Below are 136861 nucleotides of genomic sequence, written 5' to 3'. Positions count from 1 at the left end.
GAAGAACCGCCGGAGGTCCGTGGGGCCGCAGAAGGGGAGGGAGAAAGTGCCGGCCGAGTTCAGGGAGCCTATCAGGACCCCCACCAGCCAGGAGGCGGAGGCCATCTTCCCGCAGGCCCCCGGGGCCATGATGGACTCGTAGCTCAGGGGGCGGCAGATGGCCACGTAGCGGTCGTAGGACATGGCCGTGAGGACGAACAGCTCCGAGCAGGCGAACGTGATCACCGACAACACCTGCATCACACAGCCCGGGAGAGAGATGGATCTACGGTCGGTCAGGGCGTTGTGGACGGACTGGGGGACGGTGGCGGAGACGTAGCAGAGGTCGAGGACGGACAGGTGGCCGAGGAAGAAGTACATGGGGGCGCGGAGCCGCCGGTCGAGGACGGTGACGGCGACGACGAGGAGGTTCCCCGTCAGGGCCGCCAGGTAGACCAGGAGGAACAGCGCGGCCTGGACCAGCCTCACCTCCCGGTTGCTGGAAAACTCCACGAGCTGGAATTTGATCCCGGTGGAGAGATTGACGCCGGCTGGCTCCTGCTTGGGAACAGAGGGAGACTTTTCGGGCTCCGTCGGGGCAGTCGATCAATCGGTAGTATTTATCGAGTCCTCAGAGTGGCAAGCGCTGTTCTAAGCGCTGGAGTGGAGACAAGTTAATCAGGTTGGAGTCAGTTCCTGTCCCACATGGGGCTCACAGCATCCATCCCCATTTTACAGATGAGGGAACTGAGGTCCAGAGAAGTGAAGTGACTTGCCCTAGGTCACACAGCAGACAAGTGGCGGAGCCGGGATTAGAACCCAGGTCCTTCTGACTCTCAGCCCCAGGCTCAATCCTCTAGACCCCGCTGCTACAATCAGGTTGGACTCAGTCCCTGTCCCACACGGGGCTCCAAATCTCAGTAGGAAGGAGAAATGGTATTGAATACCCATTTTACCAAGGAGAAAACTGAAGCCCAGCGATGCTCAGTGACTTGCCCGAGGTCACACACACAGCAGGCAAATAGCAGAGGTGGGATGAGTTACTTAGTTTATCTGTGTCTGAAAGCAAAGAAAAAGAAAAGGAGGAAGGAAAAGGCGGAAGGAAAAGGAGGAGGAGAAGAAGGAAGAGGAGGAGGAGGAGAAGAAAGAAGACGAGGAGGAAAAGGAGGAGGAAAGAAAAGGAGAAAGGAAAGAAAGAAAAAGGAGGAAGAAAAGGAAAAGGAGGAGGAAGAAAAGGAGAAAGGAAAGAGAGAAAGAAAAAGGAGGAAGAAAAGGAGGAGGAGGAGAAGGAAGAGGAGGAGGTGAAGGAGCAGGAGAAGAAGGAGGAGGAAGAAAAGGAGAAAGAAAGCAAGAAAAAAAGGAAGAAAGAAGGAAAGAAAGAAAAGGAGGAAGGAAAAGGAAAAGGAAGAGGAGAAGAAAGAGGAGGAAGAGGAGGAGGTGAAGGAGCAGGAGGAGGAAGAAAAGAAAGAGAGGAAGGAAAAGGAGGAGGAGGAGGAGAAGGAAAAGGAGGAGGAGGAGGAGGAAAAGGAGGAGGAGAAGGAGAAGGAAGAGGACAAGGTAAAGGAGAATGAGGAGAAGAAGGAGGAGGAAGAAAAGGAGAAAAGAAAGAGAGAAAAGGAGGAAGAAAAGGAGAAAAGAAAGAGAGAAAAGGAGGAAGAAAAAGAGAAAGAAAGAAGAGGAGGAGAAGAAAGAGGATGTAATGAAAGAGCAAGATGAGGAGGAGGAGGAGAAGACAGAGAAGGAGAAGGAGGGGAAGGGAGAGGATGACAAGGTGGAGGAGGAAGAGGAGAAGCAAGAGAATGAGGTGGAGGAGCAGGGGGAAGAGGGGAAGAGGAGGAGGAGGGGAAGGAGAAGGAGGAGGAAGAGAAGGAAGGACAATGAGGTGGAGAAGGAGGAGGAAGGGCAGACCGGAGGAGATCCCAAAGTTGAGGGGGAGTTGAGGAGGAAAGAGGCAGCCAGCAATGTTGGATTCCCTCCAGACTTTAAGGGTATTTCTGGTCCAGGATCTAACTGCTTAGTGAGGGGGTTACGTGGAAGCCAAATAGCAGCTGCACCCTGCGGCTGAACTTCCCTCCTGAAGCTCTCAATCTTCCCCATCCACCAAAGAATCCTGAAAAATTCCATTTCGGCCTCAAGGACCCGGGTTTAGGACTGGGCGGCTTTAAACTAGCACTGCGGTCTTATTGTATTGAGCGCTTAGAACAGTGCTCTGCACACAATAAGCGCTCTCTAAAGCCGATCGATCGATGGATTGTCAGTTGTAGGTTTCAGACTGGGCTTCGATGGTCCTGGGACACTCTCTCGGTCCTAGAAGTCTGGATCCATGACAGGACCACCTCCCTTCCGCCCCCCAAAATCGGGCCAGTGGAGCCCACACTTACCCATCGTCCTAGGGTCATTGGGACCGGGCTGTGTCGGAGGAGAGCCGGACTCCGCGGTTGGGATGGGGGGGATCCCACGGTGGAGGGTCCCAGCTTGGGAAAAATCAGCAGGACCCTGTGTGTCTCACTGCGCTTGGGGAAAACGGGAATCCACCCGTTCCCACAGCGGAATGCGTTTCTTTAACGGAGGTGGATGCCGTCTTGTCCTGAAAGGCTCCTCGTTGTGGTACTGATTAGTAATGATGATGAGAATAATAATGATAATTCCGGCATCTGCTGAGCACTTACTGTGTGCCAAGCACAGTGCGACCAGATGAGACTCAGTCCCCGCCTCACACGGCGTTCACGGCCCAAGAGGGAAGGAAGGCAGGCGTTTCCTCCTCATTCGACAGCTAAGGAAACTGAGGCCCAGTCATTCATTCATTCACATTCAGTCGCAGAAAGGCAGCATGGCTTAGTGGCGAGGGCCCGGGCTCGGGAGTCAGAGGTCATGGGTTCTCATCCCGGCTCCGCCACCCGTCAGCTGTGTGACTTCGGGCAAGTCACGCCACTTCTCTGTGCCTCGGTTACCTCATCTGGATAATGGAGACCGTGAGCCCCGCGAGGGGCAACCTGATAACCGTGAATCTCCCCCAGCGCTTAGAACAGTGCTTGACACAGAGTAAGCGCCTAACAATTACCATTGTTATTTATCGATGTGCAGAGAACTGGATAAAAATAGACACATTCTCCATCCGCAATGAGCGGCTGAGGTTACGGAGTAGACAGAGGCTGCTTCTCAGACCCCCAGGCCCTCCCGTCTCCCTCGGGGGTCCTGACCTACCTGGGGGCTCTGGGGTTTCCAGCCGCGGGGGTCTCCCCTCTCCGCCTCGCTGGGGTCGCCGCGGCCAGCGGAAAGCGTCAGAGGGAGAACATGTCCCCGTTCCTTCCCTCGCCTCCCGCTCCAGGGTGGAAGAGTGCTTCAGAACCACACCGCCTCTCCCCTTAAAAGCTCCCACCTCGTTCCTCCCTTAGCTGCGGCGTTTCCCGGTGCCTAAGGGATCGACTCCGTGCCCCGCCTGGACTGGGATTCCCTAAGCCCTGGGCTTTCAGACCGGGGGGCGGTCTCAGGAGACCAGGCCTCCGATCTCTCCGAGGTAACAGCCTACAACAGCGGGCCTCACTCCAGTCACGGGACGAGCGTGTGCCGAGCCAGCCGATGAAAGCTGGACCTGCGGGGCGTCTCCAAGCGTCGGGATACCCAGAATCCGGGGTTCCACCTCCCTTGCCCACCTTCTCTCCCGGCAGCCGATCCATCGGTGGATTCATTCATTCATACCCGCCTCTCCCCCTCTTCGGTCAGTCGATCCATCGACGGTATTCGCTGAGCCCGTCCCGCGTGCGGTCGAATATCTGTAACCTAGGTACATAACTGTAGTTTCTTTACCATAATAACAGTGATGACGGTATTTGTTCAGCGCGTACTACGTGCCAAGCACCGTTCTAAGCGCTGGGGTAGATAGGAGGCCATCAGGTTGTCCCACGTGGGGCTCACCGTCTTCATCCCCATCTTACAGGTGAGCCGAGGCACAGCCAAGTGAAGCGGCTTGCCCAAGGCCACACAGCGGACAGGCGGCGGAGGTTGGGATTAGAACCCACTCCCTCCGACTCCCGAGGCCACGCTCTTTCCACTAAGCGACGCGTTTATTTATAATAATGTCTAGCTCCCCCTCTGGACTGTAAGCCTGGGCAAGGGATTGTCTCTATTCCTGAACTGTACTTTCCGAGCGCTTAGTCCAGCGCTCTGCACACGGTAAGCGCTCGATAGATACGATCGAAGGAAGGACGAAATGAATGAATGTGCGCAGAACGCCGTCCTTGGGACCCGGGAGAGTACGATACAACAGAATTAGCAGACACGTCCCCTGCCCGTAACCGGCTTCCAGTCTAAGAGGGGCTGGTCACTCATTCATTCATTCATTCATTCAATAGTATTTATTGTGCAGAGCACTGTACTAAGCGCTTGGAATGGACAATCCGGCAACAGATAGAGACACTCACTCCCAACGAGGCGAGCGGGCCCTCTTCCTAGCTCCGTCCTTCCCGTCTTTCCGACCGCAAATGGGAGCGAGTGGGAGAGGGAGCGTCGGAAAAAAAAAAATCCCTTGACTCTCTCCCCAACGACCTTTGTCATCAGCGCTCAGAACGGCGCTCGGCCCGTAGTAAGCGCTCAACGCCTGCCATCGCTAGTTTTATTGATATCATTATCGACACTGGACTATCAGCTCCTGGAAGGCAGGGATTGTGTCCGTCGGCCGCACTGTCCTCTAGGCTCCGAGCTCATTGTGTTCTAGTGGACTCTCCCCCGGGCTTAGCACAGTGCTCCGCAGACACGTAAACACTCAATAAATACCACTGATCGTGTGACTGTTTTAACGCCCGTCTCCCCTTCAAGACTGTAAGCTCACTGGGGGCAGGGAACGGCTCTTCCAACTCCGTTTTATTGGACTCTCCCGAGGGCTCCGTACAGGAAGCGCTCAGTCAGTACTACTGATTTTTGCGGGGGCAGGAAATGTTTCTTCCAGCTTTGTTCTTCTGTGCTCAGCCATGCTGCTTCACTGGTTGCCCCGGCGTGGCCCGGCTAAGCGCTTAGCACAGTGCCCTGCCCATAAATACTATTGAATAAGAGGGCACCGGCAACCTCTTTAATAATAAAAATAATAATTATGGAATCTGTTAAGCGCTTACCACGTACCTGTCCTTAGCGCTGGGGAAGATACCAGGTAATCGGGTTGTCCCCCGTGGGGCTCACGGTCTTAATCCCCATTTTACAGATGAGGGAACTGAGGCACAGAGAAGTGAAGTGACTGGCCCCAGCCGACCAGTGGCGGAGTCAGGACTGGAACCCCTGACCTCTGACTCCCGAGCCCGGGCTCTTTCCGCTGAGCCACGCTGCTTCTCTACAGAAGACAGGTACCTGATAACGATAATAATGTTGGTATCCGTCAAGCGCTTACTATGTGCCAAGCACCGTTCTAAGCGCTGGGGGAGATACAAGGTCATCAGGTTGTCCCACTTGGGGCTCCCAGTCCCCACCCCCCTTTCTCAGATGAGGTCACCGAGGCCCGGAGAAGTGAAGGGTGACTTGTCCGAGGTCACACAGCCGACGAGCGGGGCGGGATTAGAACCCGCGACCTGTGACTCCCAAGCGCGGGCTCTTGCCGCCGCGCCACGCGGCTTCGAAGCACGCGGGTTGCTTTCTGGGGGACAGGGGAAGGAAGGAATCCTGAAAATGTCTGAATGACGGGAGAGCAAGGAACCCCGGCAGCTCCAGAAATGCCAACTCTTGACAAGCGTCTACCGGCCTTCGGCTTCGGGGCATAGACCTTGGAAGGAGCGTGGTTCAGTGGCTCGAGCGTGGACCTGTTATTCAGAGCGCCCAGCGCTTAGAACGGTGCTTTGCGCATAGTAAGCGCTGAACAAATAGCATCATTAATCAATTAATGAATTAAGGACCTGGTTTCTAATCCCCGCTCGGGCTCGCCGTGCCTCATTTCCCTCATCTGCAAAATGGGGGAATGTTTAGGACGGTCAACCCGTCGTGTTTTATCGAGCGCTTACTGTTTGCGGAGCATCGCGCTGAGCGTTCGAGAGAGTAGAGCTGGGCAGAATGACGGGCACGTTCTGTGACGGTATCAAGGCACGAGGAAGCCTTTAACAAACACCGTTATTATTGATGGCGACAGTGATAATGCTAATAAATGGTATTTGTTAAGTGGTTACTGAGTGCCAGACGTTGTTCCAAGATCAGAAGGTAATCGGGTTGTTGGTATTTAATAATAATGTCGGTATTTGTTAAGCGCTTACTATGTGCCGAGCACTGTCCTAAGCGCTGGGGGAGACATGGGCTCGTCGGGTTGTCCCACGTGGGGCTCATCCCCATTTTACAGATGAGGTCACTGAGGCCCAGAGAAGTGAAGGGACTTGCCCACGGTCACACAGCTGACAAGCGGCAGGGCCCGGGATTCGAACTCACGACCTCTGACTCCCAAGCCCGTTGGGTTGGGTCCAGCCCCTGCCCTCCGGAGGACTCACGGTCTTCATCCCCGTTTCACAGAGGAGGGAACCGAGGCACGGAGAGCGAAGACGACTCGCCCCGGGTCGCGGACGGGGTCGGGATGCCGAGAACCCGGGCCCTTCTGACTCCCAGGCCCCTGCTCTACCCATTAGGCCACCCTGCTTCTGCCTAATTACGTTGGCAGAGGGAATTCCCAGGGGGAGATTCCCAATTAATCGACGGGAAGTGCGGGTCACGGGGAGCTCAGCGTCTCCCAGCCCCCTGAATGGGTCTCCCGCTCGAGGCCCCGGGGCGAAGCGGCTGCTTTTCCCGAGGGGAAATCCCGGCGAGGGCCCGGGGAGACTTTTCCCCACGAGTCTCCGAGGGGGCCCGGGATGCTTTTGAGCCTTCATCTTTCCCGGAGATCTCCATCGGGCCCCACTCACGGACCAGAGAAGGCCGCATCCCGGCCTCGGGACCGAGGAGGTGAGTTGGGGATCGGGAGGGAGGGAGAGGAAGGAAGGGGCGAAGGTGGGATCGCGTGTGACGGCGTGCGGAGGATCGACCAGTTAACCGGAGTATTTACTGAGCGCGTAGGGTTGGTTTCAACACAGACGTTCAGTTCACGTCTTCCCGCTCCTCAGGTCCGCGCGGTGGTTGCCCGTCCGCCTCCGCGTTGGACGGGGAGTCCTCCCCATCGGCTTGATAATAATAATAATAACGGGGGTATCTGTTAAGCGCTTACTACGTGCCAAGCACCATTCTGAGCGCCGGGGGAGACGGAAGGTCGTGAAGCCGTCCCCCGTGGGGCTCCCAGTCTTCATCCCCCTTTTCCAGATGAGGTCACGGAGGCGCCGAGAGAAGAAGCGACTCGCTCCAGGTCCCACGGCTGACGGGGGGGCGGAGGCGGGATTAGAACCCAGGACCTCTGACTCCCCAGCCCGGGCTCTTTCCACTGAGCGCCCCCCCCCCCGCTTAAGGTTCTCAGTCAACTCACCCCCTCCTCCCTCCCGGGGCTCAGTGGGAGGAGCCCGGGCTGGGGAGTCAGAGGTCACGGGTTCTCATCCCGGCTCCGCCGCTTGTCAGCTGTGGTGACTTTGGGCAAGTCACCTCACTTCTCGGTGCCTCAGTTCCCCCATCTGGAGAATGGGGATTAAAACGGTGAGCCCGACGTGGGACAACCTGATCGCCCCGCGTCCCTCCGGCGCTTAGAACAGCGCTTTGCGCGGAGTAAGCGCCTACCAGATAGCACCTCTCTGATCGGCTCCTCCGGCGCGGCCCGCAAACTCTGCTCCCCTCACCTCGGCTCACTCACTGGGCCCCCCCCTCGTCCCTCCGGCCCCGGTCCTCGCCCCAGCCTGCGACTCTCCCCCTCCCCACAGAGCTTAGGACAGCGCTTGGCACATAGTAAGCGCTTAACAAATACTGTCATCATCATCATTATTATTATTATTATTATTATGGGAAGCACATCAGGGGCAAGAGCCCCGGCCTGGGAGTCAGAGGTCATGGGCTCTGCCACTTGTCAGCCGTGCGACCGTGGGCGGGTCACTTCACTTCTCTGCGCCTCAGTTTCCTCCTCTGTAAAATGGGGATGAAGACTGGGAGCCCCAAGGGGGACAACCTGATGGCCTTGTATGCCCCTCCGGCGCTTAGAACAGTGCTTTGCATATAGTAGGTGCTTACCAAATGCCGTAATAACGATAATGATCATCTACTACTGGTTCTTCTTCGAGCGCTAGTAGGGAGAGGAGGTGGCGCTGAGTACGGTGCCCGGCACGAGGAGAAGCGGCGGGGCTCGGTGGAAAGAGCCCGGGCTCTGGAGTCAGAGGTCATGAGTTCGAATCCCGGCTCTGCCACCTGTCAGCTGTGTGACGGTGGGCGAGTCACTTCACTTCTCTGGGCCCCAGTGACCTCATCTGGAAAACGGGCATTAAGACCGTGAGCCCCACGGGGGACAACCTGATTCCCCTGGGTCTCCCCCAGCGCTTAGAACAGTGCTCTGCACGTAGGAAGCGCTTAACAAATACCGACATTATTCTCAGAGTAAGAGCTCAATAAACACTACTGACTGTATGAGCGGCAGAGATTCCCCCGCTACTCGAGGCCAGGTTGGATAAAGATCTGGGGAGCCGTTGGGAAAGCACACGGAAAGAGCCCGGGCTTGGGAGTCCGAGGTCATGGGTTCGAATGCCGCCTCCGCCACTTGTCTGCTGTGTGACCGTGGGCGAGTCACTCAACTTCTCTGGGCCTCGGTTCCCTCCTCTGTAAAATGGGGATGAAGGCTGGGAGCCCCGTGGGGGACGGCACGATGACCTTAGAACGGTGCTTGGCACACTGTGAGCGCTTAACAAGGATTGTCTCTCTCTGCTGCCCGAGTGTCCGTCCCAAGCGCTTAGTCCAGCGCTCTGCACATAGTAAGCGCTCAATAGATACTACTGAACGAATGATTAACAAACGCCAACATCATCATTATTATTATTCTCCGGGCCTCAGTTACTTCATCCGTCAAATGGGGATTCAAACCGGGAGCCCCAAGTGGGACATGGATTGTGTCCAACCCGATTAGCTTGTGCTCACCGCAGCGCTTAGTACAGAGCCTGGCACGTAGCCAGTGCTTTACAGATACCAGGAGAAACCCCCCCCCCCCCCCGCCGAAGAAATGCCGGGGAAAGCGGCTCTAGGGAGCGGAGGGAATTGAGGGGGAAAGGGGACGGGGTGGAGTTTAGGGGAGACCCCGCTGGATGGTTTCGATTTCCTTAACGAAGTAATTGGTGAATGAGGGTAGGAGAGACTTTGAGGTGTGAGGCGGTGAAAAGATAATAGTAATAACAATAACGTCGGTATTTGTTAAACGCTTATGCTGTGTTCTAAGCGCTGGGGGAGATTTACAGGGTCAGGTTGTCCCACGTGAGGCTCACAGTCTTTATCCCCAGTTTACAGATGAGGTAACTGAGGCCCAGCGAAGTGAAGTGACTCGCCCACAGTCACACAGCTGCCAAGGGGCAGAGCTGGGATTCGAACCCATGACCTCTGACGCCCAAGCCCGGGCTCTTGCCACTGAACCACGCTGCTTCTCCCCGTGGGCACAGATTGTATCTATCAACCGACTAACAGGATTTCCTGAGCGCTCACCGTGTGCAGAGCGCTGTACTGAGCTCTTGGGAGAGTACGATCATCACCGTCGGTGGTATTTATTGAGCGCCCACTGTGTGCCGAGCACCGTACTAAACACTTGGGGGAGGACACTCATCGTCGTCAACGGTACTCATTGAGAGTTTAACCCTTCGCAGAGCACTGCACTAAGTGCTTATGCTCCTTACTGTTATACAGTGCCCTCCCAAGCGCTTAGCACAGTGCTTTGCACGCAGTAAGCGCTCAATAAATACGACCGAATGAAAACAACAGAGTCGGTAGACACACTCCTCCTCGGAATGAGCTTGCGGTCCGGAGGGGGAAACGGACGCTAATATAATTGAATGAGTCTACCGACTCTATCGCCCTGTCTTCTTCCAGGCGCTCGGAACAGTGCTCGGCACAGAGTGAGTGCTCAGTACATACTGCTGATTGATTGGTTGAGGCGAAGGGTTGGAACGTAAGGCTCCCGCCTCATCAGGGGTCCCAGTTTCCTGTTGGAAATGTAACTAGAGAAGCAGCGTGACTCAGTGGAAAGAGCCCGGGCTTGGGAGTCGGAGGTCATGGGTTCGAATCCAGGCTCCGCCACTCGTCAGCTGGGTGACGGTGGGCGAGTCACTTCACTTCTCTGTGCCTCAGTTCCCTCATCTGTAAAATGGGGATTAAGACTGTGAGCCTCACGTGGGACAACCCGATTAGCCTGTATCTACCCCGACGCTTAGAACAGTGCTCTGCACATAGTAAGCGCTTAACCAACACCGACATTATTATTATTATTATTATTATTATTATTAACTATTCTCTGTGTCTGGTTCACGTTTCTTAGGTCATGGCCAACCGCACGGCGGTGAGGGGATTCCTGCTGCTGGGGTTCTCGGAGGTCCGGGAGGTGCGGCCGGTCCAGGCCGCGCCGTTCCTCCCGGTCTACCCGGCGGCCCCGACGGGGAACCTCCTCGTCGTCGCCGTCACCGCCCTCGACCGGCGCCTCCGAACCCCCGTGTACCTCTTCCTCGGGCACCTGTGCGTCCTCGACCTCTGCCTCGTCTCCGTCACCGTCCCCAAATCCGTCCTCGACGCCCTGCCGGACCAACGTTGGATCTGTTATTGGGGCTGTGTGGCTCAGGTTTTCCTGGTGGTCCCGTTTGCCGGCTCAGAGCTGTTGGTCCTCACGGCCATGTCCTACGACCGCTACGCGGCCATCTGCCGCCCCCTGCGCTACGGGGTCTTGGTCGACCGAGGGGCCTGTGTCAAAATGGCTGCCGCCTCCTGGCTCGGCGCGGGGCCGTTCGGGGCGATGTACACAGCCGGGACGTTCTCCTTAGGCTTCTGCGGACTCCACGAGGTCCGGCAGTTCTCCTGTGATGTCCGCTCCCTCCCGAAGGCCTCTCGTTCTGGAAACCACGTTGTCGTCGACGTCGGCGAGGCCGCCGGTGCGGTCTTGGGCTTCGTCTCCTTCGTCTCCATCGTGGTCTCGTACGCGCGCATCTTCGGGGCCGTGCTGAGGATGCCGGCCGCCGAGGGCCGGGCCGGAGCCTTCTCCACCTGCCTGCCCCGCCTCGCCGTCGTCACTCTCTTCGTCGTAACTTTTTTCTGTGCTTACTTGAAGCCTCCGTCAGGCTCCCCCTCGGTCCCGGACCTGCCGGTGTCGGTGTTGTACGCCGAGGTGCCCCCGGCCCTCAACCCCCTCATCTACAGCCTGAGGAACCGCGACGTGAAGGCCGCCCTGGGGAGGGTTTTGGGGGGGCCTCCATTCCTCCGGCATAAAAGCCCCCTCTCTCTGTCCTGACATCAGCATCCCCCGGGATGTGCCCCAGCCCCCGGGTCTTTGCCGGCCGCGACGGTTAGCAGCAGGGAACGGAGTCATCGAGAATTCCCCAGATGGTTGCTCCGGTCTCACTCATTCCCCGATGCCCACGCTTCCCTCTCCCCGCCCGGCTCGACTCCTCTCCTGGATTCCGGCCTTCTCTCTGACTCGGCTGGCCAGCAGTGGTTTTATACTGGACGGTCCTGTCTCAAAAAATAAAATAATAGTAATAATACTATTTATTAAGCCCTTACTGTGTATCGAGCGCCCTTCTAAATGACAGAGTAGATAGAAGATGATGGGGTCGGACACGGTCCCCGTCCCACGCGAGGCTCAGAGTCGAAACAGCCTGGTGGAAAAGGCGGGGGCCCGGAAAGTAAGCGCTCGATAAATACCACTGAATGAAAGTCAGAGGACCTGGGTTCGAATCCCACGTCCGCTACTTGCTCCAGGTGTGACCGTGGGCAAGTGATTCCTTTCTCTGTGCCTCCGTTTCTTCAACTGTAAAATGGGGACTCGATACCTGTTCCCCCTCCCACTTAGACGGTGAACCCCAAACGGGACAGAGACCTCGTCTGACTTGATCCACTTCTCGTCTGCCCCGGGGCTTAGAACGGTGCTTGACACGTAGCAGCTGTTTAACAAATATTATAGTTATCATTATAAGAAGTAGGAGGGAATGGGATTTCATCCCCATTTTACCGATGGGGAAACGGAGGCGGAGAGAAGATAGGTGACTTGCCCAAGGTCACCCAGCAGACAAGGGGCGAAACGGGGATTAGAACCCGGGTCCTCAGGCTTACAGGTCTGTGTTCTGACTTCTAGCCCGCACTGTTTCCAGTTGGCCTGTCCCCTGTCTGGCACAAATTCGCCTCCGTGTCTCATCACTTTAGTGCTGGGCACCCGGTGAGCGCTCAATGAGTGCGATTGAATGAACGGTTTCAATGCCCCAATTTCCTTTGCTTCATGTCCTCTTTTCGCGTTCCCCTGCCTCCCGAGTGGCGTCGCGTTCCCGGGGAGCGGAGAGGGAGATGCAGTGGTCTTGGAAAAGGGCAGTTGGGAAGCCCCTACCCCTTAGAGAACTTGTCGGATTTATGAAATGGGGATTGAGACTGAGTCCCACGTGGGGCAGGGACCGCATCCAGTGCTTAGTACAGTGCCTGGCACTTAGTGAGCGCTTAACAGATGTCACTATCATTAATATCGTATCCACCCCGGCGCTTAGAACAGTGCCCGGCACACAGTGAGAGCCCGATAAAGACCGCAGTAATTATGAATGTCCCAGTCTGAGTCCCGTTGAACCTCGGGGATGGACTCACCGCCGGGGTCCGGGGCCTCCCGGGTGACGAGGTCTCTCGGGCCGAGCCCAGGGCCGGTCCTCCCCGGGGATCCCCTCCAGGCGGATGCCTTCTCCGAGGGGACCCCGAGGTCCCCGGGGGACCCCCGAGGCCCCGTTACTTCACAGAGCCTCTCCCGTCGCGGCCACAGGTGCGCAAGAGGGGACGGGGGCAGGGAGCGAGCCTCCCGAATCTGTCCGCGGACGCCGTCTTCGATGTCGGACGGCTCCGGTGAGTCTTGAGTCTGGCGGGGGCCGAGGCGGGGGGGCGAATGGCGATGAGTTAACACCTCTTGCCAGGCTCCTCATGCTGCTTGCTGCAATGATAATATTAATAATTGTGGTATTTGCTAGGCGCTTACCATGTACCGGGCACTGTACTGAGCTCTGGGGCAGATAAGAGCAAACTGGGTTGGACACAGTCCATCTCCCACTTAGAGAAGCAGCTTGGCTTAGTGGAAATGGTGCGGGCTTGGCCGTCGGAGGAGGTGGGTTCTAATTCCGCCTCTGCCACTTGTCTGCTGTGTGTCCTTGGGCAAGTCACTTCACTTCTCTGGGCCTCAGTGACCTCATCTTTAAAACGGGGATTAAGACTCTGATCCCCACGTGGGAGAACCTGATTACCTTGTAACTATCCCAGTGCTTAGAACGGGGCTCGGCACAGAGTAAGTGCTTATTAGCATCATCATCGTCATAGGACAGTATTAAATCCCCATTTCATAGGAGAGATTTTTCGGATTTCTTTGAGGAAATAAATCCCCTCTCTGTGCCTCTTCAGGCAACCTGCAGATTCTCCAGGAAAATGGCCAATCTCACAGTCGTGACGGGATTCCTGCTGCTGGGGTTCTCGGAGGTCCGGGAGCTGCGGCCGGTCCAGGCCGCGCCGTTCCTCCCGGTCTACCCGGCGGCCCCGACGGGGAACCTCCTCGTCGTCGCCGTCACCGCCCTCGACCGTCGCCTCCGCGCCCCCGTGTACTTCTTCCTCGGGCACCTGTCCTTCCTCGACCTCTGCCTCGTCTCCGTCACCGTCCCCAAATCCGTCCTCGACGCCCTGACGGACCAACGTTCGCCTTGATTCTATTTAGTCGCCATCGGTTTTTACGAGATGTTCTTCCCCTCGACGCTGTTTATCGCCATCGTTCTTGTCTGTCCGTCTCCCCCGATTAGACCGTAAGCCCGTCAAACGGCAGGGACCATCTCTATCTGTTGCCGACTTGTTCATCCCAAGCGCTTAGTACAGTGCTCTGCACATAGTAAGCGCTCAATAAATACTATTGAATGAATGAATGAATGAACGTTGGATCTGTTATTGGGGCTGTGTGGCTCAGGTTTTCCTGGTGGTCCCGTTTGCCGGCTCAGAGCTGTTGGTCCTCACGGCCATGTCCTACGACCGCTACGCGGCCATCTGCCGCCCCCTGCGCTACGGGGTCTTGGTCGACCGAGGGGCCTGTGTCAAAATGGCTGCCGCCTCCTGGCTCGGCGCGGGGCCGTTCGGGGCGATGTACACAGCCGGGACGTTCTCCTTAGGCTTCTGCGGACTCCACGAGGTCCGGCAGTTCTCCTGTGATGTCCGCTCCCTCCCGAAGGCCTCTCGTTCTGGAAACCACGTTGTCGTCGACGTCGGCGAGGCCGCCGGTGCGGTCTTGGGCTTCGTCTCCTTCGTCTCCATCGTGGTCTCGTACGCGCGCATCTTCGGGGCCGTGCTGAGGATGCCGGCCGCCGAGGGCCGGGCCGGAGCCTTCTCCACCTGCCTGCCCCGCCTCGCCGTCGTCACTCTCTTCGTCGTAACTTTTTTCTGTGCTTACTTGAAGCCTCCGTCAGGCTCCCCCTCGGTCCCGGACCTGCCGGTGTCGGTGTTGTACGCCGTGGTGCCCCCGGCCCTCAACCCCCTCATCTACAGCCTGAGGAACCGCGACGTGAAGGCCGCCCTGGGGAGGGTTTTGGGGGGGCTTCCATTCCTCCAGAATAAAAACCCTCTCTCTCTGCCCTGCCAGCGGCCCCCTGAGATGTTTCCTAGCCCCCTCGCCTTGCGCTGATCTCCCCCCGTCTCTTCTCTCTCTCCTCCCCCTTCACTGACCTCCCAGATTCCACACCCTTCCCTGACGACGGTGGCCAATCTTTTCTTTTTTTATGGTATTCTTAAGCACTTACTAGGTGCCGGACACTGTTCTGAATGCTAGGGTAGATACAAGCCAGTCAGGTCGGACACAGTCCACGTCCGCGTGGGCTCCCGGTCTTAATCCCCATTTTCCAGTTGATAACGATGATGATGGTATTTGTTAATGGCTTACTATGTGTCAGACGTTATATGAAGTGCGTGGGTAGGTAAGATAATCGGGTTGGAACCAGTCCCTGTCCCATGTGGGGCTCACGATCTTAATCCCCATTTTTACAGAAGCGGTAACCGAGGCACTGAGAAGTGGATTGCCCAAGGACACACAGGAGACAAGAGGCAGAGTCGGGATTAGAACCCAGAGCTCACCTCTTGTAAGGCTGAAATGAGATCACTGACGTGAAAGTGCTTTGGAGGTGTAAATGTGTTTTATGCTAAAAAACCCGAGATCTTATTATCTCCTGTCCTTACTATGGTGTGACGCCCACGGCATCATTTCCCTTCCCCCTTTTCAGCCCGGTTGGGCCCCCAAAAGTCACAAGGTGGAGGATTTGAGGGGCAAAGAAAGGAAGCTTGTCTTTCTCACCCATTACTCCCCTCCCTTCAAAGTCTTATTGAAGGCCCATCTCCTCCGAGAAGCCTTCCCTGACTGCACCCTCCTTTCCCCTTCTCCCTCTCCCTTCTGCGTCGCCCTGACTCGCTTCCTTTATTCACCCCCTCCCAGCCCCACGGCCCTTATGTCCAAATCTGTCATTTTATTTATTGATATTAATGTCTGTCTCCCCCTCGAGACCGTGAGCTTGTTGCGGTCAGGAAATGTTATACTGTTATACTGTACTCTCCGAAGCGCTCAGTTCAGTGCTTGGCACGCAGTAGGTCCTCAATAAATACGACTGATTGAATGAATGAATGAGTGAATGAACCAAACCCTCTCGCTTGCCAGCAACTCCCTCCCCGTTCCCATCTGACCTACCCCCTCTCTGTCTTATTGAAGGCCCATCTCCTCTTAGAAATCCTCCCTGACTAAGCCCTCGTTTCCTCATTTCCCACTCCCTTCTGCATCCCCCTTCCGCTTGGATTTGTACCCTCTGTGATGATGGTATATGTTAAGCGCTTACTATGTGCCAAGCACCGCTCTAAGATACAACATAATCAGGTTGTCCCACATGGGGCTCACAGTCTTACTCCTCATTTTACAGATGAGGTAACTGAGGGGCAGAGAGGTTAAGTGACTTGCCCAAAGTCACAGAGCCGAGAAGTGGCGGGGCCGGGATTAGAACCCATGACCTTCTGACTCCCAAGCCCGGGCTCTTTCCACTAAACCAGGCTGCTTATTCATCCCACCGTCAGTCTCACAGAGCTTATGTACATGTCTGTAATTTCTTTATTTATATTAATGTCTATCCTCCCCCCCCCCAGCCAGACTGTAAATTCATTGTGGGCAGGGATCGATCAGTCAATCGTATTTATTGAGCACTTACTGTGTGCAGAGCACTGTACTAAGTCCTTGGTAGAGTCCAGTAGAACAATACAACAAAATTGGTAGACACGTTCCCTGCCCTCGGTGAGCTTACAGTCTAGAGGGGGAGAGGGACATTAATATAAATAAATGAATTACAGATATGCACATGAGTGCTGTGGGAAGCCTTATGTACATAAGGATTAAACAGGGAAGGCCTCTCGGAGGAGACGTGACCTTCCAGAAGAGACAGGGTCCGAGAGAGGAGAAGATCGAGCACTGGCCAGTGAATCAGGGTCCGAGACAGTCAAAGATGAGGGATGGGTCCAAGAATCAGGGTCTGAGACAGGAAAAGATCAGGTAAAGATCTGGGACTCGGGATCTGAGAGAAGAGAAAATCAGGAAAAGGTCTGGGAATCAGGATCTGAGAGAGGAAAAGATCAGGTAAAGATCTGGGACTCGGGATCTGAGAGAAGAGAAAATCAGGAAAAGGTCTGGGAATCAGGATCTGAGAGAAGAGAAAATCAGGAAAGGTCTGGGAATCAGGATCTGAGAGAAGAGAAAATCAGGAAAAGGTCTGGGAATCAGGATCTGAGAGAGGAAAAGATCAGGTAAAGATCTGGGACTCGGGATCTGAGAGAAGAGAAAATCAGGAAAAGGTCCGGGAATCAGGATTTTAGAAAAGAGAAAATCAGGAAAAGTTCTGGGAATCAGGATCTGAGAGAGGAAAAGATCAGGTAAAGATCTGGGACTCGGAATCTGAGAGAAGAGAAAATCAGGAAAAGGTCTGGGAATCGGGATCTGAGAGAAGAGAAATCAGGAAAAGTTCTGAGAATCAGGATCTGAGAAAGGAAAAGATCAGTTAAAGATCTGGGACTCGGGATCTGAGAAGAGAAAATCGGGAAAAGGTCTGGGAATCGGGATCTGAGAGAAGAGAAAATCAGAAAAAGATCTGGGAATCAGGGTCCAAGAGAGGAGAAGATCAGGGACATCTCTGTGAATCAAAGTCCGAGAGAGGAGAAGAACATTTCTCTTCGGTCTCCCAATCCCGCCTCCTTGGGGGGCATCAGTGGCAATTAGATGGGCTGGTAGGTAATTACCCCAATCTCTCGGGGGCCGTTCCCTCGTGTTCCTCCACACGGCCAAGCCGTGATGCCATACGGCATCTGAGACTCCGACTTCCCGGGCTATGGGCGGGACTCCTGCCCGTGACCTTGGGGAAGGATAAAACTCAGCGCCCGGAGCAGATATCCCCTCACCGTCCACCCCGGCGGTCCGGAGACGAATCCAGGCTCACCAGCCTCTCCCTTCCGGCCAAGCAAACTGACTTTCCGTTCCCAGAAGCGGTTAAGGACTGGGCAGGTTTTCAACTCCATTGCATTGTCCTCTACCAAGTGCTCAGCACAGTGCTCTCTGCCTACGGTAGGCGCTCGATAAATATCCCCGATCGACTGATGCTTCCGGGCACCCGAACGGTAAAGGAGCAGTTTCCTGAAGACCAAGGAGTCAGTAAGAGGGTCTGTGTGTTCTTTTGAGTTGGGGGTCGGCGGGGAATCAGACGGGGGCAGCCGTGGAAATGGCTGCCCTCCTACCTTCCTTAACTTCTATTTTTAACCACTCAATCTCCGATGGCTCCTTCCCCGCTGCCTTCAAACATGCCCACGTCTCCCCCATCCTAAAAAAAACCCGCTCTCGACCCCACTTGCCCCTCCAGTTATCGCCCTATCTCCCTACTACCCTTCCTTTCCAAAATCCTAGAACGAGTCGTCTACGATCGATGCTTAGAATTCCTTAACTCCCATTCTCTCCTAGACCCCCTCCGATCTGGCTTCCGTCCCCTCCGCTCTACCGAGACTGCTCTCTCTAAGGTCACCCGTGACCTCCTTCTTGCCAGATCCAATGGCTCCTACTCCATTCTCATCCTCCTCGACCTCTCTGCTGCCTTTGACACCGTCGACCATCCCCTCCTCCTCCATACCTTATCTCACCTCGGCTTCACGGACTCCGTCCTCTCCCGGTTCTCCTCTCACCTCTCTGGCCGGTCATTCTCGGTCTCCTTCGCCGGCGCCTCTTCCCCCTCCCATCCTTTAACCGTCGGAGTTCCTCAAGGGTCGGTTCTCGGCCCTCTTCCGTTCTCCATTTACACTCACTCCCTCGGTGAACTCATCCGCTCTCACGGCTTTGACTACCATCTCTACGCAGACGACACGCAGATCTACATCTCCGCCCCCGTCCTCTCCCCCTCCCTTCGGGCTCGCATCTCCTCCCGCCTCCGGGACGTCTCCGCCTGGATGTCGGCCCGCCACCTAAAACTCGACACGAGCGAGACTGAGCTCCTCATCTTCCCTCCCGAACCCGGTCCTCTCCCAGACTTCTCTATCACCGTGGATGGCACGACCGTCCTTCCCGTCCCTCGGGCCCGCGATCTCGGTGTCGTCCTTGACTCGTCTCTCTCGTTCACCCCACACATCCTAGCCGTTACCGAGACCTGCCGGTCTCACCTCTACAATATCGCCAAGATCCGCCCTTTCCTCTCCACCCAGATGGCTACCTTACCGTTACGGGCTCTAGTTATATCCCGGCTAGACTACTGTGTCGGCCTTCTCTCCGACCTCCCTTCCGCCTCTCTCGCCCCGCTCCGGTCTATTCTTCACTCCGCCGCCCGGCTCATCTTCCCGCAGAAACGATCCGGGCGTGTCTCTCCCCTTCTTAAACGACTCCAGTGGTTGCCCATCGACCTCCGCTCCAAACAAAAACTCCTCACTCTAGGCTTCGAGGCTCTCCGTCACCTCGCCACTTCCTACCTCTCCTCCCTTCTCTCTTTCTACCGCCCACCCCTCACGCTCCGCTCCTCCGCCGCCCGCCTCCTCGCCGTCCCTCGGTCTCGCCCGTCCCGCCGTCGACCCCCGGGCCGCGTCCTCCCGCGGTCCCGGAACGCCCTCCTTCCTCACCTCCGCCAAACTGATTCTCTTCCCCTCTTAAAAACCCTACTTAAAACTCACCTTCTCCGAGAGGCCTTCCCAGACTGAGCTCCCTTCTCCCTCTACTCCCTCTACCAACCCCCTTCACCTCTCCGCAGCTAAACCCTTTTTTCCCCCTTTCCCTCTGCTCCTCCACCTCTCCCTTCCCCTCCCCACGGCACCGTACTCGTCCGCTCGACTGTATATATTTCCGTTACCCTATTTATTTTGTTAATGAATTGTACATCGCCTCGATTCTATTTAGTCGCCATCGGTTTTTACGAGATGTTCTTCCCCTCGACTCTATCTATCGCCATCGTTCTCGTCTGTCCGTCTCCCCCGATTAGACCGTAAGCCCGTCGGACGGCAGGGACCGTCTCTATCTGTTGCCGACCTGTTCGTCCCAAGCGCTTAGCACAGTGCTCTGCACAAAGTAAGCGCTCAATAAATACTATTGAATGAATTGAATGAATGGGTTCCGAACCGAGTTTGAGTTTCGGAATCTGGGTTCGTTCCCCGGCGATGGGAAGGTGTCCTGAATAGACTGGTAAATTCTGTCTCCCCCCCCGGACTGTAAGCTCCTTATCGGCAGGAAAATCTGCTACATTGTACTTTCCCGAGTGCTTAGTACAGTGCTCTACGCAGGGTGCCCGCTGTCGGGTAGGGATTGTCTCTTTCCGTTGCCGAATCGTACTTTCCAAGTTCTCAATACAGCGCTCTGCACCCAGTAAGCGCTCAATAAATATGACTGAATGAATGGTGAGTATTCACTAAATACCACTGATTGTATTGTACTCTCTCAAGTGCTCAGTAGTAAGCGCTCAGTCAATACCACTCAATGATTGATTTGATTGTGTCTATCAGCTTGTTGAATTGTACTCTCCCAAACGCTCAGTACAGTGTTCTGCATGAAGTAAGGACTCGATAAATACGCCTGATTGATTAATCGATTCAGTCCCCTTTTGGCCTGAAGCTCCTTCTGGGAAGGGAATGTGTCTATCAATTCTGTTACGTTGTTCAGATTGTACTCTCCCAAGTAAGCGCTCAATAAATATAATTGATCGATCGACTGATTGATTGTCCGAAATCAGGTCCTATCACAAGATGCCTAAAGGCCTCCCGCCGGACGCGGCCAACATCTCCACGGTGAGGGAATTCCTGCTGCTGGGATTCTCGGAGGTCCGGGAGGTGCGGCTGGTCCAGGCCGCGCTGTTCCTCCTGGTCTACCTGGCGGCCCTGACGGGGAACCTCCTCGTCGTCGCCGTCACCGTCCTCGACCGGCGCCTCCGCGCCCCCATGTACTTCTTCCTCGGGCACCTGTCCGTCCTCGACCTCTGCCTCGTCTCCGTCACCGTCCCCCAGTCCGTCCACAACGCCCTGACCGACCGTAGATCCATCTCCTTCCTGGGCTGTGCCGCCCAACTCTATTTCTTCGCCTGTTTCGCTTCGCTGGAGATCGCCCTGCTCACGGCCATGTCCTACGACCGCTACGTGGCCATCTGTCTCCCGCTGCGCTACGAGGTCATCATGGACCGAGGGGCCTGCGGGAAGATGGCCGCCGCCTCCTGGCTCGGCGGGGTTCTCTCCGGTCTCGTGCACGCCGTCAACATCTTCCTCTCGCCTTTTTGTGCCTCCAACGTGATCCGCCACTTCTTCTGCGACATCCCCCAGTTATTAACCCTGTCCTGCTCTCCCTCCGTGGTGCCGGAGTTGGTCCTGATAGGCGTCAGCGTCACGTTGGATTTCGGCTGCTTCCTGTTCATGGGGGTTTCCTATTTCCACATCTTCTCCACCGTGCTGAGGATCCCCTCCGCGCAGAACAGAACCAGAGCCTTCTCCACCTGCCTGCCCCATCTCGCTGTGATAACCATATTTTTGTCCACTGGGTTTTTCTCCCACCTAAAGCCGACCTCCGACGGCCCCACGGCGCCGGACCTGCCGGTGTCCGCGTTCTACACCGTGGTGCCCCCGGCCCTCAACCCCCTCATCTACAGCCTGAGGAACCGCGACATAAAGGCCGCTCTGAGGAAATTCCTTAGGGGGAAACTGTTCTGAAAAAGAAAAATATCGTCCCTTTGTGTTTCACTCGGGAGGCGTCATGGCAGCGGGGAACAAGTGTTGGACTGGAAGTCAGAAGACCACATTCTACCCTTGCCTCTGCCTCTGGCCTGCTGTGTGTGTGACCTCGGACAAGTCCCTTAACCTCTCCGGCACACGTCCTCCTCTGGAAAATGGAGATGAGGTGCCCGTTCTCCTGCCCTCTGAGAATATGAGCCCCACGGAGGACAGGCATCGTTTCTGATCTTCCTCCTCCGCCCCTCTATCCTCAGTGTCCCGGTCAGATTCCAGTTTTATCTGTTTTTCTATTGTGTGTATTTGGCCTTGTCTTATTTTCTGAGGGTATTTATTGCTCCGTCTCTCCTCATCGGTCGGTTGTCCATTCCGTCGCCCTCAACTTGCCTGTTTACTTGTTTTGATGTGTACATCTGTATAATTCTATTTATTTACATTACTATTATTATTATTGATGCCTGTTTACTTGTTTTGATGTCTGTCTCCCCCCTTTTAGACTGTGAGCCTGTTTTGGGCAGGGATGGTCTCCCTTTCTTGCACTTTCCAAGCACTTAGTACAGTGCTCTGCACACAGTAAGCGCTCAATAAATGCGATTGAATGAACGAATGACGCTTTCCATCCATACCCTGTCCTCCCCGGGGCTTTCCCATCGCCATAGACGATATCACTATCCTCCCTGTCTCACAAGCCTTGACATCCTCCTCAACTCATCTCTGCAGAAGGACCCGCTTTCTGATCCCAGCTCTTTTACTCGTCCACCGTGGGGCTTTGGGCAAGTCACTTCACTTTTCTGTGTCTCAGTTTTCTCATCGGCACAATGGGGATTCTGACCTGGAGCCCCACGTGGGCCAGGGACTGTCCCCCACCCCGTTACCTTGTATCGACCCCGGGGCTTCGTACGGAGCTCGGCCCATAGCAAGCGCTAAACAAACACCCCGATTATCATTCAGCCGGGCAAGCCCGTGGGGACGGTTGACTGCGTCCTTTTCACCCACGGGAAGAAAACTCTCTTTCTTCAGAGCTCCGTGCGTCTCCCGAGAGGTTTAGAAAATCACCCGTTTCCGAGACGACCTCAACAAGGCTGCTCTCTGCTGTTCAGAGACTAAAACCCTGTCTCCGAAAGGGATGGGACTGATTTTCCCTTAACATTTAATGAGCATTTTCAAAGGGAGTGAGGAGAGGGGACAGGGGCGCCTTAGTAGCTTCCTGGGATCCTGCTGACACCCCTCGGAGTAAGTCTCTATAATTTCCTTTCATCGAAACTCCATCTCTTCATGGTATTTGTTAAGTGCTTAAGGCGTGCCAGGGAATGTTCGAAGCTTTGGGGTGGATGCAAGGTAATCAGGCGGGAGCCCCCAGGCCCAAGTCCCACCTCTGGCTTGGAACCCCCTCCCTCCTCAAATCTGCCAAACTAGCCCACTTCCTCCCTTCCGAGCCCTACTGAGAGCTCACCTCCTCCAGGAGGCCTTCCCAGACTGAGCCCCCCTTTTCCTCGGCTCCCCCTCCCCTCTCCATCGCCCCTAATCCCTCCCTCTGCTCTCCCCGACCCCCCCCCCCCGACCCCACATATCTATGTACATTTCTATAATTGTATTTATTTTATTAATGACATGTATGTATCTATAATCCCCTCAGCACTGTACTCGTCCGCTCAACTGTATATATTTCCATTATTCTTATCATTGTATCTATTCCCAACTTTCAGAACGGTGCCTGGCGGATAGTAAGTGCTTAACAGGTACCAAAATTATTATTACTATCATATTTCTTCTCCCGACTCTGCTCTATCGTACTCCCCCGAACACTTAATACCGTCCTGTGCACGCAGTAAGCGCTCAATAAATATGGAATAAATATGGTGAACCGATTACCGAGCGCTTACGGTGTGCAGACTGTACCCAGAACACAGTATTATAGTCTCGCGGAACAAACCTCTCATCTCCCCACCCTAGATTTTCGCTACTGTGTCACCTATGCACTTGAGCCTTTATGCCCTAAATATTTTGATACTCACCCCCACCCCGCAGCACTTCTGTCCATATCTTACGTCCACATCGGCAATTAATTTATTCCTTTCTATTAATGTCTGTCTCCCCCTCTAGACTGTAAGCTCGCTGTGGGCAGGGGATGTGTCTGTTTATTGTGATGTTGCTCTCTCCCAAGTGCTTAGTGTTCTGCACACAGAAAGCGCTCAGTAAATATGACTGGCTGACTGAGTACTCTCCCAAGTGCTCAGTACAGTGTTCTGCACACGGTAAGCGCTCAGTAAATATGACTGACTGGCTGACTACTCTTCCAAACGCTCAGTACGGTACCTGGCTCCTAGGAAGCGCTGGACAAATACCACTAAAAACCTCCCAAAAACACAGGCGAGGCACACGTTAAGTTTTCGATAAATACCACTGATTGATCGACTCGGTCGTATTTTCCCACGGCCCGCGTCGGCCCTGGAACGCCTTCCCTCTTCAAATCTACCGGGTCGTGACCGCTCTGTAGAGTGTTCTGCGTACGGTAAGTGCTCAGTAAATACCGGCGATTGATTTAGTGGACGGGGAATGTGTCTACCGACTCTGTTTCACCGTACTCTCCCCGACCGTTAGACCCCCCTGCACACAATAACTACTCAGTAAAATACGATTGAGGATTTGGCGGATTGAACCCACCCCCGCGGACAGCCCCGACCACGAGTAATTCCTCAGTTACGCCCGGTTTCGGCTTTGCGGTGCTAGGATGCTTTGTGGATTTAGCTCCAGGGGTCGTAGGGAAAGGAGGAATAATTTTGAAAGCGGGGGAGTGGGGCGAGAGGGGCGAGAGGGAGGAAGCTCGAAGTCCGGGGGACGAGGAAGGTCAGGAGAGATGGGAAGGGGCAGGGTTAAATACCGACGATTGATAAATGGATCGGCGACCCCATCGCCAGGTGGGGTCAGGAGGGAAGAATGACGGAGCAATCAAAGCGTTTACTACATGCCAGACGCTGTACTGAGTAGATCCATGCTAATCGGGTTGGACCCAGTCCCCGTCCCCCGTGGGGCTCACAGTCTTCATGTCCATTTTACGGATGTGGGAACTGAGACCCAGAGAAGCAAAGGGACTTTCCCGGGGTCACACGGCGGACAAAGTGGCCGAGCTGGGATTAGAATCACGCCCGTCTGACTCCCGGGCCCGTGCTCTATCCACGGGACCACACCGCTTCTCTTGTGTATTCAGTCAATGAATGTTTTTATTTATTTATCAGTGTATTTATCGAGGGCTTACTGCGTGCGGAGCACTGCGGTAAAAGCTTGGGAGAGTATAATACGATCGAGTTGGGAGTCACATTCCCCGCGCTCAAGAACCTTACAGTCTCGTTCTCGTCACTCACTGCAGTGGAGCTTCTCTGATTCGATATAGATATTTTAACTGTAGTTTTTATCTATTTATTGATCGATTGATGTACAATACAACATGATCAGTTGATATGCTCCCTGCCCTCCCTGCCTAGATTGCAAACTCATTATGGGTAGGGAACGTTTGCGCTTGTTCTCTTGTTCTGTGCTCTGCCGAGCGCTCAGAACAGTGCCCTGCACGTAGTAAGCGCTCGATAAATGCCACTGATTGATCGATCGCCCATAACGGGTTTACGGTCTAGACGGTGGAAAGTACGGCGTGCTGCACACGGTTAGTGCTCACTAAAAATCATTGATTTATATTTATATTTACATAGATGTCTGGCTCCCCTCTAGCTGATGATGGGCAGGAAACTCTGTTGTATTGGACTCTCCCAAGGGAGTAGCACAGTGCTCTGCACACAGTAAGTGCTCACTATTTTCCACTGATCGACCGATTGAATACACAATCCTGGGTCATTTGGGATAGAATCGTTCCTGAGGCAAAATCAATTCCAGCGCAATTCCGGGTCACTCGGGTGGCATAAGCCTGAAGCTGGCCAACGGGAGAAGTGTCCAGCGCGGGCCTGGGAGTCGGAAGGACTCGGGTTCTAATCCTGACTCCGTCACTCGTCTGCTGGGTGACCGTGGGCAAGTCACTTCACTTCTCTGGGCCTCAGTTCCCTCACCTGTAAAATGGGGGTGGAGACTGGGAGCCCCACGCCGACAAGGACCGTGTCCAACCCGATCTGCTGGTCTCCACCTCGGCGCTTAGTACAGTGCCTGGCACGTAGTAAGCGCCTAACAAATACCATTAAAAGAAAAAGGGTCCGACCTGACTGACCGCTTTGGTCTGTGGAAACGAGGGTCTCCTCCCTACCACGCTTAGTTCATTTATTCACTCGCGTTTATTGAGCGCTTACTGTGTGCAGAACACTCTACTAAGCGCCTGGAAAGTACAATTTGGCAACAGATAGAGACATTCCCCACCCAACAACGGGCTTGATGTATTTCCCCTCCCAGGCGTCACGTAGGAGGAATAATCCTTCAAGCAGTCGTATTTATTGAGTGCTTACTACGTGCAGAGCACTGTACTAAGCAATTGGGAGAACGCAATGCAACCGAATTAGCAGAGACTGTCCCTGCCCACGACGAGCTTGCGGTCCTGATGGGGGAGAAAGCGCGCTAAGGTGTAAAGATCCCTAACCAGTGGGAAGCAGTGTGGCCCAGCGGGTAGAGCCCGGGCCCGGGAGGCAGAGGACCTGGGTCCCGATCCCGGCTCCGCCACTTCCCTGCTGTGTGACCTCGGAAGCAGCGCGGCTCAGTGGAAAGAGCGCGGGGCATGGGATTCAGAGGTCAGGGGTTCGAATCCCGGCTCTGCCTCTTGTCGGCTGGGTGACCGTGGGCAAGTCACTTCACTTCTCTGGGCCTCAGTTCCCTCATCTGTCAAATGGGGATGAAGACGTGGGACAAGCTGATGACCCTGTATCTCCCCCAGCGCTTAGAACAGTGCTCTGCATATAGTAGGCGCTTAACAAATGCCAACATTATTATTATTGGGTGAGTCACTTCACTTCTCTGTGCCTCAGTCCCCTCATCTGCCAAATGGAGATTCAATCCCTGTTCTCCCTCTTACTTGGATCGTGACCTCCATGTGGGGCCTGATTATCGGCCCCAGCATTTAGTAGAGTGCTTGGCGCAGCGTAAACACTTAACAAATGCCGCTATGATCGTTATTATCATTACTCGTCCTGGGGTCATTTGCCAGGGTCTCCGGTCAGTCTGACGGGGGGCATGGGCATTTTCTCTTCAAGATGGAAGAGATTTCCCCAAGGAGAAGACCCAGGGCGGCCTTCACGTCGCGGTTCCTCAGGCCGTAGATGAGGGGGTTGAGGGCCGGGGGCACCACGACGTAGAACACGGACACCGGCGGGTCCAGGGTCGAGGGGGAGTCCGACACGGGCTTGAGGTGGGCGATGGCGGCCGTGCGGAAGAAGACGGCGACGACGGCGAGGCGGGGCAGGCAGGTGGAGAAGGCTCCGGCCCGGCCCTCGGCGGCCGGCATCCTCAGCACGGCCCCGAAGATGCGCGCCTACGAGACCACGATGAGCGCGGAGCAGAGCGAAGCCAAGCAGACTGCCACGGCGACGCTCACGTCGATGGCGACGTGGGCCTCGGAAGAGGAGATCTTCAGCAGGGCCGGGGCGGCGCAGAAGAACTGAGGGATGACTTTGGTGTCACAGAAGCTCAGGGAGAAGGTCGAAGCCACGAACGCGACTCCCATCGGCCCCCCCGCCGAGCCAGGAGGCGGCCGCCGTCTTCCCGCAGGCCTCCCGGTCCGTGACGACCTCGTAGCGCAGGGGGAGGCGGATGGCGGCGTAGCGGTCGTAGGACGTGGCCGTGAGGACGAAGTACTCAGAGCTGGCGAAGAGGATCACCAGACAGACCTGCGTCCCACAGCCCAGGGAGGAGATGGAGTGGCCCTGCGTCAGGGAGACGAGGATGGATTTGGGGACGGTGACGGAGATGTAGCAGAGGTCGGCCACCGACAGGTGCCCGAGGAAGAAGTACACGGGGGCGCGGAGGCGCCGGTCGAGGGCGGTGACGGCGACGACGAGGAGGTTCCCCGTCGGGGCCGCCGGGTAGACCGGGAGGAACGGCGCGGCCTGGACCGGCCGTGGCTCCCGGCCCTCCGAGGATCCCAGCAGCAGGAATCCCCTCACCGTGGAGACGTTGGCGACCTCCGGCGGGAGGCCTTTCGACATCTTGTGATAGGACCTGATTTCAGGCGATCGATCAATCGATCGGTCAATCGTATTGATCAGCGCGTGCTGAGCGCCGTACTAGGCCCTTGGGAGAGTCCGAGGTACACTGTAACAGTCCGTAGACACGTTCCCTGCCCACAGTGAGCTGATAGACTTGAGGGGGAGACACACGTTAATATAAATAAATTACGGATATGAACGTAAGTGCTGTGGGGCTGAGGGAGGGGTGAATAAAGGGGTGAATGAAGACGAGGATGAAAATACTCGGAGAGAAGCTTAGAGACCGTAAGATCATTATGGGCAGAGGACGTGTTTGCTAATTCCTAGTTGTACTGTAATAATAACAATGATGATGATGTCGGTATTTGTTAAGCGCTTACTGTGTGCCGAGCACTGTCTGAAGCTCTAAGGTAGATACAAGGTAATTGAGTCGTCCCATGTGGGGCTCACAGGCTTCATCTCCATTTTACAGATGAGGTAATTGAGGCACAGAAAAGTGAAACGGCTTGTCCAAGGTCACACAACAGACAAGGGGCGGAGCCTGGATTAGAACCCATGTCCTCTGACTCCCAAGCCCGGGCTCTTGCCGTTTAAGCCACGCTGCTTCTCTCAGTGTAATGGTAATAATAACTGCGGTATTCGTTAAGCGCTTACTATGTGCCAAGCACTGTTCTAAGCGCCGGGTTAGATACAAGGGGATCAGGTCGACCCACGTGGGGCTCCCAGTCTTCATCCCCATTTTACAGATGAGGGAACCGAGGCCCAGAAAAGTGAAGCGACTTGCCCCAAGCCCCACAGCTGACAAGTGGCGGAGCGGGGATTAGAACTCACGACCTCTGACTCCCAGGCCCGGGGTAGTGTCGCCAAGCCACGCCGCTTCTCTCGCTGTACTCTCCCAAGCACTTAGGACAGCGCTCTGCACATAGTAAGCGCTCAGTAAGGTCCAGAAGATTGTGCGACGGGGCGGCACCGTGGAAGGAGCCTCATCTCGTCACTGCGGACAGCACGAGACTACGACCTTTCGGCTGCCGAGTCGCCCGTTTTATTCTTAAATAGCGGGAAAGACCGAGACTACGCAGATCCTCCGCTTGCTTTGTCGTACCCACCCCTCTCCCCTCTCCTCAGAAACTTCCCGTGGTCGCCCATCCCTCTCCACATCCAACACCAACTCCTTACCTTCAGCTTTAGGGCACTCGAATCGCCTCCTTCCCTTCTGATCAGTCAGTCGGCCAGTCGTACTTACTGAGCGCCTTCTGTGTGACGGCTGTACCGAGCGCTTGGGAGGGGATAATATAAAAATAAGCAGGCACGTTCCCTGCGCACGACGAGTTTACGAACTGCCTGACTTCCACCTGACCTCACCGATCCCCTACCGCAACCCACCCCCGTACATTTTGCTCCTTTAACACCAATTTATTCACTGTACCTCGATCTCGTCCATCTCGCCGCTGACCCCTTGCTCGCCTCCCCCTTCATATCCCTCAGCACTTTGATCCTCAGCCCGGCCTTAAGCACTTATCCCCATATTCTTCTTCTCTACTCTTTTCCCTCTCCCTAATTTACTTTAATGCCTGGCTCCCCCCGCCAACCAACTAATGGCATTGTTGGAGCACTTACCATGCGCAGAGCGCTGTGTTAAACCGTTGGGAGCCTACGACACGACAGAATTGGCAGACACGTTCCCTGCCCCTAAGGAGGGGGAGAGAGAGATCATGAGATGGCAAGGTTCTTTGGGTCAGGAATTGTCACCGTCAACTATAATTCTCACGGGCTTAGTACAGTGCTCTGAGAATAATGATAATAATGCTGGTGTTTGTTAAGCGCTCACTAGGTGCAGAGCACTGTTCTAAGCGCCGGGGGAGATACAGGGTAACCGGGTTGTCCCGCGTGAGGCTCACAGTCCCCATTTGACAGATGAGGTCACCGAGGCACAGAGAAGTGAAGTGACTTGCCCGCGGTCACACAGCTGCCAGCTGGCGGAGCTGGGATTCGAACCCATGACCTCGGATTCCCAAGCCCGGGCTCTTTCCACCGAGCCACGCTGCTTCCCGTAGTAAGTGCTCCATAAATACCACTGACTGACACTACTGTTATTACAATTACTGATCTTCGTACCGCTATAAAGATTCCCTCATTCGATGGTATTTATTGAGCACTTGCTCTGTGCAGAGCACTGTACTAAGCGCTTGGAATGTACAATTCGGCAACAGATAGAGACAATCCCTGCCCAACGACGTGCTTACAGCCTAATAAAGATCTAGGCGTGCATCTAAACCTCTTTACTGTCACCTCTCAGACTGTTCCTGATGTGATTTTCTTGTCCAAATCAGCCAGTGGTATTTACTGAGCGTTTACTGTGAGCAGAGCACTGGACTAAATGATCGGGAGAACGCAACAGAGTTAGCAGACACTTCCCCTGCCCGCAAAGAACGTACGGTCCGATATTTACCACAGCACCCGCCGACCGTTCTTGGGATATACGAAGCACTCGGCCGGTAGCACGGTTCTTTTCGCCCCGTCGGTCCCGGGGGCCGGCGGGGGTGACGGGAAGGTCCTGGTGAGGGGAGGGGGCTGTCGGGATCTTCTCCTCCTCCCCTCGGCTCCCGCGATGGCCGCGCCGTCCCCTCAGACGACGACGGGGTTATTTCCCGGGGGATTCCTCGTGGGAGGACGGGCCCGGGCCTCCTCTGCGACGGCCGACCCTCCGGGAACCTCGGAAGGCCGGGACCGTGCAGCACCGGCCTTCCCAACCTAAACAGCTGCCCAGTCCCACGGGGTTCCCACTCTGGGACTCCTTCCTAGAACAACGTCAACGGACTCATCATCATTCCCTTTCCGGAATTAATAAAAACCTTGGGGATCTGAACCTCATTTCACGCCAGGAATTAGGACCATCCGAATATCTCAGCGGAAGCAGCGAGGCCTAATGGGAAGAGCCCGGGTCCGGGCGTCAGAGGACCTGGGTTCTAATTCCGGCTCCGGCGCCGGTCTGCCGCGTGACCTCGGGCAAGTCGCTTCACTGCCCTGTGCCTCAGTTGCCTCCTCTGAAAAATGGGGATTCGATACCCGTTTTCCCTTTTCCGCGAGCCCCACGTGCGATCTGATTATTCTGTATCTATCCCTGTGCTTGGCACAGTGCTTGGCACATAGTAAGCACTTAAGAAATACCATTTTTTAAAAAGCCGGGGGGAGGGTAGAGGAGGGAAGAAGAGAACGGTTGGAGGAATGAAATCTAAGCAGACCACACCGCTCGTGGGCTTTGTTTTAAGGAAAGGCAGTAGGGCAGGGGATGGACACTTGTGTAATCTCCCAAAACTTTATTGCAGACTCTGGCGGCGAGTATAAGCAGAAGCCATTTTAGGAAAATCTGATACAGGACCATTTTAGGATGCAACAAGGGGCGACCATCTGGGGAGCAGTAGCAATCAATCATATTTATTAAGCGCTTACCGCGGGCAGGGCGATGTTCTAAGCATTTGGGAGAACACGGTGTGACAGAGATGGTAGACGCGTTCCCTGTCCACGGCGAGCTTACGGTCTAGAGAGGGAGACGGACATTAATACCGATAAATAAATGACAGAGACGGGCATAAGTGGGGTGGGGCGGAGGGCGGGGTGAATAAAGGACACAAATCCCACTGAAAGGGCGGCGCAGAGGGGAGTGGGGGAAGAGGGCTTAATCAGGGAAGGCCTCTTGGAGGAGGTGCGCCTTCAAAATGGCTTTTAAGGTGGGGAGAGTCACTGCCTGTCGGACACGACGAGGGAGGACGTAGGCGAGGGGTCGACGGGGCGATGGATGAGATCGAGGTCCAGCGAGTAGTCCGGCGTTGGAGGAGCAGCGTGTGTGGGCCGTGTTCTAGTAGGAAATCGGGGGCGAGGTGATTTAGAAAGGATTACTGGACTCTGGAGAAATGGGTCTTAGCTCAAAAGTTTCCTCAGAGCGACCCTCACGTCCCCGTTTCTCGGTACCATCCTCTCACACCCAGCAGCCTCCCCAAGGCAGCCTGAATGTCCCGGTTCCTCAGGCCGTAGATGAGGGGGTTGAGGGCCGGGGGCACCACGGCGTAGAACGCGGACACCGGCAGGTCCGGGGCCGAGGGGGAGTCCGACACGGGCTTGAGGTAGGCGAAGGCTCCGGTCGAGAGAAAGACGGTGACGACGGCGAGGCGGGGCAGGCAGGTGGAGAAGGCTCCGGCCCGGCCCTCGGTGGACGGGAACCTCAGCACGGCCGAGAAGGTGCGGACGGAGGAGACGACGATGGAGACGGAGGAGACGAAACCGAAGCCGATACCCGCAGCCACGCTGTCGTCGACGACGACGTGCCTTTCCGAACGGGAGATCTTCAGTAAGGAGGGGACGTCTCAGAAGAACTGCGGGATCACGTTGGACTCGCAGAAGCTTAACGCGAACGTCCCGGCTGAGGACATCGTCCCGAAGAGCCCTCCGCCGAGCCAGGAGGCGGAGGCCATCTTCCCGCAGGCCCCTCGGTCCACGATGGCCCCGTAGCGCAGGGGGAGGCAGATGGCCGCGTAGCGGTCGTAGGACGTCACGGTGAGGAGGAACAGCTCTGAACCACCAAATGGAAACAACAAAAAGACCTGGGCCACGCAGCTTCTGAAATAGATGGATCTGTTGTCCATCAGGGAGTTGTGGATGGATTTGGGGACGGTGACGGAGACGTAGCAGAGGTCGACGAGGGACAGGTTCCCGAGGAAGAAGTACATGGGGGCGCGGAGGCTCCGGTCGAGGGCGGTGACGGCGACGACGAGGAGGTTCCCCGTCGGGGCCGCCGGGTAGACCGGGAGGAAAAGCGCGGCCTGGACCGGCTGCAGCTCCCGGACCTCCGAGAATCCCAGCAGCAGGAATTCCCTCATCGCCGTGAGGTTGGCCATGTGGTCTGAGGACTGCCTGAGGGTGCCAAGAGAACAAGTGAGTATCACCCCGAGAAAAACATAGGAAAAGTGAAATTGTTAAGTTGCCTCAGATTCCTCTTTCTCCTGCCTCCGGCCTGGAATGAAGGCAAGCACTCAAACGGCTTTATTCTCCCGGGAACGTTCCCTGTCCTTAAATGTTTGTGAGGCTCGAGATACTCCAACTCTTCTTATTTATGTAGTCACACTAGCCTTTCTGCCCTGACAGACCACCCCTCTCCTCTCCCGAATAGACGCAAAGATAATCACGAAGCGGCAGGGTGACCGAAAGACAGGCAGACGCAGAAAAACGGAGATAAGGAGACGGAAGCACAGAGACCAAACAAAATGCAAGGAGATACCTAGATCAAGAGACAGAGTTTTAATTATAGCTCTGCCCCCAGCTTGTAGGGTGACCCGCTGTGAGACCTTGGGCCAGTCACATAACTTCTCCGGCCTCAGTTCCTTCATCTGCAAACAGTGATTAATTACCTCTTCTCCCTGCTACGTAAACTGCCAGCCCCGTCTGGGAGAGGGTCCGTGTCCGAGCTGATTATTAGAGAGGCAGCTTGGCTTAGTGGAAAGAGCCCGGGCTCGGGACTCAGAAGACGTGGGTTCTAATCCCGCCCCCCGCCACCTGTCTGCTGTGTGACCTTGCTACTTCACTTCTCTGGGCCTCAGTGACCTCATCTGTAAAATGGGGATTCAGACCGTGAGCCCCACGTGGGTCTGCCTGACCACCCTGTATCTACCCCAGTGCTTAGAACAGTGATCGGCATATAGTAAGCGCTTAATAAATGCCATTATTATTATCTTGTATCCCCCCCCCCGGCGCTTAGAACAGGCACGTACTAAGTGCTTAACAAGTATCAATAAAAAATAAAAATACCGGTTCTCCATTCTACTTAGAGCTTGAGCTCCATATGGGACACGGGCTAGGTCCGATCTCGTATCGACTCCGGCGCTTAGAACAGTTCCAGCGTTCAGTACAGTGCCTGGCACACAGTAAGCGCATCACCAATACCGTAATTATCGTTATCGTTACTATTATTAGAAGACACTCACTAAGTGCTTAACAGTACTCATAAAAAAATACCTCCGCTCCCTCCAATTTAGACTGCGAGCCCCAGGTGGGACGTGGACTCCGTCCAATCTCGTATCTGGGCCGGACCCTGGCCCCGTGCTTGGAATATAGTAAGCGCTCATCAAGCTAGAGGAAGTCAAGGATCGGGCAGGAACTCACATGAACGATGAAGGTCACCCGAATGGATTTCCTGACGCACGTTGGCACTCGCCGACGGTTGGAAACAGGCGATTTCTCGTCACATTTCTCCCTTTCCGCTGTTCAGCCCCTCCGTCTCTGGACGTCAAGCTGGTCTTGGTGAGGGAACTGGCCTCCCAACTCTTACACCGCACTCTCCCGGGCGCTTAGTACAGAGGTCTGCACACGGGAAGCGTTCAGCAAACACCCCTGATGGATTAATTTAAGTCAGTCTGCCCCTCTGGATTGTATGTTCCCCGTGGCCAGGGAACGTATCTCCCAACTCTGTTATATTGTACTCTCCCGAGCGCTTAGTCCAGGGCTCTGCACACAGAAGGCGCTCAATTAATCCCATTGACTGGTCGCTGGTTGCACCCGGGGGGAGACATCACTCTCTTGTTGAGGAGTTCCCGAAAGATGGTGTCTCTCCCATTCTGCGCTCCACTCGGGCGGCAATTTAGAATCCTTCCCATTATAATCCTTCCCACGTGGCCTCTCCGTTCCCTTCGGAGAAAGCAGGATTCCTCTTTTGTCCTGAGGGACCTCGTGGCTGAAAGCCCCCAGAATCTACTGTGCCGTCAGATACGACTGAATCAACCGGTGAATCATCCTGGCTTCATCACGAGGATAATCAAGCTAATCTCAGCCCCCCCTCCATCCCCCCCCCGGCACTTCATATTTACAAATTACGAATTGTAGGTCGTAAATGATTTGTTTAGATTAATGCCTGGCTCCCTCGCTGGACTTTTCGCCTCTTGTGGGTCGGGAAGGTGTCGACCAACTCTGCCGTACTGCGGTGAAAGAATAATAACGATGGTATTTGTTAAGCACTTAGCACGTGCCGGACACTATACTAAGCGCTGAGGTGGATAGAAGCAAACTGGGTCGGACACAGTCCCTGCCCCACTACGTCTCCATCCCCATTTTACAGGGGAGGTAACTGAGGCACGGAGAAGGGAAGTGATTTGCCCAAGGTTACACTGCAGACAGGTGGCAGAGCCGGGATTAGAACCCGTGACCCCGGGCCCATGCTCTATCCACTATGCCAAGCTGCTTCTCTGGCCTACTGTAGTCTCTCAAGGGCTCAGTACAGCGCTCTGCACACAGTAAGCGCTCGATAAACACCTCCGATGGTGACGACTGATGATTGAGGGCCTTAAGTGGAGGAGGCTGGGATGATTTCTTTTTACCAGGACCGTCTCCTCATAGATTCGAAGATGTCTTCTCAGAAGCTACTCTTCTGTCCTCTGGAATCGTTTTTGTGATCAAGGGTCTCTTTCTGATTCCCTCCTTGTGCTCTAGGATCCCCCCTTAACCGACCCTTTTCTCTCTCTGTGTTTTTGTCCTCTTATTCCCTGAAGATAATAATCATACTAATAACTGTGGCATTTATTAAGCACTTACTACGTGCCAAGCACTGTTTAAGCACTGGGGGGTAGATAGAAGGTAAGCAGATTGGACGCAGCCTCCTCCGTCTCACACGGGGCTCCCGGTCTTCATCCCCATTTTACAGATGAGGAAACAGAACCACGGGGAAGTGACTTGAGCAAGGTCACAGAGCAGACAAGTGGTGGAGAGGGGATTAGAACCCAGGTCCTCCGACTCCCAGGCCCGGGCTCTTTCCGCTAGGCTATTCTGCGGCTCCATCCGTTCATTCGATAGCATTTATTGAGCCCTTACTATGTGCGGGGCACTGTACTAAGCGCTTGGAATGGACAACTCGGCCACAGATATTTGGGGAGCAGTCGTTCATTCGTTCGATCGTATTTATGGAGCGCTTACTATGTGCAGAACACTGTACTAAGCGCTTGGAGAAAACACTGGGCTTGTTAAACAGGTTCCCTGTCTCAAGGGGCTCGCAACCTCATGGGGGAGGAAGACGTTCGAGTGGATTACAGACGGGAAGCAGCAGAACGTCAGGATTTGGACATAAGCGCTCTGAGGGATAGGTATCCAAGCAACGTGGCTCAGCGGAAAGAGCCCGGGCTTTGGAGTCAGGGGTCATGAGTTCGAATCCCGGCCCTGCCACTCGTCGGCTGTGTGACCGTGGGCAAGTCGCTTCACTTCTCTGTGCCTCAGTGACCTCATCTGGAAAATGGGGATTAAGGCTGTGAGCCCCACGTGGGACCTCCTGATTCCCCTGTGCCTACCCCAGCGCTTAGAACAGTGCTCGGCACATAGTAAGCGCTTGACAAATACCAACATTATTACTCACATTATTATTGCCGAGGGTCCAGGAAACCCAGAAGGGACGGTGAATAAATAGGGTGGGTGGAGGCGGGGGAAACCCACCTATCCCAACCACCCCGAGTATCACATCGCAATATTCCCAAGCATTGGGAATCAATTCTGGGAGAGCAGCTGGATTCGGGAGAGGAGGACGCCGGCCCCTTAACGGTAAAACATCGCACGGAAAGTCATCCGGGACCACAGTGGCCAATCCATCGATCCGTGGTATCCATCGAGCGCTTACCGTGTTCAGAACGCCGTACTAAGCGCTTGGGACAGTACGACGTGACGGAACCGGTAGACGCGTTCCCCGCCCACCGCGGGCTCACGGACTGGTCGGAGAGACGGAAATGAATATAAATAAATAAACGACGGATGAGGACGTAAGGGGCTGAGGGAGGGGGGAGGAAAGGGAGCAGATTCAAGTCCAAGGGGAGGCGGAAGGGAGTGGGAGAAGAGGAAATGAGGGCTTGGCCGGGGAAGGCCGCTTTGGAGGAGATCTGTGAAGGCGGGGAGGGTGCTCTGTAGCGGACGTGGGATAGATCAGCTGACGACGGAACGTCCCTTACGCTACTGGGTGAGTAGCAGTTCAGTCAGGAAAGGATTGGGAATCCGGGAAGTCAAGGGAAGGGAGATAGGGTTAGAAAGGAGGGGTGAAGCCTCTAAGCTCCTTGCGGGAGCGGAACATCTCGGCCAGTTCTCTCCCAAAAGCTTAGTACAGTGCGCTGCGCCGAGTAAGCGCTCAGTAAACACCGCCGATGGAACTGTTGGAAAATATCCCAAGTAACGAGGCAGGTTAGGCCAGCCTTTTATTCATTTAGTTGCAACGAAAGGTCGGTGGCTGTTTGGTAGCCAAAGACGAAGAAGTGAGGATGAGCCCGTCCTTACGTTTCCCGCCGGTCCCGCTTCCCCGGGAGACGCAGAGCCCCGTCCCTCCCTCTCGTCCGACCCCTCCCATCAAGTCCTATCGGTTCGCGGGCCGGATCGGCGTACGGCCTGCCGCTCCGTCCCCGTCTGTCGTTTTCTTCACCGGCCTCTCGGCACAGGCCGAGCTCCTTCACCATCGGCTTTGGGTCATCCGGCGGACACTCCGTGGCCGAAGAGGTCTTCGGCGAGGGTGGGTGTTGGGTTTCGAGGCCGCGGCCGGCGGCCGGCAATTCACCCCCGCCGGGGCTGCTGATAATCTGGGGGTCTCGGGACTACGGGCGGCCGTCCGTCCACTGGTCCCTCCGTGATCGGTTGTCGCTAAGGGCGTCGATAAGGTGGGCCCCGGCCTGGCTAGTTGTCGTTCTCCTGGGCGGAACTCGATACAACTATCAGTGTACATTCCCAGGGACAGTAATGTTACTCCTAATAATGACACTAAGGATCACGATGCTATTTGCTAAGCACCCAGATGCGTGAGCAGGGTTCACGGCCTGACCGCAGATTGATCTCCAGGGAAGGAGATCACTTTGTACAGCACAGTTCACAACCAGGGGGGTTGGAAAGATTCTGGGGGCAAATGTCAGGTCAAAAAGAGGGAGGCTTTATTCCGGAGGAACCGATGCCCCCTCAGGACCCTCCCCAGGGCGGCCTTCACGTCCCGGTTCCTCAGGCTGTAGATGAGGGGGTTGAGGGCCGGGGGCACCGTGGTGTAGAACACGGACACCAGCAGGTCCAGGGACGACGGGGAGTCCGACACGGGCTTGAGGTAGGCGACGGCCCCGGTGGAGAGGAAGACGGTGACGACGACGAGGTGGGGCAGGCAGGTGGAGAAGGCCCTGGCCCGGCCCTCGGAGGCCGGCATCCTCAGCACGGCCCCGAAGATGCGCACGTAGGAGACGACGATGAAGACGAAGGAGACGAAAGCCAGGGTAAAGGCGGTGGCCACGCTGACGTCGATGACGACGTGCGTTTCGGAACAGGAGATCTTCAGTAAGGAAGGGATGTCGCAGAAGAACTGCTGGATGAGGTTAGAGCCACAGAAGCTCAGCCTCACCGTCCCGGCTGTGTACATCGCCCCGAACAGGCCCCCGCCGAGCCAGGAGGCGGCCGCCAGCTTCCCGCAGGCCCCTCGGTCCACGATGACCTCGTAGCGCAGGGGGAGGCAGATGGCGGCGTAGCGGTCGTAGGACATGGCCGTGAGGACGGTCAGCTCCGAGAAAGCAAACGAAATCACCAAAACGACCTGAGCCACACAGCCCCATAGAGAGATGGCTCTGCCGTTGATCAGGGAGTTGTGGACGGAGTTGGGGACGGTGATGGAGACGAGGCAGAGGTCGAGGACGGACAGGTTCCCGAGGAAGAAGTACATGGGCGTGTGGAGGTGCCGGTCGAGGGCGGTGACGGCGACGATGAGGAGGTTCCCCGTCAGGGCCGCCAGGTAGACCAGGAGGAACAGCGCGGCGTGGACCAGCTGCAGCTCCCGGACCTCCGAGAATCCCAGCAGCAGGAATCCCGTCACCTTGGTGGCGTTTCCCGCTTTCATGGGTTATCTGTGGATTTCCCACGGAGGCAAAGAAAAGGAGCTCATTTACGGGGAGGAATATGAAAATCCCCATTTTTATTTTCAACTCGAAGCCTCCCTCCCTTTCGGCTTCTAGGTCTGCATTTTTGCTTTCACAGAGACCCGGGATGGGAAGGGTTTGGCTTTGGAGAAATGAAATAGGGTCTGGGGGTCCTAACACCCCACCCACCCCTTTCTCCCTCTCTCACTCACACGCGCACTTTACAGATATATTTTTAATATGGTCTACCGACTCTCATCTATTGTATTCTCCCAACTCTGTTCTACTTCACTCTCCCAAGCACTTGGCTCAGGGCTCGGCGCACAGTAAGAGCTCAGGAAATGTCACTGATTAACCGATCCTTTCCTCAAACACCTTCTGGGTGTGTGTCATAAGAGCCTCCTGATATTATCATTCAATCGTATTTATTGAGCGCTGACTGTGTGCAGAGCCCTGTACTAAAGAACTCAGAAAGTACAATTCAGCGACAGAGACGATCCCCGCCCACGCCGGGCTGACAGTCTAGAAATCAATGAATTACCTGTACTGCCTTATATTTCTTCAACATCAGTGGTGCTTATTGAGCGCTTTTCGGGTGCGGGGCTCTGTACTGAGTACTCGGGAGACTGCGGTAGAACGGAGTTAGAGGAAACGTGCCCCGCCCTCAGCGAGTTTACGTCCAGTGGAGGGGACGGACACTCGTATAAATATCTAAGTTACTAAAACTGTACATTCCAAGCGCTCAGTACAGTGCTCTGCACACAGTAAGGGATCAATAAATACTACTGAATGAATGAATAAAATGCATATAAGTTTCTCTCCTTATTTTGAGTGAATTCCGCAGGTAGGCTCCTCTTCAACCCAACCAAAAATGACTGAGGGAATCGGATCCAGGTGGTTTCTGCTATGCCTAACCTAAAAGGCAGTCCGGTGGGCAATCGATCGATGGATCGATGGTATTTATCGAGCGCTTCCTGGGTGCAGAGCACTGTACTGAGCCTTGGGGGGGGGGGGGGAGGTGCGGTAGAACAGAATCGGAAGACACGTTCCCTGCCGGCGGAGAGCTTCGAGGCTAGTCGAGTCTCAGCTTCATTGACCTTTGTCCTTCACTTGGTGTCGACTGGTTTCAACCGGTTTCAACTAGACGTTTGCAGTCCACCCCTCCAAACGCTCTTCTTCGGGAGGTCGGTATCTTTTCCACAACGGCGGCTTTTCCACCCACACCCCACGCCCGGCCTCTCGTCTCACACCCGTCCTTCCCGTTCCATCTCCTCCGCATTCCTGGCTTTTCACGTGGCCCCGCTTTACAGCCCGGCCTTGCACTCTGTATCTTCCATCCTGGTCTGGGATTGGGAAGCAGCCCGGCCTAGGGGACCTGGGTTCTAATCCCACCGCCACCGCCTACCCTTTTTCGGGTGGTCTTTTTAAGAGGTTACTGTGTGCCGGGCACTATCCTAAGCGCCGGGGTGGATGCAAGCTAATCAGGTTGGACACGGTCCCTGTTCCACATGAGGGTCACGGCCTTAGTCCCCATTTCACAGATGAGGTAACTGAGGCACAGAGAAGTGAAGTGACTCGCTCAAGGTCACAAAGCAGACCTCGAATTAGAACCCAGATGCTCCGAGGCCCGTGATCTCTCCACTAAGCCACGCCGCTTCTCACACAGGTACATGTCCTTCTATTCTGCTACTTTCCCTATCTGTAATTCATTTTAATGTCTCTTTTTCACACTAGGTCTCTCTTTATTGCCGAACTGTACTTTCCAAGCGCTTAGTACAGTGGGAAGAGCCCGGGTTTGTGGGTTCTAATCCTTGTCCAGCCCAGCCCGCACACTCAGCCCCTCTGCTGCAGCTCACCTCCTCACTGGGACTCGTTCGCGCCTGTCCCGCCGTCGGCCCCGGGCCCACGTCCTGCTCTGGCCTGGAACGCCCTCCCTCCTCACGTCCACCAAGCTCTCTTCCCCTCTTCCAAGCCCTAGAAGCAGCGTGGCTCAGTGGAAAGAGCACGGGCTTCGGAGTGGGGGGTCATGAGTTCGAATCCCGGCCCTGCCACCTGTCAGCTCTGTGACTGTGGGCAAGTCACTTCACTTCTCTGTGCCTCAGTTACCTCGTCCGGAAAATGGGGATTAAGACTGTGAGCCCCACGTGGGACAACCTGATTCCCCTATGTCTATCCCAGCGCTTAGAACAGTGCTCCGCACATAGTAAACGCTTAACAAATACCAACATTATTATTATTCCTGAGAGCTCACCTCCTCCAGGAGGCCTTCCCAGACTGAGCCCCCCTTCTCCTCTCCTCCTTCTCCCCTCCCTAGTCCCTCCCTCTGCTCTACCCCCTTCCCCTCCCCACAGTACTGGCGTATATATGTATATATTTATTGCTCTATTTTATTAATGATGTGTCGATAGCTATGATTCCATTTATCTATTTTGACGCTACTGATGCCTGTCTACTTCTTTTGCTCTGTTGCCTGCCTCCCCCCTCTAGACCGCGAGCCCGTGTGTCGGGGAGGGATCGTCTCTATCTGTTGCCGAATTGTACTTTCTAAGCGCTTAGTACAGTGCCCCGCACACAGTAGGCACTCAATAAATACGATCAGACGCACGGATGAACCCCGGCTCCCTCACTTATCAGCTGTGTGACTTTGGGCGAGTCACTTAACTTCTCCGTGCCTCAGCCGCCTCATCTGTAAAATGAGGGTTGAGACTGTGAGCCCTACGTGGGACAACCCGATGACCTCGTAACTATCCCAGCGCTTAGAACAGCGCTTTGCGTGTCATAAACACTTAACAAATGCCATCGTCATCATCATTACTCTGTTGTACTGGACTCTCCCAAGCACTTAGCACAGCGCTCGGCACCCAGTCAGCTGTAAGCTCCGTGCGGACGCAGATCCTGTCTATCGACTCTATTGCATCGTGCTCTCCCAAGTGCTCGCTGCAGTGCTCTGCGCCCGGTAAGCGCTCAGTTACTGCGAGGGACGGATCGAGCGATTGACTTTGACTCACCGGGGCGGTCCAGGGTTGGGGATGCCGAGCTGCTCCTCCTCGTCTCCTCCTGCGGATCCGTGGCCCTGACGGGAAAGAGCCCGGCATAAAACCAGTGCCCCGGGCTCCTCGGAGACAGCCGACGCTCTTCTGGGCGGGACGGCGGGGACGGGGCTCCCCGGGGAGGACCCTCCTCGGCTCCGCCCTGAGAGACTCGTTACCTGGAAGACTCAGGGGTCCCAGAGGTGACATCATCCCCGACGTTCAGCCCCACCGATGTTACCTCCCTCACCCACGATCACAGATTCATTCGGTTGTCTTCGTTTAGTGCTTGCTGCGTGTAAAACACCGTAGTAAGCGCTCGGGAGCGTACGGTACCGCGATAGGCAGGGATAGTCACCGCTCACAGTGAATTTATAAGGTAGAGAAATTCAATAACGAAGGAAACTCTGGCAAACTGAGCAGTTACGCCATCCTCCTCCGAGCTCTCACTCTCCCCACCTTCACGGCCTTACGCCGATCTCCTCCAAGAGGCCTTCCCTGACTGAGCCCTCATTCCCTCTTCTCCCACTCCCTTCCACGTCACCCTCGTCCTAGGATTTGCTCCCTTCACTCACCCCACCCTCTCCCCACAGCACTTGTGTCCATCTCCATAACTTCCTTATTTAGATTAACGTCCGTCTCTCCCGCTAGTCTGTAAGCTCACTGTGGGCAGGGGACTGGTCTACCCACTCTGCAGCCAACGGCTTAGTTCGGTGCTCTGCGCACGGTAAGTGCTCAGTAAATTCAACCGATTGATTCATTCATTCAGTCGTATTTATTGAGTGCTTAAGTGTACAGAGCACTGACCACGCATCTGGTTTTGTACTGGACAGTCTGGTTTCTGGCTGGTCTGTCTCCTGCCCAGGATCCATGAGCGACCCCGTCGACCACCCTCGCCCTTTCTCTGCCCCTTCGTCTAACAGCACCCAAACCCCAACGTCCAGTTGGGTGCCGTGGTTATCGGCTTTTCTAGTCTTCTCTTACAGTTCCATCTCCCCTTACAGTCCTCCTTTCCTCTTCTCCCGCTCCCTTCCGCGTCACCCTGACTTGCTCCCTTTATTCATCCCCCCGTCCCAGCCCCACCCCGCTTACGTCCATAGCTCTCATTTATTTACGTCTATTAACGTCCGCCTACCCCTCGAGACCGTAAGCTCGCTGTGGTCGGGGAATGTGTCCGTTATGTTGTTATACTGTACTCTCCCAAGCACTTAGAATAGTGTTCTGCACAGAGTGAGCACTCAATTAATCCGATTAACAGACTGATCGATGATTAAAGGTCACCTCATTTTCACGCCATCTCAGTCCAAGACTGATCTTGGTCTGGTCCCAGTTAACGCTGATGCACTGGGTGGGCCTAATGGAAAGAACACGGGGTTGGGAGTCAGAGGAGGACCTGGGTTCTAATCCCTGCTCCGCCATGTACCTGCTGTGTGGCCTTGGGCAAGTCACCTCACTTCTCTGAGCCTCAGTTACCTCATCTATGCAATGGAGATTAAGAATGAGAGCCCCGTGAGGGACAGGGATCGGATACGACCCGATCGTCTCGTACCTTCCACGGCGTTTAGTACGGTGCCCGGCACGTAACGGGAACGAATCCACCAGTTCCGTTATATTGTAATAATAATATTGTTAAGCGCTATGTGCCAAACACTGTTCTAAGCGCTGGGGTAGATACAAGGTCATCAGGTTGTCCCACACGGGGGCTCGCCGTCTTCATCCCCATTTTACAGACAAGGTAAGTGACTTGCCCCAAGTCACGCAGCCGACGTGGTGGAGCGGGGATTAGAACCTACGACCGCTGACTCCCAAGCGTGGGCTCTTTCCACTGAGCCACGCTGCTTCTCTACCGAGAGAACTCTCCCAAGAGTTCAGTACGGGGTTCTGCACACGGCAAGCACTCGACCCATCGACCGATTGATAATAATCGCTCTACAGATGCTACAGAAAGGCAACCCCCACGGCCACCACTCCCTGTAGACGGCTGGCATTATGATCCATTCGGGCGTGGAGGTCCGGGATCCTGAGGTCTCTGCCACTGGCTGTCCATCTTTCTCCGCGGGAGACTCCGTGGTCACCAGTGGATCCCAAGCGACCGACCCCAAGGGGTGGGGACTCAGCATCCCCCAGGCAAGAAGGGCCTCCGGCCTCAGGGAGAAGAAGGTCCTGCGCCATCTTAGAGGCATTTCCCCGCTATCATTCTCCTCAGGGTGGTCTTCATGTCTCGGTTCCTCAGGCTGTAGATGACGGGGTTCAGAGCGGGGGGCACCGCGGCGTAGAACACGGACACCAGCAGGTCCTGGGCTGAGGGAGGGTCAGACAGGGGTTTGAGATAGACAAAGGCAGCGTTGGCCACGAATAAAGTCACGCCGGCGAGGCGGGGCAGGCAGGTGGAGAAGGCTCCGGCCCGGCCCTCGGCGGCCGGCATCCTCAGCACGGCCCCGAAGATGCGCGCGTACGAGACCACGATGAAGACGAAGGCGACGAAAGCCAGGCTAAAGGCGGTGGCCTCGCTGACGGCGATGACGACGTGCGTTTCGGAACAGGAGATCTTCAGCGACGAAGGGACGTCGCACAAGAACTGCTGGATCAGGTTAGAGCCACAGAAGCTCAGCGTCACCGTCCCGGCTGTGTACATCGCCCCGAACAGGCCCCCGCCGAGCCAGGAGGCGGCCGCCATCTTCCCGCAGGCCCCTCGGTCCACGATGGCCCCGTAGCGCAGGGGGCGGCAGACGGCCGCGTAGCGGTCGTGGGACATGGCCGTGAGGATGGACAGCTCGGAGGCGGCTATTGAAATCACAGAAAAGACCTGAGCCACACAGCCCCGTAGAGAGATGGCTCTGCCGTTGACCAGGGAGTTGTGGACGGACTGGGGGACGGTGACGGAGACGAGGCAGAGGTCGAGGACGGACAGGTGCCCGAGGAAGAAGTACATGGGGGCGCGGAGGCGGCGGTCGAGGAGGGTGACGGCGACGACGAGGAGATTCCCCGTCAGGGCCGCCAGGTAGACCGGGAGGAACAGCGCGGCCTGGGCCAGCCGCAGCTCCCGGACCTCCGAGGATCCCAGCAGCAGAAATTCCCTCACCTTGGTGGTGTTGGTCATTTTCTCGGAGAATCTGTGGATTGCCCATGGAGGCGCAGAAAATTGATTCCGTTCATTCATTCGATCATTCAGTGGTATTTGTTGAGCGCTTCCTGTGTGCAGAGCTCTGTACTAAGCGATTGGGAGAGTACAGTAGGACAAACGTGGTAGATTTAGTCCCTGCGCACAATGAATTTACAGTCTAGAGGGGGAGACTGACGTTAATATCCATCGGTAAATGATGGAAATGTGCATAAGTGCTCTGGGACTGAGGGTGGGGTGGATAATTGATCAATATTGAGCGATTCCTGTGTGCACAGCGTCGTACTAAGCGGTCGGGAGAGTACAGTAGAACAGAGTTGGTGGCCTCAAACCCTGCCAGCAGCCAGTTTCCAGGCCAGTCTAACCTCCGTTTCACTGTCCTTTGACCTCCTCCTGGCATCCTGGCGGCTTGGTCTAGACCGATTTCAACCAGAGGTTAGCAGCGGGACTTAGTTGAAAAACCCCGGGCTCGAGAGTCAGAAGACGTGGGTTCTAATCCCGGCTCCGCTACTTATCTGCTGGGTGACCTTGGGCAATTCACTTAACGTCTCTGTGCCTCAGCGACTTCATCTGTAAAACTGGGTTTATGACTATGAGCCCCACATGGGACAACCTGACTACCTTGGATCTACCCCAGCGCTTAAAATAGTGCTCGGCACATAGTTAGCGCTTAAGAAATGCCGTAATTATCATTAATCCACCCCTCCCAACTCAGACTTTTCTTCTTCGGGCGGTATCTTTTTTTACAGCGACTGATTCGCCACCCACATCCCACGTCTGGCCACTGCTCTCACACCTAGCCTTCCCGCTCCATCTTCTCTGCCTCCCTGGCTTTTTATCTGGCCCTTCTTTACAACCTGGACTTAATAATAATAGTGCTGGCATCTGTTAAGCGCTTACTACATGCAAAGCACTGTTCTAAGCGCTGGGGGGGGGATGCAAGGTGATCAGGTTGCCCCACGTGGGGCTCACAGTCTTCATCCTCATTTTACTGATGAAGGTAATTGAGGCACAGAGTGACTTGCCCAGAGTCACCCGGCTGACAAGCGGCGGAGCTGGGATTCGAACCCGTGACTTCTGACTCCCAAGGCCGGGCTCTTTCCACTGAGCCACGCTGCTTCTCTTCATTCTATCTCGTATTCTATATCTTCCATTCCAGTCTGTGACTGGGAAGCAGCATAACCTAAATGGAAAGTCCACGGGCGTGGGAGGCAGAGGACCTGGGTTCTAATCCCAGCTCCACCACCTACCCTCTTTCTGGCGGTATCTGCTAAGCGGTCACTAGGTGCCAGACACTATCCTAAGCGCTGGGGTAGATACAAGCTAATCAGGTCGGACACGGTCCCTGTTCCACATGAGGGTCACAGTCTTAATCCCCATTTTACGGATGAGGTAACTGAGGCAGAGAGAAGTGAAGTGACTTGCTCAAGGTCACCAAGTAAATAAGTGGAGGAGCTGGGATTAGAACCCAGGTCCCCCGCCTTCCCCTAGGCCACGCTACTTTTCAGCTGCTTCTCACACGAGGACAGTGCTCCGCACACAGTAAACGCTCAATAAATGCGACTGAATGAAATACGACTGAATGAATATTCTTATAACTCTGATGCTTCTCCTCTCTGTAATTCATTTTAACATCTATTTTTCACACTAGACTGTGAGCTCTTTGAGGGTGGGCACTGTGTCTACCTCCTCTGGTGTACTGGACTCTCCCAAGCACTTAGTACAGCGCTCTGCACACAGTCAGCTGTGAGCTCCGTGCGGGCACAGACCCTATCAACTCGATTGTATCGTGCTCTCCCAAGTGCTCACTACAGTGCTCTTCCGCACCCAGTGAGTGCTCAGTAACTACGAGGGACGGATCGAGCGATTGACTTTGACTCACCGGGGCCGTCCAGGGTTGGGGATGCCGAGTTCCTCCTCCTCGTCTCCTCGTGCGGGTCCGTGGCCGTGACGGGAAAGAGCCCGGCATAAAACCAGTGCTCCGGGCTCCTCGGAGACAGCCGACGCTCTTCTGGGCGGGACGGCGGGGACGGGGTTCCCTTGGGAGGAGCCGCCCCGGCTTGGCCCCGAGAGACTCGTTCCCTGGAAGGCTGAGGACTCCCGAGGTGACATTATCCCCGACGTTCAGCGGGGCTGTTTCCTCCCTCCCCCACGAGAACGCCCACGGTCACGGATTCACTCGACTGTCTTTGTACGGCCCGTGCGAAACACTGTGGTAAGCGCTTGGGGAGTAGAATGCAACAATAAGACTAAGTCTAAGACTGAGATTAATAATAATAGCGGTATCTGGTAAGCGCTTTCTATATGCCAAGCACCGTTCTGAGCGCTGGGGGAGAGAGAAGGTCATCAAGGTGTCCCACGTGGGGCTCACAGTCTTCATCCCCATTTTCCAGACGAGGGAACTGAGGCCCGGAGAAGGGAGGTGACTTGGCCGAGGTCACCCGGCTGACAAGCGGCGGAGCCGGGATGAGAACCCACGACCTCTGACTCCCAGGCCCGCGCTCTTTCCACTGAGCCACCCTGCTTCTCTAAGCGTTCTCTAAGATGGAGACTGTGAGCCCCACATGGGACAAGCTGATGACCTTGCATCTACCCCAGCGCTCAGAACAGCGCTCGGCACACGGTCAGCGCTTGGCAAATACCATTACTATCAACAGTAAACAGACACAGTCACCGTTCACGATGAATTTATAACGCAGAGACGTTCCGATAACGAACGACTAGTGACACGCCCCTCCTCTGAGCTCTCGCTCTCTCCACCTTTAGAGATTTAGTAAGAGCACCTCTCCTCAGGAGCCCTTCTCCGATTAAACCCCCATTTCCTCTTCTTCTACTCCTTTCCGGGTTGCCCTTGGATTTGTACCCTTTATTCCCCCCGCTTTCACCCCCCTGCACTTGTGTTGGTGTCTTTAATCTGTTTATAGTACTATCTGCCTCCCCGTCTAGACTGGAAACTTGTGGTGGGCGGGGAATGTCCGTTTATGGTTCTACTGCGCTCTCCCAGGCGCTTAGAACAGTGCTCTGCACAGAGGAAGTGTTCAATAAATGTCGCCGACCGATCGGTAATAAGCGCTTTACAGACACTACAGGCCGATAGCCGATCTCCGCGGCCACCGCTGCGATCGATTCGGGCGTGGGGGACCTTGATCCTGAGGTCTCAGCGACCAGGCCAGCCATCTTTCTCCCCGGGTGACCTCCTCATCGCCGGTGACTCCCGCGGGACCGATGCCAAGGGGTGGGGACCCGGCGTCATTCGGGTTACCCTCGTGGAGAAAGATGTTTCACCGTGCCATTTTAGAGGCATTTCCCCGCTATCCTCCTCCTCAGGGCGGCCTTCACGTCGCGGTTCCTCAGGCCGTAGATGAGGGGGTTGAGGGCCGGGGGCACCACGGTGTAGAACACGGACACCGGCGGGTCCAGGGCCGAGGGGGAGTCCGACACGGGCCTGAGGTAGGCGGAGGCACCATTTGCTACGAATAAAGTCACGACGGCGAGGCGGGGCAGGCAGGCGGAGAAGGCTCCGGCCCGGCCCTCGGCGGCCGGCATCCTCAGCACGGCCCCGAAGATGCGGACGTAGGAGACGACGATGGCGAGGAAATAACCGAAGGTGAGGCCGACCGAGACGGTTTTTGTCACAGATTCCCGGAGATTTCCACTGGGCCCCGCGAGACGGATGAGCTGAGGGATGTCACAGAAGAACTGGGGGAGGACGTTGGACCTCCAGACGGGGACGGAGAAGGTGGCGATGGTGTGCGTCACGGCCGCTCAGTGCACCGAAGAGCCAGGAGGCGGCCGCCATCTTCTCACAGGCCCCTCGGCCCGTGATGACCCCGTAGCGCAGGGGGAGGCAGATGGCCGCGTAGCGGTCGAAGGACATCGCCGTGAGCAGGGGAGTCTCTGCACAGGCACAGAGTCTGAACGCAAACACTTGGAAAGCACAGCCCAGGGGGGAGATTTCTCTACGGTCGGCCAGGGAGTTGTGGACGGACTGGGGGACGGTGGAGGAGACGAGGCAGAGGTCGAGGACGGACAGGTGCCCGAGGAAGAAGTACACGGGGCGCGGAGCCGCCGGTCGAGGACGGTGACGGCGACGACGAGGAGGTTCCCCGTCGGGGCCGCCGGGTAGACCGGGAGGAACGGCGCGGCCTGGACCGGCCGCACCTCCCGGACCTCCGAGGATCCCAGCAGCAGGAATCCCGTCGCTGCCGTGAGATTGGCCATTTCCTTGTGGAAGACGGTTTTATCCAGTCTGGTTGGATGCGAGGGCAGTGGGAAATGAGAAGTCAAATGGGTGTCTTTTCCAAGTAATATCCAGGTCTTCGGAGGCACTAACACATTACTTATTCTTCCCTTCTTACCTCAGAAGGTAACAGTGCCTTCTGAGGTACTAGACAGTTCCTGAAATTACCTCACCTGGGCTTGGGAGTCAGAGGTCGTGGGTTCTAATGCCGGCTCCACCACTTATCAGCTGTGTGACCTTGGGCAAGCCACTTCACTTCTCTGTGCCTCAGCGACCTCGTCTGTAAAATGAAGGTTAAGATTGTGAGCCCCGCGTGGGACGACCTGATTACCTCGTATCTCCCCCAGCGCTTAAAACAGTGCTTGGCACATAATAAGCAGTTCACAAATACCATCATTATTATCATTATTATTATTATTATTACGGGCCAACCTTCCCACTCCACTCCTCTAGCATCAACTTACTCACCGTGCCCCGATCTCGTCTATCTCGCCGCCGACCCCTTTTCCAAGACCTCCCCCTAGCCTGGAACTCCCTCCCTCTCCCTACGCAGCAGACCCCCACTCTCCCCTCCTTCAAATCATTAATACATTAAACATTAATGTTTAAATACATGTAAAAATGTAATAAAACATTAAACATTCATAAAGTCACATCTCCTCCAAGAGGCCTTCCCCAAATTAGCCCTCTTTTCCTGACTTTCTCTCCCTCTTCTGTGTCACCTACTCACCTGGAATTGCATCACCTCACCTTCAGCTCCACAACGCTTATGTATATAGACGTGATTTATTTTAATGACTGTCTCCGCGCTCCGGGCAGGGAACGTGTCTACCAACTCGGTTGTACTGGACTCTCCCAAGCATTTAGTACGGTGCTCTGCACAAGGCAAGCCGTCAATCGATACCCCTGGTTGCGTTGATCGCGCCCACCAACTCGGTTGTATTGTACTCTCCCAAGCTTAGTATGGGCTCAATAATAATAATAATTATGGTATTTTTTAAGCGCTTACTATGTGCTGAGCACCGTTCTAAGTGCTGGGGTAGATACCGGGTCATCGGGCTGTCCCACGAGGGGCTCACGGTTTTAATCCCCATTTTACAGATGAGGTCACTGAGGCACAGAGAAGTTAAGTGGCTTGTCCGAGGTCTCACAGCGGACAAATGGCGGAGCCGGGATCAGAACCCATGTCCTCTGACTCCCAAGCCCGGCCTCTTTCCACTAAGCCACGCCGCTTCTCAACTGAGTCGTTGTGTGTATCTCCACTAGAAACAGCGTGGCTCAGTGGAAAGAGCCGGGGCTTGGGAGTCAGAGGTCGTGGGTTCCAAATCCGCCCCCGCCCCGCGTCAGCTCTGTGACCTTGGGCAAGTCATTTCACTTCTCTGTGCCTCAGTCACCTCATCTCTAAAATGGGGATGAAGCCCGTGAGCCTCACGTGGGACAACCCGATTACCTTGTATCTTCCCCAGCGCTTAGATCAGTGCTTGGCACACAGTAAGCGCTTAACAGATACCGACATTATTATTAGAGTGGTGTCTCAGACGGGATGGTCTGGTTTCCCGGTACGTGTCCCGGATTTTTAATTTCATTACTACTGAAAACCGAGGCTGGTAGATTTCCAAGGACACGATAGAGGAATAGAATTACTCTAGGGTTGGGGGGGGGGGGTGTCTCGATCTCTGCACTTGTCCCCCTTTCAGCCTGGGAGAAACCGTCTAGTAAATAGGCATTTAGAATCGCCTAACAACGTCAGTGTGTGGTATCTGAGCCCTTACTGTGTGCAGAGAACCGTATTAAGCCCTTGGGAGAGTACGAGAGAACAAGTCGACACGATCCCTTCCCTAAAGAATCGTACAATCTAGTGGTGGAATTATTATTATTTATTAATTAAGTGCCGTCGAGTGGGCACTTATGTACATTCCCATCATTCAATCATGTCTAGGGAGTGTTTACTATATGCAAAGCACTGTTCTAAGCGCTTGGGGAGAGTACAGTGTGACAGAGTTGGGAGACACATTCCCTACCCACAAGGAGATCCAGGGTTAGAGTCTAGAGGGGGGGATGGACATTGGTATTAACATACAGATTACATCTTTGTATGTAAATTCTGTGGGGCTGAGGCAGGGGTGAATAAAGGATGTAAATCCCAGTTTATTATATCCGCAGATTTATTTTATTATATATCATGATTCACGAATTCCACCCAGAATCGATTTATTTATGTTTATGTCTGTCTCCCCCTCTAGACTATAAGCACCTTGTGGGCAGGGATAACGTCTACCAACTCCGTTATATCGCAAAACGGCTCTTGGCATGTGGTAAGCGCTTAACAGAAACCAGAATTATTATCATCACTCTTCCAAATGCTTAACAGAGTGCTCTGCGCCCATTAAAAACTCCATAGATGGATCGATTGATCAGTGATAGGTGGTGGGTGCGGTTTGCTGGGCTCACCTGTTTCTGCTGGGTAAATTCCGTAAGGCTCCGGCCTCCGTCTGAACGGGTGGCTGGTCGAAGAAGGACAACCCGTAGGTGGGTCTGGTTGTTTGGGGGCCTGAAGGTACAGGGGGGGAAGTTTGGGCTTTATTACCCCGAAGGCTTCAGGGGCAAGGGGGTCGGCACCCCCGGGGTGAGTCCAGAACGCATACCTGCGCGGCCCCAGAGGACGCCGCAGTGGAAACCGGGGAAGGGATGACATCAGCTCTCAGATCTCCCCGGCGTCCCAACTCCCCAGGCTGCTGAGATGCCTGAGGAGGATGAAACGGTTGCGAGAGTGACTGGGCTGTCCTTTTTTAATTTTCCGGTCTTTGTTCAGCGCTCACTATGTGCCGGGCCCTGTACTAAATGCTGGGGTAGAGACAAACTCCTCAGGTTGTATCTGTCCCACGGAGGGGGCGGGGGGGGTCGCATTTTAATCCCCGTTTAAAGATGAGGGAACTGAGGCTCCGAGAAGTGAAGTGACTCGCCCAAGGTGACTGCAGAGGAGCCCCACAGGCGTGAGGAGAGTTGGTATGGGGGAGGAGGGGGAAGTTACCAGCCCTGATTAGCCCCTCTGGACCCTGCACCCGATGGGGTGGGAAATGAGGGTCTCGGCGGGGCAGTCTACCGGAACGGGAAGGGCCCGGGAACGGGAAGCCTAGTTTGGCTTCTTGCCCGCTATAAACTTGGGCAAGTTCATTAGCCTCTCCGTACCTCGGTTTCTTCAACTTATCTCTCCTAAGCATTTAGTCATTCAGTCAGTCGATCGCATTTATCGAACGCTTAGAGTAGGCAGAGCTCGGGAGGGTTGGATAGAATAGTAATATTGTTACTAAATATTATTATTATACGCCATCATATTATTATAATAATAGTAATACCACTGCTATTAATAAGACTGATAATTATGGTTTTTGTTAAGCGCTCACTATGCTCCGGGCACTGTGACGGATACAAGCAAATTGGGTTGGACCCATGTGGGGCTCACACTCTCAATCCCCATTTTACAGATGAGCTAACTCAGGCACAGAGCAGTCAAGGGACTCGGCCAAGGTCACAAGCAGACGAGTGGCAGAGGCGGGATCAGAACCCATGACCTCGTGACTCCCAGGCCTGGGTTCTATCCACTACATCACGCTGCTTCTCCTGGGAATAAGACGCACATTCACTGCCCACAACAGACTTACGGCCTCGAGGGGGAGACGGACCTTGATCGAGATAAATAAATTCCAGATATGTGGAGCTGAGGGAGAGGTGAATTGGGGGAGCGGATCGGGGCAAGGCAAACGGGAGAGGGAGAAAAGGAAATGAGGGCTTAGTCAGGGAAGGCCTCTTGGAGGAGACGGGATTTTAATAAGGCTTTGAAGGTGGGGAGGGTGGTGGTCTGTCGGATATAAACGGGGAAGGAGTTCTGGGCCAGAGGCAGGATATGCACGAGGGGTTGGCGGTGAGCTAGACAAGATCGAGGCACAAACTGTAATGATAGTAATAGTTATGGTATTTGTTAAGCGCTTACTATGTACAGAGCACTGTTCTAAGCGCTGGGGTAATCGGATTGTCCCACGTGGGGGGCTCACATTTTTTATCCCCATTTTTACAGATGAGGTAACTGAGGCACAGAGAAGTGAAGTGACTTGTCCAAAGTCACCCGGCAGACAGGTGGCGGGGCCGGGATTAGAACCCACGACCTCTGACTCCCAAGCCCGGCCTCTTTCCACTGAGCCACGCTGCTTCTCCCAATCAGTTGTACTACTTGAATCAGTCAATCAGTGGTATTTATTAAGTGCTTACTGTGTGCGGAGCGCCGTACTAAGCGTGAGTCCCAGTGGGACAGGGACTGTGTCCAACCCGATCTGCTTGTATCCACTCCAGCACTTAGTACGGTGCCTGGCACATAGTTAAGCGCTTAACAAATACCATAATTATTATCATCGTTGTTATTACTAAGCACTTGGGAGAGGACATTACGAAGGAGGTGATAGATACGTTCCCCGTCCGCCTTTATCTATCCTAATCTAGCAGGAGGGTATTTTTATTTTTCTAGTACAGTGCTTGGCACACAGTAAGCACTCAATAAATATGGGAGAGGACAAGGGTTTTAATTCCGGCTCTGCTGTGAGATTATGGGCAAGCCAGTGAACTTCTCCGGGCCTCACTTTCCTCATCTGTCAAATGGGGACTGTGTCCAACCCGAGGAGCTTGTATTCACCGCAGAGCTTAGAGCGGAGCCCGGCACGTAGTAAGCGCTTGATGGGTATCATTAAAAAACTGAAAGCACCCAATAAATACGATCGATTGAATACCTAGGTGCCAAGATCTCCCGATTGCACATATCCTCCGTCCTCCAGTGGATCTACGCTGAGTAGAGTGCTCTGCATACAGTGAGCGCTCAGTAAGTCCAGCCGATCGACTGGTGGGTGGTCGGTGTCACCGTCCACTTTGGAACAGGCTAGAGGCGTTCCGTTCTACGTGAAAAACTTCCACCTCAGGACCCTCCCCAGGGCGGCCTTCACGTCGCGGTTCCTCAGGCTGTAGATGAGGGGGTTGAGGGCCGGGGGCACCACGGCGCAGAACGCGGACACCGGCGGGTCCGACGTCGACGGGGAGGCCGAGGGAGGCTTGAGGTGGGCAAATGAGGCAGTAGAGAGAAACAAGATGACGACGACGAGGTGGGGCAGGCAGGTGGAGAAGGCTCTGGCCCGGCCCTCGGCGGCCGGCATCCTCAGCACGGCCCCGAAGATGCGCGCGTAGGAGACGACGATGGAGGCGAAACAACCGAGGCACAGGAACACGCTGAGGCCCAGCACGGCCATCTCCTCACCGTGGCGCCTGGAAGAGGAGAGCCGGATGAGGGAAGGGACGTCGCAGAAGAACTGACGGATGGCGCTGGAGTCACAGAAGAGGAGGGAGAAAGTCACGGCGGTGTGGATGCCTCCGTTCAGCCCCCCGCCGAGCCAGGAGGCGGCCGCCATCTTCCCGCAGGCCCCCCGGTCCACGACGGCCCCGTAGCGCAGGGGGAGGCAGATGGCGGCGTAGCGGTCGTAGGACGTGGCCGTGAGCGGGGCCACTTCGACACCCGCCAGGGCGATTACTAAGAAGACTTGAGAGATGCAACCCGGGACGGAGATTTCCCTGCGGTCGGTCAGGGAGTCGTGGATGGATTTGGGGACGGTGACGGAGACGAGGCAGAGGTCGAGGACGGACAGGTGCCCGAGGAAGAAGTACACGGGGGCGCGGAGGCGGCGGTCGAGGGCGGTGACGGCGACGACGAGGAGGTTCCCCGTCGGGGCCGCCGGGTAGACCGGGAGGAACGGCGCGGCCTGGACCGGCTGCGGCTCTCGGACCTCCGAGAATCCCAGCAGCAGGAAATCCCTCACCGCTGTGCAATTGGCCATTTCTTCCTTGTGAGGAAACAGGGTCCTGTGCGATGGACGGAGGTGGAAATATCAAGTTATCCAAGCAATACGGTCTAGCGCGGCCCTGGGAGTCAGACGACCTGGGCTTTAATCCCAGTTCTGCCATGTGTCTGCTGGGCAAGTCACTTCACTTCTCTAGGCCCCAGTTTCCTCAACTGTAAAATGAGGATTAAATCCCATTCTTTAATAATAATGTTGGTATTTGTTAAGCACTTACTATGTGCAGAGCACTGTTCTAAGCACTGGGGTAGATACAGGGTCATCAGGTTGTCCCACGTGAGGCTCACAGTTAATCCCCGTTTGCCAGATGAGGTCACTGAGGCCCAGAGAAGTGAAGGGACTTGCCCACAGTCACACAGCTGACAAGTGGCAGAGCTGGGACCCGAACCCATGACCTCGGACTTTCCTCCTTTGCGTTTTCTCCTCCGCTCCCCTCTACCCAGGGCGTGGCGTCTACAACTGAAAGCCATTCGATCCGTACTATTGATTGATCGATGGATTGACTACTGGGAAATGCCGTCCCCGAGGGGAAATATTTGAGAAGAATCCCAGCAATTTCAATTTTTCTCCAGAACGAGGAAAGCTGCCGTTACGGCTGGACCCGACCTCCTCCGGTTTTCAGTACCGCTGCGTCCAGTAATAATAATAATGGCGTTTGTTAAGTGCTTTTTAGGTGCCAAGCACTGTTCTAAGCACTGGGTAGATACAAGTAATCAGGTTGTCCCACTTGGGGCTCCCAGTCTTCATCCCCATTTTACAGATGAGGTAACTGAGGCACAGAGAAGTGAAGTGTGACGCGGTGGACAAGTGGTGGAGCCGGGATTAGAACCCACAACCCCTGACTCCCAAGCCCGCGCTCTTTCCACGAAGCCACGCTGCTTCTCAAAATCCATCAGTCGATCGATCATTGGTATTTCTTGGCTATTTGCAGAGCACCGTACTAAATGCTTGGGAGACTACGATAGCACAGAGTTAGCAGACACGTTCCCTACCCACGATGGGGGAGGCAGACATGAATATAAATCAATAAATATGGTACGAGGCACCATATCGCGGGCCATTCGTTCATTCATTCACTCAATAGTATTTATTGAGCGCTTACTATGCGCAGAGCACCGTACTCAACGCTTGGAATGGACAATTCGGCAACGGATAGAGACGGTCCCTGCCCATTGACTAATGGGGCTAATCGGGGGAGACCACGGCGGGATGGAGGGCGGGTTAAGTCTTCGCAGAGCAGGGTCTCCGCAGCTCCAAGGGACCCCCAGACTAAGAAGTCTGGGAGAAGCAGCATGGCCTAGTGGAAAGACCATTAAGTCAGAGGAGCTGGGTTCTAATTCTGGCCCTGCCAACTGCTTGCTGCGTGACCTTGGACGAGTCGCTTCAACTTCACGGTGCCTCACTTCTCCTCTTCTCTCCCTTACTTAGACTGTGAGCCCAGTGCAGGACAGGGACTGAATCCAACCTAATGAACTTGTAATCTACTCCAGCTCTTAGAAGAGTAATAATAGAACAGTGGAACAGCCCAGAATGCAGAGCAGTAGAATAGAACAGTTATTAGAATAATAATAGTAATATTCTACCGTGATAATGATTTAGCAATGATGACAACGATATAGTAAGCACTCAACCGATAGAAGCAGCGTGGCTTAGAGGATAGAGCCGGGGCTTGGGAGTCCGAGGTCGTGGGTTCTAATCCTGGCTCCACCACTCGTCCATCAGATCACTTCACTTCTCTGTGCCTCAGTTCCCTCATCTGTCAAATGGGGGTGAAGACCGTGAGCTTCAACCCGATGACCTTGTATCTCTCCCAGGGCGTAGAACAGTGCTGGGCACACAGTAAGCGCTTCACAAATACCATCGTCATCATAAGACAAAGCCTCTCCGTTCTCGGTCCCTGCTTCAAACCAGAACATCTCTCTCCAGTCCAATCGTCCCCTCTCCTGTAAACTGTACCCTGAGCTTGGTCTAAGAGAAAGAGCATAATCCCGGCTCCGCCGCTTGCCTGCTGGGTGACCTTGGGCAAGCCCCTTCGCTCCTCTGCATCTCAATTTCCTCAGCTTGGTACCCCGATTATTAAAATCAGGAAAATCAAGCTCGCCTTCCTCACGGGTCTTCTTAGAATCAGGTCTGGAATGAAATGAGAGAGCTTGCTTGCTCCCTCTAGACGGTCGGCTCGTTGCGGACTGGGAAAATGTCGACCGACTCCGTTATATGGTCCTCTTCCAGCTGCTCACTTCAGTGTTCCTCACACGGGCGCTCAATAAATACCACTTATTCATTGACTGATGCCTGCCCAACTACAGTGTAAACTTGCTGAGGCAAGGATCACGTCCACCAACTCTGTTATATTAGACGCTTCCAATCCCCCGTTCAGTGCTCCGTACACAGTGAGCACTGGATAATGCCACTGATTGTTCGACCGACGTCCGACTCTAATTCTAGACTGTAAGCTCGTCGTGGGCAGCCAACGTGTCTACCCACTCTACTAGCTTACTCTCCCAAGAGCTTAGCCCAGTGCTCCGCACCCAATACGCACCCATTGATTGATGAATCCTCTCCTTAGCTCTCACAATTACCCGGGACTCAGGCCTCGCACTCACGATCGCCAGAAAGTGCTCCAGATCTCTGACGGCCTTCCCATCTGAGCCCAGAACTGGTGGCGGATACTCTCAGAACAACGTGCTGCACAGAGGAGCCGCTTTTATGAACTCCTGAAAAACGTACGACTCTCATCTTCTCCCATCCCCTAGGGATCCCGCCCGCTCACAGAGGCTAGGATTCCCAGTGGGCCGTTAGGCGCAACCCCTTAGAAGCCGAAAAATCGCGAAACTCAAAGGAGAGATTGGTCCACCTAGATTTATCCGCCTAGATTTATAATAATTATTAATATTATCATCACTGCTGCTGTATTTAAGCGCTCACTAGATTATTATGATATTTGTTTAGCACTCAATCTGCTATTATTATGGCATATATTAAGGATTCACTATATTATTACTATGGTATATATTAAGCACTCACTATATTATTAATATGGCATTTGTCAAGCACTCACTATATTGCTATTATTATGACATTTGTTAAGCACTCACTATATTACTATCGTGGCATTTGTTAAGCACTTACTATATTATTATTATGGTATTTGTTAAGCATTCACTACATTATTATTACGGCATTTGTTAAGCACTTACTATATTGCTATTATTGTGGTATTTGTTAAGCACTCTCTATATTATTATTGTGGTATTTGTTAAGCACTTACTCTATTATCATTATTATTATGGCATTTGTGAAGCACTCACTATCTTATGAAATTTGTTAAGCACTCACTATATTACTTTGGGATGTGTTAAGCACTCACTATATTACTAATATGGGATTTGTTAGGCGCTCATTATATTATTATTACAGCATTTGTTAAGCACTCGCTATATCATGATTATGGCATTTGTTAAGCATTTACTATGTTATCATTATGGTATTTAAGTACTCACTATGTTATTATTACGACATCTGTTAAGCACTTTCTATATTATTATGGCATTCGTGAAGCACTTACTATATTCTTATTATCAGTATGGAATCTTCTTCAAGGATGAAGGACAACTATCAGTTACTTGATGGTATCTGCTAAGCAATTCAGTGCTTAGTACAGCGGTCGCACAGAGTAGACACTCAATAAATACCGCTGATGATGATGACGATGCAGAGCACTGTACTAAGCGCTTGGGGGCATTCAACACAACAGGGTTGGTAGGTAATAATAATAATAATAATGTTGGTATCTGTTAAGCGCTTACTATGTGCCGAGCACTGTTCTAAGCGCTGGGGTAGATACAGGGTAATCAGGTCGTCCCACGTGAGGCTCGCAGTTAATCCCCATTTGACAGATGAGGGAACTGAGGCACAGAGAAGTTAAGTGACTTGCCCACAGTCACACAGCTGACGAGTGGCAGAGGTAGAGAGTGGCAGAGATGTGATTCCTGTCCATTTTTAGATTGTAATCTGCATGAGGGACAGGGATTGTGTTTAATCCTCCACCCGTGTACTTTCTATCATTTATTATTTATTCAGCCGTATTAATTACGCTCTTACTATATGCAGAGCCCTGCGCTAAGCGCTTGGTACAGGGCTCTGCACGCAGTAAGCACTTAATGAATACAATTACGCCGTCCTCTAGGTACCTGAATGGGAATTCCTGGACCACTGGTTAGGTGGATGGTCCAAATAGCGCTTAGAATAGAGTTTGATTCTTAGTCAGCACTTATTTAAATATTATTACGACTTCTACTATGTACGTGAACGTGAATTCCTGGACCACTGGTTAAATGGATTGTCCAAACAGCGCTTAGAATAGTGTTGGATGCATAGTAAGTGCTTAATCAATACAGTTACCACTTCTACTATGTACCTGAACGTGAACTCCCGGACCTCTGGTTGAGCGGATTGTCCAGACAGCGCTTAGAATGGCATTTGACGCGTAGTAAGCGCTTAATAGATACTATTTCGACTTCTACTATGTACCTGAAGTGAACTCCCGGGCCGCTGGTTAAGTGGATTGTCCAAACAGCACTTAGAATAGCGTTTGATGCATAGTAAGCACTTTATAAATATTATTACGACTTCTACTGCGTATCTGAAACGTGAACTCCCGGGCCGCTGGTTAAAGTGGAGTGTCCAGACAGCGCTTAGAATAGCGTTCGTTGTATAGAAAAGGCTTAAGAAATACCATAAAAACAAACCAACGAAAGAACTCCAGGTGTGCCAGGAGATTAGCAAAGGCCTGGCAGGAAATGCAGTGTCTCAAGTGGTTTCACTCCGTCTCTGAGCTCCTTGGGTCTCCCCGGACTAGCACCCCAACTAGTAAAAGCGGTGGTGGGGGGGGAACCCAGTGATACACCGATGCCCCGCAACGCCTCCCAACCGGAGAGGGATAAAACAACCCACCCTCCCCACGGCTCGGCTCGATCCGGCCTCTCGTCCAACGGAGAGGAGGTGAAAATCGGAGATTGGCTCTTGGGGTTCCGACGTTCGGAGGCGGACGAGGTCGGTCGACTCAATCCCTCCCATCTCAGTTGGTGAGCGGTGGGTGAGGACTCTGCTATTCTATCAGGTTGTCAGGAAAAGTGCCGGGTGTGGGGTTTAGCGGCCACGGCTGGGTGGCCTAGTGGAAAGATCCCGGGCCTGGAAGCCAGGAGGAACTGGGTTCTAATCCCGGCTCTGATGCTCGTCTGCTCTGTGCCTTGGACAAGTCGCTTGGCTTCTCTGTGCCTCAGTTACCTCAACTGTAAAATGGGGATTAAGACTGTGAGCCCCGTGTGGGACGGGGACCGTGTCCAACTTGATCAGCTCAACATATACCATCAAAAAGATATTTTTTCTGAAAGGAACCAGACAGTCTCCATGCACCTCTAGACTGTATGCTCGTTAATTTATTTTTACTTATTTATTCTTTATTAAGCGCTCCCCGCGTGTCCGGCGCCGTTCTAAGCACTGGGGTAGGTAGAAGTTAATCTGTTTGGACGCAGTTCCGGCCCCACATAGGGCTCACAGTTTAAGTAGGAGGGAAGGCAAGCTCAGTGTGGTCAAGGAATGTGTCTATCGACTCTGTTGTACTCTCCCAAGTGCTTAGTATAGCACACAGTGAGCGCTCAATAAATACCACTGGTTGATCGATATGGATGTGGGGATAAAAGGTGTATAATAGCAGAGGGCTGGGAGGCACAGGGCTGAGAGTCACTTGCCTGCTGTGTGATCTTGGACAAATCACTTAAATTCTCTATGACTCGGTTTCCTCATCTGTAAAATGGCCATTAAAACATCTGCTTTCCTTCCTTTTAGACTATGAGCCCCGTGAGGGACAGGAACTGTGACGGATCTGATTGGACTTTATCCATTCCATAGTATGTGCTCAACAAATACCACAGGTAATATTCAGATCTGGTGAATCGAACATATTATTAGTATTAGGGCATTTACAGTCTAATAAAAAATGGGTAACCTCAAACCGGCTGTCAATCAATCGATCAATCGATGGTATTTATTGAGTTCTATCAATTAATAGTATTTACTGAACACTGTACTCAGCGCTAGGGAGAGAGTAGTACAACAGAGTTGATTCCACGTTCCTTACCCACCAGTAGTTTATAGTCTAGAAGGGGAAGCAGCCATTGATTAATCGAGGCATCGATCAATAGCCTGTATTGAGCGCCGACCATGTGCAGGGAACTGTCCTAGGCACTTGGGAGAGAAGCAGCGTGGCGCAGTGGAAAGAGCATGGGCTTTGGAGTCAGGGCTCATGAGTTCGAATCCCGGCTCTGCCACTTGTCAGCTGGGTGACTGTGGGCAAGTCACTTAACTTCTCTGTGCCTCAGTTCCCTCATCTGTAAAATGGGGATTAAGACTGTGAGCCCCACGTGGGGCAGCCTGATTCCCCTGTGTTTACCCCAGCGCTTAGAACAGTGCTCTGCACATAGTAAGGGCTTAACAAATACCAACATTATTAAATACGTGTCACCGTGATCTTGCCCATCAGAAGAAAGTAGGACTAGCTTACTGTGTGATGATTTGACACACTGGTAATGGTTCAAAACGGTCTTCTCCTCCACAGCTAGGACATCTTATCACTGGGAAGGAAATGGCCAACCGCACGGCGGTGACGGGATTCCTGCTGCTGGGATTCTCGGAGGTCCGGGAGGTGCGGCTGGTCCAGGCCGCGCCGTTCCTCCCGGTCTACCTGGCGGCCCTGACGGGGAATCTCCTCGTCGTCGCCGTCACCGCCCTCGACCGGCGCCTCCGCGCCCCCATGTACTTCTTCCTCGGGCACCTGTCCGTCCTCGACCTCTGCTACATCTCCGTCACCGTCCCCCAGTCCGTCCACAACTCCCTGACCGACAACAGATCCATCTCCTTCCTGGGCTGCGTCTTTCAGTTGTTTTTCCTCCTGCTGTTCGCCTTTTCTGAGCTGTACTTTCTCACGGCCATGTCCTACGACCGCTACGCGGCCATCTGCCGTCCCCTGCGCTACGGGGTCATCATGGACCGAGGGGCCTGTGGGAAGATGGCGGCCGCCTCCTGGCTGGGTGGTACCGTCAGCGCCGCCACTCACGCGGCCGCCACCTTCTCCGCCGGCTTCGGCGGGTCCGACGTCATCCGCCATTTCTTCTGTGACACCCCCCAGATGATGGAACTTTCAGGCCCCGGTGGGAACCTCCAGGAGATTGGAGTCACGGTCTTCTCTGCCATTCTGAACGTCTCGTGCCTCGTCTCCATCGTCGTCTCCTACGCGCGCATCTTCGGGGCCGTGCTGAGGATGCCGGCCGCCGAGGGCCGGGCCAGAGCCTTCTCCACCTGCCTGCCCCACCTCGCCGTGGTGATTTTATTCATCTCCACGGGAACTGTCGCCCACCTCAAGCCGCCCTCAGCCTCCTCCTCGACACCGGACCTGCTGGTGTCCGTGTTCTACACCGTGGTGCCCCCGGCCCTCAACCCCCTCATCTACAGCCTGAGGAACCGGGACGTGAAGGCCGCCCTGGGGAGGCTGCCGGGAGTGAGAGGATGGCTCTGAGAAACAGGGCCGCATGAAGTTCGTCCTGTAATTTGGGGGGGAAGAAATCCTGTAGGAAACACGTTCCCCTTCTTCTAGGGAAGGCTCAGCCAATCCATCACTCAATTAAACTATCAGATATTTTCAACGGTGGTCGTTTAGCACTTACTACGTGCCGGGCACTTAACTAGGCACTGGGGTAGATATCATTTTGTATATATTATTTATTACTCTATTTTCTGAATGAGGTGTACATTTCCTTGACTCTATTTATCCTGATGATGTTGTCTTGTTTTTGTCTCGTTCTGCTTTGCTTTGCCATCTGTCTCCCCCGTTTAGACTGTGAGCCCGTCACTGGGCGGGGATTGTCTCTATCTGTTGCCGAATTGTACATCCCAAGTGCTTAGTACAGTGCTCTGCACATCGTAAACGCTCAATAAATACTAGTGAATGAATGAAACTCGTCAGGTCGGACACAGTCCCTGTCCCACAGGGTGATCACTCCCAATTCACTAGTGGAACCCGGACACAAACTCCATTTAACGGTCTCAGTGGCATTTAGCGAACATTTACCGTGCAGAGCACTGTACTGAGCACTTGGGACAATACAACACTGTCGGAAAAAACGTTCCCTGCCCACGTCGAGCAAATCAGGTAAACAGGAACCGCTGAACTAAACCACCCAGACCTGTAATTTTAAAGCAAAGCATAGTAGCAGTGTGAAGAGTGGAAAGCACCCAGGTCCCCGTGTCAGAAAGCCCTGAGTTCTAATCCCGCCTCCACCACCTCCCTGCTGTGTGACCCTGGGCAAGTCACTTCGCTTCCCTGTGCCTCATCTGAAAAATGGGGATTAAGACTGGGAATCCAGCGTGGGGCCTGATTAGTTTGCATCCACCGCAGCCCTTACTACAGTGTCTATCCCATAGTAAGGGTTTTATAACAACAACAAGAAGCAGGAGAAAGAATCAGAAGCAATCAAGGGTGTGTGGCCATAAACAGGCCCGCCTTTGTCTCAGCAGAAACTAAAGTCATAAATGGAAAAGGAGAGACTCTAAACTCTTCACGTTGCACCAGAACAACAACAAGAAGAAGCAGGAGAAAGAATCAGAAGCAATCAAGGGTGTGTGGCCGTAAACAGGCCGGCCTTTGTCTCAGCAGAAACTAAAGTCATAAATGGAAAAGGAGAGACTCTAAACTCTTCAGGTTGCACCAGAACAACAAGAAGAAGAAGCAGGAGAAAGAATCAGAAGCAATCAAGGGTGTGTCCGTAAACAGACTCGCCTTTGTCTCAGCAGAAATTAAAGTCATAAATGAAAACGAGAGACTCCGAACCCTTCCCAGTGGTCCTAGAGCTCCTCACATCAAGCCCAGTTCTGCCAGTGCCAGGGGAAACAAGAGGAGAGGAGGGAAAGAGAGCCTGCAGCCGGAAGAATTTGCCGGAAGAATTGGGATCTGGTGGGAGCAAGGGGTGGGGATAATTAAGAAAGATGGTGGTTCAGCCGTTCTCCAGGCCTCGCAAGAAGATCCAGATGAAGGATGAAGGTCGAGGATGAAGCCCCTCGTCGGGCAGTCCACCCCATTGTTCATTCATTCATTCAATCATATATAATAATAGTGATAATATTGGTATTTATTAAGCTCTTACTGTATGACAAGCACTGTGGAAGATACAAAGTAAACAGGTTGCCCCATGTGGGGCTCAAAGTCTTAATCCCCATCTTTCAGATGAGGTACCCGAGGCACAGAAAAGTTAAGTGACTTGCCCAAAGTCACACAGCTGACCAGTCCAGGGCCGGGATTAATGAATTTGCGAATGCTTTGAAGTGCTGGGAAGCTGATAGCTGAAGCATCTCTCTCCCCAAGGCTCTCCCCAAGGAGTCCCTACTCTGGCCTCCTCTGTGCCCGACTAATTGTTGCAGTTGGAGGGCGTGAGAATCCCACAGGGGCCCTCCCCATCTGCGTCTCTCTCTTCATAGATCCCGTGCTCCAGAAACATTGCTTCCCCCGACCCCCAGATGTGAAGAGCACCCGGACAGACACTCCGGTCCTCAGCTCCCCATTGCCTCTCTCAGTTCCCGAGATCCTACGGAAAGGGCAGTAGGAGCCTGGACCGACGAAGGGATGTAGAGCAGGGGCGACGGGAGGAATCAATTTTCCTCGGACGTCGGCCCGACCCCCGACCATCTTCCCACCGGCCACCCGCTGCTGGAGAGATTTGGGAAAAAGGGGCTGGGGGAGGATCCTTTCTCTGCCTCCCTGCTCAGCTTCCTTCTCACCGCCTCGCTCACGAGGGTAAGGATGGAATCTCCAACACTGGCTTCCGCTCAGCCCATCCAGTGGAATCATTTCTCTAGATCAGAGTGGGAATCTGCCTTTTCTTCGCACCAGGAGTCGTGATCAGGGATGAAACAGAGACCCCCCCGACCCCTCCCTTCCCCCCGGCCAATCCGTAGCCTCTTTGATATTTGGGAAAATGGAAATTGGGTATATGTGCTACTAATCCAGAGTGTTTATTGAGCATTCCTGTGCGGAGCAGGGAAAGTGCAATATAGGGCAGGATCCCTACCCTCGAGGAGTTTGCGGTCTAGTCTGCCTCAAAACTCCATCCTATCTGCATTCATTCATTCAATCGCATTTATTGAGCGTTTACTGTGCGCGGAACACTGTACTAAGCGCGTGGAAAGTACAATTCGGCAACAGATAGTGACGGTCCCTACCCAACAACGGGCTCACGATCTAGAAGGGGGAGACGGACAACGAAACAAAACAAGTAGACAGGGATCAATGCCAGCAAAAGAGATAAATAGAATTGTAGATATATACACGTCGTTAACGTGATAAATACATAAAAAAATACACAAGTGCCGAGGGGGAGGGGAAGGGGGTAGAGCGGAGGGAGGGAGTCGGGGAGATGGGGAGGGGAGGAGGAGCAGAGGAAAAGAGGGGGGCTCAGTCGGCGATCGGGGAGAAAGCCTTGGCCATCACTAGCCCACGATTACTAGCCCTGATCCAATTCTAAATCTAAGTCCGGGAGTGGCTTGGGAGACAAGGGACCCAAGAGTGTGAGCTGGGCTTCCCATTGACCTCGGGGAGCTGAGGAGTGGAAGGCGCTAAGGAAGAGCTGAGGGGTGAGAAGTAGCGTGGCCCTAGAGCCAAGGCCTTGGAGTCAGAAGGACCTGGGTTCTAATCCCGGCCCAGCCACTTGCCTGCCATCTGCCGTGTAACTCCAGGGCAAATCGCTCCTCTTCTCTATGCCTCCTGTTTCTTCATCTGCAGAATGGGGGTTCAATGCCCGCCATGCTCAAGTTGGCATGCGTGGACGTCCGGGCCAACGAGATCCAGCTCTTCGTGGGCACTTTGGTCCTGATTCTCCTGCCCTTGAGCCTGATCACGGTCTCCTATGGGTCCATCGCCCGGGCCGTGCTGAGGATCAAGTCGCCCCGGGTCTGGAGGAAGGCCCTGGGCACCTGCGGGTCCCACCTCCTGGTGGTCACGCTCTTCTACGGCTCCATCACGGCGGTCTACGTCTGGCCCGGCAGCTCCTTCTCTGGGACCTGGGACAAGTTTCTGACCCTCTTCTACACCGTGGTCACCCCCACCCTCAACCCGCTCATCTACACCCTGAGGAACAAGGACATGAAGGGGGCGGTGAGGAGGATTCTGGGAAAAGGCCAGAGCTCAGAAAAGGGCTAACGTCTTGAAGCAAATTGTTCTCGAGTTCTTGAGAAGGGCGGGAAAAGTAGCTGTCCACTGAAGGAAAACAGATGTCTGGACAAAAATCCGACAATGAGAATAATCGTGGTGTTTGTTGAGCGCTCACCGTGCGCCTAGCACCGAACTAAGCGCTGGGTTAGGCACAAGATAAGCAGGTCCCACGTGGGGCTCACGGTCTAAGGAGGAGGAAGGACGGGTATGGAGGCAACTGAGGCGCAGAGAAGTTAAGTCGGTCGCCTAAGGTCACACCGCCGGTGGGTGGCAGAGCCAGGATTAGAACCCAGATCCTCTGACTCCCAGGCCCGCGTTCTCTCCACTAGGCCAAGCTGCGTCTCTAAAGTACCCCCGGGGGCATCCATCCAAGGAATCCTAAGCTTCGTATCCTGAATTACGCTCAGAGATGTGCGTATCCGTTGCTGAGACGCTCTATGCTCCGGGATGCGTGTTAATCAACTCTCCCACCTTCGCTACGCTTCCCCGTCTAGCCTGCAAGTTCCTTGTGGGCAGAAAACGTGTCTCTTATATTGTATTCTCCCAAGTGCTCAGCAGAGTGCTCTGCACACAGTAATCGTTCAATAAATACCACTGATGGAGAGATGAATGTCTTGTCTCCCCCTTTGGACTGTCAGCTCGGTGTGGGCAGGGACTGTGGCTACCAACTCTGTTTTACTGTCCTCTCCCAAGCGCTTAGTTCGATGCTCTGCACCCAGAAAGCGCTCAATAAATACGATTAAGAGATCGATTGATTGATATTTATCTCAGCAAATCTTCTTAATCCTCCACTATTTCCCTCTTCCGCAGCCTCTTTTTATGCCTGTCTTCCCCTGAAGATTCTTAGGTCCATGTGGGCAAGGAACGCGTCTACCCTCTCTGTTGTACTGTACTTTCCCAAGTGCTTAGTACAGGGCTCTGCACACAAGAAGTGCTCAGTAAATATCACCGATCGTGGATTGATTGCAGTACGTAAGCCCGGACGAGGTTATCGTACGCCATCGTTCGGTAAAGATGTAGCTATGGAGGTGAATATCCTGGAAATACCCGCCAAGGGTGAGACTCGATAAAAGGGCAGAAAAACCCAGGACAGAGAATAGTGGGAATTCTGTTCCACTGGACTTACCCAAGTAATCAGCACAGCGCTCTGCGCACGGTAAGCGCTCGAAAAATACCACCCATTCGTTGATCGATCGATAGTGTTGCCTAGTGACCTTGAGATTCAGCCGACCCTTGTTCAAGTCTCTGATCTTCTGGGTGACCTTAAGCAAGTCAGTTTCCCTTCCTGGGCCACAGTTTCTTCATCTGTAAAATGGGGTTAAGATAGATTCTGTGAACCCTGTGTGAGCCAGGGACTCTTTCCAATCTCATAACCTTGAATCTACTACGTGCTTAACGCATAGTAAGTGCCAGAGAGTTTTTTTGAATGGCATTTGTTAAGCACTTACTATTTGTCAAGCACTGTCCTAAGCGGTGATAGTAACTATTACTATCACTATTAATAATAATAATACTGTTCGTAGGCCCCACCCGTTCCTTTATTTTATGTGCCTTATTTACAGGTGATTTGATTAATGGACTAAAGTTTCCATGACAGAGAGATAGCAGAGCGACAGAGATAGAAACAACTGGACATTTACTCAAATTGTACTCGATCCTGAAAATTGAAAACAATAGAAATTTTGATCTCAGGCCTAACTCAACGCGTTTTTTTGAAATAAATCGGTAAGTGGCTAGAAACGTTTCCTACTAGGTGGACCCGGATGACTCTTGGGGCAATGGGGATGTGATAGTCGCTGCCTTTCGTGAGATTTTTTACCATGAGAAGCAGCGTGGCCCAGTGGAAAGAGACCGGGCTGGGGAGTCAGAGGACGTGGCTTCTAATCCCGATTCCGCCACTTGTCTGCTGGGCAAGCCACGTAACTTTTCTGTGCCTCAGTTTCCTCATCTGTAAAATGAGGATTAAGACAGCCCCACGCGGGCCAACCCGGTCACTCTGTATCTACCCAGAGCTTCGAACAGTGCTTGACACACAGTAAGCGTGTAGCAAATACCTTAATCATTCGTTTTTATTGTTTTTATTTCGGCAGACGGCAGGCCTGAGCCCAAGGAGCTGATCATCTAAAGGAAAGCCCCCCCCGGGGGGGGGGGGCTTCTGCCCTAAGAGTTTCTCCATCGCCATCTTCACGTCGCGGTTCCTCAGGCTGTAGATGAGGGGGTTCAAGGTGGGGGGCAACACGGAGTAGAACACGGACAGCTTGAGTTCCAGCGCGGAGGGGGAGTCGGATATCGGCTTCAGGTAGGCAGAGGAGCCGGAGGTGACCAAAAGGGTGACGACGGCGAGGTGGGGCGGGCAGGTGGAGAAGGCTTTGCCCCGGCCCTCGGCGGCCGGCATCCTCAGCACGGCCCGGAAGATGCGCGCGTACGAGACGACGACGAGCACGGAGCAGAAGAAGGGTAAGCCGACGGTCGTGGCTAAACTCAGCTTCTGGGCCCCTTGGCCGGAGGAGCAGGCGAGCCTCAGCGACTGGGGGCCGTCGCAGAGGAACTGGTGGACGACGTTGGGGGCACAGAAGGACAGGGAGAAGACGCCGGTCGCGTAGAGGGCGGCGTTCAGGCCGCTGCTGAGCCAGGAGGCGGCCAGCACGGAGGCACAGGCCCCGCGGTGCACGACGGTGTCATAGCGCAGGGGGCGGCAGACGGCCACGAGGCGGTCGTGGGACGTGACGGTCGGCAGGGCCATCTCCGATCCGATCAAGAAGATCACGAGAAAGACCTGGGCGGCGCAGGCCGGCGGGGAGACGGAGTTGCCGTTCGAGAGGGAGTCGGGGATGGATTTGGGGACGGTGACGGAGACGTAGCGGAGGTCGACGAGGGCCAGGTTCCCGAGGAGGAAGTACAAGGGCGTGTGGAGGCGGCGGTCGAGGACGGTGACGGCGACGATGAGGAGGTTCCCCGTCAGGGCCGCCAGGAAGACCGGGAGGAACAGCGCGGCCTGGACCGGCCGCAGCCCCCGGACCTCCGAGAATCCCAGCAGCAGGAATCCCCTCGCCGCCGGGCGGTTGGCCGTGTCGTCTGACATCTGGCCGGAAGCCCCCGCTGAGAACCTGAGCGTCCGCCCAAGGACGGCACCGTCGGAGAGATGAAATCGGCGGGTTGGCTGGAACGCCTCAGATCCCTTCTCCCTCCACCTCCGGGCCTGAGCGGGATTCGGTTAACCCGGAGACGAGGACCATGGCGGGGAGAGGCGGAGGGCTTCCTGTAGACAGACGGAGAATTGTCAGGATAAAGAATCCACAGCCCGAGCCAAGCTCCCTGCCGACAGGGAACCCGTCTACCGACTCCGTTACATCGCACTCTCCAAGCGCTCAGCGCAGTGCTTTGCATCCGGTAAGCGCTCAATAAAAAAGATCGATTGACCCATCATTTCTGTAATCGTATCTGTTAAGTACTTAATATGCTTACTTGAAGAGCAGCGTGGCTTCATTCCCTCTCTAGACTGTCAGTTCTCTGGGGGCAGGAAATGTGTCCGTTGCAATAATAATAGAGTTGGTATTTGTTAAGCGCTCACTAGGTGCCAAGCGCTGTTCTAAGCGCCGGGGTAGGTACAAGGTAATCAGGCTGTCCCACGTGGGGCTCACAGTCTTACTCTCCATTTTCCAGCTGAGGTGACTGAGGCGCAGAGAAGTTAAGTAACTCACCCAAAGTCACACAGCTGATGAGTGGCCGAGCTGGGATTAGAACCCACGACCCGTGACTCCCAAGCCCGGGCTCTTTCCACTGAGCCATGCCGCTCCCACAGAGGGTATTGTACTCTCCCTAGTGCTTAGTACAGTGCTCTGCACACAGTGAGCACTCAGTAAACGTGACCGACTGGAGGAAAGAGTCCAGGCCTGGGAGTCAGAGGACCTGGGTTTTAATCCAGGCTCCACCGCCTGTGACCTTGGGCAAGTCACTTAATTTCTCTGTGCCTCACTCTCCCCATCTGTAAAATGAGGATTAAGACCGTGAGCCCCATGTGGGACAGAGACGGTGTCCAACGTGATCATCTGGTGTCTACCTCAGTGCTTAGTACGGAGTCTGGCACATAGTTAGTGCTTAACAGTTCCAATTACGGGCCGCGCACTGTTCTGAGCGCCGGGGTACAGACAAGTTAAGCAGGTTGGATGCAGTCCCTGTCCCACACGGGGCTCACGGTAGAATTCCTCATCCACCTCCCCACTCCCAGCTCTCTTGGCTCCAAACTCCTCCCCTTGAGATATCCAGCTACCTCCTCCACGACGTTTCTTTTTTAGAGGTATTTGTTGAGCGTTTACTATCTGTCAGACACTCTTCTGAACGCTGGGTTAGGTTGGACCCGGGGGGCCCACAGTCTAAATGGGAGGGACAACAGGAGAACTAAGGCACAGAGGAAGTGAACTGACTTGCCCAAGGTCACACAGTCAGCCACTGAAAGAGCCGGGATAAGAACCCAGGTCCTCTGATTCCCAGGCCTGGGCTCTTCCCACTAGGCCACACTGCTTCCGGTTTAAAACCAAGCTACTCGCCTTCCACCCTAAGCCCGTCCCCAGGTCTGACTTTCTCAGTGGAAAGAGCACGGGCTTTGGAGTCAGAGGTCATGAGTTCGAATCCCGGCTCTGCCACCTGTCAGCTGTGTGACTGTGGGCCAGTCACTTAACTTCTCTGTGCCTCAGTTCCCTCAACTGTAAAATGGGGATGAAGACTGTGAGCCCCACGTGGGACAACCTGATTCCCCTGTGTCTACCCCAGCGCTTAGAACCGTGCTCTGCACATAGTAAGCGCTTAACAAATACCAGCATTATTATTATTATCCTATATCTACTATAGAGTTTGGTACACAGTATTCTTGATTCTATTTATCGTGTTTATGTCATTTTGTTTTTGTCTGTCTCCCCCGATTAGACTGTAAGCCCGTCCCCGGGCAGGGACTGTCTCTATTTGTTGCCCAGTTGTATATTCCAAGCGCTTAGTTCAGTGCTCTGCACATAGTAAGCACTCAATAAATACTATTGAATGAATGAAGGAATAATCACTTCATCAAATATCACCGTTATTATTACGTATCATTTCTCTTCTTGTTCCATGCAAGCTAACTCCCTTTTAATCCTCTCCCCTGCATCCCCAACCGCGCAGCGTTCTCAGTTTGGAAGTCCCGTCCCCCAAAACTCCACCAGACTCCCTCAAATCTCACCTCTTCCAACAGGCCACCCCTTGCGAACTCCCACATCTCAACCCCAGGCCGCTTCGACCGAGGAGGGAACCGAGGCCCGGAGGGGTGGAGCGACGTGACTTGGCCGAGGTCCCACGGCAGACAGGCGGTGGAGGAGGGATTAGAATCCAAGTCTCCCAACCTCCAGGCCGGGCTGCCCGAATAACCGCCCGCTACGATACACGGCGTAACCGACTCGTCGACCGCTCACCCCCCGGGTCGTAAGCTCGTCGGGGGCGGGGAACGTGTCTACCAGCTCCGTTCCATTGTACTCTCCCAAGCGCTTAGTACAGTACTCTGCGCACACCAGGCGATCAATAAATACCTTCGACGACGGCTAACCTCGCTTACATGCGGTAGTCTGGAGTCTTCTGGTCTCCGCCGCTCTCTCCTTTTCCTCGCCGATCGGTCGGTCTTAGGTCCATCAGCCCTGGCTCGCTGAGGTGGAGGACAGGAAATAAATCGGATTTTAAGCCCGGCAGACTCTCCCCCAGGGACGGTACTGGTCTCTGACTGGACCGGTCTCATCCACGAACGGCCCCGGGGGTTGGGGGCCCTTGGGGGGGCTCCCGCAAACGGGGGCCAGTCCTCATTCTGCCCCAGGGAGCCTCATTAAGGCTCCGCAAATCTCCGGCCCCGGGCCGACCGGGCTACCTGCCCCGCTTCAGGCCACGGGTCCTCCCCAGACAGGGAGGGAGCGTCGTCGTCTAATGGTTAGAGCCCACAGCCGCGACTCAGAAGGACCTGGATTCTAATCCCGGCTCCGCCACCTGTCTGCTGGGTGACCTCAGGCTAGCCGCTTCACTTCTCTGGGCCTCCATTAACCTCATCTGTAAAACGGGGATTAAGACCGTGAGCCCCGTGTGGGATGTGAACCGCGTCCAGCAGCTTGTTTCTACCTCAGTGCTTAGTACAGTGCCTGACACCTAGTAGGGGCTTAATAAATACCACCCATAGTAGGGCCTGTGCCATCTCTGAAGCCTGCAGGCTGCTGTTCTGATGTTGCCATGTTTCGCCGAAGGCATCTTTTAATAATTATAATATTAATGATGATGATGATGATGGTATTTGTTAAGTGCTTTCTATGTGCAGAGCGCCGTTCTAAGCACTGGGGTAGATACAAGGTCATCACGTGGGGCTCACGCTCTTCATCCCCGTTTTACAGATGAGGCCACCGAGGCCCAGAGAAATGAAGTGACTTGCCCGAGGTCACACGGCAGACAAGAGGCGCGGCCGGGATTAGAACCCACGTCCTCTGACTCCCAAGCCCGGGCTCTTAGCGTGGCCTAGTGGATAGAACCCGGGCCCGGGAGTCAGAAGGACCTTGGTTCTAATCCCGGCTCCGCTACCTGTCTGCTGCGTGACCTCAGGCAACTCACTTCACTTCTCTGGGCCTCTGTTACCTCACCTGTAAAATGGGGATTAATCTGTGAGCCCCAAGTGGGACGTGCACCGTGTCCAATCTGTTTAGCCTCTATCTACCCCATGCTTAGTACGGTGCCTGGCACGTAGTAAGCGCTTAACGAACACCACAGGTATCATCTCTGATGGGTTGACGCTGAGTGGATAATGGCAGGGAGGACTCTGGGTTCATTTTGTCCCGGGCTTAGGTGTCATCAGGGAAGGGACGGTGGGTACAACTGACAGGGCGGGTTAATCACGCTCACACAAACACCGCAGACACCGTACACACAAACGCAACCCCGCAGAGTCACTAATCAGTCCCCGAGGGCAGAGAGCCGTGAAAACTGGCTGCCTCACCTTCCATCTGTCAGCGTCTGCCCGCGACCGGCCCTTCAAGCCAGCCCGACCGACGGAGATGGGTGAGTGGCCTAAAGCCGTCCCTGTCAGCGGCTTCTCGGGGCTCTGGGTAGCTTCCGTCGTATTTATTGAGCGCTCACTCTATGCGGGGCACTGTGCTGAAGGCTTGGGAGAGTCCGCTTTAGCCCCTTCCAACTGGGATGGGGACCAGGGCCGGTCACCCTCTCCCTTCTCCCGGGACTCCAAGGACTCCGAGGTTTCGGAAAAGACTCCGCTTTCATCTTCCGCTCCGGATAATAGCGACCGTGCTATTCGTCAAGCGCTTGCTGTGTGCCAAGCGCTGTGGTCCCGCACGGGGCTCAAAGTCTAAGTAGGAGGGAGAACGGGTAGTGAACCCCCGTTTTGCAAATGAGGGAACTGGGAGGCTCAGGGAAGTGACTTGCCTAAGGTCGCTCAGCAGACGAGCGGCAGAGTGACTTCGGAAAGGTCTCCCAGATGTCAGCAAGATGGTGAAGAGGCGTCTTCCCCGCCTCGCAACTCCAGCCCACATTATCCTCTGCCCCCGTTTCTGCTTTCCACTTCCACCCTGGTGACCACGTTGTGGGGAAGGCAGCGAGGAGCGGAGTAACCAAGGTAAATGAAAGAAAGAGGGAGGGCGAGAGAGTTGGAGGGGAATAATAACATTAATAATAGCATCCGTTAAGCGCTTCCTCTGTGTCGGGCACCGTTCTGAGCTCTGGGGTAGCTACGAGATGACCGCGTCGGCCGTCGGCCCTGTTCCACACGGGGCTCGTGGTCGTAATCCCCATTTTCCAGATGTGGAAACCGAGGCCCTGAGCAGTGATTTGCTCCAGGTCACACAGCAGACAAGGGGCCGAAGCAGGATTAGAACCCACTTCCTTCTGACTCCCAGGCCCGGGCCCTATCCACTAGGGCTTGCTGCTTCTCTACTATTCAATCCCGATCGTAGTCCCTGAGTACGTCCTGGGTGCGGAGCACTGTATTGAGTGCTTGGGAGAGCTCGGTGGAACAGAGCTTACGAGGAGCTTACAGCCTAGAGGGGGAGACCGACATTAAAATAAATTACAGATATGGACATGAGTGCTTAGGGGTGAAGTTGGGGTGCATATCAAAAGTTTAAAGGATTCAGATCCTAAGTGTGGGATGACAGTATGGCGAGGGAGGAGGGGAAATGAGGATTTAGTGAGGGAAGGCCGCTTAGTACAGTGCTCTGCACATAGTAAGTGCTCAATAAATATTATTGAATGAAGTGTGATTCTTAATAAGGCCTCGAAGACGGGAAGATGGGTTATGGGGGGGATGTTGAATACGAAAAGGGTGGGAGTTCCAGGCCAGAGGCAGGACGTAGGTGAGGGAACGGTGGTGAGATAGATGAGATGGAGGTAGAGTGAGTAGGTGGGCGTTAGAGGAGTGAAGTGTGCGGGCTGGGCTGTAGTAGGAAATCAGCGAGGTGAGGTAGGAGGGGGCAAGGTGGTTGAGCGTCATAAAGCCGATGGCAAGAAGTTTCTGTTTGACGCGGAGGTGGATGGGCAAACCACTGGAGTTTTTTGAGGCGGGGGAAACACGTTCTGAACGTTTTCGTAGAAAAATGAGCCGGGCAGCTCTTCCAAGCGTCAGGGCACAGCGCGATCGCTCCACAGTCAATCGTTCAATCCATCAGTTGTACTTATTGAACGCTTACTGTGCGCAGAGCCCAGTACTAAGCACTTGGGAGAGGACAAGACGACAGAATTGATAGACACGCTCCCTGCCCCCAACGATCTCACAGACTAGAAGGGGAGACGGACATTAATATAAATAAATGAATTGCAGAGCAGATTCAGCGGTAGATTTCCCATCTCGCCTTCCTCTCTCCTTCTTCCCAAATTTCTCTGCAGGAGGCCCCTTCCGGTTTTGAGGAAAAATGAAAGAGAATGGATGGCATCTCCACGTCCTTCGGGACCGTGATGCTGTTTCAGATCACCATCGGGATCTTGCTGAACGTACTGCTCCTGGTCTTTTACATCCGCGCGTTGTGCGTCAGCCCCGGGTTCAGCTCCCTGGACCTGATTTTCAGCCACCTGACTTTGGCCAACACCATGAATCTTCTCACCCTGGGAATCCCGGAGACCCTCTCGGCCTGGGGTTGGAGAAATTTCCTGAGCGACGTGGGGTGTAAATTCCTCATGTACGGTTCTCGAGTGGGCCGGGGGCTGGCCATCTGCGCCATCTGCCTCCTGAGCGTCTTCCAGGCCGTCGCCGTCGGCCCCGGGACCCCCCGGTTGGCCCGGCTCAAAGCCGGGTTGCCCAGGGGCGTCGTCCTCTCCTGCCTCCTGTCCTGGGGCCTCAGTCTGCTCGTAGATTTAAGTATGGCGTCGCACGTGACGGGCCCCAGGAACGGCAGCAGCGTTAAACTCGTGCTGGACCTCAGATATTGCGTAAAAGTCAGCGTCGGCACGGAAACCACCCTGCTCATCGCCGTCGTGTTCTCCTTCCGCGACCTGTTCTTCGTGGGGCTGATGAGTTTGGCCAGCGGCTACATGGTGTTCGTCCTGTACAGACACCACCGGCGGGTCCGGCACCTCCACGGGCCCGGACGCTCCCCCGGGGAGATGCCCGAGGTCAGGGCGGCCAAGAGGGTGGTGGTCCTGGTCGCTGTCTATGGCCTCTTTTACGTACGACAGACCATCATGCTGAGCATTATACTCAACATGAAAGAAAAATCTCCTCTGCTGGTGAACTGCCATATGGTGTTAGCGTTCACCTTTCCGGTCGTCTGCCCGTTTCTGATTATTCAGAGCGACCGGAGGATAAGTGCGATCTGGAAAAAGGAATCACCTGGTTCTAACGTAGATTTTCCATAGATTCCCAGGGAAGCTCCCGTCCTCCATTCCGATTAAATCCCGCTCGGGCAAAGAGGCCAAGTATCTTGATCCCAGCAGCAACAATCCAAGAGAAGCGGTGTGGCCTAGTGGATAGAATACGGAAGGACCTGGGTTCTAATCCCGGCTCCACCACTCGTCTGCTGCGTGACCTTGGGCAAGTCGCTTCGCTTCTCCGGGCCTCAGTTACCTCGTACGTAACATGGGGATTAAGACTGGGAGCCCCATGTGGGACAGGGACTTGTCTGACCCAATTTGCTTGTATCCACTCCAGCGCTTAGTACGGTTCCTGGCACATAATAAATGCTTATCAAATACCACAATTATTATTATGACTCATTATTATTAATAAGAATGGGGATGGGCTTTTTACACAGGTCCAGACCAGGACAATTAAGCACCCTGATACAGGGAAGCTCAGGGAAACAGCATGGCCCAGTCGATAGAGCATGAACCTGGGAGTCAGAGGACCTGGCTTCTAATTCCGCCTCCACCACTTGTCTGCCACGTGACCTTGGGCAGGTCATTTCACTTCTTGCCGCAACTAACTCATCTGTAAAATGGGATTAAGACTGGAAGTCCTACGAGGGACAGGGACTGTCTCCAACCCGACTAGCTCGTATGAACTTCAGTGCTTAGAACGGTCCCTGGAAAACAGAAAAACACTTACCACGTACCATTATGAAAAAAAAATCAGGGACGGTCCCGTGGATTTAATAGAGTTTCTGGAAGGAGTTTTGAAGATGGGAAGCCCTGCGGTCCGGTGGATGTGAAGGGAGAGGGAATTCCAAGCGGGGGGAAGGTGGCGAGGTAGGGGTCTGAGTCGGGGGAGTTGGGAACGAGGCACAGTGAGATGGTGAGCTTGGGAGGAATGGAGAATGCGGATAGGACTCCAGTAGGGGAAAATAATGCCTATCAATCGATCATATTGCTTATCATATAAGCTCTTGGGAGAGTAAGATATAACAATAAAACAGGATCGGTAGGCACATTCCCTGCTCATGATGAGCTCACAGTCTAGAGGGGAATGTCTCAGATGGATTTCTGCGGATTTCAGATGGTCCCAAGCCCTGGCACGGCAGGATGCTCCAAACCTGAGAGCTTAACCGGAACGCTATTATTAATCACAGAGAGGGAATGATGATTAGTCCGTCGATGTTGTCGTAGGAAGGAGTCCCACAGTGGGAACCACGTGGGAATGGACAGTTATTTAGGTTGTGGGGGCCGGGACCACAGGGAGCCCAAGACGCGGCCCTTCCGAGATTCCCGGAGGGTCAGCCGTCTCGGCGGAGCCCCGGGCCCGTCGTCCCACGGAGAATCCCCCAGGAAATAACCCCGCCGTCGTCTGAGGGGACGGCGCGGCCAGCCGGGGAGCCGAGAGGGAGAGGGAGGATCCCGACAGCCCCCTCCCCTCACCCAGACCTTCCTGTCATCCCCACCGGCGTCCAGGATCGACGAGATGGAGTGAGCCTCTCTCTCAGCAGAGGTCGGTGCTCCCCAGCCCGGGACGGGCCCGGTCACCCCGGAGAGGAGCAGGGGAAAGGTGAGGGAAATTTCAATAGGGAACTGGGATGACAGGGCTCAGAGTCACAATTTCTCTAAATTAAAAGCAGTGTCGCTTAGTGGAAAGAGCATGGGCTGGGGAGTCTAGAGGACCTGGGTTCAAATTCCATTTCTTCCACTTATCTCGCATGTGACACTGGCAAGTCACTTCACTTGGGCCTCAGTTACCTCATCCATAAAATGGAGATTAAGGCCGTAAGCCCCGTGTGGGAGAGGGACGGCATCCAACCCGATTTGCTTGGATCCCCCACAGTGCGTTAGTATAGTGCCCGGCATATAGTAAGCGCTTAATAAGCTCCATAAAATAATCCTGAGAGTAAGAGCTCGTCGATACACTCAATTTTGCCGTAATCCTTGTTTTCGCTGAGACGTGACTTGGCTAGGAACCCTTCTGAGAATTTGCAAACTTCCATTCTACACTACGAGCCTGTTTGAACGCGGTGTGCTCTGTTGAAGGAAGAAATGGCTTGTGTGTGTAGTGTCTGACAAAGTGAATTGTTCAGCACCGGCTCTAAACACGTAGACCGGTGACTACCCAACCCCCGCGTTCTTGATTTTTATAGCCCAAATCAATCAGGGGAACGTATAGAGCGCTTACTGTGTGCAGGGTACTGGACACGATCTCTGCTGATGTTTCAGAATAAAATAGACATCATCAACGTGGAAAGTTTTCCGTTTTGTCCTGAATTAAGACAGGAGGCAGGACGAGATGACTTCGTGAGGTGCCCCTTCTAGACTGCAAGTTGGCTGTGGGCAGGGAACGTGTCTAATAATAACGTTGGTATTGGCTAAGCGCTTACTAGGTGCCGAGCACTGTTCTGAGCGCTGGGGTAGACACAGGGGAATCGGGTTGTCCCACGTGGGGCTCACAGTCTTAATCCCCATTTTACAGACGAGGGAACTGAGGCACGGAGAAGTAAAGTGACTTGCCCAAAGTCCCACAGCTGACAAGTGGCCGAGCCGGGATTCGAACCCATGACCTCTGACTCCAAAGCCCGTGCTCTTTCCACTGAGCCAAGTGTCTACCAACTCTCTAGACTCTCCCAAGTGCTCAGTACAGTGCTCTGAACACAGTAAGCACTCAATAAATACCACTGATTGATTAATGTTTTGGTTGAGGTTCATCTCAGGACAAAGGCGTTATCTTGCCGTGGGAGTTTCTCCCTGAATGTTTTTAATCCCTGTCTGAAATCAGGTCCTATCGCGATGCCCAACGTCTCCACAGTGAGGGGATTCCTCCTGCTGGGATTCTCGGAGGTCCGGGAGCTGCAGCCGGTCCAGGCCGCGCTGTTCCTCCCGGTCTACCCGGCGGCCCCGACGGGGAACCTCCTCGTCGTCGCCGTCACCGTCCTCGACCGCCGCCTCCGCGCCCCCATGTACTTCTTCCTCGGGAACCTGTCCCTCATCGACCTCTGCCTCGTCTCCGTCACCTTCCCCAAATCCTTCTACAACTCCCTGACCGACCTTAGAGAAATCTCCTTCCTAGGCTGTGCAACACAGGTCTGTCTGGTGATTTTCTTTGCGGGTGCAGAATATTTCCTCCTCACGGCGATGTCCTACGACCGCTACGCCGCCATCCGCCTCCCCCTGCGCTACGGGGTCGTCATGAACAGAGCGACCTGCGGGAAGATGGCGGCCGCCTCCTGGCTCGGCGGGGGCCTGTTCGGAGTCCTGTTTTCAGCTTCGACCTTCTCCCTGTCCTTCCGCGGGTCCAACGTCGTCCAGCAGTTCTTCCGTGACGTCCCCTCCCTGCTGAAGATCACCTGCTCCGAGGAGCACGTCGCCATCGACGTGAGCGTCGCCGCCGGGGTAGCGTTAGGCGTCGTCTGCTTCATTCTCATCGTCGTCTCGTACGCGCGCATCTTCCGGGCCGTGCCGAGGATGCCGGCCGCCGAGGGCCGGGCCGGAGCCTTCTCCACCTGCCTGCCTCACCTGACCGTCGTCACTCTCTTTGTCATCACTTCTTTCTGTGCTTACTTGGAGCCACCCTCAGATTCCCCCTCGGTACTGAACCCGCTGATGTCCTTGTTCTACACCGTGTCGCCCCCCGCCCTCAACCCCCTCATCTACAGCCTGAGGAACCGGGACGTGAAGGCCGCCCTGGGGAGGGGGCTAAGCAGGGAATGGCCTCCGTCTTGCGGACGTGAAGTCGCCACTCTTTGCCTGCTGGAGTTAACGTGGCCACAGTGAATGACCCCGGCAACTTCCAGAAACCAGATCTCTGTGTGTTTCACCCACAGACCACCCTAGGGGAAGGGAAAACCATCTATAACACTTATTTAGAGCAAGCTCCTCGTTTCCACAGACAGATTGGGTCACACTCGATTCGTCTTCTGTCTCTTGAGCTGAAGGCCACCCTTCGAAGGAGGGCACAAGCCTTAATGGAAGGTGACAGAGTCGGCACTTGGTCAGTGGGAACCGATTTTCCCCGAGAAATAATGTCATGCGAAATGACTCCTCTCCCTGCTGTGGAGCCCGACCTGAGACTTCCAAACTTTACGCTGCCCAATTACCAAGTTGCAGAACGTACCTTGCTCCACTTTTGCATTTCTTTAGAGTGTTCCGTGCCTAAATGTGTGTGAGTGCGTGCTTGTAAGTTTGTGCACAGTATGGCTCAAACAAAAGTAGTTTTTTTCCTGAGTGATTAGTTAATTTGTGTTTTGTTTTTTCCCTGGCGCTCAGAGTGATCAATCAATCGATTTTTTTTGTGGTTTTTTTTTAACTAGTATTTGTTAAGCGCTTACTATGTGATAGGCACTGTACTAAGCGCTGGGGTAGATACAAGTTAATCAGGTTGGACACAGTCCCTGGCCCACCTGGGTCATCATTTTACAGATGAGGTCACTGAGGCCCAGAGGAGTGAAGTGACTTGTCCAAGATCACACAGCAGACATGAGGCAGAGCCAGGATTTGAACCCATAGCCTTCTGACTCCCAGGCCCTTGTTCTAGCCACTAAGCCATCCAGTCACCACACCTTCTGAAGCAGAGTTCCACCAGCATCACTGATAGTTCAGGATTAACTCTCAAACTACAAGAAAAGGTCAGCGATGCGGCATGGCCTAGTGGAAAGAGCACCGGCCCGGAAGTCAGAGGACCTGGGTTCTAATCCTAACTCTGCCAATTCCCCGCTGTGTGACCTCGGGCAGGTCACTTCATTTCTCCACTCCTCGGTTTCCTCATGTGTAAAATGGGGATTCAATTCCTGTTCCCGCCTCCTGCTTAAATTGCGACCCCCATGGTGGAACCTGATCGTTTTGGACCTACCCTCGTGCTCAGGACGGTGCTTGGGACATAGTAAGTGCTTAATGAATTCCATGAACAACGAAGGTAGAAAGTCTCCCAGCCTCAAAGTTATATTCACCTGAACACTACTATGTGGGGTGGTGTACTGAGTTCCGCACACAGTTAACATTCATTAAATACTATCGGTTGATTGATTGATTAATGAAAGGAGAACGAGCAACCGCAGATTACCGAAACAGCTACTGAATGGAAAGCAGAAACTGAAAACAAGGAGGCAGACGGCAGAACAACGTCTGAGACGATGCTTCATCCCGAAGACCGGTTCCAAGGCCCAAGAACCACGTGACGAGAGGGTTGTCACGTCACCCGGGGCCTGAGGTCCCTGGGTAGGGACTGGAGCCGGTCCTCCAGGGATTCCCCTCGGAGAGGCGGCTGCTTTATCTTTGGGGACGGGGTCCATCCGCAGAAGCATCTCGGTGTCCGCGGGAGAGCGGGGAGGGGCCGAGGGCTCCTCGATGTCCCTCCTTGGCTGACCGAACCCAGGAGTCCGAGGGGAGACGGGGGACCAGCCCAGCCTGGCAGAGGTCGGCGACCACCAGCCCCACGCCGCCTCGGTGAGTGAGCCCTGGATGGGGATGGAGGGGCGGGGGGAGGCCAGCAGCCCGTAGTGAGTCTGTGGAGAATCTCACACTCGGTCCCCGGGTTCGGACCAGGGCTGCATTGCGGGCGGGTTTTCGGGAGCAGACAAGCCACTGGTACTGGAATCACTTCCTCTGCTCGTGCCTGGACCAGCACTCATCTGCTGTTTGTTCTAGGACCCCTCACCCCCACCGCGGTCCCCATCCTCTCGCCGACATCCCTTCCTCGTCCTTCCATCGTCCCGCCGTCGTCCCCTCATCAACGCCCCCTCATCCTTCCATCCCCCTAGACTGTCAGCTCCTTATGGGCAGAGAACGTGTCCACCGTCTCTGTTGGATTGCCCTCTCCTGAACGCTTTAGTCCAGTGAGCGCTCAGTAAATACCTTCGATTCATCACTTCTTCCTGCCCTCTGCCAAGCCCGAGGCGACGTATGTGACGGGGGTCCCACGCCAGACCCTTCCGTGTTTAGCCAGACTTCACGCCGCAGTTCTTTTTCCTCGTATAGAGGCGGCTGCAGTTGGATTCCCCGGACCCGCAGACTTTTTTGTGCGTCTGTGTGCGTGTGGTCGGGGTAGGGGAGGAAAATCAGGGAGCAAATCCCAGATTTTAGGGAAAGGGGACATCCGGGGAGGGAACAGCGGGGAATGTTCTCCATCTCTCCCTAAGCAACAGGTTTGGGGATCAGGGAAGAGCCGAATGAGTGACTAGATACGTTTATGTGTGTAAGTGTTTACCAACTTCTTTGTATTGTTCTCTCCCAAGTGATTGGCACAGTGCTCTGCACTAAGCCCTCGACAAATACGACTGACTCCGAGCCGACTGTCCGTCTGTGGGAGAACCCCGTTCTGTGAGGGAGCGGGAATACGTGTGAGGGCATTAAGTGTTGGGATACGTGGATGTTCAGCCGTAATTCTGTGCGCGAGAATGGATTCGTGTGCTTCAGGGGGCCTTCTGGGCTTGGTAGATCCTTGCCTTTCGTATCCACCGCGGGCTCGATAAACACCGTTATTACAATTACCGGTCGATCAGCTCAGTCCAGTGCTCCGCACACAGTGGGCCCTCAGTAAATACAGTTGAATGAATGAATATCTGTTAAGCTAAGAGCAGAGTTCTGTGTGCAGAGCTCTGTACTGAGCGCTTGGGAGAGTACGCTATAACAATGTAACGGACACGCTCCCTGCCCATAACGAGCTTACAGTCTCTGTGCGTATCCGTAATTTATTTTATATTAACATCTTTATCCCCCTTTAGACTGTAAGGTTACTGTGGGGAGGGAACACGTCTATCAACTTGGTTACATTGTATTCTCCCAAGTACTTAGTACAGTGCTTCCGCACACAGAAAAATGCTCAAAAATACGATTTCTTAATTGCTGGATTGATTGATGCGACAACTTCAGCGTGGCTCAGTGGAAAGAGCATGGGCTTTGGAGTCAGGGCTCATGAGTTCGAATCCCAGCTCTGCCACTTGTCGGCTGTGTGACTGTGGGCAAGTCACTTAACTTCTCTGTGCCTCAGTTCCCTCATCTGCAAAATGGGGATTAAGACTGTGAGCCCCACGTGGGACGACCTGATTCCCCTATGTCTACCCCAGCGCTTAGAACAGTGCTCGGCACATAGTAAGCGCTTAACAAACACCAACATTATTAACTTTCACTAGGGTTTTTGCTGTTATTGCTATTATTACTGTGGCTGCTTTCCCGTCTTCTATCTTTGTCATCTTGTTGTCCCTACTCGGAGAATTAGTGTCGATCTTCCTGCGGAATTACCTCCTAGTTACGTGGGAAAGTCTCTTACCAAGTTTCTAGGTCACTTCGTAATGTATAACTCTTCCGATATACCATAAGTAGCTCCTCCCATAGACTCACGGGTAAGACTCCTATTGATTTCTTCACCTCATCAAGGTCTTTCTCCCGTACAGGGATCTACCAATGACCAACATCTCCGCGGTGAGGGAATTCCTCCTGCTGGGATTCTCGGAGGTCCGGGAGCTGCAGCTGGTCCAGGCCGCGCTGTTCCTCCTGTTCTACCTGGCGGCCCTCACGGGGAACCTCCTCATCGTCGCCGTCACCCTCCTCGACCGGCGCCTCCGCACCCCCATGTACTTCTTCCTCAGGAACCTGTCCGTCCTCGACTTCTGCCTCGTCACCGTCACCGTCCCCAACTCCATCCACAACTCCCTGACCGACCGTAGATCCATCTCCCTAGTGGGCTGTACCGTCCAAGTCTTCTCGGTGGCCTGGTTTGCCGGCTCGGAGCTGTTCGTCCTCACGGCCATGTCCTACGACCGCTACGCCGCCATCTGCCTCCCCCTGCGCTACGAGGTCGTCATGGACCGAGGGGCCTGTGGGAAGCTGGCGGCCGCCTCCTGGCTCGGCGGGGGTCTGTTTGCAGCAATGTATTCAGCTGGGACGTTCTCCCTGTCCTTCTGCGGGTCCAACACCGTCCCCCAGTTCTTCTGTGACATCCCTCCTCTGCTGAAGATCACCTGCTCCGAGAAGCACATCGCCATCGACGCGACCCTCATTTTTGAGGCAGCCTTAGGCGTCGTCTGCTTCGCCTCCATCGCCGTCTCGTACGTGCGCATCTTCGGGGCCGTGCTGAGGATGCCGGCCGCCGAGGGCCGGGGCAGAGCCTTCTCCACCTGCCTGCCCCACCTCGTCGTCGTCACTGTTTTCTTCTCCGCGGGTATATTTGTCTACTTCAAGCCACCCTCAGACTCCTCCTTGATCGTAGACCTGCTGGTGTCCGTGTTCTACACGGTGGTGCCCCCCGCCCTCAACCCCCTCATCTACAGCCTGAGGAACCGCGACATGAAGGCGGCGATGGGCAGGATCCTAAAAAGGTCACTCACCCAGCCTCTGCTCTGGTACAGAATGTCTCCTTCCTTGTGTAGATAATCTCACACCACCACTTAACCAAGGAGTTGTCCTCGGACCTAACCATGGACTTACCGGCCCTTCAGGGTTCACAGAAAGCGCTGGACGTTGATGAATTAATTGTCCGGGTCTGGGAGGGAGGCGGCTGAGACTGAAATATGACCGACTATCTGGTTTGGGGGAGGCGTCTCTACATTCCAAGCGCTTAGTACAGTGCTCTGCACATAGTAAGCCCTCAGTAAATGCTTTTGAATGAATAAAGGAAGGGAAGTCCCCACAGACTGTAAGCTCACTATGGATAGGGAATGTGTCTGTCTCCCTCGCTTAGACTGTGAGCCCGTCAATGGGCAGGGATTGTCTCTATCTGTTACCGAATTGTACATTTCAACCGCTTAGTACAGTGCTCTGAACAGAGTAAGCGCTCAATAAATATTATTGAATGAATGAATAAACTCTGTTAAACTGAATTCTCCCAAGTACAGTAAATCCAGTTTGGGGGCGGTTCTAACTCCCACTCTGCCACTTGTCTTCTGTGTGACCTTGGGCAAGCCACTTAACTTCTCCTTACCTCAGTTACTTCATCTGTAAAACGGGGATCGAGACTGTGAACCCCACGTGGGACGACCCGATGGCCTTTGTATCTACTCCAGTGCTAAGAACAGTGCTTGACACATAGCAAGTGCTTAACAAGCACCATCATTTTTTCTTTTAACTTTATCACGGCCTAAAGGAATGGGAACCGCTCTAGACCGTAAGCTCGCTGTGGGCAGGGAAAGTGTCTACCAACTCTGCTATCCTGAACTTTTCCAAGTGCTTAGCACAGTGCTGGGCCCAGAGTAAGTAGTCAATAAATATGATCGAAGGACTGATTGATTGAGACGAGCTCTGAAGCCAGCTCTGCTACCGGGCTGCTGTGTGACCTCGGGGCAGTGACTTAACCTCCCTAGGATCTCTCGTCCTCTTACACCCTGATCCCCTGTGAGACGGGAACTGTGTCTGAACTGATTCTTCGGTTTCTACTCCAGCAAGTGGAACAATTTAGGCACACGAACTCTTAATAAACACAATAACGATATCGTTATAATGATTATGAAAATATAACGAAACGCTCTTTAGCATGACTCTGGGGGTGGATATGAAAGTTGGAAAATGGGAAGAGAGAATGACCGCAGCTCCATTTCTCTTGTTGAATCCATCCTCTCTCATCAATCCATCTTTCCTTCCTTCCACCCATCCATCCTTCCAACCATTGGTCCATCCATCCTTCCATCCACCCAGAGCACGGGCTTGGGAGTCAGAGGTCTTGGGTTCTAATCCCGGTTCCGCTACTTCCCTGTCGTGTGACCTTGGGCAAGTCACTTCACTTCTCTGTGCCTCAGTTATCTCATCTGTAAAATGGGGATTGAGACGGGGAGCCCCATGTGGGACAGGGACTGTGTCCAACCTGATTTGCTTGTATCTACTCCAGCACTAAGAACAGGGCGTGGCACATAGTAAGCGCTTAACAAAGACCGTAATTATTCCTGTTATTATCATCAAAGGTATCTATTGACCACATCCTGGGTGCCAGGCACTGTAGTAAGCTCTCAGGAGAGGCGAAAAGAGATATAATTGCATCGTTCCGGCTCTCCGGGAGATTGTGATCTAATGGGAGAGGTAGATACAGAATAAATTACGTAGAGGAGGAAGGAGAGAAGGGAAAGTCGAGGAAGTGGACGAACGCTCCACTCAAGAGTACAGTTATATAGTCAGTATGAACAGAGCTTCAACCGATCAGCAATCAGGACAAGTCAGAAGAAGCAGCTTCGCCTAGCGCGTGGAGCGCGGGCCTGGGATTCAGATGGCCGTGGGTTCCGATCCCGGTTCCACCACGAGTCTGCCGTGTGACCTCGGGCAGGGTCGCTCAACTTCTCCGTGCCTCATCTGTAAAATGGGGATTGAGATGTGGGCCCCACGGGGGACGCCGACTCTGTCCGATCTGATTAGCCTGTATCTGCCCCAGCACTTAGTATGACGCCTGACACATAGTAAGCGCTTCACGAAGACCATAAGAAAACGTTACGGGTGGCTGATCGACAGACTGAGTGCCTCAGGTTGTGAATTAGTCAAAGGCGAATCCGTTCACGGTGGCTAAAGGCAGTCGTTGGAAACAAGGACCGTTGGGACGCTGGGATGCAGATGCCGCTGTTTCCATGGGAACCCCGAGGGCCGGCACCATCGCTGATCTCCCGGGGGGCCTCGGGAACCACGTGACCAGGGGATGCTTGGCTTGTCCAGGCCACGAGGTCCCTCGGCAGGGCCCCGAGCCATTCTCGGAGCAGCTCCCGCTTTATCTACAGGGTGGGGGCCCGTCTGGACGGCTTCTCGGGGTCTGAGGGAGAACGGAGAGGGACCGAGGGCTCCTCTCTGTTCCTTTCTGGCTGACCGAACCCAGGAGTCTGAAGAGAAAGAGGGGACCGGCCCAGCCCCGCCGAGGTGAGCGACCCCCAGCCCCAGGCTGCCCCGGTGAGAGCGACCGGGGGTGAGAGGGATGGAGGGGCAGGGGAGGATGAGGATGGAAGAGTTGGAGCCAGTCTGGGGCCTAAATTGGGGTTCGGACCAGGGCCGCGGCCCCCGGGGGGGCAGGGGTGCTAGCAGGAGGGGTTTTCCAGTTCAGTTACCTCCCAACCATCAAACACCTCTCCTCCTTCCTCCTTGAGAGTTACGCTCCTGTTTGCGTGTGTGCAGGAGTGAATGCAGATCTGTGAGCAGATGGAATCCAACTGGAGTATTCCTGGCTTTTTTACCGTTGTTGTTTGTTTTATGGTATCGTTAAGTGCTTATTATGTGCCAGGTACTTGACTGAGCCCTGGGAGGGATACAAACTGATCAGCTTGGACATAACCAGATTCCCCTAGGGTGCTCACAGTTGTAATCCCCCATTTACAGATGAGGTAACTGAGGCACAGAGAAGGTAAGTGACTGGCCCCAGGTCACACAGCAGACAAGAAGCAGAGACAGGATTAGAATCCAGGTCCTTCTATCTACCAGGCCCATTCTCTCTCCACTAAATGGATGAATATACATAAAAGCACTTGTTGTTTGACTCTAAAACCACTGAAAAAATTTCATAACAGTCATGAACATATCTTTATGTTCTCTGACCTCTACCTGCTATTCATTTTAGTTTCAGTCCGCTCAACCAAAAATAATTCTCTTGATATTTATTAAGTGCTTACTATGTGCTTACTGCTATTCATTTTAGTTTCAGTCCCCTCAACCCAAAATAATTCTCTTGATATTTATTAAGTGCTTACTATGTGCTTACTGCTATTCATTTTAGTTTCAGTCCCCTCAACCCAAAATAATTCTCTTGATATTTATTAAGTGCTTACTATGTGCTTACTGCTATTCATTTTAGTTTCAGTCCCCTCAACCAAAAATAATTCTCTTGATATTTATTAAGTGCTTACTATGTGCTTACTGCCACTCATTTTAGTTTCAGTCCCCTCAACCAAAAATAATTCTCTTGCTATTTATTGAGTCCTATCGTTTCATACTATGCTTACCGCTATTCATTTTACTTTCAGTCTCCTCAACCAAAATAATTCTCTTGGTATTTACTGAGTGCTTACTACGTTCCAAGAAAAATATTAAATGCTGGGGGAGAGTCAGGACAATCTGGTAGAACACAGTCCGTGCCCCACAAGGGATTTGCAGACTAAGTAGGAGGGAAAACAGGTATTGAATCCTCATTTTACCATTGAGAAAACTGAGACGTAGAGAGATTAAGTCGCTCTCCCCCGGCAACGCAGCTGACAAGTGGCAGAGTTGGGATTAGAACCCAGATCCTCTGACTCCCAGGCCTGTGTTCTTCTCACTAGCAACCTGCTTGTGCTGCCAAGAGAATGGAAGGTCCTCGGGGACAGTGATCATATGTACTAATATGTACTAATACCGTGTTCTCTGTAGGTATTCAATAAATAGAGTTGATTTAGTCCTATTCCTTCACCCACAGTGTCAAGGTCTCCAAATTGAAGCTTTCCCTCCCTCTTCCTCTGCAGGGAGTCGACATCGTTCCCCAGAAATGTCTCCACGGTGAACTCAGAAGTCATTTTCAAGTCAATAACTGTCTCCTCTCCATAGAGAATCAGCAGCAAGTCAACTCCTTCACTCATCTCCTCAATGGACTCTAACTTTGGCTCTTCCCTCATCACACGCAGAAAGTCAATGCTGCCTCCCCAAAATGCCCAACGTCTCCACGGTGAGGGAATTCCTCCTGCTGAGGTTCTCGGAGGTCCGGGAGCTGCGGCTGGTCCAGGCCACGCTGTTCCTCCCGGTCTTCCTGGCGGCCCTGACGGGGAATCTCCTCGTCGCCGCCGTCACCGTCCTCGACCGCCGCCTCCGCACCCCCATGTACTTCTTCCTCGGGAACCTGTCCCTCACCGACCTCTGCCACGTCTCGGTCACCGTCCCCAAGTCTGTGGTCATCTCCCTGACCGATCGTAGATCCATCCGCCTCCTGGGCTGTGTCGCCCAGGTCTTCCTGGTGGTCGTTTCGGCCACTTCAGAGCCGGTCATCCTCACGTGGATGTCCGACGACCGCTACGCCGCCAACTGCCGCCCCCTGAGCTACGAGCTCATCACGACCGACACGGCCCGCGGAAAGATGGCGGTCGCCTCCTGGCTCGGCGGGGGCCTGTTTGGGGGCTTGTTTTCAGCTTGGACCTTCTCCCTGTCCTTCTGCGGGTCCAACGCCGTCCAACGGTTCTTCCGCGACGTCCCCTCCCTGCTGAAGATCACCTGCTCCGAGGAGCACGTCGCCATCGACGTGAGCGTCGCCGCCGGGGTAGCGTTAGGCGTCGTCTGCTTCATTCTCATCGTCGTCTCCTACGCGCGCATCTTCGGGGCCGTGCTGAGGATGCCGGCCGCCGAGGGCCGGGCCGGAGCCTTCTCCACCTGCCTGCCCCACCTTGTCGTCGTCACTCTCTTTGTCGTGACTTGTTTCTGTGCTTATTTGAAGCCTCCGTCAGATTCCCCCTCGACGCCGGACCTGCTGGTGTCCGTGTTCTACACCGTGGTGCCCCCCGCTCTCAACCCCCTCATCTACAGCCTGAGGAACCGCGACGTGAAGGCCGCCCTGGGGAGCGTCCTAAAGGGCAGATTCCTCCTCCCTCCTCTAAGGGACAGAATGTCTGTTTCCTTTTCCTGACTATCCCATTCCTCATCAGGGTTCTGACCGTGGGGGCGTCCATATAAAGGGCTGTCCAGAGAGAACGACCAGCCTCTGAGGATTTGTCAATGACTGAGACAGCGGCTGATAAGACGTGTGAGACTGTAAGCCCGGTGTGGGCAGGGATTGTCTCTTTTTATTCTGAAGTGCACTTTCCAAGTGCTCAGTACAGTGCTCTGCACACAGTAAGTGCTCAATAAATACTATTGAATGAATGAATGAATGAATTTGACCGATCAAATCCTTGCCTCGAATCCATCCGTTCATCCAGCCAGCCAGCCATCCGACCATCCGTCCGTCCATCCACCCACCCGTCCACCCATCCATCCATCCATAATAATAATAGTGGTATTTGTCAAGCGCTTACCATGTGCCAGCCACTGTACTAAGCGCTGGGGCGGATACAAGCTAATCAGGTTTTACACAGTCCCTGTCCCACGTGGTGCTCACAGTCTCGATTCCCATTTTACAGTTGAGATAACTGAGGCACAGAGAAGTGAAGTGCCTTGCCTAAGGTCACACAGCAGACAATCCAACCATCATCCATCCATCTATCCAATCATCTACCCACCCACCCTTCCATCCAACCATCCATCCAACAACCCAACCATGCATCAATCTATCCATCCACCCATCAATCGATGCTACTTGTTGAATGCCTCCTGGGTGTAAAGTACCGTAGTGAACTCCTCAGAGAGATCAAAAAAGAAAATTAAACACCACCCCTGCTTTCCCAGAGCTTAAAATCTAACAGGGGAGATAGACGCAGAATTAATTAATGAGAGGTCGGAGAAGAGAATGGAAAGCATGGTAAATAGATGACTATGTGCTTAGAGAGTACATTTTCTAAAAGCCACTAGGTACAAAACTATAATGGTGGGTGTGAGTGCAAAAATGGAGAAGTGGTTTGAGATGCTGATTGGTAGTTGGGAGCAGATGACTTAGGGAGAAGAAAAATGAATCGTGCCAGGCATCTTGGAACTGGTGGGATGACGGAAGGGCTTTAAAGATGGGAAAAGCTGTGCTCTGATGGGCTGGAAGGAAATGATGGGGAAGAGGAAATTTGGACTGGCAGATTATTTCTCCATTTGCCACCACTGAGGTATTTTGAAAGGGAACAGGGCCTTCAGAGGAGAGAATGCCCTGCCCTCCTCATCCCAGTCCGGTACAGCGTCTCGGAGATAGAAAAGGACGAAGCCTAGGCTCCAACCTATTCCTTCTGAAACCAGGGATTTTCCCGTCGTGCACACCCACCCAGTATCAGGGATTCCTTCCCGTCACCCCGTTCTCAGAACCCCTCGGCCCCTCCCAAACTGATAATAATAATAATTGCATTTCTTAAGCGCTTACTATGTGTCGAGCACTGTTGTAAGTGCTGGGGGAGATACGACATAATCAGGTTGTCCAGCTTGGGGTTCACAGTCTTAATCCCCATTTTCCAGATGAGGTAACCGAGGCCCAGGGAAGTTAAGTGGCTTGCCCAAGGTCCCACAGCAGACAGGTGGCGGAGCCAGGATTAGAACCCACGCCCTCTGACTCCCAAGCCCGGCCTCTTGCCACTAAGCTATGCTGCTTCTCTGGGTTGATCCCCGATGGATTTAGGGTCATTTCTCCTTCTCTCTAGATTTGCAATCAGGGGATGTCAGACGATACGACCGATAAAGTGACCGACTGACTGTCTGAGGCGATGAACAAGATGAAACTCAGAGAAGCAGCGCGGCCTAGTCGACAGAGCACGGACCCGGGAGTCAGAATGACCTGGGTTCTAATCTCCGCTCTGCTACCTTTCTGCCGTGCGACCTTGGGCCGGTCTCTTCACTTCTCCGGGTTTCAGTCCCCTCCTCTGTAAAATGGGGATTGAGACTGTGAGCCCCGCGTGGGACAGGGACTGCGTCCAACCTGATGAGCTTGTATCGAATCCCAGGAATTAATAGAGTGCCTGGCGCATAGTAAGCACTTAACGAGTACCATCGAAGAGGAAAAAAAAGAAGCTCAAGCACCCACCCGCTGACCCAGACGGTCACTAACAACGGAACCGTTAGTGTTGCCATGGGAACCCTGCAGACGAGTGTCATCACCGGATCCTCATCTCTGTGGGGACGAGGCGCCGTGATCCGGTCCTCCGGGGACACCCCCCCCCCCCCTCAGAGCAGCGGTGGCTTTATCTAAGGGGACGGGAGCCCTGCCTGGAAAGCGCGTCTCGGTGTCCGCGGGAGAGCGGAGGGGGGCTGACGGATCCACGCCGACCCTCCGTGGCCGCTGCATCCAGGAGTGCGAGGAGAGAGGGGGGACCAGCCCAGCCCAGAGCGGGTGAGGGATCCCCCAGCCCCACGCTGGCCCGGTGAGAGTGACCGGGGGTGCGGAGGGCCAGGGAGGGACCAACAGGCTAATCGATGTGAGGGCGAGGGTCACCTTGGGAAGACGTTCGGACCCGGATCTAGGGTGGAGTTGGACCCAGGGCTGAGTACACCAGCAAGGGGAAAACATTTGCCCCTACGGTGGCCCCCGGTCCCCCCCATCCACCGCCCAAACCCCGGCTCCCGTGGCTGCTCCGTGCCCCGGTGACTTCAACCATCAGCTCAACCCCCCGGGGAAGGGACAAGAGGGTATTGCTGAAACTGCCCCGGCCTGATTCGTCCTCACGGCACTTCCCCCACCGAATCTTGGGTGGATGCAAAAGAGAAGCAGTGTGGCCTAGTGGATAGAGCATGGGCTGGGAGGGATGGACTGGGGTTCTAATAACAGCTCCCCCCTTTTTATATTTTTTTAATGGTATTTCTTATGCACTTGCTATGTATCAAACATTGTTCTAAGCCCCGGGCAAGTCGATCAGGTTGGACACAATCCCTGTCCCTCATGGGGCTCACAGTCTGAGCAGGAGGGAGAACGGGAGAACTGAGGCACCGAGAAGAGAAGCGACTTGCCCAAGGTCACACAGCAAGCAGTTGGCAGAGCTGGAATCGGAACCCAGGCCCATGGTCTTTCCACTGGGCCGGGCCGCTACTCTTCTGGGTGATTTGGGGCAAGTCGCTTCCCTTCTCTGTGCCTCAGTTCCCTCATCTGTAAGATGGGGACTGAGACTGTGAGCCCTGTGGGGGACGGGGACTGTGACCCACCCGATTTTCTTGTATTCCCCCTAGAGCTTCGTACAGTGCCTGGCACATAATGAGAGCTTAAGAAATGCCATAAAAAGAGAGGGAAAAGTCATGATCCCTGCCCTCAAAGACTTCCCAATCTCATAGGCTAGATAGGCAAAATGTCATTTACAACTGGGAGGAGAAAAGAATGGAATGTGGATGAGAAACGGCCCGGGCGTGGGAGTCAGAGGTCGTGGGTTCTAATCCCGCCTCCGCCGCTTGTCAGCTGTGTGACTCTGGGCAAGTCACTTCACTTCTCTGGGCCTCCGTTACCTCATCTGGAAAATGGGGATTGAGACTGGGAGCCCCGGGTGGGACGGCCTGATTTCCGTCTATCTCTCCCAGTGCATAGAACAGTGCCTGGCACATAGTGAGCGCTAAACAAATCCTATCATTATTATTATCAGTGTTTGACAATCATATTTTTGAGTGCTCGATGTGTGCAGAGCGTTATTCTGAATGCCGAGGAGAGTACACTGTGAAAGAGTTGGTAGACGTGTTCCCTGCCCACAAGGAGCTCCCTGTCTAGGGGAGAAGCAGACATTAATCAATCAATCGGAGACATTTGTCGAGCGCTGACTGTGCGCAGAGCACTGCACTAAAAGCTTGGAGGAATACAATCTGAGTTGGTAGACACGTTTCCTCAAGGAGCTTACAGTCGAGAGTAACGTACCTTACCTTCAGCAGCGATATCCTGAGGGTCTGAGGACGCATCAAGTCTGGAGATGGTCGCTGACAGGTGGTGGGAAGAAGCGAATTAGCCAAACCCTCCTTGAGAGGGTGGAATTCCAGAGGGTTTTTGAGGGTGGGATATCTTCGGGCCGGGGAACGGAAAAGGGTGGATTTCCAGGCCAAAGGAAGGGTGGGAGCCGGAGGTGGGAGGAGGAAGCGTCGAAAGCGAGTCGCGGGAAGAAGGCTTTTTTTGGAGGGTTGGTTGAAGAAAGCGGATAATGAGGAGGAGAGTTAGAACGGGCGGATGGCGCCGAAGCCAGTGATCAGACATTCGCCGAAATCGACCCAACTACAATCCGTCATTCCTCTAGACTGTAAGCTCGTTGTGAGCGGGGACTGTGTTTAGTATTCTCTTGCACTCTCCCCAGCATTTAGTACAGTGCTCTGCACACAGCAAGCGCTCAATAAATATTACTGAACCAATTGGTTTTCCACTTTAGGGGAGCTGCTGCCTGTGCTGGAAACCGTGTGTGTTTGTGTCTTTAGGGGTGTGCACGCAAAGCATTGGGTAGTGGAAGCAGTGGGGAAAGCTGAAGGCGAAGATGGAAAAAGATCTCCCATCAGACCGTAAACTCAATGCGGGCGGGGAATGTGTCTGCCACCCCTGTTGGGGTGGCCGAGGGGGGACAGTCGCAGGAATTCCCCTTAAATTCACCAAAATAATGTGAAGATCTGGATCTTTCCTTATCCAGCAGGGATCGTTTTGAATTCAATAACTGTCTCCTCTCCCTAGAGAATCACTAGCAAATGTCCTGTCGCTTTCTTCGCTCGTCTCATCGATGCACTCTAACTTGGACTCTTCCCCCGTCCATCGCAGAAAAGTCAATGCTGCCTCCCCAAAATGCCCAACGTCTCCACGGTGAGGGGATTCCTCCTGCTGGGATTCTCCGAGGTCCGGGAGCTGCGGCTGGTCCACGCCGCGCTGTTCCTCCTGGTCTACCTGGCGGCCCTGACGGGGAACCTCCTCATCGTCGCCGTCACCGTCCTCGACCGCCGCCTCCGCACCCCCATGTACTTCTTCCTCGGGCACCTGTCCGTCCTCGACCTCTGCCTCGTCTCCGTCACCGTCCCCAAATCCGTCACCATCTCCTTGACTAATAACAGCTCCATCTCCTTCCCGGGCTGTGTGGCTCAGCTCTTACTGGGGACCTTGTTTGCCGCTGCGGAGTATTTCGTCCTGACGGCCATGTCCTACGACCGCTACGTCGCCATCTGCCTCCCCCTGCGCTACGAGGTCCTCATGGACAGAGGGGCCTGCGAGAAGATGGCGGCCGCCTCCTGGCTCAGCGGAGGACTGATTGGGGTCCTGTTTTCATCTTTTACCTTCTCCCTGTCCTTCTGCGGGTCCAACGTCATCCAGCAGTTCTTCTGTGACGTCTCCTCCCTGCTGAAGATCGCCTGCTCCGAGGAGCACGTCGCCATCGACGTGAGCGTCGCCGTCGCGGTAGCGTTAGGCATCCTCTGCTTCGTCTCCATCGTCGTCTCGTACGCGCGCATCTTCCGGGCCGTGCTGAGGATGCCGGCCGCCGAGGGCCGGGCCAGGGCCTTCTCCACCTGCCTGCCTCACCTCACCATTGTTATCGTTGTCATTTTGACGGCCGTCACCGCCTATCTGAAGCTTCCCTCGGACTCCTCCTCGACGCCGGACCTGCTGGTGTCCGTATTCTACATAGTGGTACCCCCTGCCCTCAACCCCCTCGTCTACAGCCTGAGGAACCGCGACGTGAAGGCCGCCGTCGGGAGAGTCATAAAGGAGAGATTCTCCCACCCCTTTCTCTGGAAAAAAACCGTCTCCTTGTGTTGATATTGCCTTCACTCACTTCCCTAAGACACCCGACAGAGGGGTGCATATGAGCAGTTGTCTTTTCTGGCTGATAGGAGACTTTCTCAGGGTCTGGAGGGGGGTTTGGTAGAACAGGTTTATGACGGATAATCCCGCCTCAGAGGGCATTGCGCTGGGGTCGATACGAGGTTGGACCCCCATTTATATCCCACAAGGGGCTCGATCTCCATCCCCATTTTTCAAAAGATTAAACTGAAACTACAGAGAAGCCAAGTGACTTGCCCAAGGTCCCACAGGACACAAGTGGCGGAGCCGGGATCTTTACCCAGGTCCCTCTGACGGCCCGGCCTGAGCTCTAGCCACATGTCCCCGCTGCTTCTCTTGGGCAAGTCATTTAACCTTCATCATTACAAAATTATTTTTCGCCCCCAGACCAACGAAGCTCTCCAAAAATCTCTCGGTCTCACCCGACGTGGAAAAACTCCCTCCTTGCGTTGCATTCCTTAGTGTCGGCGTCTCCTTCCGAATAAAGTTCATCTATCCGACTTGCTACTTTTCCTTTCTGAGAGTGAACGGTCTATCGGCGCCGTGACGCGCGAAGTGGTGTGATCTAGTGGGAAGAGCAGGGGGCCGAGAGTCAGTCATTCATTCATTCGACCGTTTTATTGAGCGCTTACTGTGCGCAGAGCACCGTCAGAGCGCCTCGGTAGACCGTGAGCTCGTCCAAACCGCCGAGGCTGTGCCCCAGTGCCAAAACGCGGCAGGCGGCTGCGTGGTAGCCACCGTCGGGCAGCGGGTAACAATAATAATGATAATAATGGTATTTGTTAAGCTCTTACTATGTGCCAGGCACCGTACTAAGCACCGGGGGGATCCAAGCCGATCAGAATGGAGGGGCTCGTGACGGTTGGGGGTCACTGCCTGGACAGCGCCCACCTCCTGCAAGCCCCCCTGCCCCATCGGGGGCCGCGGCCCGGGACCGATCCCCAAAATAGGTCCCGAGTGTGAGCGTCTCCCCAGACCGGCTCCGACTCTTCCATCGGCTCCCTGTCCTTCCACCCAAAGTCACTGAGAGGGGCAGCGTGGGTCTGACGGGCCCTGACCTCCATCTCCCCTTGGTCTTCTGGTTGGGATCTGTTTCCCTCTTTGCCTCCCGTCTTCCAACGGTCGTACCTACCCTCGGAGCGCGCCTCATTCTCCACCTCTTCAGAGCTTTCCTGAAGGCCATCTCCTCCAAGAGGCCTTCCCTGACTAAGCCCTCTTTTCCTTCCGCTCCCTTCTGCGTCACCCTGACTTGCTCTCTTGATTCACCCCCCCCTCCCGGCCCCGCATCACTTATGTCCACATCCGTAGTTTATTCCTATCAAGGCCTGTCTCCCACTCCAGACTCTAAGCTCACTGGGGGCAGAGAACGTGTCTGTTATAGTGTTATACTACACTCTCCCAAGTGCCTAGTACAGGGCTCTGCACACCGTAAGCACTCCGTAAATACTATTGACTCTTAAAGTATCTTTATTATTATCATCCTCATCCTCAGTCAAAGGTATCTATTGAGCTCTTACTCTGTGCAGAGCACTGTACTAAAATCTTGGGAGAGTACAATTCAACAAAATCAGCCGGCACGTTCCCTGCCCATAACAAACTGGCAGTCTAGAAGACCACCTGATTGAATTTTTGGTCAGCACGCCGGATGAAACCACCCAGACCTGGGACGGTTGGGACGCCGAAATGTCTTGGCTATTAGATCGGGATTCCACAGCCCGTCCCTCCTACTCCCAGTACTTTAGGAAAAATCAAAGCATTGCAGGGAATCGCTGCGGTCCACCCATCCGGATTCTAATCCCGGCTCTGCCACGGGTCTGCTGTGTGACCTTGGGCAAGTCCCTTCACTTCTCTGGGCCTCAGTTCCCTCATCTGTAAAATGGGGATTGAGACTGTGAGCCCCACGTGGGACAGGGGACTGTGTCCCACCCGATCTGCTTGTGTCCACCCCAGTGCTTAGTACAGTGCCCGGCGCAAAGAAAACGCTTAACAAATACCATAATGATAATAATAATAATTAACCCACCCGGAAGAGACCCTAGAAAGCAATTACAAGATCCCTCTAAATACTCTGTGGCAAGACTCTGCAGGGGGTAGCTGGATCTAACCCAAGAAGTACAAATTCATGGGGAAGCAGCATGGCTCAGTGGAAAGATTCCCGGGCTTGGGAGCCAGAGGTCATGGGTTTGAATCCCGGCTCTGCCACTCATCAGCTGTGTGACCGTGGGCGAGTCACTTAACTTCTCTGTGCCTCAGTTACCTCACCTGTAAAATGGGGATTAACTGTGAGCCTCAAGTGGGACAACCTGATTACCCTCTATCTACCCCAGTGCTTAGAACAGTGCTCTGCACATAGGAAGTGCTTAACAAATACCAACATTATCCTTATTATTATTATTATGGGCTCCTGATCATACTCATAATTAATTCTCATTACCGTAATCATCGGCGTTATCATTATAGTCTTTATTAACAGTTTACCCGCAAAAGGCTGTAACAAGTGCTGAGTAGAAACAAAATGATCAGCTCAGACAAAGTCCCTGGCCGTAAGAGGCTCAGAATATGAGAGAGAAAGAGCGTCTTTTAAATCCTCATGTCACAGGGAGACCCAGAGAGGTTAAGCTGGTCACCCAAGGTCACACAGCCGGTCAGCGGCAGGGTCGGCATTAGAAGGCGAGTGTCACGGCTCCCGGCGGCATGATCAATCCCCTCGAGACTGTAAGCTCCTCGTGGGCAGGAAACACGCTTACCAAATCTTTCATCTTCCCCTCCAAACCCTGTCCTCCCCTTGGTTTTCCCATCACCGTAGATGACCCGCCGTTCTTCCTTCACAAGCCCGTATCCTTGGCTCCCTCCCTGACTCTCTCTCTCATTCGACCCACAGATTCGATCCGTCACCAAATCCTGTCGGTTCGACCTTCACGGCCCCGCTAAAATCTGCCCTTTCCTCTCCATCCCAACGTCTACCGCGTTAATCCAATCCCTTATTCTATCCCACCTTGATTACTTTATCAGCCTCCTGGCTGACGTCCCACGCCTCCTGTCTCTCCCCACGCCAGGCCGTACCTCACCCCGCTGCCCGGATCATTCTTCTATGAAAACCTTCGGTCCGCGTATCCCCACTCCTCGAGAACCTCCAGCTTCTGCTCATGCACCTCCGCGTCGAGCGGAAACTCCTCACCACTGGCTTTAAAGCATTCGATAACTCGCCCCCTCCTACCTCCCCTCGCTACTCTCCTACTACGACCCGGTCGGCGCGCGTCGCTCCTGTAGTAAATATGATCGACTGACTGATGGATTGAATATCGGCGCAGGGAAACAGACATTTCGACCTACAGAAGAGTCTGGGGGAATCCCCTTTTCAAGATCGTCCGCAGAGCCGCTTTCAAGTCCCGGTTCCTCAGGCTGTAGATGAGGGGGTTCGGGGCCGGGGGCCCGACGGCGTAGAACACGGGCATCGGCAGGTCGAAGACCGAGGAAGAGTGTGAGGGCGGCTCGAGATAGCCAAACACGCCTGAGGAGAGGAAGACGGTGACGACGAGGAGATGGGGCAGGCAGGTGGAGAAGGCTCCGGCCCGGCCCTCGGCCGCCGGCATCCTCAGCACGGCCCCGATGACGCGCGCGTACGAGACGGCGATGGAAACGGAGCCGACGGCACCTACGGTTAGCGACAAGGTCACGCTCGCGTCGATGGCGGAGCGGTCTTCAGAGCGGGTGATCTTCAGCAGGGAGGGGACGTCACAGAAGAACCGCCGGACGACGTGGGACCCGCAGAAGGACAAGGAGAAGGTCGAAGCTGAAAACAAGACCCCGACCAGGCCCCCGCCGAGCCAGGAGGCGGCCGCCATCTTCCCGCAGACGCCTCGGCCCACGACGACCCCGTAGCGCAGGGGGAGGCAGATGGCGGCGTAGCGGTCGTAGGACACGGCCGTGAGGACGAAAAACTCCGGGGCGGCAAACAGGACCACCAGGAAGAGCTGAGCGGCACAGCTCAAGAAGGAGATGGATCGGCAGTCGGTCAGGCAGACGGCGACGGATTTGGGGACGGTGACGGAGACGAAGCAGAGGTCGACGAGGGCCAGGTTCCCGAGGAAGAAGTACACGGGGGCGCGGAGGCGCCGGCCGAGGAGGGCGACGGCGACGACGAGGAGGTTCCCCGTCAGGGCCGCCGGGTAGACCGGGAGGAACGGCGCGGCGTGGACCGGCCGCGGCTCCCGGACCTCCGAGGATCCCAGCAGCAGGAATCCCCTCACCGTGGAGGTGTTGGACATTTCTGGGGGACGATGTCGACTCCCTGCCCAGGAAGAGGGAAGGCATCAATTTACAGGCCTCGGTGGCCTCGATAAAGGAATCGACATTAACTCCCTTAGTAGGTACCGAGCATCTGCAGAGTTCAACAGCACTGGTACAAATGATCCCTGCCGTCAAGGAGTTCCAAGCTCACAGTCTTGTAGGAGCGGCGCAGTGCAGTGGGAAGGGCACAGTCCTCGGAGTCGGAAGACCTGGGTTCTAATTCAGGCTCTAACACTTGCCTGGTCTGTGACCTTGGGCAGCATACTTCTCTGAGCCTCCGACTCTTCATCTATAAAATGAAGCAGAGAAGCAGCGTGGCTCAGTGGAAAGAGCACGGGCTTTGGAGTCAGAGGCCATGGGTTCGAATCCCGGCTCGGCCGCTTGTCAGCCGTGTGACTTTGGGCGAGTCACTTCACTTCTCGGTGCCTCAGTTACCTCATCTGTAAAAGGGGGATTAAGACCGTGAGCCCCACGTGGGACGACCCGATTCCCCTGTGTCTCCCCCGGCGCTTAGAACAGTGCTCGGCACAGAGTAGGCGCTTAACAGATACCAACATTATTAAAATGGAAATTCGAGGCCTTTGCTCCCCGCTACTGAGACTGTGAGCGCCGTGTGGGGTAGACACTGTGTCCTCCCGATTTCTGTGCATCTGTCCCTCACGTACTACTGTGCTCGGTGTATAATTAGCATTTAACAAGAGACACGAACGTTATTATTATTTGGGGAGACAGAAACCTAAACTGATTTGCAGATGGGAGACCTCCAGAGAGCCCAAAGAGATGAACTCAACGTATTTATTGAGCAGTTGCTGTGTGCAGAGAAGCAGCGTGGCTCAGTGGAAAGGGCCCGGGCTCGGGATTCGGAGGTCATGGGTTTGAATCCCGGCTCTGCCACTTGTCAGCTGTGTGACTGGGGGCGAGTCACTTCACTTCTCCGTGCCTCGGTTCCCTCATCTGTAAAAATGGAGATTAAGACTCTGAGCCTCAAGGGGGGCAACCTGATGACCCTGTATCTCCCTCAGCACTTAGAACAGTGCTCTGCACAGAGTAAGTGCTTAACGAATATCATAATTATTATTATTATTATTAACAGTGCTTTGACCATAGCAAGCGCTCAACAAATACCATTATTATTATTATTATTATTATTATTAACAGTGCTTGGCACAGAGTAAGCACTTGGCAAACACCATAATTTTATTATTATCTGACACTTTCAGACTTACATTTTTATGGTATCTGTTCAAGTGTTTACTATTTAATAGCTATTATTCAAAATGATAATAATAATGGTATCTGAGCGCTCTAGACCGTGAGCCCGTTGTTGGGAAGGGACCGACTCTGTCGCTGCACATAGTAAGCGCTTAACAGATGCCAACATTATTATCACCAAATGCTCGGGGGAGTCCAACACAATGGAGTTGGTTCCTTGCCTACGACGCGCTTATAGTCTAGAAGTGATTTCATACTCCGCCTGGTATCCTCAGGTCCGCTCGGGGTGGCACCTGGAGGGTTTCCAGGCCCCTCCCGGTCTCGGCTACGGGCGGGAGAGGCAGGCAGCGGCCTGTCCGCGCCATCCTTAGCCCGGCCAGTGGTTAGCGAGCGGAAGAGTGTGCAGCGGCGGCCCGGGAGAGAGTCGAGGGCGGCGACCCGAGTTTCCCGCACGGAAGAAGGGAACGGTCAACCACTGCCATATGCACACCAAGAAGACTTTATGGATAAACGCCCAGTAGTCATTCCGGTACGTGCATCCGGAGAGTTTTCTTGGTAAACATACAAAGAAGCGGTTTGCCGTCACCTCCTTCCACGCGCCGAAGACCCGAGTCCCTGCCGTGGTCTTCGATCCCCTTTCTCATCGTCTGCTCCCCTGCCGCTGCTGACGGGGGATGACGCCTGACCCTTCCGCTTTCCGTCACGGGCGACCCTAGCCAGAGGATCTCTCGACGGCACGGCGTGGCTCAGTGGAAAGAGCACGGGCTGGGGAGTCGGAGATCGTGGGTTCAAATCCTGCCCCTGCCACCTGTCAGCAGTGTGACTTTGGATGTCACTCCACTTCTCTGAGCCTCAGTGACCTCATCTGGAAAATGGGCATTAAGAGCGTGTGTGAGCCCCACGTGGGACAACCTGATCACCTTTCATCCTCCCCAGCTCTCAGAACAGTGCTTGGCATAGAGTAAGCGCTTAACAAATGCCAACGTTATCATCATTATTATTATTATTATTATTCTTCACTGGCTTAGGCCCACTCTCCTGGCGCGGTGAGGCATTGATTGGTAGGAGAAGTTCCGTTCAGAAGAATCGATGAGGGACCCGGGGTTTTTCCCAGAATCAGTCGCGCGCTCTCATCCCCGTCGGTCACGTTCCCGCCGAAAAACGTTTCTGACCCGCGGGAACCCCTGGCAGCCGAAGCGACGGGAGCGTCGGGCCGATGCTCGGTTGTAGCATCCGAGCCTGGCGGGCGGTTGCCGCGGTAGCCAGGGTGGGGATGCCCGAGGGAGGAGAGCTGGGTCGGTGACGGGGCCACCGGTGGATAGAGCACGGGCCTGGGAGTCAGAAGGATGCGGGTTCTAATCCCGGCTCCCTCACAAGCCCGAGCAAGCCACTTCACTCCCCCGGGCCTCGGTTACCTCGCCCCTCGACGGACAGGGACCGCGTCCAGCCTGATTAACCTGCATCTAACCCAGCGCTTAGAATAGTGCTTGACACACAGTAAGCGCTCAACATGTACCAGAATTATTTATTTATCACTGCTGGCAAGCCACTCCCCGCCTACAAGCCTGCCCTGTTTTGGGGTACGGTCTTGATCTCTCCCCCCTTCTAGACTATGAGCCCGTTGTGGGCAGGGATCGTCTCTATCCGTTGCTGAATTGTACTCTCCCAAGCGCTTAGTAATAATGATGATAATGTTGGTATTTGTTAAGCGCTTACTAGGCGCAGAGCACTGTTCGGAGCGCTGGGGGAGATACAGGGGAATGAGGTTGTCCCACGTGAGGCTCACCGTTAGTCCCCCTTTTACAGGTGAGGTCACTGAGGCCCAGAGAAGTCAAGTGACTTGCCCACAGTCACCCAGCTGACAAGTGGCAGCGCCGGGATGCGAACCCGTGACCTCTGGCTCCCGAGCCGGGGTTCTTGCCGCCGAGTCGCGCCGCTCTGCGCGCAGTAAGAGCTCCGTAGATGCGATTTTATTCAATAGCATTTACTGATCGCTTACTCTGTGCAGAGCACTGTACCAGGCGCTCGGAACGGACCGATCGGCAACAGATAGAGACGGTCCCCGCCCTTCGACGGGCTCGCGGTCTAATCGGGGGAGACGGACGAGAACGATGGCGATGAATAGAATCGAGGGGAAGAACGTCTCATTAAAACGATAGCAAATAATTGCTATTGTTGATTGAACTGAATGAACTCTGTCACTGACTGAATGAACTCCAACCCGTTCCCCGCGTGCGAGAATCTCCGCAGAATGGCTCCATCTCTGGCTTCATCCTCCTGCCTCTCTCCACCCCCTCTCGCTCTCACCAGGGCGGCTGGGGCCGGCCAGGGGCAATGACCTCTGGGCCGAGCCGGTCGTCTCGTCGTCCTCCTCGGATTCCTGGGATCGGTCAGCCACCGAGGGACGGCCGGGAGCCCTCGGCCCCTCTCCGCTCTCCCCGGGATGCTGAGCTGCCCTGCAGACGGGCCCCGTCCCCGTAGATAAAGCAGTCACTGCTCCGAGGGGGCTCCCCGGAGGACCGGCCCGGGCCCCCCGGGAGGGACCTCTCGGGCCGGGAGACGCCGGGACCTTCTGGCCCCAGGGGCCCCGCGGAGATGAGGACCCGGCCCTCCCCGCTGCAGAAACTATCCTGCCCCGTGACGCTCCCAAGGCGTCGACAGCATCTTCTTCTACGTGAATATGCCCGTATCCAGAGAGAGAGGGAGACGGGGAGAGAGTGATAATGTTTCCGAATAGGAGAAGCAGCACGTTTCAGCGGGAAGAACCTGGGCACGGGAGTCAGAAGACCTGGGTTCTAATCACGGCTCTCCCGAATGCTTGCCGGGTGACCTCGGACGAGCCGCTTCACCCCTCCGGCCTTCATTTTCCTCAGCTGTAAAATAGAGATGCGAAACCCGGTCTCTCTCCCCCGTAGACCGTGAACCTCACGCGGGACGGGGACTGTGTGCAACCGGATAGATCTGTATCTATCCCGGCGCTTAGAGCAGTGCTTGACGGGATTTCGGTGCTTAACAAATACCGTAGCGAAAATAGAATATATCCTCGTAGCCTCGCTGGGAGAGTACGACTGGTCACTCGGAGGAGCCGGTGGAGAATCGGGGCCCTCACCACAGGGGTAGGGAGTGACAAGCTCCGTCTGGGTCTGGAGACTAGTGGAAGGGGCCCGGGCCTGGGTTCTAATCCTGACTCCACTGCTCATCTGCTGTGTGCCCTTGGGCAAGTCACTTCATTTCCCAGTGCCTCAGTTACCCCCGTCTGAGGGGCTGCGAGTCCCATGTGGGACAGGGAGTGTCCAACGTGATCACCTCGTATCTGCCCCAGCATTTAGCCACATGATAGCTGGGTGGCCTTGGACAAGTCACTTTACTTCTCCTGTGCTTCAGTCTCCTTATCTGTAAAATGGGTAGCATTTCTTAAGCACTTATTACGTATCGGGCCCCGTACTGGGCGCTGGGGCGGATACAAGCAGACTGGGTTATACGCGGTCCCTGTCCCGCGTGGGGCTCACAGTCTTCATCCCCATTTTACAGATGAGGTAACTGACGCCCAGAGAAGTGAGGTGACTTGCCCAAAGTCTCTCAGCAGCCAAGTGGCAGAGCCAGGATTAGACCCCAGGGCCTTCTGATTCCCTTGCTCGTGCTCTATCCATTAGGCAGTGCTGCCCTTCAAGGCAACCCACTTACTCTCCTTTGCCTTCCTATTTTCCACTGCTGGTATCCTGCTCACAGTTTCTAATCCCGGCTCTACCGTGTGTCTGCTGTGTGACCTTGGACAAGTCACTTAACTTCTCTGTGCACCGGCTCCCTCATCTGCAAAAATGGGAATTCGATGCCTGTTCTCGTTCCTGCTGGGATCTGATGATCCCGTATCCATCTCAGGGCTTATTAGAGCACTTAGCACATAGTAAGCGCTTAACAAATAGCGCCATTATTATTACAAGCCCCTCTTTCCTCCCAGACTAAGCCCCCCTTTTCCTCAGCTCCCCCTCCCCTCCGCGTCGCCCCCATCTCTCTCCCTTTGCTCTCCCCCCCTCCCCGATCCACCGCACTTAGGTATCTACGTACATACCTATAATTCTATTCATTTATATTAACGCCTTTTTAGTTTTGCTCCGTATGTATCTTTAATTCCATCTATTTCTACTGATGCCTGTTTCCTTGTCCTGTTTTCCGTCTCCCCCCTTCTAGACTGTGAGCCCGCCGTGGGCAGGGATTGCCTCTCTTTATTGCCGAATTGTACTTTCCAAGCGTTTAGTACAGTGCTCTGCACACGGTGAGCGCTCAATAAATACGATGGAATGAATGAATGGCTTGCCAGGTCAGAATCTTGTACCGCCCATGAACTCGAGGACTCACAAACCCCCTTAGCGTCTGCGTAAATATTTTATAGACACCTTAGTATTTACACAGTAAAATATCCCCCTTTCCTTCTTCCTTCGGTCTGTGGTTTATTCGGGTGCCCCTTCCCCCCGTTAGATTGTAAGCTTGTTGAAGGCGGGGCTTGTGTCTGCTCTCTGTAGTCTCCCAAGTGCTTAGAACAGTGCTCTGCACATAGGGTCTAATAAATGCCACCGATTGACCGAGTGATCACGCCCACGACGTCCACTGTTCTCTTCAAAGCACCTACTACAGTGCTCAGGCTCAGTTGACTCACAATAAGTGCTCCTGAGTGATAGACAGCGAACGTGTCTATCAGCTCCGTTAGACCGTCCTCTGCCAAGTGCTTAGTACAGTGCTCTGCACATAGTAAGCACTCAGTGAATGTGATTAATTGATGGATTCACTGATTCCTCTGGGAAAATCTGGGTAACTCACGCTTAGGTACAGAGATCCGGTCCCTGACCGATACTGGGATCGTTCAAGTCAGGAGATGACGGTTTTCTCCCCTTAATGGAAGCCGTTCCCTCCAAGGACCCTCCCCAGGGCGGCCTTCACGTCGCGGTTCCTCAGGCTGTAGATGAGGGGGTTGAAGGCGGGGGGCACCACGACGTAGAACACGGACACCAGCAGGTCGAGGACCGAGGGGGAGCCTGACGGAGGCTTCAAGTAAGCACAGAACGAAGTTACGACGAAGAGAGTGACGACGGCGAGGTGGGGCAGGCAGGTGGAGAAGGCTCTGGCCCGGCCCTCGGCGGCCGGCATCCTCAGGACGGCCCCGAAGATGCGCGCGTACGAGACCACGATGGAGACGAAGCAGACGACGCCTGTCGCTACCCCGGCGGTGACGCTCAAGTCGATGGTGACGTGCTCCTCGGAGCAGGTGATCTTCAGCAGGGAGGGGATGTCGCAGAAGAACTGCTGGACGACGTGGGACCCGCAGAAGGACAGGGAGAAGGTCGGGGCCGAAAACAGGACCCCGAACAGGCCCCCGCCGAGCCAGGAGGCGGTGGCCATCTTCACGCAGGCCCCTCGGTCCATGAGGACCTCGTAGCGCAGGGGGTGGCAGATGGCGGCGTAGCGGTCGTAGGACATGGCCGTGAGGATGAAAAACTCTGAACCGCCAAACAGCACCACCAAGAAGACCTGAGTGGCGCAGCCCAAGAAGGAGATGGAGTTGCAGTCGGTCAGGGAGTCGAGGACGGAGTTGGGGACGGTGACGGTGATGAAGCAGAGGTCGAGGACGGACAGGTTCCCGAGGAAGAAGTACATGGGGGCGCGGAGGCTCCGGTCGAGGGCGGTGACGGCGACGACGAGGAGGTTCCCCGTCAGGGTCGCCAGGTAGACCAGGAGGAACAGCGCGGCCTGGACCAGCCGCAGCTCCCGGACCTCCGAGAATCCCAGCAGCAGGAATCCCCTCACCGTGGTGGTGTTGGCCACGTCCTGGGATGGTCCTTTGGCCATCGCATTTAAAGACGTGGGTTCTAACCCCTGGGTTCCAATCCCGGCTCCGCCACCTGTCCGCTGGGTGACCTTGGACGGGTCACTTATCTCCTCGGCGGCTCAGTTCCCTCATCTGCCAAATGGGGATGAAGACTGCGAGCCCCCCGGTGGGACGCGGATTGTGTCCAGACGGATCAGTTTGCATCGACCCCTGTGCTTAGTAATAATAATAATGATAACTGTGGTATTTGTTAAACGCTTACTATGTGCCAAGCGCTGGGATAGAAGCGGCGTAATCAGATTGTCCCACGTGGGGCTCACAGTCTTCATCCCCATTTGGCAGATGAGGTAACTGAGGTTCAGAGAAGTGAAGTGACTTGCCTAAGGTCACACAGCAGACAAGCGGCGGAGCCAGGATTAGAACCCATGTCCTTCGACTCCCATGCCCGGCCTCTTTCCACTAAGCCACGCCGCTTCTCCAGCACAGCGCCCGACACGTAGTAAGTGCTTAACCACAACTATAAAAAAGAACCAACGGATTAAGAGGAAGATGACAACCTTCAGGGAGAAGTTTGCACAACGGGACAGTGACTCCTCCGTCCCTGGAGAAGCCTCATCCGCCCACCTCGGCCGGCCTCCCGGCTTGCTTTAGCCCGGCTCGGGGGCAAGAGCCCGGGCTCGGGAGTCAGAGGTCACGGGTTCGCATCCCGGCTCTGCCCCTTGGCAGCCGTGTGAGTGTGGGCGAGTCACTTCCCTTCTCTGTGCCTCAGTCACCTCATCTGTCAAATGGGGATGAAGACCGTGAGCCTCACGTGGGACGACCTGATTCCCCTGTATCAACCCCAGCGCTTAGTTCTCGTTCCCTCTCTCCTCCCCTTACTCCTCTCCGCCTCCACCCCTTTCCTCTGCCTCCCTGTTCCCCTCTCTCTCTCCTTCCCCCTCTTCCCACCCCAGCCCCACTCTCCAGTTGGCTGAGGGCTTCTCCGAGACTTTCTCCTGGTGGGATGGGATCATTTTGGTGTCTTGAGCCCGTCGATTAGACCGTGAGCCCGTCAAAGGGCGGGGACCGTCTCTATCGGTTACCGATTTGTCCGTTCCAAGCGCTTAGTACGGTGCTCTGCACATAGTAAGCGCTCAGTAAATGCTACTGAATGAATGAACGGTGCTCTGCACATAGTAAGCGCTTAACAAATACCAACGTTATTAACATAATTATTTAGGACCAGGCAGAAACCCTTCCACAGTTTACTGACGCTTAGTTCGCTCTAAACATCAGCGGGGATTGCGGCTATACAACTCCCCGCCCTTCTCTCGTCATTTTCGCCCGCTTCTCCTACAATGCCCTGGTCGTCTTCTCCCGGAAGAGAGCCCCGCTGCAGCACTCATCGCCTCCCACGCCGCCCTCGTCCCCGTCGGTGCTATCAACTGAGCACTCCCTGTGTGCAGGGCACTGTACTAAGCACACGGAGGCAGCCTTTCTTTCTAAAACGTATAAGGATAGGTTCACCGAGGTGGATAATAGCAGTCGTAATAATGATAAATAAATCGTGGTGTTTGCTAAGCGCTTACCACGTAGACTGTAAGCTCAAAGGGGCAGGGGACATGCCTGCTCCCAAGAGCTAAGAACGGTGCTCTGCACATAAGAAGCGCTCGATAAATACCACCGACTGATCGGTTGAGATGCGCCGGGCACTGGATGTGCTGTAGGCCGGTGGGACCCTTTCCCCGGCCGACGTGGGGAGGGAATTCTGAAATTCCCAAGTTCCCCGAAAGCGTTCTCTCAATCAGTCAGGCAATCAGTGGCATTTACGACGCAGAGCACCGTACCAGCTCCTCGGGGGGAGCACGACGGAAGAGAGCTGCTAAACACGTCCCCCTCCCCCAGAGATCTTACAGCTTCGCGGGGGAGGCAGACGTCGATAGAAATAAATAAATCAATTACAGATAGAGACCCAAGTGCTGTGGGGGCGACGAAGGCGGGGTGAACCCCAAGCGCTCGAAGGGTACAGATCCAGTCGCCGGCTCTAGCCAAAACCCACCGAAGCGAGGCGGAACGGACTGGAGCCGCAATATATTATTCTCCAATTCTCTCTCCGTCTGTCAGCTCCACCGCGGCTGAACTTTGCCCTTTCCCCTGCGGAGAATTAGATAAGGTCAAATGCCAACTACGTATCAAACACCGTCCGCTGGGTGACCTTCATTTCTCTGTGCCTCGGTTGCCCCACCCGTAAAACGGGGATTGAGACCGTGAATTCCCTGTGGGATATGTCCTCTATCCAACCTGAGCAGCTTGTGTCTGCCGCAGCGCTTAGTGGAAAACCCGGTACATGGGAAGGGCTCAACAGATACCACAAAAAAGCACCGTACTAGGCTCTTCTGTGTTGCACTTTCTCAACAGTCATGATAACGGTGGTATTCGTTAAGCGCTTATTAGGTGCAGAGCACTGTTCTAAGCGCTGGGGGAGATACAGGGGAATCAGGTTGTCCCACGTGAGGCTCACAGTCTTCATCCCCATTTTCCAGATGAGGGAACTGAAGCCCAGAGAAGTGAAGTGGCTTGCCCACAGTCACACGGCTGACAGGCGGCAGAGCCGGCATTCGAACCCCTGACCAAATGATATCAATGGTATCGTCAAGCGCTCACTATGGGCCCGGCGCCGCAGTGCTCAGTAAGGGACTCTGCACTCGAGAAATGATCGATAAACGCCACTGACTGATAGATCGCTCGACTGGGTGAACTCACAGGAAGGACCAGGAGAAATTTCAGCTCAGATGTCCTCTCATCTCAGACTCCCCTTTCGATTCTCTCTTCCCTGCCCCTCACCTTTCCCCCGTTCCTCTCCGGAGTCACCGGGACCGACCTGGGCTGGGGGGCATCGACTTCTGCTGAGAGAGAGGCTCACTCCATCTCCTCGGTCCCGGACGCGGTGACAGGAAGGTCTGTGTGAGGGGAGGGGACGGTGGGGATCCTCCCTCCCCATCGCTGCTCTCCGGCTGGCTGCGCCGTCCCCTCAGACGACGGCCGGGTTATTTCCTGGGGGATTCCCGCGGGGGGACGGGCCCGGAGCTCTTCTGGGACAGCTGACCCTCCGGGAATCTCCGAAGGCTGCGCTCCCGGCCCTCGCGACCTAAATAACTGCCCGTTCCCTGGAGGTTCCCACTCTGCGACTCCTTCCTAGAATGACGTCGACGGACCAGTGATCGCTCCCCAGGTGGACCCGAGTGGCAACCGATAATAATCACAATAATAATGACGGGATTTGTTAAGCGCTTAGCACGTGCCGAGCACCGTTCTAAGCGCTGGGGGGGGGGATACGAGGTCATCAGGTTGTCCCACGCGGGGCCCGCGGCCTTCACCCCCGTTTTCCAGACGAGGTCACTGAGGCCCGGAGAAGTGAAGCGACTTGCCCAGAGTCACACAGCCGACAAGCGGCGGAGCCGAGGTTAGGACCCAAGACCTCTGACCCCCAAGCCCGGGCTCTTGCCGCTAAGTCACGCTGCTTCCCTCTTAAAGAAGAGAAAGAGAGGAGGAGAAAGTTAGTGTCGAATCCAAATTGTCAGTCAACTGTATTTATCGAGCGCTTACTGTTCACAGAGCACTGTACTAAGCGGTTGGGAGAGTACAATATAACAGACGCGGTCCCTGCCCACAGTGAGCTTAGAGATGAGTTTCCATTCGTTCATTCATTCAACAGTATTTACGGAGCTATGTGCAGAGCACTGTACTAAGCGCTTGGAATGTACAATTCGGCAACAGATAGAGACAATCCCTGCCCACCGACGGGCTTACGGTCTAATCGGGGGAGACGGACGGACAAGAACAGTAGCAGTAAATAGAATCAAGGGGAGTTTCCAGTCTAGAGACCGTATAACGTGACGCCCCCCCAATAACATAAACCCTGTGACTTTTCCAGTGTTTCGTTACTAGGAAGGGTTTCTTAATTAGATACTTGATTGGCTCCCATGCCCAAACGCCGCTGGGAAATCTGGGCCTACTGCCTTCAGGAAAACATATTTTCCTGAGTGAATTTTTCACATTTCCTTTCCCTGGATCCCTTCATTTCTGTCATTCTGCCTCCAGAGGAAACCTGATTCTTGGCCCCGGCGGTGCTCGAGGCAAGCAAAATCATCGAGGGTCTCGGGCGCTTGGGCATCTTCGGGGAAAGATGATGTGGAGTGAAAACCATGAATCTGATAGGTACGTCCCGTAGGCTTCTCTGGGACCAATCAATCAATCAGTAGTCGCCTAGTAATTTCCCCAGGGCGGCCTTCACGTCGCGGTTCCTCAGGCTGTAGATGAGGGGGTTGAGGGCGGGGGGCACCACGGTGTAGAAGACGGACACCGGCAGGTCCGGGGTCGGGGAGGCGTCTGACGGCGGCTTGAGGTGATCGAAGGCGGACGTCGTGAAAAAGACAGTGACCACCAGAAGGTGAGGCAGGCAGGTGGAGAAGGTTTTCGACCGACTAGCGGCGGATGGGATCCTCAGCACGGTGGAGAAGATGGAGGCATACGATGCCACGATGGAGACCAAGCACACAAAACCCAAACAGGAACCAATAGCAACGCCCACGTCGACGGCGACGTGGTTCTCGGAGCAGGAGATGGTCAGCAGGGAGGGGACGTCGCAGAAGAACTGGGGGGACGACGCGGGGCCCGCAGAAGGACAGGGAGAAGGTCGAAGCCGAAAACAAGACCCCGAACAGACCCCCGGTGAGCCAGGAGGCGGCCGCCATCTTCTCACAGGCCCCTCGGTTCATGACGACCTCATAGCGTAGGGGATGGCAGATGGCCACGTAGCGGTCGTAGGACATGGCCGTGAGGATGAACATCTCCGAGGCGGCGAACAGAATCACCAGCAAGAGCTGAGAGACACAGGCCGGGAAGGAGACGGAGCTGCAGTCGGTCAGGGCGTCGAGGATGGATTTGGGGACGGTGACGGAGACGAGGCAGAGGTCGAGGACGGACAGGTGCCCGAGGAAGAAGTACACGGGGGCGCGGAGGCGCCGGTCGAGGACGGCGACGGCGACGACGAGGAGATTGCCCGTCGGGGCCGCCAGGTAGACCGGGAGGAACGGCGCGGCCTGGACCAGCCGCACCTCCCGGACCTCCGAGAATCCCAGCGGGAAGAATCCCCTCACCGCCGTGAGATTGGCCATTTTGAGGGGCTTGACGATGACTGCCTAAAGACAATTAGAGAAGAGAAGTAGTTTCAAGTAGGGATGAGAATGATCTAGAGAAAGGCGCACAGAGAGGAGAAAAATCTTCCGGTTGGACGGAATCTTAGGCTTTCGGTTCGGTTCTCCGCTATTCTTTCAGCACTTACGTGGCGTAGTAGATGGATCACGGGCCTGGGAGTCACCAGGTCATGGGTTCTAATCCCCACTCTGCCGGTCTGTGTACTGTGCGACGCGGGACAACTCACTCAATTTCTCTAGGCCTCACTTTCCTCGTCTGTAAAATGGGGATTGAGACCGTGAGCCCCATGCGGGACAAGGGACCGTATCCACCCTAATTTGCTTGTATCCACCCCAGCGCTTAGTACAGCGCCTGGCACATAGTAAGCGCTTAACAAATATTTGTTAAGCGCTTACTATGTGCCGAGCACTGTTCTAAGCGCTGGGGTAGACACAGGGGAATCAGGTTGTCCCACGTGGGGCTCACAGTCTTCATCCCCATTTTACAGATGAGGGAACTGAGGCAACGAGAAGTGAAGTGACTTGCCCACGGTCACACAGCCGACAAGTGGCAGAGCTGGGATTCGAACTCATGAGCCCTGACCCCAAAGCCCGTGCTCTTTCCAACAAATATCATAATTATTACTATTATCACCATGTGCCAGACGCTGACCTAAGAACTGGAGTAGATAGAAGCTCATCATTCATTCATTCATTCATTCAGTTGTATTTTTTGAGTGCTTACTATGTGCAAAGCTCTGTATTAGGCACTTGGGAGAGTGCAATACAACAACAAACAGACGTGTTCCCTGCCCACAACAAGCGCACGGTCTAGAGGGCGAGACAGCCATTACTATTAGCAAATAAATAAATAAATTACAGCTCTATACCTATAAATGAAGGGAGCGGGGGGATAAATGAAGGGAGCAGGCCAGGGCGACGTAGAGGAGGAAAGGAGGACTTGGTCAGGGAAGGCTTCTTGGAGGAGACGGGCCGACGATAAGGCTTTGAAGATGGGAAGAGCGATTATCTGTCTCATATGAAGAGGCAGGGTGTTCCAGGCCAGAGGCGGGATGTAGGCGGGAGTTTGGCGGCGAGAGAGATGATATCGAGGTACGGTGAGAAGGTTGGCCTTGGAGGAGTGAAGTGGGAGAGCTGGGTTGAGGTAGGAGAGTTGCGAGGTGAGGTATTCATTCGTTCAGTCGTATTTATTGACCACTTACTGTGTGCAGAGTAAATGCTTGGCGTGACCAATTCAGCAATAAAGAGAGACAATCTCTGCCCACTACGGGCTCACGGTCGACAGCGGGGGAGACAGAAACCGAAACAAGTAAACAGGCATCAATACAAATAAACAGAATTATAGATATATATATATATATATATGTATTCCGAAGTGCTGTGGGGCGGGGCGGGGGGAAGAGCAAAGGGAGCGAGTGGAGGTGATGCGGACAAACAACCGCAAGGATTGTGATGACATAATTCCACATAATTTGAAAAGCAGCACTGCCTGGTGGAAAGAGCAGAATAATAATAATAACGTTGGTATTTGTTAAGCGCTTACTATGTGCCGAGCACTGTTCTAAGCGCCGGGGTAGACACAGGGGAATCGGGTTGTCCCACCTGGGGCTCACAGTCTTAATCCCCATTTTACAGATGAGGGAGCTGAGGCCCAGAGAAGTGAAGTGACTTGCCCACGGTCACACAGCCGACAAGTGGCAGAGCTGGGATTCGAACTCGTGAGCCCTGACTCCAAAGCCAATGCTCTTTCCACTGAGCCACGCTGCTTCTGGACTGGGACTTAATCCTGGCTCTGCCGCTTACCTGCTGTGTGACTTGAGGCAAGTCACTTCCTCTTCTCCGGGCCTCGGTTTCCTCGTCCGCAAAATAGGGATTCAAACTGAGCCCCGTGTGGGCCGGGGGACTCTGTCCAACCTGATTATATCGTACCTACTCCAGGGCTGAGTACGGTGCCTGGCACGTAGTAAGAGATTAGAAAATACCACAGTTATTATGATGAAAGAAGAGGAAACTGCTTCTTATTTCCCGGGCTTTCGTTGAAGTTTCCCTTCCCTGCCCCTCACCTTCTCCTGCTCCTCTCTGGAGTCACCGCGTTCTGTCTTGAGCTGGGCAGCGCTGACCTCTCCTGAGAGAGAGGCTCACTCCATCTCCTCGGTCCTGGAGGCCGGTTGGGGGTGACAGGAAGGTCTGGGTAGGGGGTGGGAGCTGTCGGGATCCTCCCTCCGCCTCTCGGCTCTCCGGCTGACTGCGCCGTCCCCCAGACGACGGCCGGGTTATTTCCTGGGGATTCCTCGCGGGAGGACGGGCCCGGAGCTCTGCTGAGGCACCTGACCACCCGGGATTCTCGGAAGGCCGGGATGGTGGGGTCTCTGCGGTCCCGGCCCCCACAACCTAAATAATCGCCAAGCCCCACGTTGTTCCCACTCTGGGACTCCTTCCTAGAACAACTTCAATGGACTCATCATCATTCCTTCGCCGTGTTGAATAACTGGTCTCTGTTTCAACTCTGGGGACTGGAGATACATCAGGCCAAGACCGTGGACCATCCAAAATCAGCTCTCTCTCTCTCTCTCACCTAACCGTTCCCTTCTCCCACTACACCTCAGCTCACCCTCTCCAATCCCCCCAAACCTTCTTACCACGTCTTGTTCCGAACTTCCCTGACCACCACCTTGGATCGTACCCTTCCTCCTGCCTGGAGCTCCCTCCCTCCATCAAACCTGCCAAGCCTCACTTCTCCCCATTTTCAAATCCCTCTTGGAAGCCCACCCCATCCGGGAGGATTTCCCAATTAAATTCAATTTTCCCACCTGTCATTTTAGAAGCCGGCCGTTCACGAGCACCCGTGACACTCACGTAAAGTGTAAGCTCCTTGGTCGCAAAGAATATATCTTGCCCTTCTGTTGTGCTTCAGTTTGATTGACTTAGTACTTAAACACTGAAGTACATAAAACCATTTCCTTCCCTCTCCATCCGAACGGCTACCGCGTTCATCCGGTCACTTATCCTGCCCCACCTTGCCTACTGCATCAGCCTCCTCGCTGACCTCCCAGCCTCCTGTCTCTCCCCACTCCAGCCCATACTTCACTCTGCCGCCCGGAACATTTTACTATAAAAACGTTCGGGCCGGGTTTCCCCACTCCTCAGGAGCCTCAGGGGCTTCCCATCCACCTCCACATCAAGCAGAAACTCCTTACCGCTGGCTTTAAAGCCCTCGATCCGCTCGCCCCCTCTTTCCTCACCTCACTGCTCTTCTACTGCAACCCTGCCAACCTCTAGTCTAGTGCCAACCTGCTCACTGTACCTCGATTTAGTCCACCTCACCGCCGACCCATCACCCACATCCTGTCTCTGCCCCAGAGTGCCCGCCCTCTTCACATCCGACGGACGATCGCTCTCCCCACCTTCAAAGTCCTATTTAAGGCACATCTCCTCCGAGACGTCTTCCCCGAATGAGCCGTGATTTCCTTTCCTCCCACTCCCTTCTGGTCACCCTGATTTCCTCCCTTCGTTCAGCCCGCTTCATCCCCATATCCCTTATTTATTTACATTAACGTCTCTCTCCCCCTCTAGCCTGTAAGCTCGTGGTGGACGGAGAATGCGTCTTTTATATTGTATTATTGTGTTGCATTATTGTACTCTCCTAAGTAGAGAGTACAGTGCTCTGCACACGATAAGCACTCAATAAATACAACTGACCGACTGACCGATTATCTCGTATCTTGGTACAATGTCTGGCACGTACTGAGCACATAACAAATTCCAAAAAAGGGAAGACACGCACTTTCTGGCCTCGGGGAATTCACAGTTTGGTGAAGAGCGTAGACGCCGGTGATTCTCATCAGAGAACGTAAGGATTTTACCAGGAGGGGTACCGGTGCCAGGATGAAGTAGATTCGTCACTAACCGAATATACAATCGGTATTCCATATACAGGTCAAAACGGGGAGTGTGAAAGCATACATCGGGATGAGGGGTGACCGTCTGGACTGTCGTGAGTTTCTTGGGACAGACTTCCAGGAACTGGGGAAACGGCAACCGCGTCTCTTGGGTCTTGGTACCCTCTTCTGCACCCCCTTTCTCTGCCCCCGCTTCACCCTAGCTCAGCAGACACTCAGTCAATCCATCCATGGTCTTTATTGAGCGATCACTGTGTGCAGAGCACTGTACTGTTTGGGATTGTACAGTAATACGGAGCTGGTAGACAGGTTTTCTGTCCTCACTGAGCTTACAGGCTGGGGGGATAGAGACATTAATCAATCGATCACTCAATCATCGGTATTGATTGAGCACTTTCCATGTACAGAGCACCGCCCTGGGCCTTTGGGAGAGTACAGCGTAACTGAGTTGGCAGATACGTTCCCTGCCCACAGTGAGCTCACGATCTACAAGAGAATACGGATATTAATCAGACAATCTATCGGTGCTATTTATTGAGCACTTACTCTGGGTGGAGCACTGTGCAAAACAATCGATCAATCAATGGTATTTCCTGAGTGCTCACTGTGTGTAGAGCTCTGTACTAAGTGCTTGGGAGAGTCCAATGCAACAGAGTCGGTAGACGTGCTCCCTGCCCACGTGACGCTTACAGTCTACAGGGCTACCTAGCATTTCTCCCGTGCAGATCTAACAGGGATCAAGGAAAGGTCTCTCGATCCCGAAAAGGGCCTTCTCAGCCAGAGCAGCACCCGTCGGAAAACCTTCCCTGTCGGGACTCTGTCTTTAGACCCGGAGGACGGCTGTAAATCCGGACCGATCCGTGAACGATCCCCCTGACAACAGCCGGGATCATTGGCATGGAGGCAGAGATATTTTACGCCAGAGAGGGAGTCGGGAGAGTGTACCCTTTAGGATCCTCCCCAGGGCAGATTTCACATCTTTATTCCTCAGGCTGTAGATGAGGGGGTTGAGGGCGGGGGGCACCACGGTGTAGAACGCGGACGCCAGCGGGTCCGGCGTCGAGGGGGAGTCCGAGGGCGGTTTGAGGTAGGCAAAAGTCCCCATAGAGAAAAAAGCAATGACGACGACGAGGCGGGGCAGGCAGGTGGAGAAGGCTCCGGCCCGGCCCTCGGCGGCCGGCATCCTCAGCACGGCCCAGAAGATGTGGACGTAGGAGACGACGATGAGCACGAAGCAGACGACGGCTAAGGCTACCCCTGTGGCCATGCTCACGTCCGTGGCGACGTGGTCCTCGGAGCAGGTGATCTTCAGCGGAGCGGGGACGTCACAGAAAAACTGGGGGACGACGTTGGTCCCGCAGAAGGACAGGGAGAAGGTCGAAGCTGAAAACAAGACCCCGATCAGTCCTCCGCCGAGCCAGGAGGCGGCGGCCATCTTCCCGCAGGCCGCTCGGTCCATGACGACCCCGTAGCTCAGGGGGAGGCAGACGGCGGCGTAGCGGTCGTAGGACATGGCCGTGAGGATGAAATACTCAGAACCCGCAAACAAGATCCACAGAAAGAGCTGAACGATGCAGCCTAGGAAAGAGATGGAGTTATTGTCGGTCAGGGAGTCGTGGACGGACTTGGGGACGATGACGGAGACGAGGCAGAGGTCGAGGACGGACGGGTTCCCGAGGAAGAAGTACACGGGGGCGCGGAGGCGGCGGTCGAGGGCGGTGACGGCGACGACGAGGAGGTTCCCCGTCGGGGCCGCCGGGTAGACCGGGAGGAACGGCGCGGCCTGGACCGGCCGCAGCTCCCGGACCTCCGAGAATCCCAGCGGCAGGAATTCTGTCTTCAGGGTGACGTTGGTCATTTTCTGGGAATTGACACGGACCGCCCAAGGACATTTAGAAAAGAGAAGTAGATGCAATTAGGGACGAGAATAATCATCCAGAGAAAAGTGCGCAGAGGAGGAGGAAATCTTTGGGTTGGAGGGAAATCTCAGATTTTGGGGGGTTTTGTGGTATTGGTTAAGTTCTACCTATGTACCAAGCACCGAATTAAGCGCTAGGCTAGCTGCGAACTAGTCACGCTGTTCATCTCCCTCAGTTCACCTGCCTGCACAGAAACCATTCCCGACTCCTAGGTGTCTGTTCCATTAGCAAATATCTGCAAGGACTGTAGTCACATAACTCCCCGTCATTTAAGAAGCAGCACAGCCTAGAGGAAAGAGCTCAGACCCGGGAATGAGAATGGCTTTTAATCCCCGCTCTATCATTTACCCGCTGTGTGACCTTGGGCAAGTCGCGAGCTCAGACCCGGGAATGAGAATGGCTTTTAATCCCCGCTCTATCATCTACCTGCTGTGTGACCTTGGGCAAGTCGCTTCACTTCTCTGGGCCTCGGTTCCCCCATTTGCACAGTGGGGATTCGGTACCTCTTCTCCCTCCTGTTTAGACTGTGAGGTCCACGAGGGGCCCGATTAACTTGTCTCTACCCCGGCACTTAGTACAGGGCTTACCGCATAGTACGTGCTTAACAAATACCAGTATTATTATTATTATCGTGAACTAGTTAAATCCCTTCCTATTCCTTTAAACCTATTCAATAGCTCCTTTACCTTTCAATCATTCAGTAGTATATATTGAGCACTTACTGTGTGCAGAGCACTGTACCAAGCGCTTGGAACGTAGAATCGGGCAACAGATAGAGACCACCCCTGCCCGATGACGGGCTCACAGTCTAAACCACTTTCATATCTATTCGTCTCACCTTCTATTCCCCAACATATTCTTTTAGTTCATCCCTGGCCAATCCTCCAGCTCCGCCTCACCCTCATTACTCCCGCGTCTCTCCCCTCTCTCGGGCCGTTCCCCCGGGTTAGAACTCCCTCCCCTTCAAACGATAATCACGGTATGCGCCAAGCGCTTACTATGTGCGAGTCGCTGTACGGAGCGCCGGGGCGGGTACGGGCAAATCGGGTCGGTCCCACGCGGGGCTCACAGTCTCAACCTCCAGGTGAGGGAACTGAGGCCCAGAGAAGTGAAGCGACTCGCCCAAGGTCACACAGCGGACAAGTAGCAGAGCCGGGAGTAGGACCCGTGACCTTCCGACTCCCCGACCTGTGGTTTATCCACTCCACCACGCTGCTCCTCCTGACAGACCACAGTCCCTCCACCTTCCGACTCCCGCCCAAAAGCCCGTCTCCTCCAACGAGCTTTTACCAGTTACCTCTCAGGCGGACAAATCCATCGTCCATCTCCACCCATCATGAACCGACTCCTTGCCATGTATGTTGTTTTACGCCATTACACGGCCAACTCTCTGGTTTGCTGTGCTGTAAATGCTTCTATGTCTATCTCCCCTTTCCTTTATTTTTATTAAGTCTGTCTCCCCCTTTCTGACTGTAAGCTTGCGAGCAGGGAACGTGCCTACCAGTTCTGCTCCGTGGCATTCTCCCAAGCGCTTAGGACGGTGCTCTGCACCCAGTCAGCGCTCGATAAATACCATCGCTCGATGGATTGATCGGAGTCCGAGCTCTCTGTGGGCAGGGAGCGTGTCACGACCGGTCTTGTGCTTCCCCTAGGCCAACACTTAACCGTGACTTCTTCCTGATCCCTAAACCCGTCTCAAACCAGAAGACAACCCTAATCCCTCAGCGATAACTATGGAGCGTTTACAGTGCAGAACACTGTACTAAGCACTTGGGAGAGTACAATGCAACATGATTGGCAGACAACTTCCCTGCCCACAATCAAACAATTAATCAATCAGTGGTATTTACTGAGGGCTTACTGTGTGCAGAACACTGAACCGAGTGGCTGGGAGAATCCATCCGAGTTGGTAGACACGTTCCCTGCCCACATTCAATCGTTCGATGGTATTTATCGAGTGCTTACTGTGTGCAGAGCACTGTACTAAGCACTTGGGAGAGGATGATGTAACAGAACTGGTAGACGTTTGCCCTACCCACAGTGATCTCTCAGTCTAGAGATCAGTTTGACTTATTTCTATCCCTCACCCTATGCTCAAACCTGCCCCTTTTCCTTACTTTATCAGTAAGATAGCTATAAGCACTGTAATAAGAATGCAAATATTAATGCATCATATAGATAATGTAATGTTATCTATCCATATCTAAGTTATGAACACTATAATAAGAATATATATTAATGTATCATGTAGATAATGTAATAATTAACCGTGGTATTTGTTAAGCGAGTACTAGGTGTCAAGCATTATGCCAAGTACTGGGGTGGATAACAAGATAAACAGGTCCCTTTTAGGGTCCCCAGTCTCAGGATGAGGGAGGACTGATGTTGAATCTCCATTTTGCTCCTACTGTATGGCGAGCGCTGGGATAGGTACGGTGGACACGGTCTCTGGTCCGCCTGAGGCTTACGGTCTAAGAGAGAGGGAGAGCAAAAATGATATCCTTGCCTTCGAGGAGCTGACAGTAAAATGGATCGTTGGATCTCTGCCCAAAGTGTATGAAAGTAACTAGGGTTCCGGGGAGTTTATGAGTGAAGACACAGGGAATAGTAATAACGATAATATTTACGGTACTTGTTAAGCACTTACTATGGGCCAGGCACTGATCTAAACCCCGGGGCTTATGCAAGTTTATCGGGTTGGACGCAGTCCCTGTCCCATATGGAGCTCACGCTCTCGATCCCCATTTTACAGATGAGGTAACTGAGGCTCCGAGGAGTGAAGTGACTCGCCCGGGGTCACACGGCAGACACGCGCGGCAGAGCCGAGATTAGAAGCCAGGTCCTTCTGACTCCCGGGCCCGCGCTCTGTCCACTTGGCCACGATGCTTGCCGAAAGCTACGAGGCTTGAGTGATGGATCGATCGAGGATATCGGGTGAGCACTTACCGGGTGCTAGGCACTGTACTAAGCACTTAGCAGATAAGGAAACTGGAACACAGAGAGAATAAGCGGCTTTCCCGAGGTCACCCGGCAGGCCAGCGGCAGGGATGGGGGTCTCCTGAGTCCCAGAACCTGGCTCTTTCCACTGACAACTGATTGGTGGCTGAGTTCCCCTCGCTCACAAAGATCCCAAACCCCCTCATCTGGCCCTGGAAGGGGTACTAGCTGGAATGGTTCATCTCTCCTCAGCGGAGTAACGTGAAAGAACGGGAGAAATTCTAATTTTGATCCTCTTATTCTGCCCCTCACCTTTCCCCCGCTCCTCTCCGGAGTGACCGGGCCCGTCCTGGGCTGGGGAGCACCGAGCTCGGCTGAGAGAGAGGCTCACTCCATCTCGTCGGTCCTGGAGGCCGGTGGGGGTGACAGGAAGATCTGGGTAGGGGGTGGGAGCTGTCGGGATCCTCCCTCCCCCTCGCCGCTCCGCGGCCGGCTGCGCCGTCCCCTCGGACGACGGCGGGATTATTTCCTGGAGGAGTCCCCCTGGGACGACAGGGCTCCTCTGAGACGAATGACCGTCCGGGAATAGCCGACCTAAATAAGTGCCCAGTCCCACGTGGTTCCCCCTCGGGGACTCCTTCCTAGAACAACCTCGACGGACTCATCATTCTCTTTCCGTGACCGATAATAGCTTTCTGTTTCAACTCAGGGGAATGGAGATATAGCGCGGTAGGGAGACCAGGCGCCCTAGTCCGTCTGGTTAGTCACGGCTGAATCCGATATTCCGACTGACTTGGCAGAAACAAAGAAAAAAGAAGAGGACCTCAAGATCTCATTCCAGTTTTGATACTGACGGCGGTGTGTCCCGGGCACCTGTAACGTTTCTGAAAAGTATAAGCTCCTTGGGTGCAAAGGATGGACCTTGGCCTTCTGTTGTACTACAGATTGATTGAATACTTGATTATTGAAATATATTTTACCATAAATAATAATAGTAGCAAGAGAAATCACAGTGGTGTTGTTTACTGAGTGACAAGTGGGAGAATTCAGTGGCTGGAAAAAGTCCACCTGTACCCCTGCTCCCAGTTTCTGGGGCAGATTTGAGGATGACAATTAAGTCTAAACCACCTTTCCGCAGCTACCTCTTCAATTTTCTTTAATGGTATTTATTAAGCACTTAATGATATTTGTTAAGCGCTCAATAAATACCATTGAATGAATGAATGAAAAGCACACAGGCACTGTATTCACCACTGGGGTAGATACAAGGTGATCGGGTCGGACACAGTCCATGTCCCATACGGGGCCCACGGTATTAATCCCCATTTTACAAATGGGGGAACTGAGGCCCAGAGAAGTGAAGTGACTTGCCCAAGGTCACACAGCAGACAAGTGGCACAATCAGGATTAGAACCCGGGTCTTCCTGACTCCCAGGCCCGTGCTCTCCACTCTGCTGCTGGTGAGTAAAGGGGAAGAATCCAAGTGCAGGGACCCGTCCTCGGGCATGGGAACTAGATATAAATACCGTCAGGGGCAGCCGGATAGAAACTCTTCTACCAAACTAGTCAAAGCCGTCGATCATAGGCAGCGGGAAGGCCGGAAAAGTCTCTAACGACAAATATCTCAGATCCCTGCAGGCCGCTCAAGTCTGTCCAGAGTCCTGGGGGAGAGAAATCACGGAGTCAGAACGTGAAGTGAAATTGTCTACCTCTGGAGAAAAGACTCCCAACCAGGACCCTCCCCATCGCCATCTTCACGTCGCGGTTCCTCAGGCTGTAGACGAGGGGGTTGAGGGCGGGGGGAACCACAGAGTAGAACACGGACACCAGCAGGTCGGGCACTGAGGAGGAGTCCGAAGGTGGATGTAAGCTACCGAAGGCAGCCGTGGTGAAAAACACGGTCGTGACGGCGAGGCGGGGCAGGCAGGTGGAGAGGGCTCGGGCCCGGCCCTCGGCGGCCGGCATCCTCAGCACGGCCCGGAAGACGCGCGCGTACGAGACGGCGATGGAGACGAAGCAGAGGACGCCCAAAAGGGTCCCGGTGACTACGACCGCATCGATGACGAGGTGCGTTTCGGAGCAGGAGAGCCGGACCACGGAGACGATATCGCAGAAGAACTGTGGGATCAGGAAGGACCCGCAGAAGGGAAGGGAGAACGTCCCGGAGGAGGACATCACTGCAAACAGCCCTCCGAAGAGCCGAGAGGCGGCGGCCAGCTTCCCACAGGCCCCTCGGTCCATGACGACCTCGTAGCGCAGGGGGAGGCAGATGGCGGCGTAGCGGTCGTAGGACATGGCCGTGAGGAGGAACACCTCGGAACCGCCGAAGAGGACCACCGAGAAGACCTGGGCGGCACAGCCCAGGAAGGAGATTTCTCTGCGGTCGGTCGGGGAGTCGTGGATGGATTTGGGGACGGTGACGGAGACGTAGCAGAGGTCGATGAGGGACAGGTTCCCCAGGAAGAAGTACATGGGGGCGCGGAGGCGCCGGTCGAGGACGGTGACGGCGACGACGAGGAGGTTCCCCGTCGGGGCCGCCGGGTAGACCGGGAGGAACGGCGCGGCCTGGACCGGCCGCGGCTCCCGGATCTCCGAGGATCCCAGCAGCAGGAATCCCGTCACCTTGGTGGCGTTGACCATTTCCGGGGGATTGCCGAGATCACCTGTGGAGATCGCCTGTGAGCATTTATGTCCATAGCCAGAGTTTATTTATTCACGTTAATGTCTGGCTCCGCCGTTAGACTGAGCACTGACTATATGCAGAGCACCGCATTGAGCGCTTGGGGGAGAACAGTACGGCAGAACTGGTGGACACGGGGGACGTGTCCACAGCGAACCTTCAACCTAGAGAAATTAGCCCGTCAATCAAAGGTATTTAGTGGGCTTACTGGGCGAGAAACGCTGTCCTAAGCACTTGGGAGAGTCCAGTGCAACAGAGTTGACAGATCCAATTCCTGCCCACGGCGAGCTTTACAGCCTAGAGCGGGAGACAAGCATTAATATAAATGAATAAATTACAGCTATGGACAGATGTGGTATGGCTTTGAAACACCCAAAGGATTCAGAACCAAGTGCCCATCAATAATTCTACTTTCATTCATTCATTCAATAGTATTTACTGAGCGCCTACTATGTGCAGAGCACTGTACCAAGCGCTTGGAATGTACTTACCATGCTCAGCGCTCCGGGAGTTTCTAATCGATTTAGCAGACGTGATTCTTACTCTCTAGGAGCTGACGGTCCAGTGGGGAAGACAGACCCTAAAACATATTACAGAGAAAATATATCGGAGAAGCAGCTCGGCGTAATGGAGAGAGCCCGGCTTTGGGAGTCAGGTCATGGGTTCTAATCCCGCCTCTGCCACCTGTCTGCTCCGTGGCCTTGGGCAAGTCTCTTTACTTCTCCGTGCCTCCGTTCCCTCATTGGTAAAATGAGGGTGAAGACTCTGAGCCCCAGGTGGGACAGGGACCACGTGGCCAACCTCATTTGCTTGTATTCAGCCCGGCACTTAGGACAGTCTCTGGCGCGTAGTGAGCACTCAACAAACACAACAATTATTATTATCATTATAGGAGGAAGAAGGAAAGTGACTACGTAAGAGTGGGGTTTAAAGAAATAGGGTGTGTGCTACAGGATGTTCGGTGTAAATAAGCGTGCGATTGGCATAAAGTGTGAGTTGGTAGTTTCGGGAATAAAACCAGGGGAAAGTAAAAATTAACCGGGGGGGGGGGGGGTGTCTCCCCGGAGGAGACGTGATTTTAGACCGGGGTACGGAGGTGGGAGACAGGAGAGCGAGACCCAGTGAGTAGGAGGGCTTCAAAGGGTCTAAGGGTGCGAGCTGGGGCTCCTGGGACAGGAGAGGGGATCAGAGAGGGAGCACATACCTGATGGTGGGCCCCTAGGGTAGCATGGGGTCGCCCTACGCGCCATTTGGCAACAATCACCCCTAAAACGTGTCACCGGGGGCCAGCTGATCGTCTCCTGTCACTCGCTCCCAAGCCAGTAGGTCGCCGTCCCGGGATCTTGGAATACGGGCACCGTGCCCGAACTGCAGAAATCAGTAGCGGGATCGGAGGCGGAGCGAGGCCGAAGCTGGAATTAGACGCTCGGGACAGAAGACGGCTTTCTCACACGTCCGTACCTGACACGGGACAGACAGACTTTAAACCAGGCCGTCCCGTGTAAACAGCCACCCCAATCCCATCTCTAAATCTCCTCCGGTCCGGGATATTTTCCCCGCGTCTCTCGCGCTTCAGTTTGAGCCACTTTCTTCCGCTCGCCTTCGTGGCTTCGACTCCCGTCTCTCCACAGATGATTCCCACATCTCTCACTCCCTTCTAAGCCGCTCTTACTTGCTCCTTCATTCACCCTCCACGGCACAGATGAAGATTCCCGAATCTACATCTCCGCCCCTGCACGCTCCCCTTCCCTTCGGGTTGTAACGTTGGCCTTTGTTAAGCGCTTACTCTGGGCGGAGCACTGTTCTAAGCGCTGGGGGAGACACAGGGTCATCGGGTTGTCCCACGTGGGGCTCACAGTCTTCATCCCCATTTTACAGAGGAGGTAACCGAGGCCCAGAGAAGTGAAGTGACTCGCCCACAGTCACACAGCTGACAAGCGGCAGAGCCGGGGATTCGAACCCGTGATCTCCGACTCCTCCAGGGCATCTTTATTTGGATGGCCCACTCCCACCTCAAATTTAACATGCCTTAAAGAGAGCGTCTCATCTTCCCTCCCAAACCCTGTCTTCCCCCAGACTTCTCAATCACCGTGGCCCTCGGGACATCTCTTCTTGGATATCCCACTCACACCTCCAACCAAATACGTCTGAAGCAGAGCTCCTCGTCTCCCCACCCGACCCCCGTTCTCCATCAGACCTTTCAATCACTGTAGACGACACCAGCATCCCCCCCGTCCTCCCCATCACTTCAGTCTGTCACCAGATCCCGTCGGCCTCGAATTCCCGAAATCCCGAGAATCCCCCCCCCGTTCCTCTCCGTCTAAACGGCTAACACATTAGTCCAGAGCCTTCTCCTATCCCCCCTTGATTACCGCGACGGCCTCCTCGCCGACCTCCCCGCCTCCGGCCTCCCCCTTCTCTGGTCCGTACTTCACTCTGCCGCCCGGATCACTTTACCGAAAACGTCCCGTCGACGTCTCCCCGCTCCTCAGAAGCCTCCGATAACCGCCCGTCGGCCTCCGCGTCAGAGGGAGGCTCCTCGCTATCAGCTTTAAGGCGCTCGGTCGGCTCTCCCCTTCCCGCCTCACCTCCCTGATCTCCCACACCCTTCCCTCCTCGAACACCGACCTACTCACCGTACCTCGATCCCGTCGGTCTCGCGGCGGACCCCCGGCCCACCTCCTCCCTCTGGCCCGGACCTCCCTTCCCCTTCATATCCTACAGACGGCCACCGCCGTCCCCGTCTTCAAATCCCTGCCCAGATCTCACTTCTGCCGGGAAGCCTTCCCAGACTACACGATTGGCCCACTCTTCCATGTCGCCTCTGCACGCGGGTCTATAACCCTTCAGGATTTTGATACTCGTCCCCTCCCGGCCCTGGAGCACGCGTGTCCGTCACTGTTCCACTCCGCCGTCCTTTCTCTGTAATTCATTTAAGGTCTAGCCCCCCCGCCCTGTAAGCTCCTTGAAGGGAGAGGGGGTCCGGAGGAGGCCGTGCCCGCTCACAACGAGTAGGAGCATCGGCTAGCGGACGGATCCCGGGCCTGGGAGTCAGAAGGACCCGGCTTCTAATTCCGGCTCCGCCGCTCGTCTGCTGGGCGACGGTGGGCGAGTCACCTCCCTTCTCCGTGCCTCAGTTTCCTCATCTGGAAAATGGGGATGAAGACTGTGAGCCCCACGCAGGACAGGGACTGTGTCCGGTCTGATAAGTTTGCATCTACCCCAGTTCTTAGTACACGGTACATAGCACGTAACAAGCGCTTAATAAATCCCCGCCCGTTCCTGGCCCCCACCCGGGGGATCTGGAGGACGGAGTGCCGAGAGACGGGGGAGTTTTCTCTCGTTCCCCGTCCCCCCGTGAGCCCTTTCCCATCCGTGTACTCCCCGGCCCAGACTCACCGGTCAGACCGGGGCGAGCGGGCGCCGGTCTCTGCTGTCCTACGACCCCCGTCCCCTCAGCTCCCGGACGTCGGCCACGGGAGGGTCTCCGGGAGGCGTGGGGGGGTCCCGGCTCCTCTTCCCTCCCGCTCGGAAAGCGACGGGCTCTCGGCGAGGCCGGGCCTTTCTGGAAAAACTCCCCGCCGCTCCTGGGGGATTCCCCCCGGGGGGGGGGGGGGGGAGGCGGGCCACAGGTTGGGCCGAGAGGCCTACTATGTCCTGTTCGGGGCCGGCTTCCCTAGGGGCCGGCATCTCGGGGGCCCTGCCCCACGCGACCAGCCCATGGGGAACACGCGACCGGTCACACCGACGAGTATCTCACCCGGAGAAACTCCAGTCGGCCTCACCGCTGTCTCTACTTTCTGTCCCCAAACCTTCTGCCCGGTCTGATCCGGGGTCCACTCTTGGTCTGGGCCGTTTGCTTCCTCTCCCTCCACCTCCCCTCCACCCCGTGACCTATTCCGGGATACGTCCAGTCTCCGGCTCCCAGATCCTCTCCTCCTACGACACCGCCTCCTTCCCCTCGCCTTCTCGCCGACGTCCCGCCGGTATAAAATCCCTGGCTCGTCCAGACTAAGTCCTTGTTTCCCTTCCTCTTTCTCCCTCTGCATCATCTGTGAACTCGGATCCGTCCCCTTTCAGCACGTGATATTTTTCACCCCACCCTCAGCCCACGGCCCTTCTGTCCGTCTCCGTAAATTATTCGTTCATTCACCGTCGCATTTATTGAGCGCTTACTGTGTGCAGAACACCGGACTAAGCGCTCGGGGAGCACAACTCGGCAACGGACAGACACAATCCCTACCCGCCGTCTCGGAGGGGGGAGACAGGCGACAAAACAAGTAGACCGGCATCGATAGCATCAAAATAGCTAAATAGAATTAGAGGTATGATTATTAACAAAATAAATAGAATGATAAATATGTACAAATAGACACGAGGGCTGTGGGGCGGAGAGGGGGGTAGAGAGGAGGGGGGGGAGTCGGGGCGATGGGGGGGAGGGGCGGAGGGAGAGGGGGAGCTCAGTGTGGGAAGGCCTCCCGGGGGAGGTGAGCTCTCAGTAGGGCTCGGAAGGGGGGAAGAGAGTGAGTTCGGCGGAGGTGAGGAGGGAGGGCGTTCCGGGACGGCGGGAGGACGCGGGCCGGGGGTCGACGGCGGGACCGGCGAGAAGGAGGCCCGGTGAGGAGGTGAGCGGCGGCAGAGGAGAGGAGCGTAGCGGGTGGACTGTATTTGAATGCCCGTCTACCCCTCGAGGCCGTAAGCGTCTCGCGAGCGGGGAACGTGACTGCCAACTGGCACAGCGGATGGTGCACGGGCCTAGGGGTCAGAAGGTCATGGGTTCTGATCCCGACTCGGCCTCGCGGCTCCTGAGTGACCCCGGGCGAGTGGCTTGACTTCTCCGGGCCTCAGTCACCTCCTCTGTAAAGTGGGGTCGGAGGGTGTGAGCCCCAGGCGGCACGGGGACTGCGTCCAACCCGATTTGCTTGTCTCCATCCCAGCACCTAGCACAGTGCCTGGCACAGAGTAGGCACTTAATATGCACCACTGACTGATGATTGACTAATTAGGAGTCGGAGGTTCTAATTCCAGCCCTTTCACTGAACCGAGCCTCGATTTCCCTATCTGGAAACTGGGGACAAAATCCCTGCTTTTCCTCACTCCTGGACGTGTGGACCGGGGAGTGGGTGCGATCTGATCATCCCCCATCTACTCTAGACCGTAACACGGTGAGTATCTAGGGAGCATTTGCTGCGTGCAGAGCACTGCGTTAAGCACTTGGGCGAGCGCATTACAACAGAATCGGCGGATAAGTCCCCTGTCTATAAGGAGCTGGTACCTCTTAGATATAGAGATGGGTATTGATAGAGATAGGTCAGCTGTGTGACGGTGGGCAAGTCACTTCTTAACTTCTCTGTGCCTCAGTTCCCTCATCTGTCAAATGGGGATTAACTGTGAGCCTCACCTGGGACGACCTGATGACCCTGTGTCTCCCCCAGCGCTCAGAACAGCGCTCTGCACCCAGTAAGCGCTTAACAAATACCAACATTATTATCTATTTATACTATATCCTGTACTAAGAAGCAGGGTGGCCTGGTGGCAACAGGACTTGAGAGTCAGAGGATGTGGGTTCCAATCCCGGCCCCGCCGTCTCTCTGCTGCGTGACCTCGGGCAAGTCACTTAACTTCTCCGTGCCTCAGTGACCTCAACTGTGAAATGGGACTTGAGACCGTGAGCCCCGTGTGGGACAAGGACCGTGTCCAATCCGATTAGCTTGAATCTATCCCAGCGCTTAGAACAGTGCCTGGCACACGGTGAGCGTTTAGGGAATACCAGGAAAGAAGGAAGACATACAAACCCTGTCTCCAAGGAGCTAAGAGTTTACGGGAAGGGAGGCAGTGTGGCCCGGTGGAGGGAGCACGGACTTGAGAGCCCAAGGACCTGGGTTCTAATCCCGGCTCCGCCCCTCGCCCGCTGCGGGTCCTCGGGCACTTCGCTTCTCCGTGCCGCAGTTTCCTCGACCGCAGAACGGGGATTCAGTCCGTGGACCGTGAGTCCCGTGCGGGACGGGGACCGCGGCCGACCCGACGAACGCGTATCCACCCCAGCACCAGTGCTCGACACATAGCGAGCGCTTAACAGATACCTCCCCGAAACAGAGGGAGCAGGATAAAGCGGGAAGTCGTAAAACGGATCCGGAGCAAATAAATAAATAATCGCAGTGCACGGAAATACCCGGACAGATAGGCAGAGAGACCGAAAGCAGATCCCTCGGTGCTCGGCGTAGGAATGGCGCTCGTCACGGGTAAGAGAGGTGTTAAATGGACTAGACCGTGGGGGCGAGGCGAATTCATCGGGGAAACTTCTCAGAGGAGGCGGGATTTTAAGGAGGCTCTGAAGGTAAAGGATTTGGAAGGGAGGGAGCTCTGGGTTAGGGAAACAGTAGCGGGATCTGGAGAAGGGTGGAGGGTCGGAGTGGGGAGGCAAGAGCCAGATAGAGTTGGAGGGCGATCTCGGGAAGGGGAGCAAAAAGTGGGAGGCGGGAGAACGGGGGGCGGTGGGATGGGGGGGGGCAGGGGGAGGGGGATGGAGAGAGATGGTGGGTGAGATGGGGAGAGTTGGTGAGATGTTTTTAAGCCAATGATCAAGAGTTGTTAGCTAGGGAACAGCGTACTGAGTGTCTGGGAGAATCCGATACAACGGAGTTGGCGGACGCGCTCCCCTCCCACAACGAGCCCACCGTCTAGAGGGGGAGACGGACGTAAATATAAATACGTGATTACAAATACCCGATTAATAGTCTGTAATTGAAATATATATATATATATATGTATAAATACTAGGGGATTAAAGGTGGGGCAAAGAAAGATCGGGCCCCCCCAGAGGTCCCAGATCCGAGTGCCGAGAGGATACAGAAGGGAGGGAGAGCCGGGAAAGAGAGGGCTTATTCGGGAAAGGCCTCTTAGAGATGTGACCTTAATAAGACCTCGGGGATGGAGAGGGTGGTGTTCCGGTGTCCGCGGCGGGGGAGTCCCAGGCCAGGGGCAGGATGAGGGAAAGGGGTCGGCGGTGAGATGGACGAGGTGGGGGGCACGGGGAGTAAGCTGGCATTAGGGAAGCGGCGTGGCTCAGTGGAAAGAGCCTGGGCCTCGGAGTCAGAGGTCATGGGTTCGACTCCCGGCTCTGCCACTCGTCAACTGTGTGACTGTGGGCGAGTCACTTCACTTCTCTGGGCCTCGGTTACCTCATCTGTAAAACGGGGATTAACCGGGAGCCTCACGGGGGACGACCTGATTACCCTGTATCTCCCCCAGCGCTTAGAACGGTGCTCTGCACCTAGGAAGCGCTTAACAAATACCGACCTTATTATTATTATTATTAGGGGAGCGAGGCGTGCGGGCTGGGCCGCAGCGGGGCAAGACGGACGTGAAAGCAACTGACCCGGGAAATCAGGAGGAACCAGTACGTTCGCGGATTGGGCCGGCCGCCGCGACGCCTTCCTCCGAGATGGAAGCCACCGAGGGGCCCGGACGACCCCGGAGAGCCCGTCCCACGATGCGCACGGACTCCTCCGAAGGGCTCTTCCCTCTGGAGCATCGCCCAGGGGCGACCCAGGAGCTCTGGGAAAGAAAGAAGACGTCACCGCCCGCCGAAGGGAGAACGGGGCGGGGGCTCGTGCCCTCTCCCCTTTCAGAAGGCTCGCCGACAACCCGGGGGACCCCGGGGGGTCGGGGGAATGCCGACGGGACCCCGAGCCAGGGGAGACCGGAGAAGCCCGGCTCGGGCCCCACCTGGCGAGTCTGAGCCGGGGGCTCGTTCCGGGCGGGGAACGCGTCCGCTGATTCTGTTCTCTTCTACTCTCCCTAGCGCTTATTAAGCGCTCAGTAAATACCACTGAGTGAGAGGGGAGGAGAAGGTGCTCACCGAGGGAAATTCAAATATTAGGAGGGCGCTGAAGAGGTGAAGAGAGCTGTGATCTGACCCGACCACCCCCACCCGATCGAAGTTCTACCGAAGGACCGTCTCCTCCAAGAGGCCCTCCCGGAATAAGCCCTGAGGCACAGAGAAGTGAAGTGACTTGCCCAAGATCACACAGCAGAGCGGCAGAGCAAGGAGCCGGAGAGCCCTGCTGGGATAGAAAAGGACCGGAGGGTGGGGTGAAGTCAAGCCTCTGTTACGATTCTTGCTCCCCGCGGTTATTGAGAACTCAAAACGGGCTGAACACCGTTCGAAACGCCGAGGTCGTTACGGGAGACTGTGAGCTTGTAGACTCTAGATCGTAATCTTGCCGTGAGCGGGGAATGTGTCGGTCATACTGTCATGTGGTACTCGACCTAGCAATCGGTCCAGTGCTCTGCGCACTGTCCGCGCTCAATTAAATACGCCTCATTCATTCAATCGTATTTATTGAGCGCTGACTGTGCGCAGAGCCCTGGACTGAGCGCTTGGGAAGTACAGTCCAGCAACAAATAGAGACAACCCCCGCCCACATCGGGCTCACGGTCTAGGAGGGGGAGACGGACAGCAGCGGAAGTAGAGAGGCATCGATGGCATCATTATAAATAAATCGGATCATAGAGATACACACGCCATTAATAAGAAATAAATAGAATTAGTATAAATACGTACACAGATACCCGAGTGCCGTGGGGAGGGGGAGGGGGGGAGAGCGGCGGGGGGGAGAAGGGGCGACGGGGAGCGGAGGAAAAGGGGGGCTCAGTCTGGGAAGGCCTCCTGGAGGAGGGGAGCTCTCAGTAGGGCTCGGAAGGGGGGAAGCGGGTCAGTCTGGCGGATTTGAGGAGGGAGGGCCTGCCGGGCCGGAGGAATTGACTGACTGACTGACTGACTGACTGACTGACTGAAAATATACGGACGGGACACGGTCCCCGACCCATATGGGGCTTCCAGGCCAACACGTAGGGAGCGCAGATAAAACCTCCCCAGTTTACGGGCCAGAAAACCGAGGCGTCAAGGGAATAGGTGACCGGCCCCAGGTCTCAGGCCACTAGCAGGGCAGAGATCGGAACCCTAATCTACGGACTGACGAGTCGGCGCCCTTTCCACCGGGATGCCCTTCGGCCCCTGGGACTAGCGGACAGTCCACCTCCCTACTTAAAACGGCGGCCCGACACAATGGGCATTTAATAAATCCCGAAGCAATCCCGGCCCCGTCGCCGGGCACCACCGGTCTGAAGCAAATTCCTTCTTGTCGTCCCCACAGGAAGGCTCCTCCAAGAGATGGTCAACCTGCCCGGAGGGACGGGATTCCTGCTGCTGGGATCCTCGGAGGTCCGGGAGGTGCGGCCGGTCCAGGCCGCGCCGTTCCTCCCGGTCTACCCGGCGGCCCCGACGGGGAACCTCCCCGCCGTCGCCGCCCTCGACCGGCGCCTCCGCGCCCCCGTGTACTTCTTCCTGGGGCACCTGTCCGTCCTCGACCTCTGCCTCGTCACCGTCGCCGTCCCCCGGTCCGTCCACAACTCCCTGACCGACCGGAGATCCGTCTCCCTCCCGGGCCGTGCCGCGCAAGTCTTCTCCGTGGTCCGGTTTGCCGGCTCGGAGCTGTTGGTCCTCACGGCCACGTCCTACGACCGCTACGCCGCCATCTGCCGCCCCCTGAGCTACGGGGTCGTCGTGGGCCGGGGGGCCTGCGGGAAGATGGCGGCCGCCTCCTGGCTCGGCGGGGGCCTGTTTGGAGTCTTGTTCTCAGCTGGTCCCTTCTCCCTGTCCTTCCGCAGCTCCGCGGCGCTTCACCAGTTCTTCTGCGCTATCCCCTCCTTGGTAAAGGCCTCCTGCTCCGACGAACACGCGGCCCTCGACGCCATCATGACCACCGGCATCTCCCTGGGGGTGGCGTGCCTGGCCTCCGTCGTCGTCGCGTACGCGCGCATCTTCGGGGCCGTGCTGAGGATGCCGGCCGCCGAGGGCCGGGCCGGAGCCTTCTCCGCCCGCCTGCCCCGCCTGGCCGCCCCCGCGGTTTTCTTCGCCGCGGCCTCCTCCTCCCACCTGAAGCCGCCGTCCCTCTCCCCGTCGACGCCGGACCCGCCGGTGTCCGCGTTCTACGCCGCGGTGCCCCCGGCCCTCAACCCCCTCATCTACGGCCTGAGGAACGGCGACGTGCAGGCCGCCCTGGGGAGGGTCCTGAGGGGCCGCCGCCTTTCGCGGAAATAAAACCGGAACGCGCCGTGACTGAACTGCCGAAGAGGCCGTGGGCCTGCTGGGGCACCTGGGCGCGGGGAAGGTCGCTGCATTGGCTTTTGAGGCTGCCAGGTTTAGTTGGCCCCTCCGGATGGCCCCGGGGGCCTCATCGCCTCGTCTGCCCCGAGACGACATTCGTTCCGTCGCCTTGACCGAGCGCTTCCGGCGTGCGGGGCACTGCGCCAAGCGCTTATCACACCCTTCATCCCCCTCCCGGCAGCATCGTCAACCTCGATCGATCGGCGGTGTTTATCGAGCGCTTCCCGCGGGCGGAACGCCCAACTGAGGACTTGGGAGCGCACGGCGCGGTAGAGCGGCAGACGTATTCCCTCCCCACGGTGAGCTTACGGCCCGGAGGATCAGTCGATCCATCGTGTTTATTGAACGCTTCCCGTGTGCAGAGAGAAGCGGCGCGGCTCAGTGGAAAGAGCCCGGGCTTGGGAGTCGGAGGTCATGGGTTCCAATCCCGGCTCGGCCACTTGTCAGCTGTGGGACTGCGGGCGAGTCGCTTCACTTCTCTGGGCCTCAGTGACCTCATCTGGAAAATGGGGATTAACTGCGAGCCTCACGTGGGACAACCCGACGACCCCGGCTCTCCCCCAGCGCTTAGAACAGTGCTCCGCACATAGTAAGCGCTTAACAAATACCAACGTGATTATCACTACTAAATGCTTGGTAGAGTACCGTGCACATAGTAAGCACTCAGTAATAACAATGACAGTGGTATGTGTTAAGCGCTTACCCTGTGCAAAGCACTGTTCTAAGTCCTGGGGTGGATAGAGGATAATCCGGTTGTCCCACGTGGGGCTCACGTTTTTAATCCCCATTTTCCAGGTGAGGTCACTGAGGCACGGAGAAGCGAAGCGGCTCGCCCGAGGTCACGCAGCAGACAGGCGGCGGGGCCGGAATTGGAACCCACGTCCTCTGACTCCCAAGCCCGGGCTCTTTCCATTAAGCCCCACTGCTCGGTAAATACCGTTGATTAATCAGTCGACTGCGGGCGGGAAACGCATCTGCTGATTCTACTGTACCGTGCTCTCCCAGATATTACTACGGAGTTCCGCACATCGTAAGCGCTCAGTAAACACCCCTGATTCGTTCAGTCACTGACTGTGGGCAAGGAGCGGGTCTGCTAATTCTATCTTATCGTACTCTCCCGAGGATAGGACGGCGCTCAGCACGCGGTAGGCACTCAATAAATACCGCCGACGGCTTAACTGACCGCAAGGCCATCTGCTCCCCCGTGCTATTTTGCCGTATTTTGCCATATTTTGCCGTCAGCTCGACGTGGGCAGGGAGCGTGTCTCCCAGGTCTGCCGTACGGGACTCTGCCGGGCGCTGGGTCAAGTGTTCTGCACACCGTAAGCGCCCGATAAACACCACAGATCGATCGATTCATTCCTGGGGGGGCAGGGAACGTGCCCACCATCTCCGTTATATCATCCTCTCCCCCCCCCCCCCGCCGCGTCGAGTACAGGGCTCGGCCCGTAGCGAGCTCCCGATAAATACCATAGACCGATGGATCGATTCGGGCGTGTGTGTGTGTTCGGTATTTGTAAAGCGCTCACTATGTGCCGGGTATTTACTAAGCGCTGGGGTGGGTTCGAGCCGATGAGTTCGGATCCAGCCCCCGTCCCTCGTGGGGCTCCCGGTCTCAATCCTCCTTTCGCAGAGGAGGGAACCGAGGCCCAGAGAATTGAAGTAACTTGACCGAAGTGAGCCAGCCCGGGGTCTTTCCACCGGGCCACCCCGGAATCGATCGATAGCGTTCATCACAGAGCACTGCGTCGTCGGGAGAACACGAAAGAGCTGGAAGAACAGTCCACGGCTCGGGCAGTTACATCCGAGTGAGGAATTACCCCTGCGGCTCCACCGCACTGCACCCAGGAAGCTCTCGATAAACACCACAAATCGACGGGCTCATCGGAGGATCTGGGGGGCGAGTAGCCGGAATCGGAAGGACCCGGGTTCTAATCCCAGCGCCGCCACTCGTCTGCTGCCCGACCCCGGGCGGGTCGCTTCACTTCTCTGGGCCTCAGTTCCCCCACCTGTAAAATGGGGGGATGAAGAGCGTGAGCCCCACGTGGGACAGGGACTGCTCGGATCCGCCCCGGCGCGTAGTTCGGTACGTAGCGAGCGCTTGACGAACCCCAGCGCTTTATCTACCCCAGTGCTTGGCACGGCGCTCTGCACATAGTAAACGCTTAATAAACACCGACATTATTATTAACCAACGCCACGAGAAGAACGACTGTAGCTGTAGCGGAAACTCACCCTCCGGCCTTTCGAAAGAGCCCCGCGAAAGCCGGCCAGCCATCAATCGTAGTTATTGAAGGGTTCGGCGAGCCCGCTGCGGGCAGGGGTTGTCTCTATCCGTTGCCCAACTGTCCTTTCCAAACGCTCGGCGCAGCGCTCCGCACACATTAAGCGCTCGGTAAATACGATCGAACGAATGGATGCTTGCCGCTCTCGTGGAAAGCTCGGGGAATCTCGGTCTGGGGGGGCTGGGGAGGGATTCACGCGCACTCGGTCATACTCCCCGAACACCTAGACGTTCACCCTTGCACACCCTCACTCGCACACGTCTACTGTCTCACGCACACTCCCAAACCGCCCCCCCCCACTTCTCCCGCTGACCCCCGTAAGGCCGCAGACTCACATACCCACACGCGTACTCACCGGCACTCATCCCCACATACGCCTATGGACGCTCACATATGCGTAGTTGAAAGAAGATGAAAGGAGAAGGGAGAAAAGAGAAGGGAGAAGAAGGGAGAAGAAGAAGAAGAAGAAGGGAAGAGAAGGAGAAGGAGGAGAAGAAGAGGAAGAGGAAGAAGAAGGGAGGAGAAGAAGGAGAAGGGAGAAGAAGGGAGGAGGAGAAGGAGAAGGAGAAGAAGGGAGGAGGAGAAGAAAGAGAAGGAGAAGAAGAGAAGGAGAAGGAGAAGAAGAGAAGGAGGAGGAGGAGAAGGAGAAGGAGGAGGAGAAGAGGAAGAGGAAGAAGAAGGGAGGAGAAGAAGGAGAAGGGAGAAGAAGGGAGGAGAAGAAGGAGAAGAAGAGAAGGAGGAGGAGGAGATGAGGAAGAGGAAGAAGAAGGGAGGAGAAGAAGGAGAAGGGAGAAGAAGGGAGGAGGAGAAGAAGGAGAAGAAGAAAGAGAAGGAGGAGGAGAGGAAGAGGAAGAAGAAGGGAGGAGAAGAAGGAGAAGAAGGGAGGAGAAGAAGGAGAAGGAGAAGAAGAAAGAGAAGGAGGAGGAGGAGGAGAGGAAGAGGAAGAAGGGAGGAGAAGAAGGAGAAGAAGGAGAAGGAGAAGAAGAAAGAGAAGGAGGAGGAGGAGAAGAGGAAGAGGAAGAAGGGAGGAGAAGAAGGAGAAGGAGGAGAAGGAGAAGAAGAAAGAGGAGGAGGAGGAGGAGGAGAGGAAGAAGGGAGAAGAAGGAGAAAGAGAAGAAGGGAGGAGAAGGAGAAGAAGAAAGAGGAGGAGGAGGACGAGGAGGAGGAGAAGAGGAAGAGGAAGGAGAAGGGAGAAGAAGGAGAAAGAGAAGGAGGAGAAGGAGGAGAAGAAGACGAGGAAGAAGAAGAAGGGGAAGAGGAAGAAGAAGAAGAAATAAGGAGAAGGAGGAGAAGACGACGACGACTTAGTGGAAAGAGCCCGGGCTTGCGAGTCGGAGGACACGGGTTCTAATCCCCGCTCCGCCGCTCGTCTGCTGTGTGACCTCGGGCAAGCCACCTCGCTTCTCCGTGCCTCAGTTCCCCCATCTGGAAAACGGGGATGAAGACCGCGAGCCCCACGTGGGGCAATCTGATTTCCCTGTACCCACCCCAGCGCTTAGAGCAGTGCCTGG

The 136861-nt window shown here is 54.8% G+C and overlaps 18 protein-coding genes and 1 pseudogene across 24 annotated transcripts in view; 8 read left to right on the top strand and 11 right to left on the bottom strand.

Annotated features, from left to right (window-relative positions):
* LOC100092261 (olfactory receptor 14A16-like) overlaps positions 1 to 2364 on the bottom strand; it is a 2772-nt gene extending 408 nt beyond the window's left edge. Inside the window, exons 1-3 of the mRNA XM_007656150.2 lie at positions 2361 to 2364; positions 2010 to 2089; positions 1 to 537 (exon numbers count right to left, since the gene is read on the bottom strand). The exon at positions 1 to 537 is cut by the window's left edge and continues 408 nt beyond it. Of these exons, the coding sequence (XP_007654340.2) occupies positions 1 to 537; positions 2010 to 2089; positions 2361 to 2364 (621 nt within the window). The remainder of the gene's footprint in view (positions 538 to 2009; positions 2090 to 2360) is intronic.
* A 17943-nt stretch (positions 2365 to 20307) lies between these two features.
* LOC114807615 (olfactory receptor 14A16-like) lies at positions 20308 to 21258 on the top strand. Its single transcript, XM_029053819.1, has one exon. It carries the CDS (start codon positions 20308 to 20310, stop codon positions 21256 to 21258), a length of 951 nt encoding a protein of 316 aa, XP_028909652.1.
* A 5161-nt stretch (positions 21259 to 26419) lies between these two features.
* LOC100084949 (olfactory receptor 14J1-like) lies at positions 26420 to 27407 on the bottom strand. Its single transcript, XM_007658571.2, has 2 exons — positions 26916 to 27407; positions 26420 to 26734 (listed from the first exon to the last, which is right to left on the bottom strand). The coding sequence occupies exons 1-2, from the start codon at positions 27405 to 27407 to the stop codon at positions 26420 to 26422; spliced, it is 807 nt and encodes a 268-aa protein (XP_007656761.1).
* Positions 27408 to 31354: 3947 nt separating this feature from the next.
* On the bottom strand, positions 31355 to 36871 carry LOC100084935 (olfactory receptor 14A16-like). Its single transcript, XM_029053818.1, has 3 exons — positions 36696 to 36871; positions 31790 to 32315; positions 31355 to 31747 (listed from the first exon to the last, which is right to left on the bottom strand). The coding sequence occupies exons 1-3, from the start codon at positions 36869 to 36871 to the stop codon at positions 31355 to 31357; spliced, it is 1095 nt and encodes a 364-aa protein (XP_028909651.1).
* Positions 36634 to 38277, bottom strand: LOC114807580 (olfactory receptor 14A16-like). The gene has a single exon (XM_029053727.2). It carries the CDS (start codon positions 38275 to 38277, stop codon positions 37315 to 37317), a length of 963 nt encoding a protein of 320 aa, XP_028909560.1. The 3' UTR covers positions 36634 to 37314.
* Positions 38278 to 43498: 5221 nt separating this feature from the next.
* On the bottom strand, positions 43499 to 44425 carry LOC114807614 (olfactory receptor 14J1-like). Its single transcript, XM_029053817.1, has one exon. The coding sequence runs from the start codon at positions 44423 to 44425 to the stop codon at positions 43499 to 43501; it is 927 nt and encodes a 308-aa protein (XP_028909650.1).
* Positions 44426 to 59485: 15060 nt separating this feature from the next.
* On the top strand, positions 59486 to 62277 carry LOC107547115 (olfactory receptor 14J1-like). The gene is made up of 2 exons (XM_029053813.1): positions 59486 to 59629; positions 61194 to 62277. The coding sequence occupies exons 1-2, from the start codon at positions 59486 to 59488 to the stop codon at positions 62148 to 62150; spliced, it is 1101 nt and encodes a 366-aa protein (XP_028909646.1). The 3' UTR covers positions 62151 to 62277.
* A 3140-nt stretch (positions 62278 to 65417) lies between these two features.
* Positions 65418 to 65822, top strand: LOC100084910 (olfactory receptor 2H1-like). The gene has a single exon (XM_007658567.2). It carries the CDS (start codon positions 65418 to 65420, stop codon positions 65820 to 65822), a length of 405 nt encoding a protein of 134 aa, XP_007656757.2.
* Positions 65823 to 67893: 2071 nt separating this feature from the next.
* Positions 67894 to 68916, bottom strand: LOC100084902 (olfactory receptor 14A16-like). The gene has a single exon (XM_001515265.3). It carries the CDS (start codon positions 68914 to 68916, stop codon positions 67894 to 67896), a length of 1023 nt encoding a protein of 340 aa, XP_001515315.3.
* A 5843-nt stretch (positions 68917 to 74759) lies between these two features.
* ORNANAV1R3019 (vomeronasal 1 receptor ornAnaV1R3019) lies at positions 74760 to 77956 on the top strand. Of its 2 annotated transcripts, XM_029053577.1 has the most exons (2): positions 74760 to 75649; positions 77926 to 77956. In XM_029053577.1, exons 1-2 carry the CDS (start codon positions 74760 to 74762, stop codon positions 77954 to 77956), a joined length of 921 nt encoding a protein of 306 aa, XP_028909410.1. The 2 variants fall into 2 exon arrangements, with proteins under 2 accessions (XP_028909410.1, NP_001240340.1); NM_001253411.1 differs by lacking the exon at positions 77926 to 77956 and having other exon boundaries at positions 74760 to 75689.
* Positions 77957 to 78476: 520 nt separating this feature from the next.
* LOC100681232 (olfactory receptor 14A2-like) lies at positions 78477 to 79460 on the top strand. Its single transcript, XM_003429146.2, has one exon. The coding sequence runs from the start codon at positions 78477 to 78479 to the stop codon at positions 79458 to 79460; it is 984 nt and encodes a 327-aa protein (XP_003429194.2).
* A 3624-nt stretch (positions 79461 to 83084) lies between these two features.
* Positions 83085 to 84053, top strand: LOC114807612 (olfactory receptor 14A2-like). Its single transcript, XM_029053812.1, has one exon. It carries the CDS (start codon positions 83085 to 83087, stop codon positions 84051 to 84053), a length of 969 nt encoding a protein of 322 aa, XP_028909645.1.
* A 2265-nt stretch (positions 84054 to 86318) lies between these two features.
* LOC100084864 (olfactory receptor 14A16-like) lies at positions 86319 to 89412 on the top strand. The gene is made up of 2 exons (XM_001515233.6): positions 86319 to 86507; positions 88076 to 89412. Exon 2 carries the CDS (start codon positions 88258 to 88260, stop codon positions 89221 to 89223), a length of 966 nt encoding a protein of 321 aa, XP_001515283.2. The 5' UTR covers positions 86319 to 86507; positions 88076 to 88257; the 3' UTR covers positions 89224 to 89412.
* Positions 89413 to 91395: 1983 nt separating this feature from the next.
* LOC100084839 (olfactory receptor 14A2-like) lies at positions 91396 to 95114 on the top strand. 2 transcript variants are annotated; one of them, XM_029053724.2, is made up of 2 exons: positions 91396 to 91554; positions 93847 to 95114. In XM_029053724.2, exon 2 carries the CDS (start codon positions 93955 to 93957, stop codon positions 94915 to 94917), a length of 963 nt encoding a protein of 320 aa, XP_028909557.1. In that variant the 5' UTR covers positions 91396 to 91554; positions 93847 to 93954; the 3' UTR covers positions 94918 to 95114. The 2 variants fall into 2 exon arrangements, with proteins under 2 accessions (XP_028909557.1, XP_028909556.1); XM_029053723.2 differs by having other exon boundaries at positions 91396 to 91585.
* Positions 95115 to 98270: 3156 nt separating this feature from the next.
* LOC100087822 (olfactory receptor 14A2-like) lies at positions 98271 to 99209 on the bottom strand. The gene has a single exon (XM_001517607.2). It carries the CDS (start codon positions 99207 to 99209, stop codon positions 98271 to 98273), a length of 939 nt encoding a protein of 312 aa, XP_001517657.2.
* A 6121-nt stretch (positions 99210 to 105330) lies between these two features.
* Positions 105331 to 106284, bottom strand: LOC100087832 (olfactory receptor 14A2-like). Its single transcript, XM_007665896.2, has one exon. It carries the CDS (start codon positions 106282 to 106284, stop codon positions 105331 to 105333), a length of 954 nt encoding a protein of 317 aa, XP_007664086.2.
* Positions 106285 to 110498: 4214 nt separating this feature from the next.
* Positions 110499 to 111420, bottom strand: LOC120638114 (annotated as a pseudogene).
* A 4602-nt stretch (positions 111421 to 116022) lies between these two features.
* LOC120638116 (olfactory receptor 14A16-like) lies at positions 116023 to 117718 on the bottom strand. The gene has a single exon (XM_039910639.1). It carries the CDS (start codon positions 117214 to 117216, stop codon positions 116248 to 116250), a length of 969 nt encoding a protein of 322 aa, XP_039766573.1. The 5' UTR covers positions 117217 to 117718; the 3' UTR covers positions 116023 to 116247.
* A 3872-nt stretch (positions 117719 to 121590) lies between these two features.
* Positions 121591 to 126515, bottom strand: LOC100087811 (olfactory receptor 14A2-like). Of its 5 annotated transcripts, none has more exons than XM_039910636.1 (4): positions 126294 to 126515; positions 124099 to 124355; positions 123386 to 123474; positions 121591 to 122877 (listed from the first exon to the last, which is right to left on the bottom strand). In XM_039910636.1, the coding sequence occupies exon 4, from the start codon at positions 122852 to 122854 to the stop codon at positions 121898 to 121900; it is 957 nt and encodes a 318-aa protein (XP_039766570.1). In that variant the 5' UTR covers positions 122855 to 122877; positions 123386 to 123474; positions 124099 to 124355; positions 126294 to 126515; the 3' UTR covers positions 121591 to 121897. The 5 variants fall into 5 exon arrangements, 3 of the variants coding, with proteins under 3 accessions (XP_039766570.1, XP_028909644.2, XP_039766571.1); XR_005659601.1 differs by lacking the exon at positions 121591 to 122877 and adding an exon at positions 123155 to 123191; XM_029053811.2 differs by lacking the exon at positions 123386 to 123474.
* Between the last annotated feature and the right edge of the window lie 10346 nt (positions 126516 to 136861).

The sequence above is a fragment of the Ornithorhynchus anatinus genome, chromosome X3 (assembly GCF_004115215.2).
Source record: "Ornithorhynchus anatinus isolate Pmale09 chromosome X3, mOrnAna1.pri.v4, whole genome shotgun sequence".
NCBI lineage: Eukaryota > Metazoa > Chordata > Mammalia > Monotremata > Ornithorhynchidae > Ornithorhynchus > Ornithorhynchus anatinus.
Note: the sequence above shows the minus strand (reverse complement) of the source record. Positions and strands in the feature narration are given on the sequence as shown.

Bases quoted from the DNA above. Each gene is read 5' to 3' on its own strand.
- ORNANAV1R3019 (NM_001253411.1), top strand. From the start codon at position 74,760: ATGGATGGCATCTCCACGTCCTTCGGGACCGTGATGCTGTTTCAGATC.
- LOC100084839 (XM_029053724.2), top strand. From the start codon at position 93,955: ATGCCCAACGTCTCCACGGTGAGGGGATTCCTCCTGCTGGGATTCTCC.
- LOC107547115 (XM_029053813.1), top strand. From the start codon at position 59,486: ATGCCCCGCAACGCCTCCCAACCGGAGAGGGATAAAACAACCCACCCT. The intron at 59,630-61,193 runs GTCGGTCGACTC...TCTCCTCCACAG, and splicing joins GACGTTCGGAGGCGGACGAG to CTAGGACATCTTATCACTGG.
- LOC100087832 (XM_007665896.2), bottom strand. From the start codon at position 106,284: ATGGCCAAAGGACCATCCCAGGACGTGGCCAACACCACCACGGTGAGG.
- LOC114807614 (XM_029053817.1), bottom strand. From the start codon at position 44,425: ATGACCAACACCACCAAGGTGAGGGAATTTCTGCTGCTGGGATCCTCG.
- LOC114807615 (XM_029053819.1), top strand. From the start codon at position 20,308: ATGCCTAAAGGCCTCCCGCCGGACGCGGCCAACATCTCCACGGTGAGG.
- LOC100084935 (XM_029053818.1), bottom strand. From the start codon at position 36,871: ATGGTGAAGGAGCTCGGCCTGTGCCGAGAGGCCGGTGAAGAAAACGAC. The intron at 32,316-36,695 runs GTAAGGACGGGC...TGGCACCCTCAG, and splicing joins AAGCGGGACCGGCGGGAAAC to GCAGTCCTCAGACCACATGG. The intron at 31,748-31,789 runs GTGATCCCGCAG...TCCTTACTGAAG, and splicing joins TAAGCTTCTGCGAGTCCAAC to ATCTCCCGTTCGGAAAGGCA.
- LOC114807580 (XM_029053727.2), bottom strand. From the start codon at position 38,277: ATGAAAGCGGGAAACGCCACCAAGGTGACGGGATTCCTGCTGCTGGGA.
- LOC100087811 (XM_029053811.2), bottom strand. From the start codon at position 124,144: ATGGCGCGTAGGGCGACCCCATGCTACCCTAGGGGCCCACCATCAG. The intron at 122,878-124,098 runs GTATGTGCTCCC...CGATCTCCACAG, and splicing joins CCCTAGGGGCCCACCATCAG to GTGATCTCGGCAATCCCCCG.
- LOC100084910 (XM_007658567.2), top strand. From the start codon at position 65,418: ATGCCCGCCATGCTCAAGTTGGCATGCGTGGACGTCCGGGCCAACGAG.
- LOC100087822 (XM_001517607.2), bottom strand. From the start codon at position 99,209: ATGTCCAACACCTCCACGGTGAGGGGATTCCTGCTGCTGGGATCCTCG.
- LOC100084902 (XM_001515265.3), bottom strand. From the start codon at position 68,916: ATGTCAGACGACACGGCCAACCGCCCGGCGGCGAGGGGATTCCTGCTG.
- LOC114807612 (XM_029053812.1), top strand. From the start codon at position 83,085: ATGACCAACATCTCCGCGGTGAGGGAATTCCTCCTGCTGGGATTCTCG.
- LOC100084949 (XM_007658571.2), bottom strand. From the start codon at position 27,407: ATGTCGAAAGGCCTCCCGCCGGAGGTCGCCAACGTCTCCACGGTGAGG. The intron at 26,735-26,915 runs GTTCGTGGCTTC...GTGGTCTCGTAG, and splicing joins GGGGGGCCGATGGGAGTCGC to GCGCGCATCTTCGGGGCCGT.
- LOC100084864 (XM_001515233.6), top strand. From the start codon at position 88,258: ATGCCCAACGTCTCCACGGTGAGGGAATTCCTCCTGCTGAGGTTCTCG.
- LOC100681232 (XM_003429146.2), top strand. From the start codon at position 78,477: ATGCCCAACGTCTCCACAGTGAGGGGATTCCTCCTGCTGGGATTCTCG.
- LOC120638116 (XM_039910639.1), bottom strand. From the start codon at position 117,216: ATGACCAACGTCACCCTGAAGACAGAATTCCTGCCGCTGGGATTCTCG.